Source organism: Pristiophorus japonicus, chromosome 17 (assembly GCF_044704955.1).
Source record: "Pristiophorus japonicus isolate sPriJap1 chromosome 17, sPriJap1.hap1, whole genome shotgun sequence".
NCBI lineage: Eukaryota > Metazoa > Chordata > Chondrichthyes > Pristiophoridae > Pristiophorus > Pristiophorus japonicus.
In genome coordinates this window covers 103,983,564-104,113,972 of record NC_091993.1, presented here as the reverse complement: position 1 = coordinate 104,113,972, position 130,409 = coordinate 103,983,564, and the positions used below count along the sequence as shown (strand labels likewise).

General features: G+C 43.9%; 1 protein-coding gene and 1 pseudogene across 1 annotated transcript; one reads left to right on the top strand and one right to left on the bottom strand.

Annotated features, from left to right (window-relative positions):
- Positions 1 to 10,679: 10,679 nt before the first annotated feature.
- LOC139227880 (SRSF protein kinase 1-like) lies at positions 10,680 to 111,302 on the bottom strand. The gene is made up of 16 exons (XM_070858976.1): positions 111,212 to 111,302; positions 111,034 to 111,094; positions 49,323 to 49,441; positions 40,416 to 40,524; positions 39,498 to 39,585; positions 34,359 to 34,446; positions 31,245 to 31,351; positions 30,055 to 30,220; positions 29,054 to 29,079; positions 27,380 to 27,620; positions 25,525 to 25,953; positions 22,374 to 22,474; positions 22,069 to 22,176; positions 21,580 to 21,649; positions 16,220 to 16,312; positions 10,680 to 11,934 (listed from the first exon to the last, which is right to left on the bottom strand). The coding sequence occupies exons 1-16, from the start codon at positions 111,273 to 111,275 to the stop codon at positions 11,750 to 11,752; spliced, it is 2,055 nt and encodes a 684-aa protein (XP_070715077.1). The 5' UTR covers positions 111,276 to 111,302; the 3' UTR covers positions 10,680 to 11,749.
- Positions 96,152 to 96,270, top strand: LOC139228331 (5S ribosomal RNA; annotated as a pseudogene).
- Positions 111,303 to 130,409: the final 19,107 nt, after the last annotated feature.

The window sequence follows — 130,409 nt, the reverse complement described above, 5'->3', positions numbered from 1 at the left end:
CAAAATGGTGTTTTTACACATTGACACATGGGCTATGATATTCGCTTGCAACTTGAAATGAAATTAAATCTAGTAACACTACTGCCCAAATAACATGGAACAAAGCAGCTCGTGTTCAAGTCAGATGATTTTATTTGAGTAGCCTGTGTCTATTGTTGTCGACCGACATTCCGCCAACAAAAAAAGTTAAGTTTGTAATTTATTGTATGCAGCATCAATTTTATTGTCTCGTAATACCTCAGAATTAAGACATTAATAAATCTCGAAAGCTTTGCTTTCATGGTTTATGATATTTTGACCAGTTCATATGACAATGCCTCACAATATGTCAGTCTGTTGTCCTCAATATCAGGTTTATTTTAGTGATTAGAACGTTACCACAAAATAACAGACACAGGTAAAACAGCTTAGACATTGATACATACATAGATACGAAAGGGCCTTACTCCCAACACAGCAGCAGGGCATGCCAGAGAGAGAGACCTAAACTTGGCTCTGTATCAGCACTGTTGTATTTTACACTGGATTATGCACTGTGAATCACCATATGTGGCATTCCTAAAGGCTTTGGAATTTTAGATCATCCTCAGCCTCCAGAATCAGGTTCCAACACAGCACAAAATGCAACTCCAAAACACAACCGTATCAATTAGCTAAAAGTAAAACTTGTCTAATTCTCTTGTTCACAGATAGCTTCACGCCAATCATATCCTTGTGCCGTATATTTTGGATGCACAATTTTAAGCAGAATTATGCTACAAAGTGTTATTTATGATCAAGAAAATCAGACTATTTCAATAACTTGTCACTTTTATTCAGTAATTTTTATTTTTTGTTTTTAAAGAGACATTTGTAACTAAAACACAAAATCCTTCATAAAAGTTGTGGTATAGGTAAAATAACTTTAATTTAATACGACTTTCAAGAGCCTGTAAGAGAATAAATATTACAGCTTTAATGGCTTCTATTTTTACCTAACTTGAAATCCTTGTTCCAAAGTGCAAAATGTTAAATTATTTTGGTAGCATCACAAACTGCATCAAGTCTGAGCTGTTAAAATTCAACACATGACATTCATACAAAGAAACGGTCCTGTAGTTTATTAAAGCAAATATAAAAGTTGCTAAACTTTAAAAATAGTGTACAAACCTTCCAACAACTTGGAATAATTTTGGTAATATATTTGCTATTCGTCACAACTATGTATTCCACAGCAAAATATCACTACAACTCTGCAAACCGTATTTGAATCAGTGGGAATTTAGTATCAATTCAGGTTCAGTCATCTGGCCAACAGCAGCACGTGGTTTGTCTGTCTGCATATACACACACACACACACATATATGCACACAGGCAGGGATAAATCCTGAAGCAGACTCCAGAAGCATTCTACAGGAGAGAAAGTATTTAGTGATAAAATAAAGCTACATGATACGTGATGTTAGGTTCAGAGATGAGTGTTCTTAATTTTACATACCTGTGGTTCAAAAACACATTTAAAAAAGTTATAAACTCTTAATTGCATCAAGTCAACACTTGAAGACAAATTATAGCAGAAAGAATAAAACTCTCAAAGTTCAATTCAATTTAAGTTTAGATCCAACAAGAGGAAAGATCGTTGGTTATTTCCAGATCGACATAAAATACATCTGGAAATATTCAAAAGGCAAGACATTCAACTAGATTGTATCTAATGCAGATCGGTTTAGAAATTAGCAAGTAGAATTATCATTTGTAACCATAGAAAATCGTTATATTTTTAAAAAACAATATAAAAAGTTACTATATCAAATATTATACCTGATCATATTCCAACATTCCTTCAACTATGGTACTACACACTACACATAGAAATTCAACTGACAGAACAGACATTTGAATGTGTTTTTCGAAGGATGGGGTATGTGTACCAAAGTAAAAAAGTTTTAATATCTGCAAAGCTGGCTCAATAATTGGTGTACAAAATTTCTTGGGTGGAAACATTTTTAATTGATTCATAGGATGTGGGCAAGGCCAGCATTTATTGCTCAACCCTAACTGCCCTTGTGGTGGTGAGCCACTTTCTTGATCCTTTGCAATCCTTGAGGTAAAGTGACTCCCATAATGCTGTTAGGGAGTACAAGGATTTTGACCTAGCGATGAAGGAACAGCGATATATTTCCAAGTCAGGATGATGTGTGACTAGGAGGGGAATTTGCAGGTGGTGCTGTTCCCATATGCCTGCTGCCCTTATCCTTCTCTGTGGTAGAGGCTGCGGTTTTGAGGGGCTGTCGAAGATGTCTTGGCAAGTTACTGCATTGCATCTTGTAGATGTTACACACTGCAGAAATGGTATGGGAGTGGTGGAGGGAATGAATGTTTAAGGTGGTGGCTGCTGTATCCTGGATGGTGTCGAGCTTCGAGTGTTTGTTGGAACTGCACTCAAGGGGAGAGTATCTCATCACACTCCTGGCTTGTGCCTTGTAGATGGTGGAAAGGTTTTGGAGAGTCTGGAGGTGAGTCACTCCCCCCAGAAAACCCAGTCTCTGACCTGCTCTTGCAGCCACAGTATTCATGTGGCTGGTCCAGTTAAATTTCTGGTCAATAGTAGCAAGATAATAACTTTTATTGGTATAGAGCCTTTAACGTAGTAAAACATTCCAAGGTGCTTCACAGCAGTGTAATATAAAACAGATAAATTTGACACCAAACCATAAAAGAAATTAAGGCAGATGACCAAAAGCTTGGTTAAAGAGGTAGGTTTTAAGGAGCATCTTAAAGGAGGAAAGAGATATAGCGAGGCGCAGAGGTTTAGGGAGTTCCAGAGCTTATTGCCCAAACAGCTGAAGGCACGGCCGCCAATGGTTGAGCAGTTATAACATGGGATGTTCAAGAGGGCAAAATTTGAGGAGTGCAGATATCATGTGGGGTTGTGAGGCTGAGAAAGATTAGAGATAGGGAGGGGCAAGGCCATGGAGTGATTTGTAAACAAGGATGAGAATTTTGAAATTGAGGCAGTTTAACCAATGTAGGTCAGAAAGCACAGGGGGTGATGGGTGATCGTGACTTGGTGAGAGTTAGGACATGAGCTGTAGAGTTTTGGATGACCTCAAGTTTACGTAGTGTAAAATGTGGGAGGCCAGCCAGGAGTGAGTTGGCATAGTCAAGTCTAGAGGTAACAAAGGCACAAATGAGGGTTTCAGCAGAAGAATTGAGGCAGGGGCATAGGCGGGCAATGTTACGGAGGTGGAAAAAGGCAGTTTTAGTTATGCCGTGGATATGTGGCTGGAAACTAATTTTGGGGTCAAGTATGACACCTAGGCTGCTCACCCTCTTGTTCACCCTCAGATTGATGCTAGCGAGAGGGAGTTTGTGGCGGGGACCAAAGATGATTTCTTCGGTCTTCCCCATACTTAATTGGAGAACATTTTTGCTCATCCAGTACCGGATGCCGGACAAGCAATCTGACAATTTAGATATCAAGCAGGAGTCGAGAGTAGTAGTGGGGAAATTTGGTGATGCTATCCTGTTGAATGTCATGGGGAGGTAGCTAGACTCTCTTGGGAGATGGTCATTGACTGTCACTTGTGTGGCACGAATGTTACTTGGCACCTAGCAGCCCAAGCCTGAATGTTGTCCAAATAATTTCAAGTAATGCTCTACAAAATTTCTATCTCTGGAAATAAGCTTTTATTTTTCATTAATATACCACTGTAATATTAACCTATTTCAGAACATCTAACGTCTTCATTAATATACCACTGTAATATTAACCTATTTCAGAACATCTAACATCATCAAGCATTTAAGAAAGCTACAGAAATCAGATGAATGCATTGATGAAACTTAGATGGATTGCACCCAATGTACTTACAGTTCTAGCTGACATACAAATTTTTACAATTGCGCAATTTTGGAGGAGGTGCAGGAACAAAGATCTGGGGGTTCACACACACAAATCTTTGAATGTGGCAGGACAAATTGATAAGGCTGTTCATAAAGCATTAGGGATCCTTGGCTTTATAAAGAGGCACAAGAGTACAAAAGCAAAGAACTTATGCTAAACCTTTACAAATCACGGGTTAGGCCTCAACTGAAGTAGTGTGTCAAATTCTAGGCGCCAGTCTTTAAGATGTCAAGGCCTTGGGAGAGGTGCAGAGGAAATTTACAAGAATGATAACAGGGATGCGGGACTTCAGTTATGTGCAAAACTGGCAGGAGGGTAACCAGCAGACACAGATTTAAGATAATTGGCAATAAAACCAGAGGGGTGATTTTTTTTTTAAAAACACAGCAAGTTATGATGATCTGGAATGCACGAGCAGAAAGGGCAGTTGAAGCAGATTCAATAGAAAGTTTCAAAGAGAAATTGGATATATACTTGAAAACAAAAGTTTGTAGAACAATGGGGAAAAAGCAGGGAGTGGGACTAATTGGATAGCTCTCAAGAGTCAACATAAGCTCAATTGCCTCCTGTGTTGCATGATTCTATGAATTACAGACTTGCCAATTCCATATCTGTTACTTACATGCATAATCCAAAACACTGGTAAAAATGTACAAGACATCAAGTACATGTCACTAAAAAGTAGTGTTACATCCACAGCATATTAGATGTAGTTCCCAAAAACACACAAAACATGATTTCAACTAAAGAGGAAACTATATTTTCAATGAAAACTAGTGTTCATATATTCATTTAGTAGAACACAAGTCCTTGTTTTTGTACACTTTAGAAGTGTTACATTGGTTGAGTTTCAAAGATAATGTACAACTGGAAGAACAGAATGGAGAAAGAGTACTATCAATGACTTTCCATTGAATCTGCTGACATTCCAATTAGGGCAAAATACTTGCTAATTTAATACAAAACTTTTACAATGCAAGCATGTGTGAACAATCCTGATTGTAAACTGAGACACCAAGTCAGGGGCGATAGAAATCAACACTATTTTTAATTTTCCACCATAACAGATCCTTCCAACAATCTATCCACAAACAACTTGCATTTATACAACACCTAATGTAGAAAAACATCCCAAGGTGTTTCAGAGGTGTAAAAAGTCAACCAAAGAGATATTGGGAATGATGACTGATGGGGTGGGTTTTAAGGAGGGCCTCATAAGGGGATGGATTTTTTGAGAGATGACTATTTTAGAAAGGGAGGGGAGTCATGGGACAGTACCCGAGAGGCAACTATTTACATTGTCAGCTAGCGTGGGCTCCAAGGGAAATTGGGTGGTCAGCAGTTTAATGAAAATGGGGTCCAGGGCTTAAGGACAAGATGAGTTTGGAGTGTGCATGTGACTAGATGGGACAGAAACTAGAGATGTGGCCTCAGTTAGGACCTTGGGGGGGGGGGGGGGGGGGGGAGCGGAGGCATGAATAGCCTGGTGGCCAGCAGCAGAGGCGGCTCAATAATTGCCACCAAGATGAAGACCAAGAAATCTATGAGCTTCTCACTTGGTGCACAATACAGTGCTGACTGATCAGTGTGCATAAGTTTAGACAAATCTTCTAGCAACTGAAGTTGCTTATTAATCTGGGGAAATGGTATCAAAAACTAGTGAATCTTTCTTGAAACTTCTATAATTCATCACTAAAGATGGAGCTCTTGTACACCACAGAGATAACCCACTGGGCACAGTTTCATTTCCTTAAGTGCGGTTGCTCATAAAATTAACAGCTAGATCTGAGCTAAGTTTAAATTCTGCAACATTGCGCCAAGTTTTTCACCAGAAAATGGTGCGGCAGGAAATTCCCTTAAGTCTTGCCTTGGCGGTTTTGAAATACTGCTGGGGAGCGGACCGCCAGCATACAAGACTAGAAAAAGCGCTTTCGCCCGATATTTGGCACAGCAGTGACCCGTAGATAGGACCAAAAAGAACAGCTGGGGAAAAACCTGTGTTGCAGCCCTTGAAACTGCTGTAATTATGAAGACCTGCAAAATAAAAGTAAGTTAAAATTTTTATTTGCAGTGATTCGCTAGAAAAGGGTCTTGTGAATGTTTTGTGATTTTTTTTGGTGTGTTTTCCCTCCCTCTCTATGCCCAGTTCTCAGTACCAGCCTCGGAGAAAAATTGCAGAAAATTTGCGGTTTGCGCTGCGAATCCTTGTGCAATGCCAATTTTTCCCGCTGGGCACATTTTTCCCCAAATGTTAGGCCTCAAAATCATAGCGAAGTCATATTTTGGCAGAAAAAAAACACTGACCCAAAACCAAATTTCTAGCTCAAGGAACCTTAAGATTGTGAAATTGTAACATTTAAGTTAGATAAGGGGGCAGAAATTGGAACTTAGTGCACACGTTTTACTGGCATAAAATGGGTAAAAGCTGGGCCAAATTTGGGTCAGGGCATTTTTCAGGTTATCCTCACAGCTGCCGAGAACAGAAAATACACCCCTTACATATGTAAATGAGGAGCCTAATGCCAGTTTTACATCCCCTCAGAAATTGTGACAAGCATTGGGCCTGCCTTACTCTGGTTCTTCAGTGGGCGTCAACTACATGTAATATTTAAAATTAATGGACCTATCCCCAGGTAGTGCTTCATAGCACTCCAGACCACCCCATCACTTGCCTGAGGCCTCTGTCAGCAAGGCAGGTGGTCTGAAATTAGTTGATGCAAATGGACAAGCTGCCCGCAGAGGCACAACAGGCGCTGGCAGCTTGCCCATATTATCTGGATGAAGTCAGAGGCTTAATTTTAAGTTTGGCACAACTGAGTCAAATAATCTTTAGGGGTGGGTATCTGCCTTAGAAAAGTTGTGGTATCATTCAACCACAGGAGGAGATAGTTCCAAGATTTAGATCATTGAAAGACTACAGCAATGCAACTTTGCTAAGAGTGAAAACTGAGTACCACCACTGGCCCTTATTTTTCATCCTATTGCTGGTCACAGGTCTAGATAACAAGTGGTTAGGCCCCTCACCCAAGCAATCTGAAAGGTTTTCTCCACTGATTAAATGATCTGTAATGTTTTGAAAATACCCAATTATATGTATAATGCCGAGAGCCAAGCTTCCTTGTGGGAGAAAAGCATGTCGAGGTGATCTTGTGTAATTGAACATCAAGTAATAAGTCACCTTTGAGATTGTGCATTGCATTACTGACTCATCTTTGTCCTAAGAACAAACTTGTATTAACATAGCACTTCATTCACATCTCCCAAGTGCGATCACTGCTTTTTGTAAGCAAATATTGCAGCCATTTTTCCTCAAGATTTTACCAACAACAATGCGATGAATGATACATTTATTATCTTGTTCATGTTGATTGAGGAAGGGTGACAAAAGGATCAAGGAAAACCCTCCTCTTTGAATAGTGGCATGAGATCTTTCAAGTCCACCAGAACCACGAAATCAAGGCACTGATCTTCTGTTGAACAGCTCATCCAAAGGGTGGAACCTCCAACAATGCAGCACTTCCTCAGTCCTGTGCTAAACTACCACACTAGATTATGGACTTAAATCCTAGAATGGAGTCTGAATCAACAACCTTCTGACTCAAGCAAGCGTGCCACTGTGTCAAATTGAGTTATCTCACACACACACAGGTAGCCTTGGTCTGTTCTTGCCAGCATTTTCAGGCCAGACTACCAAGTTACAGTTTATTGATATATATATCAGTTATCTGGAAGACAGTCCTGCACTCAGTTTTTAAAACTGGACTTTATATAGACCAAATAAAGAAACCCTGGATCCTCAAAGCTGTGAATAAATGTGCAATAAACAAGGGTTTAAGCCACAGGAAACAGAGGTGTAGCATGACAGTTGCGAATAGAAGTGTACATAGGCTTGTGAAAGCTGTGCTTTTGGTATTGCAGCCAAAGTGCTGAGATTCTGACCTAAAAGCATGTAAAAATACATAGTGGTTATGTTACTGTAGTAGTAGTCCAGAGACGAGAGTTCAATCCACAGCAGCTGGGAAATTTTAAACTCAAATTTTAAACTTAAATAAATCTGGAATAAAGAGCTAATGTCAGAATGGTGATCATGAAACTACCAGATTGTTGTAAAAACCCATCAGGTTCACTAGTGTCCTTTAGGGAAGGAAATCTGCCGTCCTTACCTGGTCTGGCCTACGTGACTCCAGATCCACAGCAATGTGGTTGACTCTTAACTGGCCTAAAGCCATTCAGTTGCACCAAACTGCTACAAAGTACTGCAGCAGTTCAAGAAGAGGGCTCACCACCACCTGCTCAAGGGCAGTGAATGCTGGCCTTGCCAGTGATGCCCATATCCTGTGTACAAATATTTTTTTAAATCATCCATGTATTTCTCCACTGTATACCTTATTTCACCCATGGTATACGCAAACCAAATGAAATATATTTAAGAAAATTATAATGCAAAATGACATGGCTTTATTCGCATCTTTGCTCCTTGCAAGTTTTAGTTCACACCATTATGCAGAGTATGGATCTAGTTGAATTTCCTTTCAGCTCTGCAACCATCTATTTTCATGTGCTTAAGTTCAAAGATAAAAAAAAGCACTGAAAATGTAAGAGCAATCCTGCCAGTTTTGGATTTCCATACTTTGTCAATTAAATCAAATTAAAAATATTGGTTTGCCGTAGCGTTTCCATTTTGGGTATCATGCACGGTATAAGCAGCTGGTGATGGACATGTACTGACATTTGTTCTGATTCCTTGAAATTTAACAGTATGGTTGGGGGAAGGTCCAAATGCATTAACACATCTTAAAGGTGTAGAATATTGGGTTGAAACAATAGTAGCATTACCATTGCTGTGATGTGTTGCCCATATTTGAGTCAGTTAAATCTTCCAAAGTAGTCCATTCTGCAACAATTCTTAGGAACAACTTTTTTATTTGGTGCTGTTTGTGGGGGGGGGGGGTGATGGTGAAAGGAAAAAAATCTGCTTTATTTCAAAATTTGCACATTTCAGTTATCCTTATAAGCAGGAATTTCCCAAGAGGGCTACCAAATGCCATAGCTGCAAAATTTAAATTTAAATTTAAATTGAGATTGATCATAATGGTGCTTTACATAAAGTGCATTTCCAAAAAAGGGGGAAAATAAAAAAGAGTAAAACAGATCACTGTACTTTACAAATGTTGCTGGGATAGTATATACAAAGAATCGTTAACAGGATATCTAAAAGGCAATTAGCTGGGCCATTCCAACCAGTATAGAATGGAGTTGTTACAGCTTGACTTCTGATATACCATTTTAAGATGCACTTCAATGGGCCCAAATTTGGCAAGTACAGATTTGTGACGCACTCACCAGAAGTGTGGCGCTTTTATCGAACTCCAAGGGTGGCAAAAATCTTCGGTCCGTGTTTGGCCACTCCCCAGCCTCTCCTCCATGGTGGCGTAGCGTGTTAACTGGATTCTGGGGCAGAGCCAGATCCCTGTGCTGAAAACAGTGCCGGGACCTCTGCACATGTGCGCTAGAATGTGTGCGCATGCGCAGTAGCTCCTAGCCCTCAGAATCTGAGTGAGAGATGCAGGCTGTGTGGGAGGGGCCGATGCTTGCCAACCCTATCCCGGGCTGAGTGGCCTGCCGCACAGGCTGGCCGTTGCCTTACTGCGCTGAGGGCTACAAGAGACAGGTTGGCTGGGGGAGAAGAGTTTTGATCGGGGGCAGGGGGAAGGAGTTTTGATCTGGCGGGGGGGGGGGGGGCTCCCACACCGGCTGGGGCGGGCCCACTGTGGATCTCTTAACGGGGGGTTAAGATGCCGCGTTCACCACCCCCAGTCGTCCCGTCCCCAGCCTGCCGCGTTAAGCCTTCTCCCTCCTCCCTGTTCTCCCACCCCTATCCCAGGCCGAAGGGACTCCCGCACGGCCAGCCACTGCCGAGTTTAGTTGAAGGTAAGATTTACTTCAGTTCCTTATTTGTTCATTTAATTATTTACTTCACTTTATTTTTTATTGAATGTTTATTACTTTTTGTGCTTTGTTTGGTGCTTGGTGGTGCTTTAAATGTAATTACTTGCATCAATTCCTTAACTCTAGGTAAGGATTTTCTGTGCGGACAGAAGTGGCAACATACGCTGGCCTAAGTTAGTTTGGAGCAACCATTTGCTTGTCAAACTCACTTAAATGGCCAAAGTGGCTGGGAACGCCCCCTTTTGAAAAAAAAAGTTATCTAAAAAAACCTAACTGGCTCACTTACACTGGCGCAAATTAAATGGCCAGAATTCCAACTAAAGAGATACTCCAGAAAAATCAAGTTGCTCCAAAAAAAACCGGAGCAACTCCTGGGGAAATCTGGGCCTAATGGTAGCAAAACCATATGCAACACTGCTCTGCAATAGTTCAATAATGCACTGAAGGATAGCACGTATTCCTGTTCTTTAGATTTGCTGCATATTCATTAAACACACAATCTGGACAAATATCACAAAGTACATTTTAAAAAGCACATTATAGTTTAGCCAGCTGCTTTGGTGAAATGTGACTAATTCAGACACCTCACAGGATATTTATCAACTGAGAGAAAAAAAAATCAGCACTTCTTCTGCAAACTTCAGATATAGCACAAACTGAAAACAGACATCTTCTGTGTGATCTTACTTTATGGCCCAAGTGTTTTTAATTTGTTTTTAAAAGGCCGTCTTTCACTGGAATTCTTTGACTATTTTTTTCTTCTGGAAGTGGTTGAGAATCTCTTTCAAAAATAGGAAAATACTTTACAAATCAACTTCCTTTCACGTACAATATTAACGTAAATTGTATGCAAAAAGTTCTTTTTATTTTTTTGAAATATAGTCTGTTTAGGCAAACAAGCCACATTGCAATGTAATAGAACACAAGACCAAATTAATGATTAATTCCAGTTGGTTTTCCTGGACTATGCCATGAAGCAAATTTTTTAAAACATTTTCTGGACAGATGTTGCACAAAACACAAAATGGGGAACCTTCATTAGAAAACAGTAATATTTAAATACAATGTTAACATTTCTAAGACCTGCAGTAAATATAAACACAAAAGGGACAAATGAAAAGGATCCGTTTCCTACTATATATCTTATAGCTCTTCCAATAACAAACTCCAGAGATTTCAAGTACTGAGAAGTACTTAGGAACTTCAACAGTCACTGACAGAATGCCTTCTTCTAAAGTGCTGTTCAAGGAATGGCAGTTGGTAAGCTGGTAAGTATGGACACATCTTAAACACTCAACTACTTGAGTTACTCAGCTATCAACCTACCTACAGAAAACACAGTCAAAAGGCCAAGTGCAGAGCCTAGGTCTTAAGCAGGCTAACTTGAAAGCATGCAGACTGGCCACAAGTCATTCCAAAGCTAAAGCAGTTAATTTACTAGATACTTTAATCTCCAATTCAATGGTCAATGTACTATAATGTGTAAAACACAGCTAGCTAACTCTTTGGTACGAGTATAAGGTAAGATCTCTTCTGGTCTCTACTCCCATATGCTGACACTTGTAGATTTTACAGTTCCTTGGCAAAAGATTTACATTAAATTTTGAACTACTCATTTATACTCGCACTCATCATAAATGTTATGAACAGCACAACTGTTGAATGTAGACTAAATTAGTTTTCATTAGCAGCTAACAAACTGCAGCTATCAATGACTATGCATATTTCTCTGTAATCCAAACCCCTGCATAATCCCCTTTCCTGTATATATTTTTTTCCAACTAAATGTGTAAAATCTGCCTAAAGATTGAAGTAGCCTATACAGTTATATGTGTACCTGTTTAAGACAATGAACCAGGAGCTCTACTGAGTTAAGGACAGGGACAGAACAAACATAGCAGTGAATGTGGTTGCTATGAGTTAAGCCAAGGGTGTCTGAGGCATTCTGCTGCTGCAGCTCGCTTCTCTGGTATCAGTTCCAGCATTGGTAACAGGAACTCTGTAAATGTAGCAGCTTCCTCCTGTGGCCACTCATATTTTTCCACCAGCACTTCATAGAGTCCCCAAGGTTTCAGTTTTGTGATGTGCCTCAGCTCACCTAGAGAAATAAACACCTTAGTTAGGACATTAAATATTACCGAACAGGGAGCTGAATTACAAAAGATCCGTTAACCATTTCCTGTCTTTTTCTTCACTGCCACACTACCTCCTATGTCCAGGTCAAGATGGTCTGGGCCATTGAGCTCTTTAAGGCTGTCCGTATAACTCTGTGGCACACAAACAAGAACCGTGCTACAGAGATGAGATGGGCTCTGCCAGATTTCCCTTCTGCCACTGGAGATGGAACATTTCTGTGCCATCTACCAGGAACTGTACTGTTAATTAGCCCAGATAAGAAAGGCCCATTTTAACTCACGCATCCATCCAGAAGATTTTAGTACTCTCCAGTCATTTGCAGGCCCCAAATGTTTCTTAAATTATTCCAGTGTTTTCACCTCTAATATTCTATCTAAGTCCAACTCATGGGTTGATCACATTGTGTGAACAACTTCCTGATTTCAATCCTAAACTTACCATATTCTAGTTTGAACCCATGTCCTTTGCCCTAGTTTTGCAATTTAATTTGAAGTCATAATCTAGATTTACCTTTCCATTCTCTTCACAGTCTCATATCTCTATATAATCACCTCATAGATATCTCCATTTCAGGCTGAAAAGTTCATGGTTCGCAAGTCGTTCCTCATTATTCAGACTCTGAACATTAGGGATCAGCCTCATGTTTTGTCTCTGCACTGCTCTAGTACATGAATATCACCCTTGTTTCTTGGCAACCAGCATAGGAAACATTACTCAAGGTGTAGCCCGACCAGAGCATTGTGCAGTTCGGTCACTACTTCCTCCGACTTGTATGCTATTTTGCAACTTTCTATTGCCTTTGTTGATTGCTGTTCTGCATTTCCGGGACCCATTCGAAGCTAAGACTAAGACTCCTCGCTATAGTAACATTCATTGCTCTCCCATTTTTCTTATGCACAGCACTTTATATTTCTCTCTATTAAATTTTAATCTGTCAATACTGTGCCCAGATACATCGATGTAATATATTTGGATTTTCAAAAGGCCTTTAATAAGACTCATGATTAAGGTCAGAACATGGAGTCAGGGGATAAGTAGAAGCATGGATAGCAAGCTGGCTATAAAACAGAAAACAGAATAGGGGATACAGGCAGGTACTCAGACTGGCAAACGGTGGGACATAGTATTTCACAAGGATCATTGTTCACATTTTACATAACTGATCTGGATTCAAATTTTTGGACGACAGCAAATTGGGGAATATAGTCAATACTGAGGAAGACTGCAACAAATTACAAGACATCAAGAAACTTGCAGAATGGATGTGCAATTAGATAATGAATTTCAATATAAATAACGGGTTAATTTCTAGAGGAATAAAATTGAAAATCAGAGAAGTTATGTTAAATTATATAGAACCTTGGTTACACCACACTTGGGAGCACTAAACATTATTCTGGACTCCATATTATAAAAAAGATAATGGCAGTGGAGAATGGGCAAACAGATTTACAAGGATGATATAAAAACTGAGAAATTATACCATCTAGAAAGACTGAACAGGCTAGGGCTCTTTTAAAAGATGGAGGGTGATGTGATGGAGGTCTTGAAGATTATGAAATGATTTGAAAGGTAAAGAAAATGTTTCCACTTGTGGAAGTCCAAAACTAGGGGCCATAAATACGAGATAGTCACCACCAATAAATCCAATAGGAAATTCAGGAGGAACCTCTCTATCCAGGAGTTGTTAGAATGCGGAACTCACTACATGTAGTTGAAGCAACTAGTACAGATGCAATTAAGGGAATGCTAAACACACGAGGGAGAAAGGAATGGAATATTACACGGATAGGGTTAGGAAGAAGAGGGGTTGAATGAGGCTCGGATGGAGCATATACACAGGCATGGACCAGCTGAGCCGAATAACCCGCTTCTGTGCTGTATATGCAATGTAATATTTTGCCCAAGTCATTCTGTAATTTGAGTGACCTCTTCCATTCCACTGGAACCATCTGGAAATGTGACCAATTTGCATGGTCCTTATGAATCCATGTCATACATATCAATTAGCAATAGTCATGGCCTGAACTCCAAGCTTTGGGGTAGCCTGCTCAACTTCCCCCACATTTCTTTAACAAGTACCCATGGTTTTCTAACCTTCCACCAATTTCTCATCTATGCTTATGATTACCCTAAATCCCCACAGTGAGATTTTTTGAAAGCCTTGTGTGTAGAAGTCAGATAGATTGTCTTAGGGTTTTTCCACAGTCCAAGTTGGGTTGTCACTTCCACAAACATGAGGTTGGTCAGGCATGTTCGATCCCAACCGACTCCCTGTTGACTGCTGTTTACTAGATTCTTCAGGTTTGTTCCGGATAATCAATTATTTTACATTGAATGGAAGTGAGACTAAATAGGTCTGTAGCTGTCTGTGCCTAAATGTAATCTATTCATGAGACTGGATTACTTTTGAGCCCCTTGATTGGTCTAGAACACCCAACTCATTTATGTCCAAGTCACTTATTTTACCCTGTGTGAGGAAAACATGTCACTCCTGTCTTCCCTTGTGATTGTTACAATCATTCAGAATATTTATTATTTTGTTCTTATTCTCAGCTTCAAGCCAGTTTGCATTATTTATGGTTCTCACCTCTTCCAACTATCTAACCATTGTAGCACTGAAATAATTGTGTTTTCTTTGGCCTCTGCAGTTAAGATTTCCTCTGGGTCTCACTTAACATGTTTCTGCAGGTTCCGATATTTATCCCAGCGAACCCTTCCCCCTTTCTTGCTGCAGGAGTTGTACAACAGGAGTAAGCAATCTTGGGCAGGACACCACATATCATTGAATCCTATAAATTGTGCAGAGGATTTTAGATTCTAAAAGTTAAAACGAATTTTTGGAATAATTTGCTAAGGTACCTTAGCAATTTACTCCACTATATACTCACTCAATACACCCAACAATCTATAGCAGAGCAATGTAGGCTACATAAAGTTGGTGGTGGGAGAGAAGTGGAATAAATCTATAATGTGTAAAGTTCTAGTTCTATTTAGTAACAGAACTATAGCAACAAGAGCACTGCTACTTCAACTGAAAGCATATGAAGTTATGAAATTGAGATGCACAACTCAACTTATTAATCTCAATTTTCAGTTTAAGCCAATAGTTTTTTGACTGCCATTCAAAGTTAGACTCCATTACAAAAATTATAATCTAAACTCACCTTTGAGGTTAAGAACCAAGTATCACTTCTGAAGTGTTAATGTACAATTATACTGGAAACATTTCAGACATTGTTTTGTTCTATAACTATAAGCAATAGGTAACAAATTATAAAAGTCCTAAAATACTACATCATGCAACGCAGGCCTTGATGGCCCATCTACAAGATCAATATAATTTTATAGCCCATCACAAAATATCTACTAATACTTTACCAAACTACAAAATGTATGCTATATCAGTAGCAACATTGAATAAAGTTGAACAGACATCTTGTAAGAAACACAGCTGTTAAAATAACAGTATTTAATAGCTTTTGTTGCAAATTAAAACATATTGGCCCCAAATTTGCAGTTGTAATGATAGCGAAATTGTCACGTTCACCGTCATTACCGCGTAAAACTGACAGCAACTTCTGGCATCCGCACACGCGCAATTAAACACAAATCCAGAAGTTGCTGTCAGTGATGCCCTGCTCCTCCACAGGGTGCTTTATTGCAATCTTCGCACTATTCTCACCGTAAAAACCATTGAAAATGTTAAACCTTGTTGAATGAAGTGTAGTTTTTAATGACGTACCACGTCATAATTACTGAAAACCCTCTCTGGCCCTCAAACCAATTTTACAAGTGTGGAGTCTCATTCCCCTGAAGAACAGTTAAAAATTCAATGATTTTTAAAATTAAAATACATTTTTAGAAAGTTTGATATTTCAGCTTCTATCTTGCTCCTATATCGAAGTCTCAAACTTTATTACACTTTCTGTACATCCTAAAATGTGAATTCTAATCTCTGCTTTTTGCTGTCTGTGAGAATTCTTCAATCTGATTGGCTGATCAGCCGACCTGCTGCCTGCACTGTTGCTAGAAGCCACAGATGGCGCCAGATTCAAAGTCACGTCGGAAAAGAAGAAATGGACGCTTTAGATGTCAGTAAACCTTAGTGGGAAACATGAACTAGGTAAATGTGGTATCAGCCATTACATTTTTATACCATGCATGCAAATACCTTAGTCTTTGTCAACTGCAGTAAAAATTAACAAATGTTTTAAAAAATCTTATTCCATTCTTGGGTACTTTACCTTTTTTGGTGAAAAATTCCTTGGAATATTTCCCTGCAAGAATAAGCTTCCGAGGCATTTTCCCCAGTAGTTCAATAATCAAAGCAATGTGATCTGCATGTAGGAATGTTTACAAAAAGACAAAGCAACAGTTTTATCATATGCATTCACTGCACCATACCCAGACAATTTTGGATAAATTCAGCAATTTTCAATTTTGTTTTAAAGACAGACACGTGGCACCCTTAAATAAATAGTTATGAGTCATTTCATTTTCTCCACAATTTTAAAAACAAATATATATTTTAATTTACAGTAGATGTATCCATAGTTAAAAACACGAAGGGGAAAAACACACTAAAGTTTAAGAGTCTGGACAGCATTTCTCTACATGCTCAGTTCTGTTATTGTAATGGCAAAAGTGACTAAAAAAGCTTGCTGAGGCAGAGCAGGGTGTCTGGGTCACAATTTTGTATAGCACATTAAATTAAACTTACAGAACTTTTAAAATCCTAAGAATGCAGGATAAGAAAGGATCAATTAAGTCTATCTGGTTCCACAGGAAGTTATGTGTCAGAGTACAAAACAATAATTTCCCAAAATCATTCATGACCTTTACCCACGTAAGGCCCTTTTAAGTAGACGAGAAGAAATATTTGAGTCAGGTTTATAACTGAATTTGATAAAACAATGCAAGTACAAAGTAAAATACTGCTGATGGTGGAATTGATGCCATGATTTTTTTAAATTTTTATAAACAGGCCAAAAAATTGAGAGTTTTTGATCACTGAGTAAAATTGTTAGTTTCAAGTGATGCATTTTTGATAAATGCTGGCTCAGTTGCTAGACAAAGATTTCAAGGATCTCAAACGTTTAGCAATTTCTACAGAAGGTTAAAATGACCTCTATTAATAGGTTTGATTGTGATACAAGGAGAAATTGTTAATTTTACCATGGTGAATTCAAATTCCTCTTAACTTGAAGAACCCCTTCATAGGAGGCAGAACAGAGAACAGATATGGTTGCAATAGGAAAGGGAACTAAATGGGTTGTGTAGGGTAAAAATGTACATGACTTTTTGAATATGTAGCGCAGGCAAGTGTTTCAGGTGAAATATTAAAATTCTCGTCCAATATAACAAACTTTCAATATGTACAACATTCAATGGTACATTTCCAAGTGTTAATTATAATCGTTCGACTTCTATCCATGTGTGTGTGAAACACAGAGCACAAAGAAGTGAAGTGACGTATTCCCAAGTAAACCTAAATCAGATTATCTGACAATTTATTGCATTGCTGTTTGTGGGACCTTGCTGTGCACAAATTGGCTTCTGCATTTCCTACATTACAACATTGACCACTTTAAAAGGGGGGGGGAGGTGTAAAAAGTATACTTCAGACTGAAATAAGGGTATGGCATGAAATCAGTTTAAAGGGCGCAGCTCGTGCTTGTGTGCTTATCTTTAAAAACTGCAGACCCAGCTGGACAAGCCAGAGCAAGGTTAAAACTGTAGAGCACCATATTCCAACAGACTGAGGTCGGCTCCACATGCTATGGGGAGATGGAGATGCTGCAAAACCACTCAGCAGCCAGTCTGATAAGGGTTAACGAATCAATGTAGCTCCGCTGATTAGTCGTAGGCCAACCGGTGGTCGTAGATGACTGTGCACGAGGACCTTGCCTCGGAAACTGTATAACTGTGTGAGAAACTATCACTCGGTGAAGGTCCTGTCTTAGGCGGCTAAGACTGTGATGCTTCCCCTGCATGTGCTTGAATAAAGATCGTAAAAGTGAATCCAAGTTTCTTCTGTTTGATTCCGTGTCAATTCCTTATTTCAGAGAAGTCTTCTTTTTACCCAAACATTCATTGACTGCAAAGCACTTTGGGATGTCATGAGGTCGTGAAAGGTGCTATCAAATGCGTATTTCCCATAAAAAGCAAAGTGTCTTGGAACTTTGCCTAGTAGTTCAATTATATGTGCAATATGGTCAAGGGGAAGCGAGATGAGAAAGGGAACACAATTAGGAATCACAGGAGAGAACAGATGTATGTGCTAGATGGGAGTCAAAATTGTTGATTTATAAGGAACAGAGCCAAACCAATAGGACATCTGCTCACTGCTATTAAAAGGAAATTACAGTACTCAACAGTTATCTAGAATAGAATACATCAACTTCCTATGCAGAAATTGATCTATTCTGTAAAAAACCTTTTCAATTGACTGCTGCATTCTAACAACTGCAAAGAGCGAGGCACAGAATGGGTGGCAGAAGTCTTCTGATGAGGGTAACTGGAGTTAGAGGACACAGTAGTTATTCAGGAGCAACAGCAATACCAAGTGGTGACTAATGAGGGATCACAGGGATTCTTTATAGAGCTATTGTTGATTCTGATTAATATTAATGATTTGGAAAAAAGAACAGTAACAAACCTCAGATTCTGGATGCTACCAAATTGGAAGGCTTTCAAATAGAAGCAAATGGACTGAGGTTGGATTAAAAAATGAGATATTGTTCATAGAACAGTAGTCATGAAGCTGGGACGGTAAGCAAACAATGGAAGTACAAAATAAATGGAACAGTGCATATGAAAAACAGAATCTAAAATTTTAGTGAAAAAAATTGAACATCCTGGGAAGTTAGGGGTTAATAATCAAACTTCCTTGTATCTTGGTATAACAGGTTTTCCAATTAAAAAGATAGCAGCTTTTAATATCTGTGCACTATCTACAAGAAACGCTTGTGCAAGGAAATAAGTGACTGTTGATAGAACTCAGAACTCCTCAAAGGATTCGAGAACAGTTACGTCAGAAAGTCTTATCTGTAACATGGACCACTGATGTAGGCAAAATAAGTTGTATAAAAGGAACATGGGGCCCAAGTTTCGAGCCGCGCCTAGAACGGCGCAGTCCCGACCTGGACGTCCGTTTTTCACGCCACAAAGTGCGCCTAAAAAAAACCTCCAGATTCTCCACCTCCCTGCTGGTCCTCTGGCCCTCGGCACGGCGCAGCGCAGCACAAGCTGTAGGGGGCGGAGCCAAGTCCCTGCACTGAAAACAGTGCCGGGACCTCTGCACATGCGCGCTACAGTGGCCGCGCAATTGCAGTAGCTCCAGGCGCCCGAAACTGTGTGGGAGGGGCCGAAACACGCAGTCCCTAGCCCTGACCTGACCTCCATCCCCCTGGCCTGACCTCCCTCTCCCTCCCCCCGACCTGAACCGAACCGACCTCCCTCTCCCTCACCCCGACCTGAACCGAACCGACCTCCCTCCCTCCCCGACCCGACGCCACCGACCTGTAAATCTGGTGCTGGGGACGGGCCCTGCCCGAAGTCTCGGGCTTGGCCCGATCAGCCTCCCTCCCCCTTCTTCTTGCCTCTCCTTCCCCCCCACCCCTCTCCTTTCCCCTCCCCCCCCTCTCCTTTTCCTTTCCCCCCCCCCCACCCACCCACCCCGCGCTGTCAGAAACACAGACAGAGATAGAGACACTGACAGAGACACACTGGGGGGGGGGGCATCCCAGCACGCTGTTGGAGGGCTCCCGGTGCTGCAGTCGGTAAGTAGAAAATGTTTTATTTATTGATTTAAAAAAAAAAGTTATTTCTTATTAATTTTTTTTGATTGATTTATTGGTTGATTTATTGATGTATTGATCATTTATTATTGATGGCTCTTTATTTGTAAAACGGAAGTGTTTAATGTTTGTAAACTTCCCTTTAAACCCTCCCCTCCCCCATTCCCTACGCCTGATTTGTAACCTACGCTTGATTTTCTAAAGTGTAGACAAGGTTTTTTCGAGCGTACAAAAATCTTCACTTACTCCATTCTAAGTTAGTTTGGAGTAAGTTTTCACTGACGAAACTTTGAAAACAGGTGTAAGTGGCCAGACACGCCCCCTTTTGAAAAAAAAATTCTGTTCCAAAGTGAAACTGTTCTAACTGACTAGAACTGGAGCAAACTAAATGACGAGAATTCCGATTTCTAAGATACTCCGTTCTACACCAGCTGCTCCTAAAAATCAGGAGCAAATCATGTGGAAACATGGGGCCGATCACCAATGCTGTATATGAACACAGTCTATTCTGCATACTCCACTTTTAAGTGTTTCGTGCTTACTCAAAGCATGTCATTGTGAACTATAAAAAGTGGTTGTGACTAACAGTTGCTCCTTCACAAAAAACACCATTAAAACCTTCAGCAAAACGTGCAGTGGTGACGAAAAGAGAAACAGGATATTATGGTATGTAACGCATGGTATAGAACACAAGACACAGTTATAATTAATTTGTATAAAGTATTGGCCCACCTCAATGGGAACATGGTGTGCAGTCCTGGGAAACACACAACACCCAGCTCTGAATGGAATATAACAATGTAAGTTGATAAATGGGATTGGGCACCTAGACTGAGAAAAGGCTACAGGTATTAGAGATGTTTTTATTGGAAAAGTGGAGTCTGTGAGGTGATCTTTACTGAGATATTTAAAATCCTAAAAGGGGTAGATAATCTAGGTTTATAACATCTTGACTGTTTGAATAGGAGTGAATAGGGAAAGACTATTTCCTCAGGTTGTAAGCCAATGATAAGCAGTCACTACATGACCATAACAAGGAATGACATCACAATGACCATCATCATGAAGCAGTTTCAACTGATTTTAGTAAAACTGGTCACATACATGGTTATAAAAAATTACCTTCAAAAATGTTATGGCCACAGTCATAGATTTAATAGACACGAAAGAACACAACTCCAAGAAATAGGAGCAGGAGTGGGAAATGTTCCAGCTAAGCTGTCTGGAAGTATTAACATAGCCCGGGAGCTGCTTTTCAAATGGGACATTTCACACGTGCGCAAAATTTTGAAAGGGCCGGGCAGTTTTTTTTAATGTTACCACATCTATATGATGATTAGATGCAAATCTTTATAAAATGATGAATTTTGGAGCAGAACATTTCATGGAAACAAGGAAAATGAAATACTATATACGAATTGTGTGTCACATAATTGTTAATGGAAATTAAATCTTAAGTGGCACTAAGATAGCTGTCAGTTAGTGCAGATTTCATCTTTCCCAAAATTATGCATGCATAAAATCAAAAACTGACAGTTGAGAATAAAAGTGCATTTGCTTGAACAAGTAAATCAATTACAGCAAAGAAAACAAAGGGTGAATTGCAATAATGTTCTTAAATGTTTTAACAAAAATTTTTTTTTAAATTTTTGTATAGTGATTGGCAACTTTCAAATTATATTGAAGACTTAACCAGAAAAATCCTAGTGTCAAACTGCATGTGCTAAAACAATATTTAATCTCAGAAATTAGGAAGGGAGGAGGAACAGCACCACTAAAATGGTTCATTACGGAAAGATAATCACCTTCATCTCTGGAATAATCTTCACCAGAATGAGGCTCAAACAAATAATCTCCAGTTGCAAGTTCAAATGCCTTTGGAGAGGAGAAAGGAAAGGTATAATTATGCATTTACTACAGACACAATAAATACACATTTAATAAAATTAATTCTGGATCAATTCTACTGTGATTTGAATTTTTTTTTTTATAAACGCAATGTTTTCTGATTTGATATTTGTTGGCAACATGTACCTTTTCAGCTTTTATTTAAACATCACTAAGCCAAGCAGACTGGTTCCAGAAAGTCTCGCTGGTATCCTTTGATTATGACTGTGTATGGGATGCTACTGCAAATCCTGAATATCATGGCCAAATTATATTTACTAACATTTTAGGGAAAATTTATTTTGACAGAAAACATGCAGATTTTCTGTATACGTTAAATGCAACATGACAATAAGGTTACAATTAAAAAGAAATGAAAATCAGGGTGAGTATTTTGTCTTGCATACCATACAAGCAGTGCTCCAGATGTCTGCAGGTGTACTGTATCCAGCACCAATTAGAACCTCCAATGACCGATACTGTCTCGTTTGGATGTCTTCTGTAAAGTGTTTATGCTGAACAGGAAGGTAAATTAACAGTGAGGTCTCAGATGACTCAATGGGTTCTTTAATTCAGTTTTGTTCCCCATCTAAGTCCCCAAATACTTAAAAGGTCCATGTTATCTAAAATAACTGCTTCAATGTTCTAAAGAAATACCATGAAAGAATTGTAAAATTAATTCTGAATCAAATTAAATGAATTACACACTTACAACCCAACAAGCATTTCCAAGATCTGCAATCTTAACTTGGATACCCTCTGCATTCATCGGGTCGAGAGGATTGATAAGCAAGCTGGCAGCATCTGATTTTGCTGTGAAATAAGCAATCAATTTTATAACAGACATGAAATTCTTGGAAACATGGTACAATCAGAACAATTTAATCTAAACTTAACGTAGTCATTACAACTTCAACAGGTTTCAACTGCCACTCGTAGATGGAAATGTGATTTAAAACGTTAGGCTGCAGTGCAGCTTTTGGCTCTTGGAAAATATTGCAAATTAAATAAACAGTTACACGTCTTCTCGCTGAGTCCCACAACTTAAAAGGGTGCAGTTAAACTGCCACTTCGGTGACATGAGTGATGCAGTTAATATAGTTTAATTTAAACCAAAACCAGCTGTGTGAAAACCTTGGGAGAAAGTGTTCCCACCAAGTTGAACCTGTGGTGTCAAGCGAAGTTTGGAAAGTGCTCTGTTGAATTTGCTGAACATTTTATAAAGTAAAGCAGAATTTAGAAAATAGATCTCAGCAGATTGGAAAACCACAAATGTAACGCCCATATTTTAAAAAAGAGGCAGACAAAAAGCAGGAAACTATAGACCAATTAGCCTAACATCTGTCATTGGGAAAATGCTGGAAATCCATTATTAAGGAAGCAGCAGTGGGACATTTGGAAAAGCATAATTCAATAAAGCAGAACCAGCATGGTTTTATGAAAGGGAAATCATATGACAAATTTGCTGGAGTTCTTTGAGGATGTAAAGAACAGGGTGGATAAGGGGGAACCAGCGGATGTGGTGTATTTGGATTTCCAGAAGGTATTTCAATAAAGTGCCACATAAAAGGTTACTGCACAAAATAAAAGTTCACGGGGTAGGGAGTAATATATTAGCATGGATTGAGGATTGGCTAACTAAAAGAAAACAGAGTCGGGATAAATGGATCATTTTCCGGTTGGCAAATAGTGACTAGTGGGGTGCCATAGGGATCGGTGCTGGGTCCTCAACTATTTACAATCTATATTAAGGTCTTGGATGAAGGGATCGACTGTAATTTAGCCAAGTTTGTTGATGATACAAAGATCGGTGGGAAAGCAAACTGTGAGGACACAAAAAATCTGCAGAGGGATATAGGCAGGTTAAGTGAGTGGGCAAAAATCTGGTAAATGGAGTATAATGTGGGAAAATGTGAGGTTATCCACTTTAGCAGTAAAAATAGAACAGCAAATTACAATTTAAATGGATAAAAATTGCAAAGTGTTGCAGTACAGAGGGACCTGGTGCACTTAACACAAAAGTTAGTATGCAGGTACAGCAAGTAATCAGGAAGGCAAATGGAATGTTGGCCTTTATTGCAAGGGGGATAGAATATAAAAACAAAGAAGTCCTGCTACACCTGGAGTACTGCCAGAGTTTTGGTCTCCGTATTTAAGGAAGGATATACTTGCATTGGAGGCTGTTCAGAGAAGGTTCACAAGGTTGATTCTGGAGATGAGGGGGTTGACTTATGAAGAAAGGTTGAGCCTATACTCATTGGAGTTCAGAAGAATGAGAAATGATCTTATCGAAACATAAAAGGTAAGGTAATGAGGGGGCTCGACAAGGTGGATGCAGAAAGGACATTTCCACTCAGGTGAAACTAAAACTAGGGGACATCGTCTCAGAATAAGCATTTAAAACTGAGATGAGGAGGAATTTCTTCTGAGGGTTGCAAATCTATGGAATTCTCTTCCCCAGAGAGCTGTGGAGGCTGGGTCATTGAATATATTTAAGGCAGAGATAAACAGATTTTTGAGCGATAAGGGAGTAAAGGGTTATGGGGAGCAGGCAGGGAAGTGGAACTGAGTCCATGATCAGATCAGCCATAATTTTATTGAATGGTAGAGCAAGCTCGATGGGCCGAATGGCCTAATTCTGCTTCTATTTATTAAATTATGCCCACACATTCAAGTTTAACATTTACGTCCAGGAGCCAATCTTTGCAAGCTTGTCTGCAGACACCAGACACAAATATCTCTACACTGCCACCTGCAAATTGATACTAATTTGCAACAGAAGCTCAGTAGCTACAGTAGAAATATAAAACTTTTAAAACACTCAGTGCCAACAGGAATAATCTCAAACTCAAGACCAAGCTTTGGTCACCTGGTCTAGGCTCATTCCTGAATCCTGCAAGCTTCGTAAAATGGGCTGCTCATCTCCTGGCTTCCTCCAACTGTCCTCAGGAATCTGTGCTGGGACCCCTTTATCTTTTTATTTGTATAAATGATGCTTTGGAGAAAGGCACAAGAGCAGTGATAAAGTTTGCCGATGATACCAAGTTATGGAAAACAGCAAATTTCAAGAAAGAAAGACTTGGATCTATATAGCGCCTTTCACGATCACCGTACGGCTCAAAGTGCTTTACAGCCAAGTACTTTTGAAGTGTAGTCACTGTGCGCACAAGTAAGCTCCCACAAACAAGGAAGAATTCAACAGGCCAGACAAGTTCGTAGAATGGCTGATGCCATTCAACGCAGAGAAATGAATAGTACATTTTGGGAAGAATGGCAGAATAACCCCGAGCAGCAAGTTGTTAACATTGTCGATGAACAGAGATCAAGAGAGAGATAAAAAAAAAACCATTAAAAGGAAAATGGACTTCTGGGTTTTATGAATAGACATAAAGAATATAAAAGCATGAAAGTAAGGTGGATTTTCAACAACATTTATTGGACTGAAGTATTTTGTGCAGTTCCAAGCACCATCATATAGAAAGGTGATTAGATCCAAAAAAAGGCATTACTGGGAATGAGACTGAATTGAAAAATTGAGTTTCTCTCACTGCAACAGAGATGTTGAGGAGGCTAATGGAATGATATCCAAATTTGTTGATGCTGTCAAATTAGGAAGCATTGAAAGTTGCAAGGAAGAATGTAGACTTAGGATTACTATTGGAATATTAAAGGATTAACTTAGTTTCTCTCTCCCCTCCCACACACGCGCACGTTATGATCATTAGAACATAAAAAGTTAGCCCTTAGCTCACTCTCCAATATTCAGTTTGAAATATAAATTGAAGTTATTCCAAGACACATTAAAACTGAACGTCTTACTTGTACCAGATATTAGCATTTTACAGAATTGAAAGGGAACTCACCATTGTCTCCAGAGCTGCATACAGAATCTTCCCTACTTCTGCTCTGCTTGATCTCATTCTCATCCAATGGGTTTCTATCTTCTGGGTTCAAACTACAGGTCATAGATTCGAACATTCCAGTTATTAAAGGTCCGCAGGTTTCTGAGAAGTTACTCTGGTTGTTTTGTTTCTGCCCATTTTGCAAAAGTCCATTTAACATGTCATACGCGCAAGGGAAGGAGAAGTCGCCATCTCCGTAGGATTCCTTAGGTTTACAATCATCTGTGTTTTGATTAATATCTTCCTTATTTTCTTCTGCTCCATTATTATCTTGATCAGAAAGTGGACCAACCTCTACATGTCCATTATAATTCATTGATTCAGTCCTTATTTTTTCAGTAGTGGTATCTTCTAAATGTTCTTGGTCTTTTTCCTGTGGTTCATTGTCATCTATAAATTAATATATTATGGAAACTTGAGACATTTTTCGTGGTTTACAAATCAAAAAGCAACCATGTAACTGGATACTAGAGACATTTATCCATAAAAGATGGTTTTAACAAATGGATGCAAAAATCATGGATATTCCGACCAGTTATATGTTTGTCAAGGGACTATTTAGAAATAAGAAATGAAGAAGTTTCTTGTAACTAATTTTGGCTGAAAAATAATACAAGAGCAGATCACAGATCAGTAAAATAGGCAATTGTAAATCAACTTCACCAATGCTAATTCTATGTAACTTCACTAATGCTATTGTTCTAATATAAATCAGCTGTTAAGTATGCTCCAACACATTTGATTGAGGCGGAGGAGTGATGAGAGATCGTGGCTGAGATTCGGCGAGTGATCGTGCAGAGGTATGGCGAATGTTTGATGCGGAGGAGTGGCAAATGTTTGTGGTGGAGGAGTGGCAAGAAATCATGGCAGAGATGCAGCAAATGAGGGTACGGGGCCCAGAAGAGCAGAGAGCCCAGGGGCAGCCTACACTGCAATGTGTGCACGCACTAGGTCCGTGCAGCAGGGCAGGTCTCTCGTCATCCTGGTTAACCCTTGCCACTGGATAAAGGCCTAACTCTGTCAAACCCTTGTGGTGGCTGGTGTGCAACGGTCACCACACGTTAAAAAAAATCCACGCACAGGCATCTTCCTGGAGTGTTAAAAATGAATATAGGTCCTTATTAGTCCAAGTCTTCTGCGTTGATGTAATGCACAGGGATTCCTTGGCTTTTTATTGTCTTGTCATTGACTGGTTCTCATGTCTTATAGTTGCACTTATGTTCTTTATGTTGATGAGCTCTTCTGTTCAATATTTTTGAAATGTGTTCATCATCATAGGCAGTCCCTCGAACGAGGATAACTTGCTTCCACATGAGTTCACGGATATTTCAATGAAGGATCCGATATTCCAGTCCTGAACTCCAATTAAGTGCAACTATAAGGCATGAGAAGCAGTCAATGACAAGACAATAAAAAGCCAAAGAATCCCTGTGCATTACATCAACACAGAAGACTTGGACTAATAAGGACCTATATTCATTTTTAACACTCCAAGCATTTTGTAAGCTGCAGTAAACACTTAAAATATAAGAAAAACAGCCTGCCATATGCCTCAACACCCAAATTCCACCAAAAAGCATAGAGTCAACAGATTTCCAGAAAAGAACCCTATAACTAGAATTGTGCACAGAAATTTGTTCTTTGGAGGCAGAGAATAGTTTCTTTCTCCTTTGTATCAAACATTTCCTTTTTAAATGTTCTGCTTAATGTAGACTGTGACAATATAGAAAAAGACCCCACACATTTCTAATCAGGTAATTAACAGTAATTAGCCAACATAAACCTAATTGATTATTCCAAGGACTCTACAAACTACCTTGTTCTTCATTGGCCATATTATCCACTGTTTTTTCCATTTGCTCCATGGCATTTTGAGTCTCTTCCTCATTTTCTGGCACTCCATCATCCTCGTCATCTTCCAACCCTTGCTCTTTATCCATATTTCCTGCTCCTCGTTCCATCTCTTCAATTTCTTGCATTCTTTTCTCCAATAACTCCGCCTGCCGTTTCTGCTTTTTCTTGAGCTTCTTTTTTTTGTTTCTAGACATTTTTCCAATCTACACAAAAATAGTATTTAGATTTACATGAAAATGTACCCATTATTAGTCTAAGTTTGATCATTAATGCAATAATATTAATTCTCCGTCCTCAAGAGCATCATAATGCACAAGAGCCTCAACAGATCCACAAATAAATGGGATATTCTTTGGAGAACAAAGCTCTGCAATTCCATAGCTACATACTTTCCTCCACAGATTACCCCATTGCAATTGTTATTACAACTACTGTTCTAATCAGAATGGTATCAGTTGACACCAATTTCCCAATGCCCACTTATTTGCAGCTTGTATACTTCACCTGTGTCAATTATTAAAGCCCATTCATCTCCAGCTATCAGCTGGATTTGCAGAAAATCTGATCTTTTAAATGTTAAGTACCCATACTTGCAAACTGTATTTCCTAGTATGGTGACCATAGCTTCAGTGTTGGGGCTTTCCATTAAAAGTTAGATTGTTTAATGGACTGGTGAGCGCAGTGCATGTTGAACACACCAGTTGACTAATGTGTATCCACAACAAACACAGCTCAACTATATTCGTTTTGAACAAATGTAGGATTCAGCAGAATCAGTGATATAATTGCAATTTTAAGTACATTTTTAAATGAACAAACTCAGTTTGAACATGTTCTATTTTTATACTTGAGCTCTGTGCAGATATATTGTTGTAAATGCCAGGTGCTTTAAAAAAAGCCACGGTTTTAGCGAATACCATTTCACACCCAGCTGTTCCACCTGGAGAGAGAGGAGAGGAGGGGAGTCAGGGAGATAGCAAGATGTGAAATGGCAACTTAGAAGTTGAGCAGAATAAACTGCTTTTAAAGTCCAAAAGGCTAGCTTTTTCTAAACAAAAATTAATGGCAATATTGTAAAATATTATATTGAGATGTCACTCAAATTTTGAATTACTTGTAATCCACATTGCCATGTTGCAGAATTTGTCCGAGTTTACTCCAAAAATCAGCTTTGAGGTGCCACAGAATTCTAAAGGTCTGGATTCTTTTTAAATATGATGTTACACGATTTGATTAAAATGTTATGACTATGCTAAAATAAACAATAATTGGTATGAATTTAGTTCATGTTTAAAACCTTTATAGCTTGCCCCAACCTAAAACAGCGCCAGAATCCTAATGTTCGCTGGTTTACGTTGAGGACAATACATACAAGTAAGTACTCGCCCAGCTAACTTTGAACAAGTATATACTAATTATGGTATTTGTTAATTAAGAGTCTCATTGGCCTCATTTAGCACTCTGGCAACCGCTTAAATGAAATTGTGCAACTTATGTATTCATAATTATGCACTATAAAAGGGACAATGAATCTTGAATTCTACTTTTCTGCTAGAAGAGGTTGCTTTACATTATGCTTGAGTAATAATGCAAACATTAGGATTCCACAACAGAAGCTAAAAGTTAAAGTACTTACAGGTTTTGGCTGTGGTGCAGTACTCACTACAAGAGAAAAAAACCAAATATTATAAAAATAAAATATGATTTGCTAAACTACAGCAAATTCTCTGATCAAATTCTCTGAAATGGAAGCACCCCGCACACAGTGCAGGAGTAAACCAAGTCGATAAAGCAGAAAGTCAAAGACTGCTTTCCCTCAAGATATTTTGACACCATGACCTGGTCCATCTGGTTTTCTCTTTCCACTTAGAGGCACATCCCCCTTGGCTGACGTGACTTTTGCAGGTGCAGCAGAAATGGATTAAAACCTAAAGACATAATGCCTATAAGCATATTTATTCCATATTAGAGGGATTAGAGGCTAGTCGGATTTTGGATTTGTAACGCATTTTCATGTGAAGGCTCCTTTCCAGATTCTAGATAGTACCAAGTTTGATTCCTACAGTATTCCCCAGCCAATTGTGTCTGACCTTCCCTGTGGACACTCAATGCTGCCCACCAGAAAGAAAATGGAAAAGCAGCAGCTGCAGTGGAGAGATGGCGAGGACAGAGTTGGAATATCAGGTCCAGTTTCATGCACCCCAATTATAGGATTAGAACAATCCAAATCCACCAAGATAATCCCAATGATTAAAGGATATTGTTAAGATTTTTTAAAAGATCTAGTAATAGTCACTGGAAAAGAGGATTAAGAGGCTGTTAAATAGAAGTATTCATAATTATGAAAGGGTTTGGAAGAAAACCAGGGAAGATTATTGCTGCTGGTCAGTGAGCCAAAACAAAGGGCATAAAATGCAAGATTAGCACTGGAAGCATAAAGGAGGTCATTTTTTTGACCACGTGGTTACTGAAGCCAGGACAATCATGGCATTTAAGAGGGAACTGGATAAATAGTTGAAGAAAAATATAAAAGAGCATGGATATGAACAAATTCAAAGCTCTGGTGACTGGCACAATGAGTTGAAACGTCTTGCACTAACATTTCTATGATTGCAGCATTAGTAAACACCTGATTACCTGCAGACCCAGATGGTGGAGGGGCACCAGCTTTTTGCCATTCTGTTGCTTCTGCAGCCAGGCGGCGCACATAACCCTCATTCACACACAACAGGATGTTCTCTGGTTTTATATCGGTGTGGATGATCTTGCACTTGGAATGTAGATAATCCAGTCCCTGAAGGACCTATTAGAAATTAAAACAGGGATTGAAAAATGGTATGCAATAGCAGCACATTTTCACAAGTGAACCCTAATTCTCATATGGATGGCATTTTTGATGGCAGGTTACACCCAAAGCATGGCATTCTTATTGTGGTTAGACCTGAAACTGGAGTCTAACTTTCTGTTTCAGATATGGATGCACCTGTTCTTGATATATGCCCTGATTTCTTATGGCTGACTCAATTCATAACTTTTAAATTAATCATACTACCTACAAGAGATCACAATGGACAATATCTATTTTCATCGCACAAATAAAATGGAATTCTAGACTGAAAATGTAATTATCAAATTCTTCGTTCTACACATCCGTGTGCAACACCTCCAAGTTCCAAGGTTCTGAAGAATTATATAACAGAGGAACTTTGAATTTCCAAAACGTAAGGAAATACTTCCCATTACATTAAGGACCTATGCAGAGGGATCTGCCACCCCCTCCATAATACCTTGCAATTTTAAGATCAGTTTTTTTTCCAAATCACCTACCTGTATTAACCCTACCAGCACTGCATTTATTTATAGCTTTTACAAATTCCTCATCTATGAAGTTTGTAGAATTACAAGAAATAAGTAAACCAAAAAATAATCCTTAAAAAATTGGGCCACTAAAGTATAGAACTGGTATTAATGCAAACATTTGGAAACAATGATGTAGTCATGTAAATATTAAAACAGTATTGTAGATTTCCCAGTGTAAAATGCAGATTAGTTATATTTTCAGAACAAAACTCAGCCAGCTCCCACATATAACAAATCGAACACAAGTTGCGTTGCTTAATACTGTGCAAGGAAATACATTTCCAAACCGGTAGTCAGAAAAATGACCAGATTATCACGAGAGAGCTTTGTACAACAGAAAAGTCCACTCAGCTAATGTTTCTTTTGCTTATTATCAATTCCATTAGCTGTTCTGTTGAGGCTTGGTTTGGTTGTTGCATTTGCTTGTAATTTCCTTTCCTTTTTTCTAAAAAAAACACAATACTTACTTGTCGAATGATGCTCTTCACACAGTTGATTGGAAGTCCCTGGTAGTTTGATTTGATGATCCACTTCAATAGGTGATGACCTAATACCTCAAACACCATACAAACATCTTGAACTAGGTTAAGGATATGTTCTACAGACTTTGATCTTCAGATGCTGACTACAATTAGCACTAAATAGCGCACGGTAGCCAAACCAGGAAATTTATAAGAACATAAGAAATAGGAGCAGGAGTAGGCCATTTGGCCCCTTGAGCCTGCTCTGCCATTTAGTAAGATCATGGCTGATCTGATCATGGACTCAGCTCCACTTCCCTCAAAAATATGTCTATCTCCGCCTTAAATATATTCAATGACCCAGCCTTCACAGCTCTCTGGGGCAGAGAATTCCATAGATTTACAAACCTCAGAAGAAATTCCTCGTCATCAGTTTTAAATGGGTGGCCCCTTATTCTAAGACTATATCCCACAGTTTTAGTTTCCCCTATGAGTGGAAATATCCTCTCTGCATCCATCTTGTCGAGCTCTCTCATGATCTTATAAGTTTAATAAGATCCCTCTCATTCTTCTGAACTCCAATGAGTATAGGCCCAACCTACTCAACCTATCCTCATACATTAGTCAATCCCCCCATCTCCTGAATCAATCTAGTGAACCTTCTCTGAACAGCCTCCAAGCAAGTATATTCTTCCTTAAATATGGAGACCAAAACTGTACACAGTACTCCAGGTGTGGCCTCACTACCCTGTACAGTTGTAGCAGGACTTCTGCTTTTATACCCTATCCTCCTTGCAATAAAGGCCAACATTCCATTTGCCTTCCTGATTACTTGGCTGTACCTGCATACTAACTTTTTGCGTTTCATGCACAAAGACCCCCAGGTCTCTCTGTACTGCAGTACTTTGCAATTTTTCTCTATTTAAATAATAATTTGCTTTTCTATTATTTCTGCCAAAGTGGATAAGCTCACATTTTCCAACATAATACTCCATCTGCCAATTTTTTGACCACTCACTCAGCCTGTCTATATCCCTTTGTAGATTTTTGTGTCCTCCTCACAATTTGCTTTCCCACCCATCTTTGTATCAGCAGCAAACTTGGCTACATTATACTCTGTGCCTTCATCCAAGTCATTAATATATAGATTGTAAATAGTTGAGGACCCAGCATCAATCCCTGCGACACGCCACTAGTCACTGTTTTCCAACTGGAAAATGACCCATTTATCCCGACTTTGTTTTCTGTTAGTTAGCCAATCCTCTATCCATGCTAATATATTACCCCCAACCCTTAGAACTTTTATATTGTGCAGTAACCTTTTATGTGGCACCTTATCAAATGCCTTCTGAAAATCCAAATGCACCACATCCACGGGTTCCCCTGTATCCACCCTGCTCGTTACATCCTCAAAAGAACTCCAGCAAATTTGTCAAACTTGATTTCCCTTTCATAAAACCATGCTGACTCTGCTTGATTGAATCATGCTTTTCCAAATGTCCTGCTACTGCTTCCTTAATAATGGACTGCCAGCATTTTCCCAATGACAGATGTTAGGCTAACTGATCTAGTTTCCTGCTTTTTGTCTGCCTCCTTTTTTTTATTAAATAGGGACATTACATTTGCAGCTTTCCAATCTGCAGGTAGTTACTAACCTTCCAGAGGAACGCTTACTTTGACCATGTTGTTGATTTCAGTGGCATGCATTGAGCTCACTTTTATTCTAACAATTTGGCATTTCCAAAATAATCCTAACCATAAGGAAGGATGTTGCTTATACAAGTTATACAAGAAGGTACTTTCAGCTCCACTCCCAAACAATATCAGTACTTCATCATGAAAATCCAGACTAACAGCTTGTATTTATATAGTGCCTTTAACGTAGTGAAACATCCAGAGTATTGTGATTAAAAAAAAGTGACACCGAGCCACGTAAGTAGAAATTAGGGCAGCTTGGTCAGAGGTAGGTTCTAAGGAGCATCTTAAAGGAGGAAAGAGAGGTAGAGAGGCATAGAGGTTTAGGCAGTGTGTTCCGGAGCTTGGGGCCTAGGCAACAGAAAGCATGGCCAACAATGGTTGAGCGATTATAATCAGGGATGCTCAAGAGGGCAGAATTAGAGGAGCAGACATCTTGGGGGGGTTGTGGAGTTGGAGGAGATTACAGAGGTATGGAGGGGCGAGGTCACAGAGGGATTTGAAAATAAGGATGAGAATGGGAGGAATTTCTCCTTTGACTGCTGGCTGTTTGTTGTCCAATGCAATATGAGTTTGCGCAATCTCCATCCTAATAAGCATGTGCCTACAGAACATTTTTTCAAATATTGCTCACTTGGAGGGTAAACACCAAAGTGGACTGGCTGGGCAATGGAAAAGATCTCACACTGGTGCAGAAAAGGTTGCTTTCCGAAGGTAGACTGTTGGGGCAGAATAGAAGTGATCTGGCTGTGCTATAACTGACCTGAGAGTGCTGGATGTTGACCCCACAGTTCTGAAATGAAGTGTTCCTTCCCTCCTTAATGAGCCCACAATTTAAAACAAAAACCCCGGAGATTTTTATGTGACAAAGAGTGAACACGATTGAGTCAGTCATGAAACTAAAACCAGAGCTACACCAACAAATGGCTCTGGGATACGGTGATTTTGCCGGATATCATAAAAGGTAACTAAACTTCACAATGCGCCAATGAAATTTGGCCATAGCAATACATTTAATAAGCCAGAGCAAGTTAACTCAAAACAGCATTCCAAATATAAAGTTTTATGTTATCACTTCAATGACAAATGAGGTCAAAATTAAGCATTCTTGCTGCCCCGCTGTCTGAAACAAAAACCACACAAGAACTCATTTCAGCCAGACAGCAAATATTCAAATGTGGGCCCTAGCTCCAGAATAGATGGTGGATTAAGAGAGGAACAGAAAACCAAGTAAATTCAACCAGGCAGGGGCAAAAGAGCAGTTAAGAGAGTTTTTTGCCCAATAGTGCAGTATATGTGCAAGAAATTAAGTTTATCTTGACTGCCATGGATCCATCCCAATGGTTTAATTTTCAATATTCAATGCATCTGCAGCTCTGTTAAAAATGCAACAAAGAAAAAGCAAAATAAAAATATAAAGGATACGTGATCCGTTCACTCCTGAAGTTTTGAAGTCATCCAATAACTGAACCACCTTCTCTTTATTAGGGTCACTGGGATCACTGTTGCGGACCTGGAAAAGATGACAAAAATCATATTTCCTCATCGAATTAACATTCTATCGACATATACCGGTCGGTTTAACACAATAGAAGAAGAAGTGTTATTTGTTCAATCAGAACAAGGTGTAAACCCATACAACTGTTAAAATGGTCACTGCAAACCGCTACCCATTTCAGATTACTTTACACACAATGCCACTTTGGTTCATAGGAGAATAGACTTATCAGTGCAAGCAGATTGCTTGTATTGGCCAAGAGAAAGTATGTGCAACAAGCTCAAATTATTATTATTTTTTTTAAATCACATACTATTAAAACCTTTTGGATCTGCTGCATCTTTAGATTAATAACTAAATGCACATTAAATCAATGGAAAATCCAAATGATTTTTTTAAAAAAGTACTTTTCAATATACAGGCCCATGTCCTTCTGTTGGATCAGATCCATGCTCACAGATTCTAAAGTATTTTAAAATACAATTAGGAATGCGGTCATTGCTGTTTTTACTATTTATATTAGCTAGTTCAAGAAAGGTTTCAGCCAACAAAAATGAAAATCCTGTCAGATCAAATGAAAATGCTCACATTCTTGTTGAGCAACAGAATTAATAAATTAAGAATGCTGTTCTAACCACGGCTTAAAAAATGTCCCCACACAAGAGTAATTATAGATGCCTCAATTAAAAAAACATCAACTACTGGAGGAAAATTAAATATCCCCAGCCAAAAATTAACTTGGTTACCTTGAATTGTGCATAGGGACAAAAGTAGGAAAATCAATACCTTCCCTTGAGCCTGTTCCACCATTCAATTAGATGGTGGATCTGTAGCTTAAGTCCCTTTACCTGCCTTTGTTCCATATCCCTGGATACCCTTACCAAACAAAAATCTGTTGACCTCAGAGTCTTGAAAGTTTCCTTTCATCCAGCATCCACAGTATTTTGAGGGACAAGTACCAGATTTCCACTACCCTTTGGGTGAAGGAGTGCTTGCTGATTCTTTTCCTAAGTGGTCTAGTTCTAATTTTATTAAGCCTTCTGCTTTTACATTCCCTCACTAGAGGAAATAACTTCTCTGCCTACCCTAACGAATCCTTTTATTACTTTAGACACTGATTAGATCGCCCCTCAACCTGCTAAACTTTGTGCAATCTGACCATCAATTTAACCCACTCTATGCCTTCGAAGGGCAATAAACTTTCCTGAAGTTCAGTGCCCAAAACCAAACACATTACTCCAGATGGTGTCTGGCCAAGGCTCCATACAGCCATTATGCAATATTTACATTTGCAAAAACACTATGGCCCCAAGTTTCCACACGCTACAAAACGGGCGCCCCTCCGAGCTAAGTGCCCGTTTTTCGCGCCCAAAAAAACCACGCGATTCTGGAGTGCCCTGCAGCTCCATGTCTGCTTGGGGCGGAGCCTACCACTCGCGCCGATTTTGTAAGTGGGAGGGGGCGGGTACCATTTAAATTAGTTTTTTCCTGCCGGCAACCCTGCGCGTGCGCGTTGGGAGCGTTCGCGCACGCGCAGTGTGACGGAAACATTGGCACTCGGCCATTTTTGTAGTTCTTTGTAGCTGTTTAATTTTTGAACATTTTTTAATAAAAGCACATTGCCCTTCCATGATCAGCACTGAGGCTTCTTGCAGCCTCCACCCCCCCCCCCCCCCCCCCCCCCCGGCCATCGGGAATGGCTGCTCAACTTGTGAGGCTTCCTGCAGCCTTCTCACTGTCTCCTTCCCCCCCCGCCCGCCGTCTGGAACGGCTTCCTCCCCCCCCCCCCCCGCTGCAGTCGATCAGTCGGGCCCGCACTCCCTCCCCCCCCGCCGTCTGGAACGGCTTTCTCCCCCCCCCCCGCCCCCGCTGCGGTCAGTCGGTCGGGCCCGCACTCCCTCCCTCCCTCCCCCCCGCCCGCCATCTGGAACGGCTTCCTCCCCCTCCCCCCCGCTGCGTTCGGTCGGGCCCGCACTCCCCCCCTCCTCCCCCCCTGCCGTTGGCAACGAACTGCTGCCTCAACTTGAGGCTTCCTGCAGCATTCTTCCTGGCTGAAGCACTTTCACACAGGTAGGAAGATGGTTTATTTAATCTTTTCTTTGCTTATAAATTTTTATTCAGGTTGGATTTATTTGTATAATATTTGTATAAGTATAAATAAGGATTTATTGTAGAATTTAATGACTTTCCTTCCCCCCCCGCCCCCCCCCCTCCCTCGTTCTGGATGCCTAATTTGTAACCTGCGCCTGATTTTTTAATGTGTAGACAAGGTTTTTTCAGTTCTACAAAAATCTTCACTTGCTCCATTCTAAGTTAGTTTGGAATACGTTTTCACTGTGGAAACTTTGAAATCAGGCATCAGTAGCCGGTCACGCCCCTTTTGAAGAAAAAATTCTGTTCCAAAGTGAAACTGTTCTAACTGACTAGAACTGCAGAAAAAAAAATGTGGAGAATTCCGATTTCTATGATAGTCCGTTCTCCACCATTTGCTCCAAAAATCAGGCGCAAATCATGTGGAAATTTGGGGCCATTGTACCTACATTTACTGGTAAAGCTTTGCAGCTTCAGCAAACTTCACATGCAAGTCCCAAAAGTGAGGCATAGCCCAGATTTAATTTCATAGCACAAGAGCTTTTTTTAAAAAAAAGTGTTTATAACTGAGTTAGAACTTTTCAATTGTGAATGTACAACTTCTTAACTTGCTCTGGGCTAGTCTATCTAGTAAAAGAATGGTAATTCTTAGGAAACTTCAATACTGGTCAAGTGACATCAACTTTTTCAAGGCTTTATCTGCCCTGTAACTCATTTATAGCCCTATTGGTAGGGTGCAGAAAAAGAATCTTACTCTCGGACTCTATGTTCCAAAGTTTTAAGATCAGTATCACATAGGATCAGATCGGGAGGAGGCCAGCGTTGCGAGAGCGGAGCGGGCACGGGATTACAAAGGGCGGCGGCAGCTTAGAGTAGCAGCAGATCGGGAGGAGGCCAGCTGCAGCAGGGGCAGAAAGTTTTTTTTTAAAAAGTCGAAATCGAAGTGTGACGTCACAGGTAACTGATTGGCTGATGGATTGGTGAGTATTTTTTCTTTTTTTCTTTTCTTTAAAAAACCTTTGGCATTGTTGTAGGTTAGGAACTGCAATTACATGTGTGTGACCTTTATTATCTTAGGAGAACCAGTTAATTAAACCGGCTGTTGGCCGAGTAGCGGCTGGGTATGTTTTGCTAAGGTTTAGAACTTAGGGGTTCTACTTGATAGTTCTGTGTAACTAGAGGGTTGGCAAGACAGCTCAGTCTTGTGGATTGCACATTCTATGACATGTGGGAAATCCTGGATGCTTCGCGCAGCCGGGACGACCACATGTGCAGGAGGTGTCTCCAGCTGCACCAACTCGAGCTCCGTGTTTTGGAGCTTGAGCGTCGGCTGGAGTCACCGCGGTGCATCCACGAGACAGAGCTACGTGGGTAGCACATTTCTAGAAGTGGTCACCCCTCAGCTTGAGAGTGTAGGCAGATAGGGATTGGGTGACCACCAGACAGGAGGAGGAGGACTACCTGCAGGACTCGAGTCCATCTCGCTTTCCAACCAGTACTCTGTTCCGAGTACCGATGGGGATAATGGTGGCTCCGGGGAGTGCAGCCAGTGCCAAGTCCACGGCACCACGGGTGGCTCAGCTGCATGGGGGGGGGGGGGGGGGGGGGGGGGAGAAGAGAGAAGAATGGAACAGCGAAAGTGGTAGGGGATTCGATAGTCAGAGCAGCAAACAGGCGTTTCTGCAGCCACAGTTGTGACTCCAGGATGGTATGTTGCCTCCCTGGTGCCAGGATCAAGGATGTCACTGAGCGGCTGCAGGGCATTCTGGGGGGAGAGGGTGAACAGCCAGAAGTCACGGTCAACATTAGTACCAATGACATAGGTAGGAAGAGGGTTGAGGTCCTGCAGGCAGAGTTTAGGAAGCTAGGAGAGAGATTAAAAAGCAGAACCTCAAAAGGTAGTAATCTCCAGATTACTCCCAATGTCACGAGCTAGTGAGTATAGAAATAGGGGGATAGAGCATGAATACATGGCTGCAGAGATGGTGCAGGTGGGAGGGCTTTAGTTTCCTGAGGCATTGGGACCGCTTCTGGGGGAGGTGGGACCTGTACAAGCCCCCCCGGACGAGTTGCACCTCAACAGAGCCAGGACCAATATCCTCACAGAGGGGGATGCGGTTTTGCTGGTGCTGTTGGGGAGGGTATAAACTTGTTTGGCAGAGGGATGGGAACCTGAAAATAGATTCAGTAGGGAGGGGAATAAAGCTGGAATTAGAAAACAAAAATAAAGAAAGTGAGTTTGAAAGAGAGCGGAAACAAGCAGGAAAAAGTGTAAAAACACAAACTTAACCTGTGAAAATTCCCTACCGCAGAGAGTTGTTGAATATATCCAATGAACTGGCATCAAGAGGGAGTTAGATATGGCCCTTACGACTAAAGGGATCAAGGCGTATGGAGAGAAAGCAGGAAAGGGGTACTGAGGGAATGATCAGCCATGATCTTATTGAATGGTGGTGCCAGCTCGAAGGGCCAAATGGCCTACTCCTGCACCTATTTTCTATGGAACTCTGATTCAGGAGGCAACGGCTAACAACATTTTAAAAGTCAATCAAAATGTTCAGGGCATTCCTGCAAACCCCAGATGTTATTTCGACCTTATGTGCAGTTAATAGCAATTACAAGAATTGATTTCATATGCTAAGTTCTCATTTACAATTGCTTCCATCTGTAGCTGGACAGGTCACCTCATTTTCTTTTTTGGAAAATCTGTTCAACTGTGATAAGCCCCAATACTCCTCACCCTTTCACTGCCATCAGAATAAATATATCACTGTGAATGAGATCTGATCAGTAGGATATGACTTTCATTGCTTAACTAGAAATAATCACCAAAACAATGCAGCCAACCTGCATGTCATGTTACAATGACTATTAACAGGTAATGGGCTAGTGATCAGGGTTAGAAATCTTTTTATCATTGACATCATTGTCAGTAGACATGTCCAACAAAATAAATCACTCTCATGGATACTTACTGCTTTCAGTAGTTTGATTTCATCCATAGCAGTTTCTGTATAATGTTCAGCACTTTTAACAACCTTCATGGCAACAAACCTTTTCCCCCTAAATCAAGAATTAAGAGTAGTTTAATACCTCTTTCAACATAAGCATGGTCGAAAATATCTTCTATTTTTGATCTTCCAAGCACCGTTTGCATATTAAACACAAGGAAAGTGACCCTACAATAGCACAGTTTGTAATATCTCAGAAATCTATCAAGTTCAAGCTTTTTTCTAAATTAAAAAATGTGTTAAGACATAAATCATAGTGCTTGTTTTAAGTACATGTAGAATACACACAAGAAGCTCGAATAGTCTTCTCTCCTACTCTATCTCAACTGACCCAAACAAAAGCACACTTAGGAATTTGGATTTGTTTCAACTGGTCAGTCACTAATTTTAGCGGTGGTCGGGGTGGAATGATGGAAAAGATACCTCTCTTATCTTCCAAAATTATGTGCATAAGTCCTATGTGTATTAGATGGCTCAGCAGGAGACAGTCAGAGACAATTGTAACAAAGACAACATACTAGAGCATCAACAAATAGTTTTCAGATTACCCCAAAATCATGAGTCAGCTGGATCTAGGCAGCTTTCCATGAAAACAAGATTGCAACACTGCATTAGTAACAAACCAAGCATGAAGTTAAGCCATGCAGCTGTAGAGATCTGCCACAGTTCAATATGGTTGGTCTGGACTAGTTTTAAAAAAAAATCTCTCCTCCTCCCCCCAATTCACATGTGGTTCGCACGCCAGTTGAGCTTCGAACCCTAAAATGTACCAGTAGTAATCAATTGTGCAAAATGCTTCAAACTCTGCCAACATGGAAGCCACCACTGAAAGCTAGTTACCACATTGGAGATTTAAATACAATTTAGTTAAAATTGACTTACTGAATATCCCAACATAACCAAACTGTAGAAAAATGGCCCCATCCCAGCTTTCGAATCACATGGTATCGCCCATTAAAAAGATCACCAATCTTGACATGATGATATCCACCTATAATATTCAAAAGGGACAATGTTACACATGTATATTTCAACGACAACAGCTATTAAGAGTTGCAGAAGCAAATCTGCACTTGTATAAACCACTGGCAATAATGAAACCTGAAAAGAACAGAATAGCTGAGTTCTTAAAAAATATAAAGGGGAAGCTAATGCACGAACACCTAGATTTTGGCCGACTTGGCGATCGGGTTTTGGCCGCGACTTGATCTTCTGCGGGATCCTCGGTCCCCTCTTTGCGGTGGCGCTTTCACGTACTGCCGGGAGGAGCGCGATGTGCAACGCCGTGGATTGTGTTGCCATCGTACTTTTGGCTCCGTCGGGATCCGTACACCATGCCCACAATACCGACAGGGTCAAACCTGTCAGTACAGCCCTTACAGCAGCAAGTAAGCATGAAGAGCTGCAAATGGGTAAATAAAAGTTTTTATTTTTTTTTAATTATTTTGCAGAGATTTGTTTGGCATGCGTTTCTTGAATGCTTTCCCCGATATTTTGCAAAATTGTGTGTTTTTCCCCCTGCCAAGGTCTCTCTCAGCGCTACTGGCCTCGGCCTAAAGTTGCTGAAACTCGCGGTTTGCACCGCAAATCCACGTGCAACGCCGATTTTACTGATGCAAGTAAAGGCTGAAAGTTAGGCCTGAAAACAGTTGCGCAGCGAAAACGGTAATTTTGGTGTAAAATTACCCTTCTCGCTGAAAACCGAAAATCTAGCCCCAAGAGTTGAGGAAAGATAGATTTAACTATCTGAAAGGGTATTCTTCATTCATCTAGTAAAATGCATCTCCACACACATTAGAAGTATAGCCTCACTTCATCGATTAGGAGTGGACCATTCAGCGCCTTGATCATATTAATTTGTACTTCAACTCCATTTATTCACCTTTGTTCTGTATCCCTTGATATTCTTATCTAACAATAAAGTGGGCGGTGATGCTGGGGATTGGACCCAGGGCTTCTGTAGTGATGTGGGACAAACATGAAGATACCCATTAAAATATCCTAATAGGCCTGAAGCCGTGGCCCCTACGAGCACGTACGAGGTGCGCATGCGCCCGTAGGGGCCACGCAAGTTCCAGGTTTAGACATGTACTGCGCATGTGCCTAAACCCGGAACTTGTGATGTGTCCGAAGGAAAAGAGCCTCCGTGGGCGAAGAGTTGGGCTATTTTCCCAACGAATGTCCTTGAAATTCTTACGCTGGTAAAAGCAGGCGCAAGGCCATGATTTTACCAACACAAGTGTTCAAAGAAAATTAAAATGTTACCGCCCATTTACATATTAAAAACCCTGTCCATTAAGGCAAGTTTATTTTGAGCCCTGTTGAAACAAAAAAACATTTAAAAAAAATACATTTTTGTATAAAATATTTAATTAAATTGCATTGTAATGAATTTTAAAAATGTAGTTTTTTTAAAATTTATTTTCAGTGCGTGTATTTTTGGGGGTATTCCCATTCAAATGAGGCCTTGGACAACATGGATCATTTTCCGTACCTCGAGAGCCTACTGTCAACAAGGGCAGACATTGATGACGAAGTCCAACACCGCCTTCAATGTGCCAGTGTAGCCTCGGTCGCCTGGGGAAGAGTGTTTGAAGACCAAGACCTCAAACCCTGCACCAAGCTCATGGTCGACACAACAGTAGTGATACCCGCCCTCCTATATGCTTCAGAGATAGGGACTATGTACATCAGGCATTTCAAAGCACTGGAGAAATACCACCAACACTGTCTCCGCAAGATCCTGCAAATTCATTGGTATGGATAGGTGCACCAACATCAGTGTTCTCACTCAGGCCAGCATCGAAGCATTGACCACGCTCGATCAGCTCCAATCGTCCGCACGCCCGATACTAGGCTCCCAAAACAAGCGCTCTACTCAAGAGTCCCAGGTGGGCAGAGGAAATGCTTCAAGGACACCCTCAAAGCCTCCTTGAAAAAGTGCAACATTGCCCCACCGACACCTGGGAATCCCTGGCCCAAGACCGTTCAAAGTGGAGGAGAAGCATCCGGGAAGACGCCAAACACAGAGTCTCTTCAAGTGCAAACAGCGGAAGGAGCGCACGATAACTCAAGCACCCCACCCAACCTTTCCTTCAACCACCGTCTGCCCCACCTGTGACAGAGACTGTAGGTCCCGCATTGGACTCACCAGCCACTTGAGAACTCATTAATGTGGAAGCCAGTCATCCTCGACTCTGATGGACTGCCGAAGAGAGAAGAGACTTATAACCGCTCTGTACATATGGAACCCACATAAGTATGAATGGAGAAGACTTCAGTTGCAAGTGTGTGACTGGGGTAACATACAGGTTCTGCTGACTCTGCAAACCCTGTACATTCAGCCTACCTTTGGGTTAAATGTTAACTTACATACACAAGCTCAGACCTCTGAGAATATGGTCACCAAATGGATCAGGAAGCCACGGCTTAAGTGTATCAATATTTTACAACAGAGAATGCACAAGACACACACTGGGGGCTGATATTCTAAACATTCTACACTACACTATTTTCTTCACCAATCCTCATTAATAACAATAATAATATAAATGCTAGCATGAACCTTAAGCACAACACATTTACCATGATGTCATGTTCCATCTCTCGAAACTCACTCAATATTAGCTCTTTACAGTCCGACACCTAGAAGGAATCGACAACTGGCTTCCCAACAACTGACCTCAAAGATTCATAAAAAAGCAAAATATTCCAATATGGGAAAATAAAGTCAATCAAAAATATCAACAGAGCTCCAAGATTATGGGCAAAGACAAAATGCTTGCCTGAAAAGTTCACGATTTGGCTAGTTAAGTAATTTTCTTGGAAAATAAAATCAAAATTAAACAATCCATCAAAGTAAAATGGTCAAGTTTAAAGTTACGGAGAAGACAAACCAGTGGCAGGTGGGAAGGTGCAGAGCTGGTACAGGTGTGACATCCAAAATCTGGAAACCTCGACACGAGGCTGTCCCGGATTCTGGGTATTTCTGGATTTCGGAACTTCTTTGCCTGGGCCGAGGTAGGTCAGTAAGGGAGGGGAGCAGGGCGGCCGAGGTAAAGGGGGTGGGGGGAGGGAACAACATTCCGAAACTCCGGATTTTGGACACTCAACCTGTACATTTTCCTGAAACCTAGATGCAAATTTCACTATTAAATAAAATTACTATAAATATAACTGCTGGAACATTTAATGATATCTACAAATGGATCTGCTTCATTAGTATCCAAAATACCATGGTTCTTTAATATTTCTTAGAATCAAATATCTGTACTTTCAAAGCTGATTCATCTGCATTATTGAGCTGCCTTTAGGAATGTGCTTTCCAGACTACAGAATGGATAGATTAATGTGACAGGCTAACATAACTTGTGCGCATTTACCAGAATGGCACAGTAACTAATTTCTTCAGATGGTTTTATGAAATTACAGCAGCCGTCCATCTCAAAAGACAATGGTGTAAATGCAAAAGCAGCAGTTACTTTGCCATGCTGCATCATGAGTCACTTAAGAATCCAATTCTCCAGGGGCAGTCCTCATCATAGATGGTACAGGCATAAGTCACAGGGTCAGATAATGAAGCCTGCACAGTATGAGACACTCAAGATACCATATTACTTTTCAAATACTTCAACTGGTCATCCCAGTTTTCAAGAATTGTGTATCCAAACCCCAAATTTCTCAGCTCTTCCACTCCCTTTATAATTTTTCCATTTAGTATTCATTCTCCCATTATCACCTCAAAATCTCAATTAAATTTCATCTGACACTTTCCACATCTATCTAATCAGTCTACCATCATTCCGAAGTCACTTAAGGGGTCTTCTGCAAATTTTGACATTGTGTTCCCCACACCAGAATCCAGATTATATATATATATGTTGACAGCAATGGTCGACCACTTGTGCCCCTGTGGAACACCAGTGCTTACATCTTTTCAGTGCAAAACATATCCATTAATCACCACACATTTTTGTCATTGTAGGCAACTTTCTATTCATATGGTCACATTTCCTTCAATAGCATGTGCCTTCATTTATCAAGTTTGTAGGCAGCAACTTATCAGACATTTTTCAAAATCCAGAGACACCACACCCACTACATTATTTCTTCAAAGAATTCTATTAAATTTGACAGACATTACTTGCCTCATAAATAAATCTGTGCTGGCATGCCTTTCTAAGCATGTGCCAATGTTATGCTACATTGTGGCTTCCAGAAGCATATTCACCAGCAATACAAGGCTAAAGGGTCTGTAATTACCAAATTTATCCCTTTCTACATTTTTTTGAACTAAGACGTTACAATGGAAACCGTCCAATTCTCTGGCACAACTTCCATCTCCATATTGAACAAGTCTCCATTTCCTCCATGACTTACCTCAGCATTCCAGATCAGAGATAATGAGGAAAGGTTAGAAAACAATGGACATGTCAGCCTTGAATGGAAATGTACAAGGGGACATTTTAAAGTTTACAAAATGCCACGTGGAATAGAAATGGTTAATCCAGAATAGTATTCCAAGTTAAACCACTCCTCCAGGAAAAGGGAATATGGGCACAAACTGGTAAACATCAAGTTGAGGATTGATATCAAGAAGCATTTGCTCAGAAAAAAAAATATTGAGCATAAACTTCCAGCAGGGCAGCAGAGGCATTAATTCTAAATTCATTTAAGAGGCAATAGCTATGATGGGTGGAGAGGGACTTAGAAAAATTGCAGATTAATGACAGGATGAACTGAATTTACACTTATCTGTAATCTCAAACCACTGATAGGAACAGATCTTGGTGTTGTGACAAAGCTTAGGTCCCTTGCAAGTCAGATTCAGGTGAATTTATAATGGGGAACAAAGAAACGGCAGACCAGTTAAACAAATACTTTGGTTCCGTTTTCACAAAGGAAGACACAAATAACCTTCCAGAAGTACTAGGGGACCGAGGGTCTCGTGAGAAGGAGGAACTGAAGCATATCCTTATAAAGCGAGAAACTGATAGGATTAAAGGCCGATAAATCCCTGGGGCCCGATAGTCTGCATCCCAAAGTACTTAAGGAAGTGGCCATCGAAATAGTGGATGCATTGGTGATCATTTTCCAACAGTCGATCGACTCTGGATCAGTTCCTGGAGGATAGCTAATGTAACACCACTGTTTAAAAAGGGAGGGAGAGAGAAAACAGGGAATTATAGACCGGTTAGCCTGACATTAGTGGGGAAAATGTTGGAATCAATTATTAAAGATGAAATAGCAGCGCATTTGAAAAGCTGTGACAGGATCGGTCCAAGTCAGCATGGATTTATGAAAGGGAAATCATGCTTGACAAATCTTCTGGAATTTTGAGAGGATGTAACTAGTAGAGTGGACAAGGGATAACTAGCAGAGTGGACAAGGGACAACCAGTGGATGTGGTGTATTTGGACTTTCAAAAGGCTTGTGACAAGGTCCCACACAAGAGATTGGTGTGCAAAATCAAAGCACACGGTATTGGGGATAAATGTACTGACGTGGATAGAGAACTGGTTGTCAGACAGGAAGCAGAGAGTCAGGATAAACGGATCCTTTTCAGAATGGCAGGCAGTGACTAGTGGGGTGCCGCAAGGCTCAGTGCTGGGACCCCAGCTCTTTACAATATACATTAATGATTTAGATGAAGGAATTGAGTGTAATATCTCCAAGTTTGCAGATGACACTAAACTGGGTGGCGGTGTGAGCTGTGAGGACGACGCTAAAAGGCTGCAGAGTGACTTGGACAGGTTAGGTGTGTGGGCAAATGCATGGCAGATGCATTATAAATGTCTATAAATGTGAGGTTATCCACTTTGGGGGCAAAAACACGAAGGCAGATTATCTGAATGGCGGCAGATCAGGAAAGAGGGAGGTGCAACGAGACCAGGGTGTCATGGTACATCAGTCATTGAAAGTTGGCATGCAGGTACAGCAGGCGGTGAAGGCGGCAAATGGTATTTTGGCCTTCATAGCTAGGGGCTTTGAGTATAGGAGCAGGGAAGTCTTACTGCAGTTGTATAGGGCCTTGGTGAGGCCTCACCTGGAATAGTGCGTTCAGTCTTGGTCTCCTAATCTGAGGAGGGACGTTCTTGCTATGGAGTGCAGCGAAGGTTCACCAGACTGATTCCCGGGAAGGCGGGACTGACATGAGGAGAGACTAGATCAACTGGGCCTTTATACACTGGAGTTTAGAAGGATGAGGGGGATCTCAGAAACATAAAATTCTGACAGGACTGGACAGGTTAGATGCGGGAAGAATGTTCCCAATGATGGGGAAGTCCAGAACCAGGGGACACAGTGTAAGGACAAGGGGTAAGCCATTTAGGACTGAGATGAGGAGAAATTTCTTCACTCAGAGTTGTTAACCTGTGGAATTCCCTACCGCAGAGAGTTGTTGATGCCAGTTCATTGGATATATTCAAGAAGGAGTTAGATATGGCCCTTAAGGCTAAAGGGATCAAGGGGTATGGAGAGAAAGCAGGAAAGGGGTACTGAGGGAGTGATCAGCCATGATCTTATTGAATGGTGGTGCAGGCTCGAAGGGCCGAATGGCCTACTCCTGCACCTATTTTCTATGTTTCCATGTTACCAATAATTATGTGCGTCTATTCTCAGAGGTTGAACTTCAGGACATAGTAGACGTATTTACTGAACCGTACGAAAGCATGGGCCTCACGCTAAACATCCATAAGACAAAGGTCCTCCACCAGCCTGTCCTCGCCGCACAGCACTGCCCCCCCAGTCATCCAGATCCACGGCGCAGCCCTGGACAACGTGGACCATTTCCCATACCTCGGGAGCCTCTTATCATAAGAGCAGACATTGTTGACGAGATGCAACACCGCCTCCAGTACGCCAGTGCAGCCTTCGGCCACCTGAGAAAAAGTGTGTTCGAAGACCAGGCCCTCAAATCTACCACCAAGCTTATGGTCACAAGGCTCTAAGTAACACCCACGCTCCTGTATGACTCAGAGACACAGATCATGTGTAGTAGACACCTCACGTCACTGGAGAAATATCACCAACGATGCTTCTGCAAGATCCTACAAATCTCGAGAGGACAGACGCACCAACATTTGCGTCCTCGACCAGGCCAACATCTCCAGCATTGAAGCGCTAACCACACTTGATCAGCTCCGCTGGGCAGGCCACATTGTCCGCATGCCAGACACGAGACTCCCAAAGCAAGCGCTCTACTCAGAACTCCTTCACGGCAAATGAGCCAAAGGTGGGCAGAGGAAATGTTACAAGGACACCCTCAAAGCCTCCCTGATAAAGTGCAACATCGCCACCGACACTTGGGAGTCCCTGGCCAAAGACCGCCCTAAGTGGAGGAAGTGAATCCGGGAGGGCGCTGAGCACCAAGAGTCTCATCGCCGAGAGCATGCAGAAATCAAGCGCAGGCAGCGGAAAGAGCGTGCGGCAAATCTGTCCCACCCTCCCTTATCCTCAACGACTATCTATCCCACCTGTGAGAGGGACTGTTCAACCACCTAAGGACTCCTTTTAAGAGTGGAAACAAGTCTTCCTCGATTCAGAGGGACTGCCTATGATGATGTACCAAGGAAGCAACAGTGCCAAGAATACTCCTGTGCAAACATTCAGACCCAGTAAAGAACATATATATTTATATAGCGCCTTTAACATAGTAAAACGTCCTAAGGTGCTTCACAGGAATGTTACAACACAAAAAAAATAATTTGACACCGAACCAGACAAGAAGAAATTACAGATGACCAAAAGCTTGGTCAAACTGATAGGTTTTAAGGAGCGACTTGAAGGAGGAAAGAGAGGTAGAGAGGCGGAGGTTGAGGCAGGGAGTTCCAGAGCTTAGTGCCTAAGCAGCTGAAGGCACAGCCACCAATGGTTGAGCAGTTATAATCAGAGATGCTAAAGAGGGCAGAATTTGGAGCACAGATATATTGAGGAGGTTGTGAGGCTGAAGGAGATTACAGAGATAGGGAGGGGCGAGGCTATGGAGATTTGTAAACAGGTACGAGAATTTTAGAAGAGACAAGCACAGAGGGGATGCGTGAGCAGGACTTGGTGCAAGTTAGGTCACGGGCTGCCGAATTTTGGAAGGACCGCCAGTTTACGTAGGGTAGAATGTGGGATGCCAGCCAGGAACGCGTTGGAGTAGTCAAGTTTAGAGGTAGCAAAGGCATGGATGAGGGTGTCAAGAGCAGATGAGCTGATGCGTGGCGGAGACAGGCAATGTTACGGAGATGAAAAATTTAGTTATGCTGAGGATGTGTGGCCAGAACTTCATTTCAAGGTCAAATATGACACCTAGGTTGTGAACAGTCTGGTTCAGCTTCAGACAGATGCTAGGGAGAGGGATGGAGTCGACGGCTAGGGAACGCAGTTTGTGGCGGGGACCAAAGATAATGGTTTTGGTCTTCCCAATATTTAATTGGAGAAAATTTCTGCATATAAATGAGAAATAGGAAGGGGGCCAAGGATAGATCCTTGGGGGACACTAGAGGTAATGATGCGGAAATGGGAAGAGAAGCCACTGCAGGTGATTTTCTGGCTATGATTAGATGGATAAGAATGGAACCGAAAAATATGTAACAGCTGAGTTGTTTGGTTGTCGTGGGCTGTTCCTACATTACAACAGTGACGACACTCCAAAAGTACTTCATTGGCTGTAAAGCGCATTGAGAAGTCCAGTGGTCATGAAAGGTGCTATATAAATGTGTGTCTGTCTGTATTGCCAGGAATTCTGGCTACATTTATGCTCCCCGATAAGACGGCATATGGTACTGATTGAAATAAACTCACCTTTACAATAGTCACTTGGGTCTTCTTGTTCTTCATCGTCAGATCCCAAAATTTCATCCTCTGGCTCTTGTGCCTCAGACTCTGTTGTAGCAGGATGGGCTCTTTGTTGAGGCTCAGGCCTGAAAACAACAATAATTTATTTACAAATTGCTCCCATGGAAGAATTCAATAGCCCCAGTTAAAATTGCTTTAATCTACCTTTCTATGATTTATTTATTTTTTAAACCACTGTTACATAAAGATTTCTAGTAAGGATTTCCATCCGATAAAATAATTTATTCCTTAAAAAGCACTTTTTTTTTAAAAAAGTGAGACACTAGTAAGTGTTGGTATTGAGGTATGTGGGTATCCTTGCACATGACTCAAAGTTAAAATGCACCCAAGAAATTATATATTTACCTTCAGGGTGCAACAAAGGTTCATGACATTGATTCAAGGAATGAGGGGGGCTGTCCTCCGAGGAGAAATTGAGTAGAATGGGCCTATATTCTCTGACATTTAGAAGAATGAGAGGTGATCTCATTGAAACATACAACATTCTTAGACAGCTTGACAAGGCAGATGCAGGGAGGTCGTTTTCCCCTGGCTGGAAGTCTAGAACTAGGGGTCATTGTCTCAGGATAAGGGGTTGGCCATTTAGGTCGGAGATGAGGAGGTATTTCTTCACTCAGAGGCTTGAGAACCTTTGGAATTCTCTCCGAGGGCTGTGGATGCTCAGTATATTCAAGAATGAGAGCAATAGCTTCTTGGGTACTAAGGGAATCAAGGAATATGGGGATAGGATGAGAAAGTCGAGTTGATGTAGAAGTTCAGCCATGATCTTACTGAATGGTGGAGCAGGCTCAAGGGGCCGTATGGCCGATACCTGCTCCTATTCTTTTGTTCATAGGTGAAGTCAGAGACACCCACCTTTACAACCCTGCTCATTTTTTAGCAAATTTGAAATCCATGCTATCACAAAGTATTACTCGTAGATCTGCTGTGTCGGAGTTTTAGCTAGCAACACTATCGGGCCCAATTTTGGCCATGACTTGCTCTAATTTTTTTTGGTGTAAGTCGGTTTTTCTGGTGTAAGTCAAAAAAAAACATTTTCCCCAATAAACTTGCTCCAGAGTAACTTAGTTAGGTACGATTTTTTTTTAGTTAATTTTATTTTTTTCCCCAAAAGGGGGCATTTCCAGACACTTGCCAATTTTGGCCATTTAGGCCAGCTAACACTTACACCAAATCGACTTAGGTCAGCGTAGGTGGCCAGCTCTGAAAAACGTTGCGGGCAGTTAAGAAATCAGCGCAGGTAAGTAAGGACCTGCACCCAAGCAGCAAATATTACAAATAAAACTTCACAAAAAACTAAATTACCGAGGTAAATAATTGATTATTTGAAGTAAATCCTATCTTGGGCCGGGGAAGGTAGCCGGCTGGCCTGTATGGGAGGCCATTCGGCGTGGCCGGCAAAGACGCATCGGGGGGCGCGGGGGGAAGAGAGGGAGAGGAGAGGCTGGGATGCTCGAGAGCAGACGTGGCATCGCGAGGCTCAAGGGCGGGGAGGAAGAAGCTGGGCTGCCAGAGAGCAGACACGGCATCGGGAGGCTCAAGGGCACGGGCGGGGGGAGAGAGAGAGAGAGAGAGAGAGAGAGAGAGAGAGAGAGAGAGAGAGAGAGAGAGAGAGAGAGAGAGAGAGAGAGAAAGAGAGAGAGAGAGATTTTATTAAGGCTCACACCTATTTCAAGCAGGAGCACTGGCTGTTCATTTCTAGGACTGCTCAAAAATCGAATCGGGTAGGCAAGCAGCCAGTATTTTTAAACTCAAATGGGGCTACACAACGATGCACTTCAAAAATGGCCGAGTGATAAGATTCAGTACTACTGCGCATGTGCGACACTGCTGGCACTCGTTTTGGCGCAGGCCTGTAGCTCCGCCCCCCACTGATATATCTGAGGCTCTGCAGAGCGGCCAGGATGGGGCCATTTTTTTTCCGGGCAGTTTATAGCGCACAACGGGTCAGTGCGCCAAAAAAATGGCATGGCCAAAATTGGGTCCAATGGTACAATGCACAGGAGAACCAACACTATCACAGCAGTAATGCTTTTAGGTTCGCTTACAGGAAATGCTGAGTGGAACTTGGTGCCCACTTTGGGAAGTGCATATGTAATAGGAGTAAGAAGAGGAGACATCTTGCTATTCTGCAGTGAGCCAAGTTTTAGATACAGTTGACAAATGGTCCAGGAAGAAATAGTTCTTCTCATTTTTTAACTAAAATTTGAATGCAAGCTACAGTATGACTTCAGATAAAATAGAAACTGCACAGATGTTTTAAACCTCTACTTTGGTATTAAAAAACTATTTACATGCAGTCGGTAAATCAGTACATCAATGTAGTGCAGACACAACCTGCATTGAATAATTTCACAGTTCATGACAGGCTTGTCTCAATTTGTTTGAGCAATTTCAAGCAGGAGCATGTCAATTAGTGTTCATTTCAAGTACAGTAAAGGTGATCATATTTGCTCCATATAAATATATATCTGCGCCATCACCAAGACCACCTACTTTCACCTCCGCAACATCACCCGATTCGGCCCCCGCCTCAGCTCATCTGTTACTGAAACCCTCATCCATGCCTTTGTTACCTCTCGACTTGCCTATTCCAACGCATTCCTGGCCGGCCTTCCGTCTTCCACCCTCTATAAACTTACTCATCTAAAACTCTGCTGCCCGTGTCCTAACTCGCATCAAGTCCTGTTCACCCACAATCCCTGTTCTCGCTGAACTACATTGGCTCCCGGTTGAGCAACGCCCCAATTAAAAAATTCTCTTACCTCCCTGACCTCGCCCCTCCTGCTGGTAAATGAAACAGAATTAAACCCAAACTTCCAGATTATTAAAACTTGAAAGATTCAGGGCATGCAGAGCAAGGTACACTAATTTACCCATCAAAAACTAAGCTAGTGAGTTCTTAACCTTAATTTGAAAGATTCAATAATACATCAACTAGAATATATCTCAGAAATCAAATCTTTTATAGAAGTGGCATCCAACAAGTTGACATCAGAATAGCAAGTACTCTTATGTTTATTGCTTACAAACTGCTTCATAAAATATGTACGAGCACAATTGGCTTCTGCAGCATTTTGATCAACAAACTAAAGGCAAAACACAGCCTTTCATCTAATTGGCTTTGTAACTATCCTGGTAAGTACTGGGGAGTGAAGGGGGCGGGGGTGAACAGCACACAGAACGGTGATGGCAATATTCCTCAATCACAGGTCTCTTATACAACCCCTTTATTCCATCATTCATGGAACAATAGAAAATCATGAGAAACTAGTTGCACATTGCCACCCACCTAGAAGTGGACCATTTCCAACCACTACACAAAGACCAGCTAAAGAATTTAAATTATTCCAAATTACTGTGCATGTCCAAGCACAATATACTGCTTTCTGTTTTTAAAAAAAAACTAAACATAATCCTATGCATTTTTTTAATAAAAATCAAAAACTCGAAATGACCAGCTTTTTTTCCTCTTCCCAAAAAACACCCATTTTGGACACAGCAAAATATATTTTGATAATTTCACAATCAAGTCAAATTCCATTCACATAGAATAAGGTGCCCAAATTAACGAAGAGCATGTGCCAAACGTAACCTGGGAGTAAATGGTTAAATTAATGGCAGATCATCTTAAGCAGACCAAAATGAAAAGCAATTTTAAAATCAATGCTGTTGTAATTACTCAATATAGACAAGTGATCCAGGAAGAGTACATTTACATCACTTTCTTCTTCCTAAATGTAATTTTTACACAAGCATTTTTGCTGCTCGCTTATGATGTTGAAAAAGTAGTATGTGCGCTTCACACATCACTTTATAAATTAATCAAAGCATGCTGCAAAAAGATACAGTAAAAATATAACTAGCTGCAAGGTGACAAGCCCATAATAGGACCATATGTGAAGAGAAAAAGATTAGTGAAGACAAACATAGGTCCCTTGCAGTCAGATTCAGGTGAATTTATAATGGGGAACAAAGAAATGGCAGACCAGTTGAACAAATACTTTGGTTCTGTCTTCACGAAGGAAGACACAAATAACCTTCCGAATGTACTAGGGGACCGAGGGGCGAGTGAGGAGGAACTGAAGGAAATCCTTATTCGGCGGGAAATTGTGTTAGGGAAACTGATGGGATTGAAGGCCGATAAATCCCCGGGGCCTGATAGTTTGCATCCCAGAGTACTTAAGTGGCCCTGGAAATAGTGGATGCATTGGTGATCATTTTCCAACAGTCGATCGACTCTGGATCAGTTCCTATGGACTGGAGGGTAGCTAATCTAACACCACTTTTTTTTAATAAAAGGAGGGAGAGAAAAAAAAACAGGTAATTTTAGACCGGTTAGCCTGCCATCAGTAGTGGGGAAAATGTTGGAAGCAATCAATAAGGATAAAATAGCAGCGCATTTGGAAAGCAATGACAGGATTGGTCCAAGTCAACATGGATTTATGAAAGGGAAATAAATCATGCTTGACAAATCTTCTGGAATATTTTCAGGATGTAGCTAGCAGAGTGGACAAGGGAGAACCAGTGGATGTGGTGTATTTGGACTTTCAAAAGGCTTGTGACAAAGTCCCACACAAGAGATTGGTGTGCAAAATTAAAGCACATGGTATTGGGGGTAATGTATTGACGTGGATATAGAACTGGGTGGCAGACAGGAAGCAGAGAGGCAGGATAAACTGGTCCTTTTCAGACTGGCAGGCAGTGACTAGTGGGGTGCCGCAGTACTCAGTGCTGGGACCCCAGCTATTTACAATATACATTAATGATTTAGATGAAGGAATTGAGTGTAATATCTCCAAGTTTGCAGATGACACGAAGCTGGGTGTCGATGTGAGCTGAGAGGAGGGACACCAAGAGGCTGCAGGGTGACTTGGACAGGTTAGGTGAGTGGGCAATGCATGGCAGATGCAGTATAATGTGGATAAATGTGAGGTTATCCTCTTTGGTGGCAAAAACACGAAGGCAGAATATTATCTGAATGGCGACAGAATAGGAAAAGGGGAAGTGCAACGAGACCTGGGTGTCATGGTACATCAGTCATTGAAAGTTGGCATGCAGGTACAGCAGGCAGTGAAGAGGCAAATGGTATGTTGGCCTTCATAGCTAGGGGATTTGAGTATAGGAGCAGGGAAGTCTTACTGCAGTTGTATAGGGCCTTGGTGAGGCCTCACCTGGAATAGTGTGTTCAGTTTTGGTCTCCCAATCTGAGGAAGGACGTTCTTGCTATTGAGGGAGTGCAGCAAAGGTTCACCAGACTGATTCCCGGGATGGGAGGGCTGACATATGAGAGACTGGATCGACTGGGCCTGTATTCACTGGAGTTTAGAAGGATGAGAGGAGATCGCATCGAAACATAAAATTCTGATGGGACTGGACAGGTTTGATGCATGAAGAATGTTCCCGATGTTGGGGAAGTCCAGAACCAGGGGACACAGTCTAAGGATAAGGGGTAAGGCATTTAGGACTGAGATGAGGAGAAACTTCTTCAGAGAGTTGTTAACCTGTGGAATTCCCTACCGCAGAGAGTTGCTGATGCCAGTTCATTCGATATATTCAAGAGAGAGTTAGATATGGCCCTTACGGCTAAAGGGATCAAGGGGTATAGAGAGAAAGCAGGAAAGGGATACTGAGGTGAATGATCAGCCATGATCGTGTTGAATGGTGGTGCAGACTCGAAGGGCCGAATGGCCTACTCCTGCACCTATTTTCTATGTTTCTATGTAAACTGGATCAGTTGCAGCAGAGGCCTTGGTTATCACAGAAACACCTCTGGCCTTCAAGACTGTTTGCTCACCAATAGGCTGATCTATTCTCCAGCATTAACTTTATTCTAAATCAAAATAACCACTGGAGAACAGCCAATAGATTTAGCAGTTTAAAGTGCTATAAGCGTGCTTACTGGTACCATGTTGTGATTCATTCAATTCTCCAATTTCAGAGAACATTCACATCAGATACCATAACATAAACTGAGGCTCCCCAAAAGGAGATTTTCAACCCTTCACACAATAGAAACTTATAGCAACAAAGTCAGATACTAGCACTGCCAAAGTTCATAGGAATATTACTGCGCTGTAAATTGACACGCTTGAAAAAAAATCAAGAGTACATAAAGTAATACATTTGAGAAATGCTCTCCAATAGCTTAGATGGTTCACAATTATGGTTTAGGACAAATAGATTTTCATTCATTTCTATTCCACCGCCCTCCACCACCCCACCCCACATACAAAAACAATTGCTATCATCCCAATATAGGTGGGGAACTGGGGCAGGGGAAACCCGTTGAAGGAGACATTAGCCCCCCGATAGCCTCATTTTCACCGCCAGATACGTATTTATGTATCAAAATAATGTGGCAGTTCGTCTAGTCTTGCTTTACGCACAAGCACGCCCATGGAAGGGTTTAAAATCGAATAGGTCCACTCCCATGGGTTTGAACACTGAATGAAACACTTCTATCGAAAATTACTTTCACACAGGTGAAGGAGTAATATCCCCCATTAAATTCTGGAAACGATCCATCCAGAAAACGGGGGCATTGCCTCTATTATGAAAGTCATAGAATAGAATCATCAAATGATTACAGCACTGAAGGCCATTCGGCCAGTCGAGCCTGTGCCGGCTCTCAGCAAGAGCACTTCAACTAGTCCCATTCCCCCATAGTCCTGCAAATATTTTTCCTTCCGAATACTTATCCAATTCCCTTTTGAAAGCCACAATTGAATCTGTCTCAGGAGGTAACTGCGGCCTTCAACGAAGTTAGAGAAGCTGCCTGACTTGAATATTTCAAGCACTTTGTTTTTATATTAGAGAACAGTAAGAGTTCATCAACACAGCTGCAATTCCCTTAAGCAGATGGCAACGCGACCAGTTTGAGAAGTTTATTATTTCTTTACCCTCCTCCCCAAACAAAGTTACCTCATGCAGCCTCTTGGTATTGGAGGAGCTGAATCATACACCATCCCAACTAACTAACTATAACTTTTCAAACAGCAAGTCTAGGCAAGATGCATCAGCGTCAAATGGCTGGTGCTTTTTTTCCCCTATTTGGGAAGCATTAGATCCAGCATTAACTAAACAACTTTCTTCCCATTTATACCAACTAACGTGTCAAAGTAGTCACCAGATGGCACAAATCCTATTGGTGCTCGAGAACTTGGTAAAGCAACATCCAAAAGGGAGTGTACAGAATCCAGTAAGTACCATTCAAAACAGTATCTTAGAATAACATTTAATGCCAATCAGTAAAAACAGCCCATCTGGTTGTACCCATAACCATCTCCGAGCAGCATTGGTGCTCTGGCAACAAAATGGAAATCAACCCAGGGAACTCGGGGCCCAAACTACTCGGGCATCATGGTACATCATATTCTATCTGTCACTGCTACTGACGACCCCTGGTCTCATTCCTGTACTGTATCCCAACTTGAAGGATGCCCTTCCAATAAGCAAAAGGGAATCCCTCCTGAACTAGACCAAAAATCTGAGTTAGAAGGTTCAGGACACCGTGTTGTGCCCAGCGTGTTCAGGTAGCTGGTGTGCCATCATCTGTCAGTGCCACTGGCACAGGGAGTCCAAGTATCTTTGGGCTCAATTCAGCCATTCATCCTAGCCTGGTAGTTATCTTCCCGATCTCACCCTCCTGATCCACGCCAAATATCTGAGTCAAATAGTGCAAGGAACCATGTCATGATGTGAAGGTAGGTACTAGACTCTATTCCCTTCTCCCTCATGTGCTTGTCTAGCCTCTCCTTAAATGCATCTATATTATTGGCCTCAACCACTCCCTGTGGTAGAGTGTTCCACATTTTCACCACTCTCTGGATAAAGAAGTTTCTTCTGAATTCTCTATTTCATTTCTTGGTGACTATCTTATATTGATGGCCTCTAGTTTTGCTCTTCCCCACAAGTGGAAAAAACTCTGTACCTACTCTATCAAAGACTTTCATAATTTGAAAGACCTCTATTAGGTCACCCCTCAGCCTTCTCTTTTCATCCACCATAAATTCTCAGGAGTGCTCATCAATGCTTAAATCTTAAACACGACACTTGAAGATATATTGAACATTTTTACTTTTAAAATAGAAAAAAAAGTGGCAACTTTATTTTCACATAATAACGAAACAGGGAAATAGATTAACCCAGGGAAGTACTTTTCAACTGAAGGAAAGCAATTATACACACCCTAATCCACCTACATCCTTCATGATCGTCCAGCTCCCAACCTAAACTTACTTACAATTTGTGGTAAAAGAAAGAATTAAAGCTAGTAACATGATTGAAATGCACAAGCAGGACTATATCTGCCCACAATTTATAATTACCACAGAGAACAGAATTTTCAAAATGGCTGAATATGTCCCGAGCAATTAAAGCTGCTTCAAAGACAGCTATATGATATTCAGAAACAAACTCAGCTTTTTTTTTTAAAAACACCTAAAATGAGCACATGTAATACACTGCAGTATAAACCTACACATTGTCACTCGTTAAAATCTGTATTTAGCTTATCACTGTATCTCTATTTGTCCAATTAGATTTTTTTTTAAAAAGGTGAACTTGCTTTGAAAATTCCATTATTAGGCAGCTACAGCACTTCTGAAGCATTACTAACTCATTCAGTGGTCCATAATATTTCATGGTTCAAATAACTGACGATTTCATTCTATCTGGTGATCTAGACATTGTACTGACAGCAAAATCTGTTGAAGATATTTTCTGGATATTTGCAGCCTTTGTAATTTGCTTTGATTATGCCATCCCTCATATCCTGAAGGTGGTGACTCAAGCTAAGACACAATGCCTGATTCATGTGAACACTCTACATTTGCAAGTCTAGACACTGTGCACCAATGGGCTATTCAAAACCTGGAAGATGAAAGAAAGTTACAGCCAAGCTCAATCTTATCTTCAGTTAGTCGATACGATTACTTGCGTAGGGTCAGCAGATGGTGATCAGGTGCAGGAGCCCTGGCAATATGCCCCCTTCTCTAACCTTTAGTAACCTCATCAATACTCCCACTGGCAAAAGACCAGAAGTCAAATTTGATACTTTCCTGGTCGGTGCTTCACCAGACAGTCTATTTACATAGTGGATGGTATAGCCCAGTCATGTAATTCTATGATCTGAGCCAAGCCACAGCATGCAGAATTAATCCTACTCATTGAGTGCAATTTTACAAGGCATGGCATACAGACACGTTTTGGTTGGCACATGAGCACCAGAAAAATAACCATTCTCCTGTCGACTGGAGCAGGTCAATGAGTGGGCCAAGAAGTCTTTCTTTTTAAAATCGATACATCAAAACTCTACTTCATGGAGCAAATCTTGCCAACATGCCTTGCAAGACGGGAGAGTTCAAGAAGCTACTGTTGAATTGAAGACATTCTGGCTCTGGGAGGTCACTAATTTTTGTTAATAAGTTGTACTCCTAAGTTCCCCATTATCTAAAACCTCACTGACTCAAGTCATAGCTACTGTATCACATGAGACTTTTAACCTAATTTCAATAACAGCAGCTACAACCAAGGTGCACATCAAATGGAACTGCATTGCATTTAATCAAAATGGAAATCCCATAAAAAAGTTAATTTTAGTTCTTATATACATTAAAATTTCAGTGCTCAATTTGTTACTGCGTCGTATACAATTAGCTTACTGAAACGGCTATTCGAACTTTTTTTTAAAATTGCTGTCATTTTCTTCTCTGCCTAGAGATCATGCTATTGCAGATTGAGTAAGTTAATATTTCTATACTGAAATTCAGTTTGCCATACATTTTGTAGCTGCAAATAATAGTATTTCAAAGTATTATTCAACATGGCTTTGAAACATTATCTTTTCCATCACCTAAACTCCTGCTCACTGCTCTAAGTATCCACCCAGACAGTGCTCATGATCTCGAGCTCCAAATGATCAAAAGTTCAATATTGTGAAGTAAACATCTAACCCTAATAAAAATCTTCAAAATGGGTTTCAGTCCTAATCACGTTAACCACACTGCTCCCAGTTCAGACACAATTTACGTCTGGAGCATTAGGTAGACATTTTATATTTTAGTCCAATGTTGTGCTCTTAACTTATGTTAAAGCAAATTAAACAAATGTTCAATAATGTGAATTATAATTGCCAAGAATGAAGTATTACATTTTGTGGTCTGGAAAAGAAAGCAATATTAAGGACACAGGGCTTTCATCTGTATATTGACAATCTATACTGACGCTTGAGCACACCCACCCCCGCCACACCCCCCACGCATAAAACAAATGACAAGCCTGCAACACAGCTAAAAATAAATGCAGTATGTACAACCAACAAAAACAATAACGAGAGACCTCGAACAAATTGATGAATAAATGACAAAAATAGCAATGGTTGCATATCAAGACTGCAGTCTTCCCTGCCAGGGAATAAACCCAATAAAAGCTTTTTCTTACAAGTACATAAAGGCTTAGCAGTTCTGCTCACCTGCTTATGACTAAGGTCAGTGATTGCATGAAAATATGAATACTTCATCAAAACACCGCTTTCTCTGCAGTATACCTGATCTGAATATCAATTCACTGGTAATTTCAAAAAAGCAGCTATCGACGAGAGCTATTATGGTAAGCAGCACCTGTATACACCCGCACCCGTCTTACTGCGTATTTCCCATAAAATCACTTGCAATCTATTTGCACAATCTAAAAAAAAATGATGAATGCTAGCAATTAAAGGTCCTTTCATATTGAATACCATCAATTAAAAACTAGCTGCACAAGCTATAGAAAAGCCTCAGTTCAACAGCATTCTTAAAACAGTTAGACGACATATGATTTACAATACCTGCATGAAGCTCTGATACCCATTGGCGATGGCAGCCCTGAAGTCAGATCACAGATTTTCTGCAAAGCCATCGACAAATATTTCAGCTGCCTCTGCCGGGGAGCACTGCAGGCAGTGATCGGCTTTCGAGCTGATAGTCCTCAGACAGCACAAGCAGCAAATGCTCCACCACCTAGCTGCAGAAAGACTGCACTGCATTGCAGGTGAACACCCTCCAAGATTAATAACCAACCATTTTCTTTGTATTCATTTATTTCAGATGCAAACATTGTATGGTTGAAGAAATACATCCCAAAATCATATGGTGCAACAAACCATAATATTAAAGTCGCTATTAAAATAACAGAGTGGATGTAAAAATACCAAGATGAGCAATACGGTGTACTTCACTGCTGAATTTGGACTTGAACCCATTTTGAGGACTTTCTTTGGGGGGAGGGGCAGGGGGAGACAGAAGGTAAAATGTTTGAGTCTTCTAAATGCTCAATCAAAACCATTGGTGGGATGCCAAACATGTTCCGAATCATGTGATAAGGGAAGGGCTGTTGAAGTGCCAATCATACTGAAGGAGTCCGGAGCACCCTCTACTTTACAACCAGCAGCTTATTTACTTACTAAGGGCTCAATTTTGCCCACTTTTTCGGCACACTTACCTCAAGTGCGCCAACTTTGCACACTGGAAACGGTGCCAGTAAAAAAAGTCGCCCCATCCTGGCCGCTCTTCCAATTCCCCAAAGTCCCGGCATGGCATGCATTCTGAAGTGGTGGGCGGAGCAACAGGCCAGCGCCAAAAACAGTGCCGGCACCTGCACGCATGCGCAGTGAAGTCTGTGCGCATGCTCTGCCGGCTGTGAGCAGGACCCGATGCTCGCAGCCCCAATCCCCGGCCGAAGGGACGTCCCGAGCTCGCCGTACCCTATCCCTGGCCGAGTGGCCTCCCGCACCGGCTGGCCGGCCCGGAGTTCCCGGGCGAGGTAGGACTGCGGTTTTATTTTTTATTTATTGATGGTTGTGCTTGAGAGTTTTGATTTAGAGGGGGGGGCTGGAGATACTTTAAAAAAAAAACAAATTGATTCTGGCATAAAGGTAGGACTTCCTTTTTTTTTAAAATTTGTTCTTGATTGATTGCTTATTACTTTTTGTGGTTTGTTTAGTGCTTTGTAAGTCTTGGTGCAGGTCCTCAGCTTCCTTCCATTTTTTATTTGTTATAGAATGCTTATTTTTGTGCTTTTTAAGTCTTGCTGCTTTAAATGTACTAGCCTGCGCCGATTTCTTCACTGCCCGCAAAGTTTTTCCAGAGCTGGCCACATACGCTGACCTAAGTCGATTTGGAGTAAGTTTTAGCTGGCCAAAGTGGCACAAATGGCCAAAACTGGGGTAAGTGGCTGGGAACGCCCCCTTTTGAAAAAAAAACTTTAAAAAAATATCCTACCTAACTGACTTACTCTGGAGCAATTTTGGGGGGAAAATGGCATGTGTTAAACTTATGCCAGAAAAAACTTATGGCCATGGCCAAAATTGGGCCCATTGTGAGGATAAGGATGAAAGAGATGTCTGGGGACAGGAGAGAAAGAAATGCAGCCCAGAGGGAACAACAAAGTGTCTGAACCAATTCATACTTGTGGTAATTCAATTTCCATACATTTCTACCCACTTAATTGCAGACTTTCTACCCTCATGTTCAGCATCAGGATACTCATTTGCCAACACTCGCTGAGGACTGAATGGCGCATGGAGTGTTTTCACCTCTAGGACGTGGGGTCAAACACAGCCCTTCAGATGGAGTGAAACAATTTAGACTGTCTCAATCTGTGTCTTCGTGAAGGTGGGTCCACAGCACAAATTTGTCTTGTCAGCAATTTCAGACACTAAAAGAACGAGTGATGAGAGAAACTGAAATATCACAGCAGTGTAGTGGAAGCTGCTCTTTGAAGGTTCAGGCTAAGACACATTGTTGGGGCAGAGTACAGGAGCCTCACTGCATGTGGCAGTGCTACAACTATCCTGGAAATGCCTGCTGTTGACATTTAGTGTCTTAAATGCAAAAATGTCTTTTCTAGCATGAAGCAGCTTCAGGAGCACAAAATAACAGATTACAATTTTTAAAACGAGGATTGTAAATGGTGTCAATTCATACAAATCATCATGATCCATGTCTGTATTCTAACTGCATTAATAGTCTGAGAGGGAGGGTTAGAATAACTAATACCTCAAACTATAATGTTCCTTAACTACTTGGAGCCATCTGAGTAAAGTGCATGTCAAATGTAAGGGGAAACACCAGGAACAAAATAGTTTTTCAGATGTTTCTAAAAGTGAAGAGGGAGATGGCAATACATCTTTAGAGGAGGGGGCAAGATCATAATGGCTTAAAGAGCCACTGGTGGGGAAGCAGAAAGGGGTGAGGAAACAAGGAGCATCCTCGATTGTGAAGGGTGTGTGCAAGTTATATGGATCACCGAGAAAGAATGAGGCAAGCCGGTGGAGCAATGGTCCGATTTATAAAGGCAACTCGCTGGGGCACATGGAGCCTATGAAAGCACAAATCTTGGGAGTGAGCAGGCAGGCCATGCATTCAGAGTTATAATTTAAGGCAAGATGGCAAGCCTCAAGATTATAAAAGTGTGGATTAAAAATGGTGGCAGTAGTAGTTTGCTCCATTTTATTCAAAATGCAATAAAATACACATTAAAATTAGACAATTTCTATCTTCTCCCAATTTCTTTCACTGCTTTCCCAAGGGCACTAAATCCTGCTGAGGAAAGACAAGAGCTCCAAATGCACTCCGGTGCCTCACATCAATGGCAATTCTTCATATACAAGCACAGACTGTGAAAGTTTATCGGCTATTGGGCTCTAGAGACAGCAACATAGTTGATCCTAATTCTGAATTCACCAGACATCCATATACGCACAATTCAAGGGGGTCACTGAATATAGGTCAGAAGCAGACATCCTGGCTAATTCCCCCCTCACAAACCCAGTCGTGCTCCAATTACCTTAAGCTAACCAAACGACAAATTGAGACCAGGCACTAAACAGATAATTCACATCTTGGGCTATTGCCAAAGCGCACAGACACATCCTTGTTCCCAATGCCCGACTCAAGTACATTTTGGGTGAGACCTGGAAGCAGTTAGCACTCATCTGATTTTTTTGGCCAAGGAATGGGGAGTTTAAAAAATGGATAGAAAAATTAAAAATGAATCTTCGTGACTTCAGAATTAGGAGATGAAAAGTCAATACAAAATGAAGAATCAAGTTTCTTAGGGAAACCTGTGTCTCTCGAAAGATAGGTATTTGATTGCTGAGAAGATGGAGCTAAATATATAATCTGACCTAGTTTTTATGGAATTGAGTTTGGAACATTAAAGACAATGTTAACGATTTTTATTTTAAACCACTAACTGCAAGTACTACATGTATATTGCTGAAACTACATAGTTCATTGACAACTCCTATTCATTCCAATCTGATCAAATCCAGCTGATTTTACAAAAATGAAAGCAGGGACTGTATTTACATGTGTAAAGTCAACTACAAAGGGTTTCTGGCCCTTTAGCAACACACTCAAAATTCCAATGCTCTAATTTTAAGGAATTTTTAGTGGACAAGTAGAGGGAAAGTATAAATCCAAATTGGAAAATAGCTTTGCTTCTGAAGGGAATCCTGGATGCACAACTACAGTGGTTATATTCAATATTTTCCTTCTTGTGACACATTGGATATCATTCATCTGGAGTGTCAGCTGTGGCTCAGTGGGTAGCACACTCACCCGAGTCAGAAGGTTGTGGAGGTCAAGTCCCACCCCAGAGACTTGAGCACATAAATCCAGGCTGACACTCCTGTGCAGTGCTGAGGAAGCGCTGCACTGTCGGAGTTGCATTCTTTCGGATGAGACTTTAAATCGATCCCATGGCACTATTTCGAAGAGGAGCAAGGGAGATATCCCCAGTGTCCTGGACAATATTTATCCCTCAATCAATAGACCAAGAACAGATTATCTGGTCAGTATCACATTGCTGTTTGTGGGAGCTTGCTATGCGCAAGTTGGCCGTCGCTTTTCCCACATTACATAACATAATAGGAACACGAGTAGGCCATAGGCCCCTCGAGCCTGCTCCGCCATTCAATAAGATCATGGCTGATCCGATCATGGACTCAGCTCCACTTCCCCGCCCGTTCCCCATAACCCTTTATCCCCTTATCATTTAAGAAACTGTCTACTTCTATATTAAATTTATTCAATGTCACAGCTTCCACAGATTTACAACTTTGAGAAGAAATTCTTCCTCATCTCGGTTTTAAATGGCGGCCCTTTATTTTAAGATCATGCCTTCTACTTCTAGTCTCCCCCATCAGTGGAAACATCCTCTCTGCATCCACCTGGTCAAGCCCCCTCATAATCTTATACATTTCGATAAGATCACCTCTCATTCTTCTGAATTCCAATGAGTAGAAGCCCAACCTACTCAACTTTTCCTCATAAGTCAACCCCTTCATCCGCAGAAACAACCTAGTGAACCTTCTCTGAACTGCCTCCAAAGCAAGTATATCCTTTTGTAAATATGGAAACCAAAACTGCATGCAGTATTCTAGGTGTGGCCTCACCAATACCTTGTAAAGCTGTAGCAAGACTTCCCTGCTTTTATACTCCATCCTCTTTGCAATAACGGCCAAGATACCATTGGCCTTCTTGATCACTTGCTGTACCTGCATAGTATCCTTTTGTGTTTCATGCACAAGTATCAGGTTAGATGCAGGAAGAATGTTCCCAATGTTGGGGAAGTCCAGAACCAGGGGTCACAGTCTAAGGATAAGGGGTAAGCCATTTAGGACCGAGATGAGGAGAAACTTCACCCAGAGAGTGGTGAACCTGTGGAATTCTCTACCACAGAAAGTTGTTAAGGCCAATTCACTAAATATATTCAAAAAGGAGTTAGATGTAGTCCTTACTACTAGAGGGATCAAGGAATGGGGTACTGAAGTTGCATGTTCAGCCATGAACTCATTGAATGGCGGTGCAGGCTCGAAGGGCCAAATGGCCTATTCCTGCACCTATTTTTTATGTTTCTAACCCCAGGTCCCGTTGTACTGCGGCACTTTGCAATCTTTCTCCATTCAAATAATAACTTGCTCTTTGGCAGAAAAAATTCAAAGACCTCACAACAGTGACTACACTCCAAAAGTTCTTAATTGGCTGTAAAGCACTTTGAGACGTCCAATGGACGTGAAAGGTGCTATATAAATTCCAGTCTACATAATCCAAAAGCCCCATGTAAAAACTTACACTACAGTATATACTTGGCATAGAAATACATCACAATGATCTGAAGGAATATTAAACACAAGTAAACTGCACAAATTTAGTTCAGTTTTGATACCCTGCCTCAGACAAGGAATACTTGAAACAGAAACAATTTCAAACACAACCATCACCAGTACAATCAACAGTAGAAATTTGTATTACACACAGAAATGGAGGCACCCCCTGGGAGCTAACAAATTCCCCATTTGTCCTGCTCCTGCCAAAATTACCTGGTATTGCAACATGAAATTTATCAGCTGATCGTCCATCTCAAAGCTAATCCACAGCCACCCATGACACCAGGTGCCAGACCAGAGAACGATGGTTCACAAATGCTCTTGTGGCAGCCATGCTCCCCCCTCCAGTGCAGCACTCTTACCAGAGTCAGAAGGTTGCGCGTTCAAGCCCCACTCTAGAGACTTGCGCACATAATTTAGGCTGACACTTCAGTGCAGTGGGACTGCTGCACTGTTGAGGGATCATCTTTTGGAGGAGATATTAAACCAAAGTCCTGTCAGATGGGCATAAAAGGCCCCATTGCAATTTCAAGATCAGCAAGCAAGTTTTTCCAGTATCCCCTCAACCAGCACTGCACACAGATTATTTGGTCATTTACCACGTCGTTTGAGACTAAAATTGTCTGTGTTTCCCTATATTACATCAACTATATTTCAAAAGTTTTTAAATCGGCTGTGTGCCTGGGGACATTTTGAAGTCAATCACCTTAAATCTATGCGCTCTGGTTACCAACCCTTCTGCCACTGGAAACAGTTCCTCTCTATTTACTTTATCAAAACCATTCATGACTTTGATCAAACCTCCTGTACTCCAAGGAGAACAACCCAACTTCTCTAGTCTCTTATATAACTGCAGTCCCTCATCCTTGGTACCATTCTAGTACATCTCTTCTGCAACCGCTCCAATGCCTTGACATCCTTCCTAAAGTGAAGTGCCCAGAATTGAACACAATACTCAATTACATCCCCATGAAGAAGTGAACATTCACCGAGATGTGGATGAGAGATGGTTGCAGCCTTTCTTTGCTGCTGTTCTTGTTTTTGATATTACTGTAGTAACTTTTTTCAAATTGAAATTGTTTTGTAACTTGATAAGTTATAAAAGTGATCTTCAGGTTTTTAAGTGATCTTGAGTGTAAATGTTCTCACATTTTGTAAGTTATTTAATTTCACACCTAAAAAGTGATCTTGAAGTTTAAGTGATCTTAGAGTGTAAGATTTTTCAAATTGAAATTATTTTGTAACTTTACAAGTTTATAAGTGATCTTAAAGTTTTTAGGTGATCTTAAAGAGTCATATTAAAGCAAAGTGTGATACACTAACGTGCAATACATTGTGAACTTTTCAATAAAATATATTTACATTAAAACTGAATTATGTTCCATTAATACAACACAACATAGAAACAACTCCAAAAAATAAACATGTCCATGCGGAACAGTTGTCGCTGAGCCCTCAGGCATCAGTAATTGAAGTGTTCACGGATAAGCTGCTGGCGCAGGGCTCGTGCAATCATTAAAGGAGCACAATGGACCACCCCCCCTCCTCCAATGTCGTGCTCCGGCATCAGGCACTTGCATGTTTTCCTGATCGTTGTCATCCTCACCCTGCTCTTCCAAATTACTATCAGGCACTCTCACCTCATGTGGGTCGACTTCTTCCACTACCAGCTCCTGTCGCCTCGTGATGGCTAAGTTATGCAGTATGCAGCACACAGTGAACTGACTGACAATCTCAGGCGAGTATTGCAAATGGCCTCTGGAATGGTCCAGGCATCAGAAATGCTGTTTCAAGATGTCAATGGTCCATCTATGATGCTGCGCATCACAATGTGCGCCATGTTGTATTGATGTTACGCGTCGGGACGTCATGAGCCAGGTGGCGAAGCCATATCTTTTGTCTCCCAGTAGCCAGCTCTGCCGTTCTGGCTGCTCCTCAAAAATGTCAGATATGACGCTGTCGCGTAGGCTGCCAGGGTATCCTGCATCAACTCTCATGATGCGCTGCATGTTGTTACACACAAGCTGCACATTAATGGAGTGGAAAACTTTTCTATTCCTGAACTGCTCGGCATTCTCTACAGGTGCTCACAAGGCGACGTGGGTACAATCAATGCAGCCCTGGAGCTTTGGGAAGCCAGCAATCTTTGAGAACCCTAGAGTCCTGTCATGCATTGCTTGGCCGGTCATTGGGAACTTGAAGGCATTCCTCCGCACACAGTGCAGCCGTGACCTGGTGAACGCAGGCATGTATTGCACGTTGAGATGGCGCACACATCTCCAGTTGCAGCTTGAAACAATCCCGAGGCATATAAGGAAAGTGCAGCTGTAAACTTCACTTCAACAGACAAGGCAGTCGGCGTTCTGCTTCTCGGCTGTAAATCTGCTCTCAGCATATCACAGATCTCAATGACAACTTCTCTGCGGAAACACAGCCTTTTGACACAATCAGCCTCACTCATGTCCAGGTACGAACGCCTGACTTGATATTGTCAAGGTGGGTAAGGCCTCCTGCCCATCAGCCAATGGGCTAGGACGTTCCTGGTGCAGTGAGCTCTAATCAATTCTCTCCTATGCAGCAAATTGATGGAGAACCATTGCAGCCCCCATGCTTGAAGTAAAACTTAAACTTTCAAATCGTAGACAGTCCCTCATATCGAGAATGACTTGCTTTCACGCCAAAAAGGGATGAGTTCACAGGTGTTTCAATAAAGGACCAAATATTCCAGATCCCGAACTACATGTGCTGGCTGGCTCTCCCTCCGTGTTTTTCAGGCCTCCCCTGACCCCTGGCCGAAAAATCGCAGCTCAGTGCCTGCTGCCGTTGCTTCAATGGAGAGATAGGAAAATGTAATTTTTTATTTATTGATTTATTTAATCGTTTATTACTGATAATGGCTCTTTAATGCTTTGGAAAATCCCCTAACTTCCCCCCATCTCTGGCTACCTGCGCATGGGGTGTGTTTGTGTGTGTGTGTGTGTATGTGTATGTGTGTGTGTGTGTCACAAGAACAGATGGGCCCACAACCGCCGGGAGCAGCGGCGCACAGGCAACTGTCCACCCGGAACCATGCCTCTGACAGACCTGGAGGAAAGAGTGACTTCTCTGATCAGTGTCTTGGAAGGCAACTGCCCAAAGAGGTGTTGAGCCCCCATTATAAAGTGAGGGCAAGTCCTGCAAAATCCCCAGGCTAGGTTGGGGCAATGTGATGTAGTGTCTGTGGACTAGGGTTGGGGCTATGTCATGCAGCGTCTCTGGACAACATATAATGGAGTAGCGGCAGTCCTTCAAATGAGCCTGTGCTATGTGATCTACTCATGTCATCCTGCCCCCTCCCCTGCTGCTAACCACTCATTGGTTGTTTTCTATTTCCAGATGAGTCGTTGCATGTGCCACATCCTTCAATGGAAGCCTCCACCTCAGGCCCCAGGAGGAGGGGGACAAGGGCGAGGAGCAGATTGAGGCGGGGGGCGGGGGAAAAAAGAGAGATCGAAGAGCCGATGCAAACGACACCTCTTTTTCCCTCTGGGCAGCACCGCGTCCGATGAAGGAACATTCTCGGGCTTTGAGCCATCCGAGGCCCCGAGTACAAGTGGCATGCAGCAACACACTCCCAGGGTTGAATCCCGTATGCCGTCTCTCCGCAGGGCAAGTTGGCAAAGCCGGTCTGCTGACAGACAGGCAGACGCCTAGCTGGACATGGTTGGACAGTTCAAGGAGAGCGTCCAGCTCACCAGACAGCTTCTCGAGGTAATGGGTAGGATTCCCACAAGCATCACGGCACTATCTGCGAACATGACAGAGGTCGGGTCACAGATTGTCCGTGCGAGCCGCGAAACCGGCGAGGCCGTCAATGCCCACGCACAATTGATAGCCTCCATCTTTGATACTGCAGCCTGTGAGTGGCGATGTCGAGCAAGAAGCAAGAAGCTTGCCACTCAGAAGCCGGGCCTTCCATACCCAGAGCTTCTCTAGTGGATCCACACGTGGCGTCTCTCCCCCCAATACCACAGGACTCTGGCCGCCTTGCTGCATGAACTCTTGGTGCCAACTTGGGCAGGGTCATGATGCAAGGGAGTGGGGTTAGGACGAGGAGCTGGAGGAAAAAGATGCTCTGTGCAGGGATTGTTGTTTCATTGCTGTTGCTATTTTATTAAAGTTTTAAAAGTTCCCCAATTGTGATAAAAGTTCACAATAATGTTTAATAAATGTTATTCCAGTTTCTCAATTACCTTTACAATGTTTAATAAATTATGTTGTTTACCTTAACCATTCCTGTGTAGTGTCTCATTTGCTGAATAAGAGTGGGAAGAGTCAACATGGTGGGATAGAGTGGCCAGACAATGGTTAAACGTGCCGTTCACTTTAAGCAAAGCGCTGAATTATGAGCTGCCGACATAAGGCTTTTGCAGTGGCCAAAGCTCCACGAGGCCTCCCCTATGGGGGTGGTGGGGTCATGGGTTCCTCACCAGGCTTCTCGTCCTTGTCCCCTCTCTCCTGAGGTGGTCCTGCAGTCCCAAGTGGCAAACCCTGTTCCCTCATGACGGCGAAGTTGTGCAGCATGCAGCACACCAAAATGAACTCAGAGACCTGCTGAAGGGAGTATTGCAGGCAGCCTCGAGTTGTCCAGACATCTAAAGCGCTGCTTGAGCACTCCAACTGTCCGTTTGACGATGTTTCGGTTTTGGTAAACCTCTGGATTGAGTAAAGGTGCTCACAGAGTGATGTGAGTACAGTCAATGGCACCCTGAATCTTGGGTAAGCTAGCAATGCGTCCAAAACCTACAGCCCTCTCATTCTGTGCCTCTTTGGTCATTGGGAAGTTTATGAAGTCCATCCTGCGTGCGTACAATGCAGTAGTCACCTGTCGATTGCAGCAATGTGTAGTGTACTGCGAGATGGAGCATATGTCCCCTGCTGATGCCCAAGAGGAGCCGGAGACATAGAAGGCAAGTGCGGCCGTCACCTTCACCTCGACGGCAGTGCAGTCCTGTTGCCGCTGGTAGGCTGTAGGTCTGCCTTTATGAGCTGGCATATCTCTGTGACCACCTCTTTTCGGAAGCGCTGTGCCTCAGAGAGCTGCAGGTGCGAGTGCTGTCTCCTGTAAATTCGTGGGGGGGGGGGGGGGGCAAGGCCTCCTCCTCATACATCTGCGACCTCTTCGATTACGCTCAAACTGCTCATCAATAAGCCTTCTTCCAGTTCGACGCTGCATAGAAAAAGCAGCCAGGAATAATGGCCGACATAGTCTAACCCCCATTTTTTTTTAAATATCCTTTAAAACGAACTCTAAACTCACTTCACTAAAACACAGCCGACTTCTCCAAATCCTTTTATGCACTGAACTTTTGCTCCATTTTCAAGATGGCGCTGGGTGTGCCCTTGGTTCGACTGATTTTTTTTTTGGTGGGTTTGCGGGCGGATGGTAAAACGGACGATATTGCCGAATTTTCCACCCGGGATGATAGTGCAGTGTTGCATGCCGACTGACATCCAAACGGTGAACGCATCGGGTGGGTGCCATGTTTTAGCGCCGCTGCAAAACAACCGGCAAAATTTCCACCCGGGCGCAAAATGATGTGCGACTCGTTTAGCGCCAAAAAAAAAATTTGTTTTTCCGTTGATCGAGCATGGTCAATGCTTTGTTGCTAGGGATATCCAGTCTTCACGATAGAAGACACTAAAAACATCCCAATATGGATAATCAAGGGGCTATAGGGGAGGAACTTAATACAATCACTATCATTAAAGAAGTAGCACCTGAACTCAGTAAAATAATGGGACTAAAGGCAGACAAGTCCCCTGGACCGAATGGCTTGCATCCTAGGGTCTTAAAAGAAGTGGCTGCAGAGATAGTGCATGTATTGGTTGTAATCTAGCAAAATTCCCTGGATTCTAAGAGGTCCCAGCGGATTGGAAAACTGCAAATGTAACGCCCCTATTTTAAAAAAAGGAGGCAGACAGAAAGCTGGAAGCTATAGACGAGTTAGCCTAACATCTGTTGCTGGGATAATGCTGAAGTCCATCATTAAGGAAGCAAGGCAAGACATTTGGAAAAGCATAATTCAATCAAGTAGAGTCAACATGGTTTTTCTGAAAGCGAAATTACGTTTGACAAATTTGCTGGAGTTCTTTGAGGATGTAACGAGCAGGGTGGATTAGGGGAAACCAATGGGTGTTGTGTAGTTGGATTTCCAGAAGGCATTTGATAAAGGTGCCACATAAAAGGTTACTGCACAAAATAAAAGTTTGCGGGGTTAGAGGTAATATATTAGCATGGGTAGAGGATTGGTTAACTAACAGAAAATTGGGATAAATGGGTCATTTTCCTGTTGGCAAACTAGTGGGGTGCCGCAGCCTCAACTATTTACAATCTATGGGCTCAATTTTCCCCAGTGATTTGTGCCTTTTTTTGGACCAAGTTAAAAAACCACAATTTCCCCAATCAATTTGCACCAGCATATCTCAGTTAGTTAAGATTTTTTTTAATACTTTTTTTTCAGCTAAAGGGGGCGTAACCTGCCACCCACACCAATTCTGGCCATTTAGGCAAGTTTGGCCAGCTTAGAGTTACTTCAGTTCTGCTTAGGCCATCATGTGTTGCACTGCAGTAAAACCTTTTACAGCAGATGTCCGGACAACAGCAAAGGCCACGCCAAAATGAAGAACTGCAATGGGGAAACTTTGAACATTTTTTTTTTGTGGCATACTTGGGCCCCCAAAAAACTGGCGTAACTCTTCAAAGTACGCCAAAAAAAGCGCTTTGGGGAAAATTGAGCTCTATATTACTGACTTGGATGAAGGGACCAAGTGCAATGTAGTCAAGTTTGCTGATGATACAAAGATGGGTGGGAGAGCAAATTGTGAGGAGGACACAAGAAATCTGCAAAGGGATATAGACTGACTAACAGTGGGAAAGTGCTGCCGTACAGAGGGACCTAGGGGTCCTTGTGCATGAAACACAAAAAGTTAGTATGCAGGTACAGCAAGTAATCAGGAAGGCAAATAGAATGTTGGCCTTTATTGCAAGAGAGATGGAGTATAAAAGCAGAGGAGAAGTCCTGCTACAACTGTACAGGGTATTGGTGAGATCATACCTAGAGTAGTGCATACAGTTTTGGTCTCCATATTTAAGGAAGGATATGCTTGCATTGGAGGCTGTTCAGAGAAGGTTCAATAGGTTGATTCTGGAGATGAGGGGGTTGAGTTATGAAGGTAGGTTGAGTCGATTGGAGTTCCAAAGAATGAGAAGTGATCTTATCGAAACATACAAGTTAGTAGGGGGCTCGACAAGGTTGAAGCAGAGAGAATATTGTCACTCATAGGGAAAACTAAAACTAGGGGGCATAGTCTCAGAATAAGGGGCCGCCCATTTTTAGATGAGGAAGAATTTCTTCTGAGGGTTGTAAATCTGAGGAATTCTCTACCCCAGAGAGCTGTGGAGGCTGGGTCATTGAATATATTTAAGGCGAAGATAAAAAGATTTTTGAACGATAAGAAAATAAAGGGTTTATGGGGAGCGGGCAAGGAAGTGGAGCCGAGTCCATGATCCGATCAGCCATTATCTTACTAAATGGCGGAGCATGCTCGAGGGGCCAAATGGCGTACTCCTGCTCCTATTTCTTATGTTATGTTGGCCTGAGAACACTAGGTTGGTGCGTCTATCCTGCCAATGGATTTGCAGGATCTTGTGGAGGCAGCGCTGGTGGTACTTCTCCAGCTTCAGGTGTCTGCTGTATATAGTCCACGTCTCAGCCATATAGGAGGGCGGGTATCACTACTGCCCTGTAGATCATAAGCTTGGTGCCGGATTTGAGTTCCTGGTCTTCAAACACATTCTTCCTCAGCGACCGAAGACTGTGTTGGCGCACTGAAGGCGGTGTTGGACCTCGTCGTCAATGTCTGCTCTTGCTGACAGTAGGCTCCCAAGGTAGGGAAAATGGCCCATGTTGTCCAAGGCCTCATCATGGATTTTGATAATCGGGGGGGCAGTGCTGTGTGGCAGGGTCAAGTTGGTAGAGGACCTTTGTCCGAAGAATGTTTAGCATAAGGCTCATGCTCTCATACGCCTCAGTGAAGGTGTCGACAATGGCTTGGAATTTGGCCTCAGTGTGCACAGACGCAAGCTTCATCTGCATACTATAGCTCAATGACAGAGGATGAGATGACCTAGGATGTGGCCTGGACAGACAACGAAAAAAAGCATCAAGAACCCCTCATTTGCGAATTTTCTGGAACGTTTTCCACGAGTGAATTATTCCCGATCCATCACTTCCCAATACTATCAAACAAAATTACTTTTTTGTACAAAGACATCACTTTTTAAATGGTGCCAAGCACAGTGTTCATTTGAATTAGAGCAAAGTATGAAGTTACTGCACTAGATTCCATCAATAGGACAATGAACCTCATGGGGTTGCTGCAGGGTGGCTATTTTCAGAATGTTATAGATTAACACATTTACACTGAGAAATGCACAAATGTAAGGCCAAAATTAACTTTTGATTAAAGCAGCTAGATTCAGACTTTCTTCCACATGTATTGCATACATTTTGATGGATCAATACTAGTCAATCGCCCATGTCAATGAACAGTGAAAGCAATCAGTTCAAAAATGTACATTCTGTCCTCGTTTTATATTTCTATTATAAATTCTTATGACAACAATTATAAACTTGTCACATTATAATTGCACCCTCCTGCCAGTGGGCTTGATCAACAGGACTGGGGCAGAAAGGCAGTGAAAGAAAGGCAGCGCAAAGGAACGAGCTACATTGGGAGATGGGCAAATGAAGTTCCTGCTTAAAGGTGAAGGCTGGAAGGAGTGGGGACTGAGGAGGACAAATAAAGTTTGCCTGAGGGCATGCAACAGTCATAAATAGAGGAAGTAACAGAAGCCTGGGAAATGTACCATGATGGCCCAGTCAACAGTAAAATAAGAAATTGCCAGCATAAATGTTGACCTCGAAATGCTGACTTAAGTGTGACTCAAAAGTAACAGGAAGCAAAATTTTTGAGACAGGAAATATTCAACATATGCAAGATATTTAATATAGTTAAATATTTTGATATAAAATGCAAATGAAAATCACAATGAGAAAAGTTAGTCTCGTAGGAGATTGTGGTGTTCCCGGAACATTATTTTGATTGCCTTGGGCCGGGGGGGGCGGGGAGCGAGAGAAGGGAAGAGGAGAATTTCCCCAAATTATTTTCCCTGAAGTGGTTCAGGGTGTTTTTTTATTTAAGCTTTTGTTGCTTCTTGCAGGAGGTTACATGACTGGTGGTGAGTTGTTGCAACATGATTGTTGCAGACAGGTTTGATAGATCAGCTGGTCCAATATTTCTATGTTCCCAGAGAATGGGCATCGGAGAGATAGTGGTACAGGTATTAGTCTTTCTCATTCTGCATCATGACTGACTACAGGTCTTTAGTCCATGGATCAAGATATTTCTTTGTCACAGAAAAGAGCTCTGAGCTTCCTCACTGGTGCAGTTGGTACTCCCCCAGCATGACTTGTAGGGGAAAATATCAAAGAACAAGATCAGGTAAATTCACATTTGTGGCTGTGTGTGCATGTTTGGCAAAAAATCTTTGCAGCAAAGCCAAGAGACTCAACGCTTCCTCGTCACTATTTTAGCTATTCTCGTTTTAATTTCATCCAACTGCCCCTTGACCTGTTTTTTTTTTAAAGTTTAAATTCCTTTATCTCTTGCATTTTGATGCTATGTTTAAAGCGTCGTACTCACCTTTAATGTTGGTTAAAAGATGTGTCGTGGTTCATGATTTCGGCACTGTACCCAAGAGGCAGACACGTTAGCAGCCCATTCCTAATCTAATATGGACTGCATAAAAGTCTTGATTAGAAATACCCATCCATACTGTGGTACAGTGGGAGCTGTGTACCTCAAAAACTCCAAATAGTCCAATTCCAGCAAATTGTCAGGTAATTTATACAACCCAGCAAGCACTGGGTGTGAAATTAATAAACCTTGAATAATGATCCACAAACTCCTTACAGCCTTACCCAGAAAATGGAGAGGGGTTGATTTCACAAAGGTCCGTCATTAAAAGTTCAATAGTTAATGATAGATAATCGCACTTTAATTAGGTGCGATCACAGTTGCTGAACTACAGGAAATAGCCGGCCCATTTAATATGGTTTAAGCGACGCCTTCGTAATTGATACTTATGGTAATGAAAAATAGCTAGCGCTATTTACTCGACATAGGCGGTTGTCCGGTCTAAACGTGGACAGTGTGCAAGTGGTGTGGACTATATCAATAAGCAGGCAGATCACCACCAAGCTCATTGCTAAAATTCTATGCTGCACCTTAAAGCAGAAAATTGCATAACGACACGTGACAAATGACTCTTAATTTACTGATGAGTTACAAGCAGTTTAACAGGCTATTAAAAAACTTAATTTGCTCAGGAGAGCCCTAATACAGACAGAACTTGTCAAACGAGGTGGCCATCCAAGTGCTTGTGCGCGCACGTTATGGAGCTTGCTGTTCACTGGTGGTTCCGCAATGGACAGTGCAGAATAGCATATGGACGGATCCAATCTGTCCTCTGTTCATGTATTTGTCTTTCTCTCTGTCCGCCCCTCATATCTCTCCTTGCCTCGAAGTTAGAAGGTTGTGGGTTCAAGCCCGTGACCAATTTGAGCACATAATCCAGTATGACACCTCAGTGTAGTACTGAGGTAATGCTGCACTGTCGGAGGTGGTGTCTTTTGGATGAGACGTTAAATCGAGGTCTTACCTTCCCTCTCAAGTGGACACAAAATATCACATGGCTTGAAGAGCAGGGGCGTTCTCTCCGGTGTCCAGGCCAATATTTAACCCTCAACCAACATTATTAAACATTCTCTCATCATTATCTCATTGTTGTTTGTGGGACAGCTAAAATATAAAATGACCTATCAGGCTGACAGGGGGGGGGGGGGGGGGGGTGGCACAAAAATATCCAATAGATTCAATGAAACAGAGGTGCGAGGGATTTGGGCTGGCGTGACAAACAGGGAACGGGGCAGTGCAAAATGCCCTATTAAGCCAAAGGAGTTCTGGCTGGAAGGAGGATTGCTGGCGCAAAATAAAATTAAAATGACCTACATGGCTGAAGGGGGCCTGAGCAGCAGCCAAATAAAAATGTTAAATGGTCTGTTGGGGGTGAACAAACAGGAAAGTCTGGATCAGGAGGAAGCAGCAATGGAGGACAGAGGGAAGACTTAGGGCCAAAGAAAGGCAAAGTCTAAAAGAAACAAACTTTAAACTTGCATATGGCAAGGCCAATTTTGAGTTATGGCCAGTAGAGGCTCAGTAGCCAATGACCGGATAGAGAGCTCTATGGTGACAAGAGGCCTGGAATTGCAAAGTGACAGGCAACGGTTTACATAGAATCTAGATTTTAAATGTTTATATAAGGATTATCCAATATAAAATGTGTACATAAAAGCACTGCTCATAAATCATAACAGAAGCACGTTTTGTTGCCTGAAGTGCTTTTGTGCTCGCATTCTGGAGCTTGCTGTTCCATTGGTGCCTATTTCTCATGGCTGACTTCTCAAAAGGAACAGTGCAGGACAAGATATAGATACACTACTAATATATAGATTAGCCAACCGCCTGTTGTGTTGGGAATGGTCAAACTTGTAGTATTCAGGTTAGGCACCAGGGGGTTCAGGGCTGTGGGCATAATTCAGTCCCCATTTTGTCATATATTGTCCCTTCAAAATATTGCCATTATAAATTCCTATGTCCACTTTATAATGGAAACTGCCAAGTGAACTTCTGCCAGTGTTCACAACTCCACTGTAAGGAGGGTATAATTAAGAGGTTTACATGGGCAGTTCTGTTATAAATGAGGACAAGGGAATTTACAATGGAGATAAAAATGTAAATAGAAAGTGAAATTAAAATTCAAGAATATATTCTTGCCACTTTATTACACATAAATGATGCCAAAGTCATGGTATATTGACAAAAATACTTCTTTAATACTTGATTGCAAATTCACCTTTTTAAAAAAAAAGGTATCAGCTGTTAGCATACCAATGTCGTCAAGTTAATTACATGTGATGCTGCATCCAAAGAACTTCACAATAATTGTTGTTGCTTTCAAAATCGAAATTATGGGAACTTCAAGAAAACAACAATTTCAACATTTTTTCTCCTTTCCTGCCCAGTGAGAAAGTACACATGATTCCAGTTGACACATGCCAATAAATCTCATTCATCACTATTTTGCTGTTTGATCTTTATAATGAAAAGGGAAAGATCAAATTTCTTAAATAGAACATGCGAGGAGATTTCCTGCTGGCAAACCAGCACACTCCTTAATACTCTAACTTTCCTTAGCAGAGCTCCCAAATCACATGGCAGGTATAGTATTTAACTATTAAAAATGTGCAAAATGTTGAAATGGGATAAACAGAGATCGATTTTCTGATCTTCACATTGGTCATTTACAACTCCAACTCAATACGGCTGTGTAATTTTATATTATGAACATGTTTAAAATCAGAAATTCAACATTTGTCAGTAAAAGTGTTATGAAAAAGATGATAAAGATGGTTAAACAACATTTTATGATTCAGTTTTGTGAAGGGGAAGACGGAAAATCAACATGCTGGCTAACATTGCTCAAGAAACTAGTGAAAAAAACAGCAGAAACAAACCTTGCAACAGAACACAGATTGTAATAAATCAGGTGGAAACAAAACTGACTTAAATGGTGCACAAAACAGTAAAGTGACCAAACTATAAATAGCAAAAAATACAAAAAAGCACTACTCTATATACCAGTCACATGGCCCATGGCAAACCTGCAGAGACAGAACCACCACAAAACTAACAAACCAGAAAAGCACAGAACATAACATTTTAGGGACAGGGTAGGAGAAACACTGCAGAAAATCTAAGACCACTGAAGTTACCAGAAAACTGTCTAGGAGTTTCCAATTATTCCCTCTCCCATTTAATCATTTCATGTTAAGCTTGATGTTAAAAGTGTTTTTTTTTTGAAGGGGCGGGGAGGACCTCAGCCCCGTGTCTTGTAATGCACACACCAAATCACCATGTTACAGAGTCTCAAACCCAAACCGAGAGTTTTCCCACATGATTTCTGATTAAGGCTTCATCATCATCAAAGGCAGTCCCTCAAAACTAAAAATGAATTCTCAGGTGACTGAGGATTCCAATGCAGGACCAACAGTCTCTGTCACAGGTAGGGCAGACAGTGGTTGAAGGAAAGGGCAGATGGGGAGCCTGGGTTGACACGCTCCTTCCGAAGTCTACACTTGGTTTCTGCTTGTTCTTGGCGATGGGACTCGAGGTGCTCAGCACCCTCCCGGATGCTCTTCCTCCATTTTGAGCGGTCATGGACCAGGGATTGCCAGGAGTCGGTGGGGATGTTGCACTTTATCAAGGAGTGTGCCCTTGAAGCGTTTCCTCTGCCCACCTGGGGCTCACTTGCCATGTCGAAGCTCCGCGTAGATCGCTTGCTTTAGGAGTATCGTGTCAGGCATGCAGATGATGAGGCTCGCCCATTGGAGCTGATCGAGCGTGGTCAATGCTTCGATGCTGGGAATGTTGGCCTGAGCGAGAACACGGACGTTGGTGCATCTATCCTGCCAATGGATTTGCAGTATCTTGTGTAGGCAGCGCTGGTGGTACTTCTCCAGCGTTTTGAGGTGTCTGCTGTATAAAAGGTCTTTGACACTATCAACCGTGAAGGATTATGGTGCGTCCTCCTCTGTTTCAGCTGCCCTCAAAGGTTTATCACCATCCTCCATCTGCTCGACAATGACATGCAAGCGCGATCCTGACTAATGGATCTACCACAGATTCAATCCACGTCCGGACCAGGGTCAAGCAAGGCTGTGTCATCGCATCAACGCTCTTTTCGATCTTCCTTGCTACAATGCTTCATCTCGCCCTGAGCAAGCTTCCAGCAAGAGTGGAGCTAAATTATAAAACAAATGGGAATCTGTTCAACCTCCGCCGCCTCCAGGCCAGATCCAAGTCATTCCATCCTCCGTCATTGAACTACAGTACGCAGACGACACTTGCGTCTGCGCACACTCGGAGGCCGAACTCCAAGCCATCGTCAACACCTTCACCGAGGCGTACGAGAGCATGGGCCTTACTCTAAACATCCATAAGACAAAGATCCTCTACTGACCTGACCCCACCACACATAAGAACATAAGAATTAGGAACAGGAGTAGGCCATCTAGCCCCTTGAGCCTGCTCCGCCATTCGACAAGATCATGGCTGATCTGGCCGTGGACTCAGCTCCACTTACCTGCCCGCTCCCCGTAACCCTTAATTCCCTCATTGGTTAAAAATCCATCTATCCATGATTTGAATACATTCAATGAGCTAGCCTCAACTGCTTCCTTGGGCAGAGAATTCCACAGATTCACAACCCTCTGGGAGAAGAAATTCCTTCTCAACTCGGTTTTAAACTGGCTCCCCCGTATTTTGAGGCTGTGCCCCCTCGTTCTAGTCTCCCCGACCAGTGGAAACAACCTCTCTGCCTCTATCTTGTCTATCCCTTTCATTATTTTAAATGTTTCTATAAGATCACCCCTCTTCCTTCTGAACTCCAACGAGTAAAGACCCAGTCTGCTCAATCTATCATCATAAGGTAACCCCCTCATCTCCGGAATCAGCCTAGTGAATCGTCTCTGTACCCCCTCCAAAGCTTGTATATCCTTCCTTAAGTAAGGTGACCAAAACTGCACGCAGTACTCCAGGTGCGGCCTCACTAATAACCTATACAGTTGCAGCAGGACCTCCCTGCTTTTGTACTCCATCCCTCTCGCAATGAAGGCCAACATTCCATTCGCCTTCCTGATTACCTGCTGCACCTGAAAACTAACTTTTTGGGAGTTCGGGTGGCACGGTTTAATGTTTTGTTTTACAGATAAACTCCAAAAAGAGTTTCATACACAAGGACCCCCAGGTCCCTCTGCACCGCAGCATGTTGTAATTTCTCCCCATTCAAATAATATTCCCTTTTACTGTTTCCGCCCGCCCGCGCGCACCCCCCCCCCCCCCCCCCGCCGCCGTCCCCCCCGCCCCAAGGTGGATGACCTCACACTTTCCGACATTGTATTCCATCTGCCAAACCTTAGCCCATTCGCTTAACCTATCTAAATCTCTTTGCAGCCTCTCTGTGTCCTCTACACAACCCGCTTTCCCACTAATCTTTGTGCCATCTGCAAATTTTGTTACACTACACTCTGTCCCCTCTTCCAGGTCATCTATGTATATTGTAAACAGTTGTGGTCCCAGCACCGATCCCTGTGGCACACCACTAACCACCGATTTCCAACCCGAAAAGGACCCATTTATCCCGACTCTCTGTTTTCTGTTAGCCAGCCAATTCACGATCCATGCCAATACATTTTCTCTGACTCCGCGAACCTTTATCTTCTGCAGTAACCTTTTGTGTGGCACCTTATCGAATGCCTTTTGGAAATCTAAATACACCACATCCATCGGTACACCTCTATCCACCATGCTCATTATATCCTCAAAGAATTCCAGTAAATTAGTTAAACATGATTTCCCCTTCATGAATCCATGTTGCGTCTGCTTGATTGCACTATTCCTATCTAGATGTCCCACTATTTCTTCCTTAATGATAGTTTCAAGCATTTTCCCCACAACAGATGTTAAACTAACCAGCCTATAGTTACCTGGCTTTTGTCTGCCCCCTTTTTTAAACAGAGGCGTTACATTAGCTGCTTTCCAATCCGCTGGTATCTCCCCAGAGTCCAGAGAATTTTGGTAGATTATAACTAATTCATCTGCTATAACTTCCGCCAGCTCTTTTAATACCCTGGGATGCATGTCCAGCACTACCCGCCTAGTGATAGTGATTGTCTCAAGGTCCTCCCTTCGCACATTTCTGTGACCAGCAATTTTTGGCATGGTTTTTATCTTCCACTGTGAAGACCGAAGCAAAATAATTATTTAAGGTCTCAGCCATTTCCACATTTCCCATTATTAAATCCCCCTTCTCATCTTCTAAGGGACCAACATTTACTTTAGTCACTCTTTTCCGTTTTATATATCTGTAAAAGCTTTTACTATCTGTTTTTATGTTTTGCGCAAGTTTACCCTCGTAATCTATCTTTCCTTTCTTTATTGCTTTCTTAGTCATTCTTTGCTGTTGTTTAAAATTTTCCCAATCTTCTAGTTTCCCACTAACCTTGGCCACCTTATACATATTGGTTTTTAATTTGATACTCTCCTTTATTTCCTTGGTTATCCACGGCTGGTTATCCCTTCTCTTACCGCCCTTCTTTTTCACTGGAATATATTTTTGTTGAGCACTATGAAAGAGCTCCTTAAAAGTCCTCCACTGTTCCTCAATTGTGCCACCGTTTAGTCCTTGTTTCCAGTCTACTTTAGCCAACTCTGTCCTCATCCCACTGTAGTCCCCTTTGTTTTAAGCATAGTACGCTCGTTTGAGACACTACTTCCTCACCCTCAATCTGTATTACAAATTCAACCATACTGTGATCACTCATTCCGAGAATCTTTTACTAGGAGATCGTTAATTATTCCTGTCTCATTACACAGGACCATATCTAAGATAGCTTGCTCCCTTGTAGGTTCTGTAACATACTGTTCTAAGAAACAATCCCGTATGCATTCTATGTATTCCTCCTCCAGGATACCCCGTGTGATTTGATTTGACCAATCGATATGTAGGTTAAAATCCCCCATGATTACTGCCATTCCTTTTTCACATGCCTCCATTATTCCCTTGATTATTGCCCGCCCCACCGTGAAGTTATTATTTGGCGGCCTATAAACTACGCCCACCAGTGACTTTTTCCCCTTACGATCTCTAATCTCCACCCACAATGATTCAACATTTTGTTCATTAGAGCCAATATCGTCTCTCACAATTGCCCTGATATCATCCTTTATTAACAGAGCTACCCCACCTCCTTTCCCTTCTTGTCTATCTTTCCGAATCGTCAGATACCCCTGTATGTTTAATTCCCAGTCTTGGCCACCCTGCAACCACGTTTCTGTAATGGCCACCAAATCCATACCCATTTGTTATGATTTGTGCCGTCAACTCAATTATTTTATTTCGAATGCTGCGTGCGTTTAGGTAGTGTTTTAATACTAGTTTTTAAAACCATGATTTTTAGTTTTGACCCCTCCTGCAGCCCCTTTATATTCAGTGGCCCTTTTTGTTTTTTGCCTTGGCTTTCTCTGCCCTCCACTTTTACTCATCTCCTTTCTGTCTTTTGCTTTTGTCTCCTTTTTGTTTCCCATCCTCCTGCCATATTAGTTTAACTCCTCTCCAACAGCACTAGCAAACACTCCCCCTAGGACATTGGTTCCGGTCCTGCCTAGGTGCAGATCATCCGGTTTGTACTGGTCCCACCTCCCCCAGAACCGGTTCCAATGCCCCAGGAATTTGAATCCCTCCCTGCTGCACCACTGCTCAAGCCACGTTTTCATTGGAGCTATCCTGCGATTCCTACTCTGACAAGTACATGGCACTGGTAGCAATCCCGAGGTTACTACTTTTGAGGTCCTACGTTTTAATTTAGCTCAGCACTGCTGACCAATTATCAAAATCCACTACGAGGCTTTGGACAATGTGGACCATTTTCCATACCTCGGGAGCCTACTGTCAACAAGAGCAGACATTGACGACGAGGTCCAACAATGCCTTCAGTGTGCTAGCACAGTCTTCGGTTGCCTGAGGAAGAGAGTGTTTGAAGACCAGGACCTCAAATCCAGCACCAGGGCAGTACTGATACCCGCCCTCCTATATGGCTCCGAGACGTAGACTATATATACAGCAGATTAAGGCTTAGACTGCAGTTAACAACTGAATTAATTACAAAATTCTATTAGCTCAAGAAATTGCAAGACCACTGCACTAACATTTCTAAAAATAAACAAAGTCTGCCTACCATTTCTGCTTTGATAAAGAAAATCCAAACTAGACTCCTGGTAAATAATTTCCCATCATCTTCAGATTGCACTCCTTACTTTGGACCAGACTTATTTAGCTACTTCTGAAAGGAAAACACAAAATCTGCTCTACTGCATTTGGTAGATATTGCCACAAATGACTGGCTTCTTAAGCATCAGCCACAACATTCATTTAAAGATTCAGCAATCCCAGCGAAAACGGCCCCAGAGCCACGAGGCTCGTGAGACTGCACGCAGATAACTCCGGAGATTCAGCAAAGTCAGCTGCAGTGCAAGCTCTGAAATGCGAGGATCGCTATTAGTAATAAATAGCAGGGAATCTAGACAGCAGCTTGAAGCTCATTCATAAAGTACTGTAAATCTGCAAGCGAAGGAACAGAAGGTAGCAGAGAGAAGGCAGAACTTCTCCATTTGATAAAGACAACATGTACATTTCCCTGAAAGGTGTAGCAGAGCAGGGTTTGTTTATCTGGGGTTTAATCAGTGCCACAATCTGCAAGTGTGGCAGATGTGTGTCAATGCTGTCTCCCAGGTGTAGACGACTTGGGAGTAGACAAGGAAAAAAAGAGCTTCAACTGGAGGAAGTGTGGGCAATCGCTAAGTCTGTGGCATGCCACCAGCACTGTGCACATGCAACATCGCAAGGAACATGGAAAGCCTTAATCTTTCACGTATGGACTGCCGTGCCCACAATGTTGCAAGTTCAAATTTGTGGCCGGCACCAAAAACATTTCTAATGTCATGCTGCATGTTGTGGTCACAAATCAAACTGGCACCTGAACGTAAATAAATGCATGCTTTCTTGCAGCACAGTGCGTGGGGCATTAGGAAGTACACCCTGCTCTTTAAAATGCTAATGTGCATGTTTTGTCTGGAATTAAGGAGAAGACAGATCATAGCCATAGGAGACAAGGACCAGAAGTGGGTCTCACAACCCAAGGGAATTCAATCAGCAGGAGGCAAGACACCTGAAAATAGGATAGTGAAGTCAATTGAGGGCATGGGAAAGCTTGGCAGCTTCAGTCATCATCTTCCTCTCAGAGCCAGAGATGTTTACAGCACAGGAGGTAGCAAGTCAGCCCATCGGCTCTTTGCCAGAGCAATCCAAAACTAATCCCATAGCCATCTTCACCCCAGAGTCCTGTATATTCCCTTGCTTTAAATATTCATCCAACTTTCTCTTAAAAGACATGATCTCTGCCTCAACCGCATACTGTAGCAATGCATTCCTTGTTCCAACACCCTCTAAATAAATACATTTCTCCTAATCTCTCTCCTCACTTGTAAGGATTTTAAAAATCAATGTCTCCTTGTCACCAGAGGATATGGTCTTTTCCTTATACACTACCAAAATCTTCCAAAAACTTTAAAAAACTCAAATCTCCTCTGCTCTAGTGGAATAAGTGCAAGTTACTCATGTTTCTCCTCAATTATGATTTCCCATTCTTGATAAGTTTACTGTATATTGTCTCTGTGGCTTTTGTGTTTTTTTATATAACCCCAAAACCAAACAGTGCTGTGGCCTAACCAATGTTTGAAACAAATTTATTTTTACTTGTATGCTCTTGTACTCACTCTATGGCCCATTTTAAAACTCAAATGGTGGCTTTTTAAAAAAATGGATTCAGTTAAAAGACTTACATTTATATACAGTTGTGACGTCCGAAAGCCAGAAACCTCAGGAACGAGGCCATTCCGGATTTCAGAGTGTCTTTGCCTGGGCTGAGGTCGGTAGGGTGGGGGGAGGTGTCGGCGGGGCCGCCGAAGATCACGGGGTGGGGGGTGCGGTCAGGCCGGGAGGGAGGGAGGGAGCGAGCTGTAATGTGGGAAACGCAGCAGCCAATTTGCGCACAGCAAGGTACCACAAACAGCAACGTGATAATGACCAAATAAACAGTTTTCATTGCATTGATTGAGGAATAAATATTGGCCAGGACACTGGGGATAACTCCCGTGCTCTTCTTCGAAATAGTGCCATGGAATCTTTTACGCCCACCTGAGCGTAAAAGGGGCAGGGCATTAAATTACATGTCACCTGTTTTGTTGAATTGTCCACATCTTCCGAAGTGGTCTTACGTTCCTTGTTTAAATTCAATGTTCATTTTGGACAACAGCCGCATGGCACTCAAATACTCAGCTTGCAACTCTAACCAACTATTTTACACAGGCACCATGGTAGCATATGTACATTTGCTTTTTTTCTAGGGCTTGCAAGATTACACAGTTACAAAGTATTTACAGCATAGAAACAGGCCATTCAGCCCAATAGATCCACACAGGTGTCTATGCTCCACACAAGTCTTCTTTATCTAACCCCATTAGCATATCCTATTCCTTTCTGCCTCATTTGCTTATCTAGCTTCCCCTTAAATGTATCGATGCTATTCACCCCAACTACTCCTTGCGATAGTGAGTTTCACATTCTTAACCACTCTCTGGGGAAAGAAGTGTCGTGAATTGCCTATAGGATCTATTAATGACCACCTTGTATTTATGGACCCTCATTCTGGTCTCACCCGCAAGTGAAAACATCATCTCTACATCTACACCTTCAAGCCCCTTCATAATCTTATCAGGTCACCCCTCAGCCTTCTTTCTAGAGAAATGAACACCAAACTGTTCGATCTTGCGTGATAGGTGTAACCTCTCACCGAGTAAATCTTTTTTGCACCTTCCCCAATGCCTCAATGTTGTTTATATATGTTATGTTGTTTTTATAATATCGAGACCAGAACTGTTCACAGTACTCAGTGTGGTCTAGCCAAGGTTCTATACAAGTTTAATATAACTTCTCTGCTGTTCAATTTGATCCCTCCAGAAATGAATCCCAGTGCTTTGTTTGCTTTTTTTTTTTAAAAAGCCTCAATTGCCTATATTGCTACTTTAGAGTAATTTGTGCATCTGTATCCCAAGATCCCTCTGCTCCTCTACCCCACTTAGACATTTATTTTGAGGAGTTTGTGACCTCTTTATTCTTCCCAACAAAATATACTACCTCACATTTATCCATGAAGAAGTTCACTTGCCAATTACACACCCATTCTGCACGTTTATTAATGCCTTCCTGTATTTTGTCACAGTCCTCCTCTGTTAACTACACCTGTCCTCCCCAAAATTTGAAGTAATCAGCAAATTTTGAAATTGTACTTCCAATTCTAGAGTCCAAATCATTTACGTAAATAGTGAACAGTCGTCTGAGCAACGATCCTTGCAAACAACTTCACATCATTTGCCAAACTGAGTAATTACCTTTAACCCCCGACTGTTTTCTGTTTTGTAGCCAGCCTGCATCCATTCTGCTACTTATCCCCGGACTCCACATGTTTGTGTGTTCATCGACAGCCTTTTGGAAATCCAAATAGATCAACCTAACTTGTTACTTCTTCAAAGACTTTAATACAGTTGGTCAAGCATGACCTTCTCCTTGGAATCTGTGCTGACTACTCATGTTTTCAGTGACTAGATGTTTTTCTATTGCATATTTGAATAAGAATTCCATTATCTTTCCGACCACTGACATTAAACTAATTGGTCTATGGTTCCCTGGACTTGTTCTATCCATCTTTTTATATAAGAACATAAGAATTAGGAACAGGAGTAGGCCATCTAGCCCCTCGAGCCTGCTCCGCCATTCAACAAGATCATGGCTGATCTGGCCGTGGACTCAGCTCCACTTACCCGCCCGCTCCCCATAACCCTTAATTCCCTCATTGGTTAAAAATCTATCTATCTGTGACTTGAATACAATGAGCGAGCCTCAACTGCTTCCTTGGGCAGAGAATTCCACAGATTCACAACCCTCTGGGCGAAGAAATTCCTTCTCAACTCGGTTTTAAATTGGCTGCCCCCGTATTTTGAGGCTGTGCCCCCTAGTTCTAGTCTCCCCGACCAGTAGAAACAACCTCTCTGCCTCTATCTTGTCTATCCCTTTCATTATTTTAAATGTTTCTATAAGATCCACCCTCATCCTTCTGAACTCCAACGAGTAAAGACCCAGTCTACTCAATCTATCATCAGAAGGTAACCACCTCACCTCCGGAATCAGCCTAGTGAATCGTCTCTGTACCCCCTCCAAAGCTAGTATATCCTTCCTTAAGTAAGGTGACCAAAACTGCACGCAGTACTCCAGGTGTGGCCTCACCAATACCCTATACAGTTGCAGCAGGACCTCCCTGCTTTTGTACTCCATCCCTCTCGCAATGAAGGCCAACATTCCATTCGCCTTCCTGATTACCTGCTGCACCTGCAAACTAACTTTTTGGGATTCATGCTGGTGAGGTGACCAGGGTCAGGGACCTGCTCGATGGCGGAGGAGCGGGCTGGATGGCGCCAGACACGCTGGCGCGGCGCCTAAATTCTGCCAACGTCCGCCACGCGGCCGATGCCATCGAGTCGCTAAAAACAGCTCTGGGCCCTGACTCCGTTAGGTGCATCGAGGAGGCTCAGGCACGTGGGGAGATCCCGTCCGAACTGACCCCCGTCCGGACGGAATTCCTCATCGGCGCCAAACCCCGGAACCTCCCTCGGGGGCCGGCGCCTCACAACTTGAGCCGCCTCGGGGAAATCCCCTCCGTGCCTTTCAGTTCCGCGCGGAGGGGTTTCCTGTACGGGCTGCTCCTGCACACCCTCAACTTTGCCATCCTCGCCGGCCGTCCGGACACGCCATGGCGTACCATCTTGCCGTCCGGAGGAGGCGGGGGTCCCCGATGGAGGGCACTCTACGCAGGGGTCCTCCCACTATTCATCGGGGACTTGGCCTGGAGGGTGGTGCACGGAGCAGTGCCGTGCAATAAATTTTTAAGCCGGTTCACGGACTCCCAGGCCGCCTGCAATTTCTGCGGTCTGGAGGAGTCCGTGTTCCATGTTTTTATTGAATGCACAAGGTTGCAGCCCCTGTTCCACTATTTGAAGGGGCTGCTCCTGAAATTCTGGCTGCACTTCAGTCCCACTCTCCTGATCTTTGGGCACCCTGTGCGGAGGGGAGCGGGTAGGTCCGAAGGCCTCCTCGTAGGACTGCTCCTGGGCACAGCCAAGGGTGCCATCAGCCAGTCCAGGCAGCGGGCGGTCGAGGGGGTCATTCAACCTGACTGCCTGCCTCTCTTCCGCTCTTACATCCGGTCCAGGGTGTCCTTGGAGATGGAGCACGCGGTGTCCACCGGTACGCTCGCGGCCTTCCGCGAGAGGTGGGCACCGGAGGGACTGGAGTGCATCATCACGCCCGGCAACCAAATTTTAATTTGATTTTACGTTTTTTAAGTTTAATTTGTTTTAATTGCCGGTGCTTTTAGTGTCCCCCTCTCCTTTTATAGGGGGCACTGGAAAAAAGGAAAAATTTGATTTTAGTGCCCAAAAAAAAAAAAAAAAACCAAAAAAAAAAAAGGGCCTTGTAAATGTCTTGTGTGTGTCATCCAGGTCGGGTGGCACGGATACATGTTTTATGTTTTCGCAGGTAAACTCAAAAGAGTTTCATGCACAAGGAACCAATCGTGGAGCAGTAGAGGCGTGTCCTGCTCAGTTGGAGCTGTGAGCTGTGAGAGGAGCAGCTAGCAACCTGTGCTCCTGCCTGGAGAGCCCTGAGACCAGCCCAGGAAGAGAAGGAGGGAAGGGGCTTCACCTTCAACTTCTATCCAGAGGGAGAGGAGGAGAACAGAAAACATTTAACATCTTTTTACCATTCTGCAAGGAGTTGGAGAGAGGGGGAAAAGACAAACAACATCCAGTGTGGAAGGAGGGAGACTCTACATTTCAACAGGTGGGTGTTGGTGCATTTCCCCAAACAGACTTTGTTGTATCGGTGGGGGGAGGAAAGAAGACCACTGAGGGCCGGAACATCGCGGGGGGTGTGTGTGTGTGTGGTAGTGTGCGTGGGGGCCGTGCTTACAACTAGGCCCCCCCCACAATTGGAACCCCCCCCACCCCCCACATTTGCCTAGCCTGGGATAGCTGGAGCTACCAGGCTGAAGATTTACCCAATTAACATCGTTAGGAGTGCGTGCCTGGTGGCTCTAGCTACCCCAGGTGAAGACATCTTCTCCCCCCACCTGAAGACCAACCCAAAGACTGTGCTTGTGTGTTTTGCCATCTAGGGAGTGCACCCACCCACAGCTGCGAGGGGAGACCTGCCCTCGCAGCCCCCCCCCCCTTCCCACCCCCCTCTCTCTCTCTCCGTTACCCTCTGTTTCTCCCCTCTCTCTCTGAGAACCCTTTTCTTCCTAATTTAAAAAAAAACCAATTAAGACAACTGAGCAGAGGGAGCAAGGCCTCTCCCCGATTGCCAACGAGGGGAGAGGTGCCTCGTTAAGGGCTCCTCTGCTCAGTTAAATATACGAGGCCATTAAAGACCATTAAGGCCTGTGACTTTGGGGTGGGTGTAGCCCTTAAAGGGACCCCGTGATGGCGACCCCATCCACGCCGGTGGCAGGGCCAGCGAAGACATATGCGCAGGTGGCAACCGCTTCCACGGCACCTCCTGCGCCACCCGCTGCCCTGCCACCATTCAGACTCATTACAAAGAAACACGGGGTCAAGAGCTACTCACCCCACAATGAGCATCGAAGAGTGCGTGCGGGCGATGGCTGGGGTAGTCGGCCCCTCGGCCATTGTCGCGGCCTCCAAGATGTCTGGGAAGGCTGTTTTCTTCCTGGGGTCGGAGCGGGCGGTGTCCCTGGCCCTCGAAAGGGGGCTCACGGTGGGCGGGACGTTCCTGCCGGTGGATCCTCTCGAGGCCACCGCGCAGAGGGTCATCGTGTCGAACGTCCCGCCCTTTGTTCCCGCTGGGCTCCTCCTCCCTCACCTACAACAACTGGGGGAGGTAAGGTCAGGGATCAACCCCATACCGCTCGGCCTCAGGGAGAGCAGCCTGCGCCACGTGTTCTCCTTCCGCCGCCAGCTCTTTGTCCGGCTGGCGCGGGAGGAGACGACGGAGGGGAACTTTAATGTGGTGCACGAGGGGACTGCCTACCGCGTCTTTTGGACGTCGGACGGTGCCATGCCTGCAGGGAGGTGGGGCATGTTCGTAAGAACTGCCCCGCCTCCAAGGCCGCCAAACCACCGAAGGCGGCCAAGGCTGGCGCCGCCGCCACCCCTCCCCCTAGCTGCGTCCGCGTGCCGGGAGCCGTAGGTGCGCGGGCATCGTCGGAGGCCTTTGTTTTCAGGGCCTCCGGCGGGGGGGAGGGAGAGCGTCCGACCGGAAAGAAGGCGCGGAAGAAGGCAAAACATCAAGAGGCGGGTCCCCTCGATGCGCCAGATAATTTGACCATCGCGCTCAGACCAACCCAGTCACCGGCGAGCGCGTGGTGCCCCGAGCCCGTGCCCGAGCCCTTGAATAACACCACAGAGGGGCCCGGGCGCGGGAAAGGAAAGGAAAAGGGAGGCCTCGGCAGACATGGGGGTCTCCCTGCCTCCGCGCGCCCCCAGGAACAAAAGGAGGCGCGGCTCCGATGAGGCGGAGGGGGAACAACATCCCTCCGCGGAGGAGTCGGTGCCCGCCGCGTGTCCCGCGTCCCCCACCAGCGCTCCCAAATTGCGCTGCAGGCGCGAAGAGTCTGTCCCCGGGGAGGCTGAGGCAGTCGAGGCTGCCCAGCCGCTGCCTCCTGGGGATGGAGTGGAAGATCTGCCTGTCGTGGGGGGCGTGGGGCCAGCGGAAGAATGCATTGCCGCCGGGCCGGGCGTCCCGGGGACTGAGGCGGGCGGGGCCGAAAAGGCCGAACCTGAGCCCGCCCAGCCAATACCCAACTTTCCCCGGGAGTCTCTCGACCCGGCAGAAACACGAACTGATTTTAATGAAACTGTAGATGCTGGGCCGGGGGGTGGCAGCGGGGAGGGGGAGGAACACCCACCCTCGCCCCTTACTTTGGAGCTGGTGCACTTGGGGAGCCTGGGGATTTCCCATGGCCGGGTCTCTCCTTGTTCCCCGGTTCCTGGGGCGGAGGGGGAACCCCTTCCGCTGTCATTTCCCGACCCAGCACCATTTTTAAAAGAGCCCAGTGGGGACTCCTCTGCCGACGATCCTGGGGGTGGGATCGGGGCAGTGCCAGGGCCGGTTGGAGCGGCCGGTTCATTTGCCGTACCTTGTGCGGTCGATGGGCCGGCTGCTGGCGGCCACCTCCCGGAGGAGGACGGGGACTCGGTGGGGGACGCGGGAGAAGAACTAGAGACCACCGCCAGGGAGGCGGTGGATCTGCTCGCGGCCGCCGCTGAGGCCCTCCTCATTCCTGCAAAGGAACTCCGGGACTTTTTGGCCCAGAGCCGGGGTCGCCGCGACCAAGCCCGACTGGCCCTGGAAAAATGGTCCGAGCCGGAGCTGATCAAGGCGTCCGTCCGCGCCGCCGTCAAAACCTTGGCCGCGGGCGGGCCCCTGACAAAGGCGCAACACCTTGAGCTGCGCGAGCTCGAGGGACTCCTCGCTGGGCTGCGGAGGGAGCGGAGTTCAACAAAAGACTCCGCTCCCTCCCCCACAATAGGTTAAGGTAGAGGTTGCACTATGCTTTTGCCATGAAGATAACCATAGCCAGCCTCAACATCAACGGCGGCAGAGGGGCACGCCGTAGATTTGACAATTTTTCGCTCCTGCGGGAGGGGAAATATGCGGTGTGCTTCCTGCAAGAAACCCACACCGTTCCGGGAGACGAAGCCACGTGGCTCCTGGAATGGCAAGGAGAGGTCCGCATGAGCCACCTCACCGCCATTTCTAGTGGGGTGGCCATCTTGCTGGGCCCGCATTTTCAGCCGGAGATCTTGGGGGTCGAGGAGCCCGTGCCAGGCCGCTTGCTGCACGTAACGGTTCGCCTGGGGGACGTGCCGCTCCATCTCGTGAACGTGTACGCCCCTCATCCCGGCCCGCAGCAAACGCGCTTCTTTGAAGAGGTGTCCGCTCTTCTTGGCTCCGTCGACGTCGGCGACTGCATTGTCATCGGGGGGGATTTTAACTGCACCCTCGAGGCGAGGGACCGCTCCGGTGCCCCGCAGTGCATGACGGCGACGGAGAAGTTAAGGGACCTGGTCGGGTCCTTCGACTTGGTGGACGTCTGGCGAAATCTCCACCCCGACTCCAGCGCCTTTACTTGGGTGAGGCCTGGAGTTGGATGGTCTAGAGTCGACCGCCTTTACGTGTCTCGGGCGTACGTTTCCTGCGTCCCGGCGGCCTCCATGCGGCCGGTGCCGTGTTCGGACCACCACCTGGTGTGGGCGGAGCTCGCTTCGCTCCGCGCGAGGACGGGGTCCGCGTACTGGCACTTTAACAACCGGCTGCTGGAGGACGTGCGGTTCCAGGACTCGTTCCGTCGATTCTGGTCCGACTGGAGAAGGAAGCAGGGGGGCTTCCCCTCCTTGAGGCTATGGTGGGACGTGGGCAAGGCTCACGTCCGCGTCTTCTGTCAAGAGTACGCGAGGGGGTCGACCAAGAGGCGGGCGGCCAGAGTCAGGCGCCTAGAAAAAGAGGTGCTCGACCTGGAAGCCCGTCTCGGTCAAGTCGTCCAGGACCCGGCCCTGCGGACGGTGTACGAAGCGAAGAAGGCCGCGCTGAAGGACCTGCAGCTCGTCGGGTCCCGAGGCGCGTTCGTGAGGTCGCGGATCCGGTTCCTGCGGGATCTGGACCGCGGCTCCCCCTTCTTCTACTCGCTGGAAAAAAGGCAGAGTGTCCGTAAGCAGCTCTTGACGCTGCTGGCCGACGACGGCTCTCTCGTCTCGGATCCGGAGGGCGTCAACAACAGGGTCCGTGAATATTACGGGGCTCTGTTCTCTCCGGATCCGTCCAGCGAGGAAGCGCGTAGAGTTTTGTGGGAGGACCTGCCGAAGGTCAGCCCGGAGGGCGCCGATAATCTGGAAGCTCCGCTAAGCTTGGCGGAGCTGACCGGTGCCCTCGCCCGGCTCTCGAGGGGAAAATCCCCGGGGCTGGACGGGCTGACCGTGGAGTTCCACAGGGCGTTCTGGGACGTCCTGGGGAGCGACTACGCGCGGGTCCTGGGGGAAAGTCTGGCGACCGGGGAGATGCCCCTCTCTTGGCGCAGGGCAGTCATCGTCCTGCTGCCTAAGAAGGGCGATCTCCGCCTCCTTAAGAACTGGCGCCCGGTCTCCCTCCTCAGCACGGACTACAAAATCTTCGCCAGGGCGATGTCTGCTCGCCTTGGTGCCGTGCTGGACCACATGATCCACCCCGACCAGTCCTACACGGTCCCGGGCCGGACAATCCACGATAACATCCATCTGGTCCGGGACCTCATCCATTGTTCCCAGGAGGCTGGTCTGTCGGTCGCCTTCCTATCCCTCGACCAAGAGAAGGCGTTCGACAGGGTGGATCACGACTATCTGCTCGGAACTCTGCGCGCTTTCGGGTTCGGGACGCATTTCGTCGCCCGGATCCGACTTTTGTACGCCGCCGCGGAGTGTCTGATTAAGGTTAACGGGTCCTTGACGGCGCCCCTTCGCTTTAGGAGAGGGGTGCGCCAGGGATGCCCCATGTCCGGCCAGTTATATGCTGTTTGCGTGGAGCCTTTCCTGCGCCTCTTGCGGACGAGGTTGACGGGACTGGCTCTGCAAGGGCCGGGCGTGGAGGTCGTCCTCTCGGCTTACGCCGATGACGTGCTCCTCGCGGTAGAGGATCCCGCTGACCTGCGGAGGATGCGCGAGTGCCAGGAGATTTACTCGGCCGCGTCCTCCGCCAGGATCAACTGGGAGAAATGTTCCGGACTCCTGGTGGGTCAGTGGCGGGTGGACTCCCTGCCGGAGGAGCTCAGGCCTTTTGCCTGGAGCACGACCCATCTCCTCTATCTGGGAGTCTACCTTAGCCCCGACGAGGGAGCCTGGCCGGCGAACTGGCAGGAGCTGGAGGCCAAGGTCGCCGCTCGCCTAGGGCGCTGGACAGGACTGCTCCGAGTGCTGTCCTACAGGGGTCGAGCGCTAGTCATAAACCAGCTGGTGGCCGCAATGTTGTGGTACCGGCTGGTCACTTTGACCCCTCCCCCTGCGTTTGTCGCCAAGATACAGAAGAAGCTGGTGGACTTCTTCTGGAACAACAGGAAGCACTGGGTCTCTGCCGCGGTCCTGAGTCTCCCGCTTGAGGAGGGCGGTCAGTCGTTGGTGTGCGTCAGCGCCCAGCTCACGACTTTCCGTCTTCAGACCCTGCAGAGATACCTTTACGTCGAGCCCCCTCCTAGGTGGTGTGCTCTGGCGAGGTATTTCTTCCGCCAGCAGCTCGACCTCAATTATGACACGCAGCTCCTGTTTGTGAACTTGGGGGGTGCCAGGACCGCCCTCCGGGAGCTGCCTGTCTTTTATAGGGAACTCATCAGGGTCTGGAACAAAGTCTCCACCAAGCGCAGCTCTCCGCCGGCTGGAGAGGCGGCCGTCCTGCAGGAACCGCTGCTCGGGAATCCGTACCTCCACGGCCGAGGTTTTATGTGGCGGTCGGAAGAGAGGGCTGTGGCTGGTGAGGTGACCAGGGTCAGGGACCTGCTCGATGGCGGAGGAGCGGGCTGGATGGCGCCAGACACGCTGGCGCGGCGCCTAAATTCTGCCAACGTCCGCCACGCGGCCGATGCCATAGTGTCGCTAAAAACAGCTCTGGGCCCTGACTCCGTTAGGTGCATCGAGGAGGCTCAGGCACGTGGGGAGATCCCGTCCGAAATGACCCCCGTCCGGACGGAATTCCTCATCGGCGCCAAACCCCGGAACCTCCCTCGGGGGCCGGCGCCTCACAACTTGAGCCGCCTCGGGGAAATCCCCTCCGTGCCTTTCAGTTCCGCGCGGAGGGGTTTCCTGTACGGGCTGCTCCTGCACACCCTCAACTTTGCCATCCTCGCCGGCCGTCCGGACACGCCATGGCGTACCATCTTGCCGTCCGGAGGAGGCGGGGGTCCCCGATGGAGGGCACTCTACGCAGGGGTCCTCCCACTATTCATCGGGGACTTGGCCTGGAGGGTGGTGCACGGAGCAGTGCCGTGCAACAAATTTTTAAGCCGGTTCACGGACTCCCAGGCCGCCTGCAATTTCTGCGGTCTGGAGGAGTCCGTGTTCCATGTTTTTATTGAATGCACAAGGTTGCAGCCCCTGTTCCACTATTTGAAGGGGCTGCTCCTGAAATTCTGGCTGCACTTCAGTCCCACTCTCCTGATCTTTGGGCACCCTGTGCGGAGGGGAGCGGGTAGGTCCGAAGGCCTCCTCGTAGGACTGCTCCTGGGCACGGCCAAGGGTGCCATCAGCCGGTCCAGGCAGCGGGCGGTCGAGGGGGTCGTTCAACCTGACTGCCTGCCTCTCTTCCGCTCTTACATCCGGTCCAGGGTGTCCTTGGAGATGGAGCACGCGGTGTCCACCGGTACGCTCGCGGCCTTCCGCGAGAGGTGGGCACCGGAGGGACTGGAGTGCATCATCACGCCCGGCAACCAAATTTTAATTTGATTTTACATTTTAAAGTTAATTTGTTTTAATTGCCGGTGCTTTTAGTGTCCCCTTCCCTTTTATAGGGGGCACTGGGGAAAAATTGTGATTTTAGTGCCAAAAAAAAAACACAAAAAAAAAACAAAAAAAAAGGGGGGGAAAAAAAGGGCCTTGTAAATGTCTGGAGTGTCACCCAGGTCGGGTGGCACCGTTTAATGTTTTATGTTTTGCAGGTGAACTCCAAAAAGAGTTTCATGCACAAGGAGCCTACGGCCACACTAGTCTGAAAACGCCCGATTTCATCTGATCTCGGAAGCTAAGCAGAGTCAGGCCTGGTTAGTACTTGGATGGGAGACTGCCTGGGAATACCAGGTGCAGTAGGAACTGGTACACGTCAGTTCCTCGTTAGTATCGTGGTGAGTATCCCCGCCTGTCACACGGGAGACCGGAGTTCAATTCCCCGACGGGGAGGCAGTTGTTTCAAATTGTAGAAAATCAAAGAGTTTCATGCACAAGGACCCCCAGGTCCCTCTGCACCGCAGCATGTTGTAATTTCCCCCCCATTCAAATAATATTCCCTTTTACTGTTTTTTCCTCCCCCAAGGTGGATGACCTCACACTTTCCGACATTGTATTCCATCTGCCAAACCTTAGCCCATTCGCTTAACCTATCTAAATCTCTTTGCAGCCTCTCTGTGTCCTCTACACAACCCGCTTTCCCACTAATCTTTGTGTCATCTGCAAATTTTGTTGCTCAACACTCTGTCCCCTCTTCCAGGTCATCTATGTATATTATAAACAGTTGTAGTCCCAGCACCAATCACTGTGGCATACCACTAACCACCGATTTCCAACCCGAAAAGGACCCATTTATCCCAACTCTCTGCTTTCTGTTAGCCAGCCAATTCTCTATCCATACTAATACATTTCCACTGACTCCGCGTACCTTTATCTTCTGCAGTAACCTTTTGTGTGGCACCTTATCGAATGCCTTTTGGAAATCTAAATACACCACATCCATTGGTACACCTCTATTCACCATGCTCGTTATATCCTCAAAGAATTCCAGTAAATTAGTTAAACATGATTTCCCCTTCATGAATCCATGCTGCGTCTGCTTGATTGCACTATTCCTATCTAGATGTCCCGCTATTTCTTCCTTAATGATAGCTTCAAGCATTTTCCCCACAACAGATGTTAAACTAACCGGCCTATAGTTACCTGCCTTTTGTCTGCCCCCTTTTTTAAACAGAGGCGTTACATTAGCTGCTTTCCAATCTGATGGAACCTCCCCAGAGTCCAGAGAATTTTGGTAGATTATAACGAATGCATCTGCTATAACTTCTGCCATCTCTTTTAATACCCTGGGATGCATTTCATCAGGACCAGGGGACTTGTCTACCTCGAGTCCCATTAGCCTGTCCAGCACTACCCCCCTAGTGATAGTGATTGTCTCAAGTTCCTCCCTTCGCACATTCCTGTGACCAGCAATTTCTGGAATGGTTTCTGTGTCTTCCACTGTGAAGACCAAAGCAAAATAATTGTTTAAAGTCTCAGCCATTTCCACATTTCCCATTATTAAATCCCCCTTCTCATCTTCTAAGGACCAACATTTACTTTCGTCACCCTTTTCCGTTTTATATATCTGTAAAAGCTTTTACTATCTGTTTTTATGTTTTGCGCAAGTTTACCTTCGTAATCTATCTTTCCTTTTTTTATTGCTTTCTTAGTCATTCTTTGCTGTCGTTTAAAATTTTCCCACTAACCTTGGCCACCTTATATGCATTGGTTTTTAATTTGATACTCTCCTTTATTTCCGTGGTTATCCCTTCTCTTACCGCCCTTCTTTTTCACGAATATATTTTTGTTGAGCACTAAGAGCGAGCTCCTTCAAAGTCCTCCACTGTTCCTCAATTGTGCCACCGTTTAGTCTGTGTTTCCAGTCTACTTTAGCCAACTCTGCCCTCATCCCACTGTAGTCCCCTTTGTTTAAGCATAGTACGCTCTTTTGAGAAACTACTTCCTCACCCTCAATCTGTATTACAAATTCAACCATACTGTGATCACTCATTCCAAGAGGATCTTTTACTGGGAGATCGTTTATTATTCCTCTCATATTGCACAGGATCAGATCTAAAATAGCTTGCTCCCTTGTAGGTTCTGTAACATACTGTTCTAAGAAACAATCCCTTGTGCATTCTATGAATTCCTCCTCCAGGCTACCCAGTGCGATTTGATCAATCGGTATGTAGGTTAAAATCCCCCATGATTACTGCCGTTCCTTTTTCACATGTCTCCATTATTCCCTTGATTATTGCCCGCCCCACCGTGAAGTTTGTTATTTGGGGGCCTATAAACTACGCCCACCAGTGACTTTTTCCCCTTACGATCTCTAATCTCCACTCACAATGATTCAACATTTTGTTCATTAGAGCCAATATCGTCTCTCACAACTGCCCTGATATCATTCTTTATTAACAGAGCTACCCCACCTCCTTTCCCTTCTTGTCTATCTTTCCAAATCGTCAGATACCCCTGTATGTTTAATTCCCAGTCTTGGTCACCCTGCAACCACGTTTCTGTAATGGCCACCAAATCATACCCATTTGTTATGATTTGTGCCGTCAACTCATTTACTTTATTTCGAATGCTGCGTGCGTTTAAGTAGAGTGTTTTAATACTAGTTTTTAAAACCATGATTTTTAGTTTTGACCCCTTCTGCAGCCCCTTTGCATTCAGTGGCCCTTTTTGTTTTTTGCCTTGGCTTTCTCTGCCCTCCAACTTTTACTCATCTCCTTTCTGTCTTTTGCTTTTGTGTCCTTTTTGTTTCTCTCTGTCTCCCTGCATTGGTTCCCACCCCCGTCATATTAGTTTAACTCCTCCCCAACAGCACTAGCAAACACTCCCCCTCGGACATTGGTTCCGGTCCTGCCTAGGTGCAGACTGTCCGGTTTGTCCTGGTCCCACCTCCCCCAGAACCGGTTCCAATGTCCCAGGAATTTGAATCCCTCCCTGCTGCACCACTGCTCAAGCCACATATTCATCTGAGCTATCCTGCAATTCCTACTCTGACTAGCACGTGGCACTGGTAGCAATCCTGAGATTACTACTTTTGAGGTCCTACGTTTTAATTTAGCTCCCAGCTCCTTAAATTCGTCTCGTAGGACCTCATCCCTTTTTTTACCTATATCGTTGGTCCCAATGTGCACCACGACAACTGGCTGTTCACCCTCCCTTTTCAGAATGTCCTGCACCCGCTCCGAGACATCCTTGACCCTTGCACCAGGGAGGCAACATACCATCTTGGAATCTCGGTTGCGGCCGCAGAAACGCCTATCTATTCCCCTTACAATCGAATCCCCTATCACTATCCCACTCTTTTACCTGCCCTCCTGTGCAGCAGGGCCAGCCACGGTGCCATGAACTTGGCTGCTGCTGCCCTCCCCTGATGAGTCATTCCCCTCAACAGTACTCAAAACAGTGTATCTGTTTTGCAGGGGGTTGACCGCAGAGGACTCCTGCACTACCTTCCTTGCACTGTTCTTCCTGCTGGTCTTCCATTCCCTAGCTGGCTGTGGACCCTTCACTTGCGGGAAGACCAACTCACTAAACGTGCTATTCACGTCATTCTCAGCATCGTGGATGCTCCAGAGTAAATCCACCCTCAGCTCCAATTCCGCAAGGAGCTGGAGGCGGATACACTTCCCGCACACGTAGTTGTCAGGGATACCGGAAGTGTCCGAGTTCCCACATGGTACAGGAGGAGCATAACACGTGACCGAGCTCTCCTGCCATGACTTAACCATTAGATACACTTAAATTGGCAACAATGCTAAAGTTTACTCACTGATATAGAAGAGAAAAAAGAAAACTACTCACCAATCACCAGCCAATTACTTACCCCCTTGGCTGTGACGTCACCTTTCTGTTTTTTTCTACTTCTTTTTTGCCTTCTCCCTGTAGCTGCACCAGCATGCCTCTCCACGCACCTCCTTGACGCACCTCCTCACGCTGCTCCCGACTGCCCCCACGTTGGGCCTTTATAGGCCTCTCGCCGACCCCGGAACTCATGCCTCTCCACGCACCACCTCGATGCTGCTCCCGACTCAGCGACACACCTCCTCACGCTGCTCCCGACTGCCGCCGTATTAGGAATCACATTAGCTGCCCACTAATTTTCTGGCATTATTGCCTTTTCTAATTAATTTTTATCTGTATGTAATAGTGCCTCAGCTATCTCCTCCCCAACTTATTTTAAAATGCCCGAGGCAATCCATCCAGCCCAGGAGTTTATCCTCTCTATGTTGAATTAGTTTATTTCTTCCCCCCGCTCCCCTCCCCCCTCCGCTATCTTAAATGTCCTGATTTTTTTTTTAATTCTCTTCTAATATAATGTCCTCTGTTAGTCTCCCTGGTAAATACTGAGGCAAAGTACTTACTTACTATTTCAACATCATTACCTGTGAATTTATCATGTCTACCTCTTCATAGCCCTCTCCCTATACTGATTTTTTTGTTATTTGTGTCTCTAAAATACTTTACTATTTCTTTTTATACTACTTGATAATTTAATTTTATAGTTTCTCTTTGCCTTAATTGTTTTTCTGACTTTTTTCCTTACCTTTTCATATTCCCTTTTGTCATCCTCTTGTCTATATACTCAGTGTATGCCTTTACTTTTGTTTCAATTTTGCCCTTCTTTCTTTAGTCATCCATGGTGTGTCATTACTGACTGGTTTGTTCTTGCTTTTTAAAAGGATAATGTCTCCTGGACTCATTGCTCAGTGTTTTAAGTGTTCCCCACTGCTGTTCTATTTCTGTTAGTAAAATTTTCCAATTTATTCTCATCCTCTTAAAAGAAGCTTTTTTTCTCAATTTATTACTTTGGTCTTTTGTTTTATTTATGTCCTTCTCAATCATTATCTTAAGCCATATTATGTTGTGATCGCTATTGCCTCGATGTTTCCCAATGCTTCTCATTTGTTCTAGCTTATTCACCATTTTCAAGATCCAGCAATGCTCCCCCTCTCGTTGGGTTATGAGCATATTGAGTCAAAAAGGAGTCCTACACACACTTAAAAACTCCATTCCTCGTTTTAGTTATAACCTTCTCAATCAATATCTTAAGCCTTATGATGTTGTGATCGCTATTGCATAGATGTTCCCCTATGCTTGCTTCTCATTTGTTCTGGTTCATTCCCTATTACTAGATCCAGCAATGCTCCCTCTCTCGTTGGGCTGTTGGCATACTGGGTCAGAATAGAGTCCTGCACACACTAAAAACTCCATTCCCTGTACCACTTGCCAGTTTATTTGGGAGCAGTTAAAGTCTCCTGTGATTATTTTTTTGATATTCTTTACCTCATTTCACATATTTGTTTACATATTTCTTCCTCCATTTCCTTTCCACTATTAGGTGGTCTGTAGTATACTCCGATTAGCATGACCAATCCCTTCCTATCTTACTTCATTCCATCTGGATTCGGTTTCTAACCTTCTGGTAGTTATGTCTCTTTTTTCTATTGCCATTGTTATCTCTAATTAGTACCCCCTTCTTCTTTCCCTTTCCTTTGAATATGTCAGATGACATCCCTAGCACCAGATTGCAAGTAGAATCCAGCACATCATAATAACAACCATCACACTCACTCTTCCCACTGAGGTAGTATTTACGAGCAAGACAATGCACACCATACACCACCACAAAGGGGAAACAGAATTACTGGTGGTGCAAAGACCACTAACAGAAAGATAAACTGGTTGCATTTCAACAAAATTCCTAGTATTCTACAAAAAGAGCTCATGTATACAAGGTAGTTGAAGTAAAGTTGAAGGGCGCAGCATGGTAAGACTAATATTATGCTCAGTAAGTTAGGGCTATTCCCGCAGTTGAATTGTCAGGTCAGAATTGTAGGGTCAAAGTCCAATAACTGATCCACGAGTCTCCGTGGCTACATGTCACCTATAACCATTTTTCTCCTCCGCCGCCAAAGGTTAATGCTACACCTCTTGGTCCAATGGCTTCATAACTACTCCTGTCGATGTTATTACGCAACTGATTTTTGTGGAGCTTTCAGGGCTAGAGCAGGAAACCCACCTGCAACCTGCCCAAATTCTGAAATCTCTGCTTCACCATACCAACGGTATTCATCAGTTGGAGGAATGAGCCTCACTGGCTGTATTCATGGGTCACCCCAAAGGGCTTACTAGTCAAGATCACAGCGGGTATGTTTGGTCTGTTAGCAGCTACTCGTCCAGTCTATCCGCTCATTCAAATAATGTCGGTGCGGTGCACTGCTGCAAAATGAAGGAATCGTGACTGTTTGTATGAGTTGGTTCTTGTGGCCCAACACCATCTGTATATTAATATAATGGAATTCTAAACTATTCAAAGGCTGAGGGTTGTGAGTTCTCCTGGTCGGCCTCCCATATGCCATCCTCCATAAACTTAAACTTATCCAAAACTTTGTTGCCCATATCCTGACCCACACCAAGTCCTGGTCATCCATCACTCCTATGCTCACTGATCTGCATTTGGCTCCTGGTCCACCAACGGCTCTATTTTAAAATTCTCATCCTCGTGTTCAAATACCTGTGTGGCATCGCCCAGTCCCATCTCTAACTTTCAGCCATGTAACCCACCAAGAACTGTGTTCCTTCAACTCTGGCTTCTTGTGTAAACCTCACAATCATCCATCCACTCACCCAAACCATTTAGAATTCTATTCCTGTTTAGAAATCATGAGGAACTGGATGGTAGTCAGTTAGGCACTGGCTTTTCATGTCTGCTAAAAAAAAACCTGCCCAGACTGATGGTGGAACATCTCCGCTCAATCTAGTTAAGTTGGGATCAGCCGACAGTGCATAATTATCCGTAATTCAGCAATAATTAGCAGCGTCAGGGGTGCCACATGATGTCTGGTATGAAATGTTACATTGGTGCAGTAGATTGTGCTCTTCTGAGGAACATTGTTGGGGCAGAGTACAGGAAGCTTTGTTCTACATCCAATTGTGCTTTAACTGACCAGAGAAAGTCTGGGTGCCTAGTACAAACATTCCTTAGCTTGAAGAGCACTAAATCTCACTAATTGTAATACGTCAGATATTTCAACCTACTAGTCTCTCCTAAAGATAAAACAGTTACTTTAAAACAATCCTCCTCTAAAATATTAAATGCAATTAGTAATTCTCTGTTCAGCAGCATCCCTTCGCAACCAGAACATTCAGCCAGTAGAAATTGCTCCGCTCCCATAGAACCTCATATTCTGGCACAATGAATTTTCCACAGCAGCATTTCCATAGTTCGAATATCCTTTCAATTAAATCTTTTCTATGTAACTTGGCACATGAATGGGAAGCTTTCACTTTCTATAGTGTTTCCGCCTGCAGTTTTTCCTCCATAAGGCTTTAATGTCCAGATCTAATTTAAACAATCATAACATACCAGTTTTAGTGCACAACAGACATACCCGGGAAGCATTAGTTTCTTAAAATCCATCTTGTATGCAACTGAAGCAATTAGTTATCAGTGAGAATGTCTTTAACTGTTTCAATTAACAAAGTTATATTGGACTTATTTAATATCAGAGGTTAAAAATGATAAATTCAACAAGGTGGGGAAATGGCTTGCTAATATCCAATTTCCCTTCTCCCACCCACCCAAGTTTTCTTCTGTATCCTGAAGCCACTGACTCAGCAGTTTTGCACTACATCGACAAGTGATCGTGGATCTCCTTTACATGTGAACAGGCTACTTGATCGAAACATAGAAAATAGGTCCTTCGAGCCTGCATCGCCATTCAATATCATGGCTGATCATGCAATCTCAGTACCCCACCGTACCCCACCCCTGCCTTCTCTCTGTACCCCTGATCCCTTTAGCCGAAAGGGCCACACCTAACTCCCTTTTGAATATGTCCAATAACTGGACTCAACAACTTTCTGTGGCAGAGAATTCCACAGGTTCACAACACTCGGTGAAAAAGTTTCTCCTCATCTCGGTCCTATATGGCTTACCCCTCATTTTTAGATGGACTCCTGGTTCTGGACTTCCCCAACATCGGAAACATTCTTCCTGCCTCTAACCTGTCCAATCAGAATTTTATGAGATCCCTTTTCATTCTTCTAAATTCCAGTGAGTATAAGCCTAGTCGATCCAGTCTTTCCTCATATGTCAGTCCTGCCATCCCGGGAATCAGTCTGGTGAACCTTCGCTGCACTCCCTCAATAGCAAGCACATCCTTCCTCAGATTAAGAGACCAAAACTGCACACAATATTCAAAGTGTGGTCTCACCAACGCCCTATACACCTGCAGTAAGACCTCCCTGCTCCTATATTCACTGAGGCATATGAAAGCATGGGCCTTATGCTTAACATCCATAAGACAAAGGTCTTCCACCAGCCTGTCACCGCCGTACAGCACTGCCCTTCAATCATCAAGATCCACGTCGCAGCCCTGGACAACGTAGACCATTTCCCATATCGAGAGCCTCTTATCAACAAAGGCAGACATTGGAGGAGATTCAGCGTCACCTCCAGTGCGCCAGTGCAGCCTTTGGCCGTCTGAGGAAAAGAGTGTTTGAAGACCAGGCCCTCAAATCTACCACCATGCTCATGGGCTACATGTATGGATCTGAGGCATGGACGATGTATAGAAGGCACCTCAAGTCACTGGAGATATATCACCAACAATGTCTCTGCAAAATCCTGCAAATCCCCTGGGAGGTCAGGCACACCAACATCAGTGTCCTCGACCAGGCTAATATCCCCAGTATTGAAGCACTGACAACACTCAATCAGCTTCGCTGGGCAGGCCATATAGTTCGCATGCCAGATACAAGACTCCCTAAGCAAATGCTTTATGCGGAGTTCCTTCATGGTAAACGAGCCAAAGGAGGACAGCGGAAACGTTATAAGGACACCCTCAAAGCCTACCTGGTAAAGTGCTGACACCACTTTGAGTCTCAACGCAAAGAGCAAGAGGCCAAGCGGAGGGAGCGCGCGGCAAACCAGCCCCACCGACCCCTTCCCTCGACGAATGTCTGTCCCACCTGTAACAGGGTCTGTGGCTCTCGTATCGGACTGTTCAGCCATCAAAGAACTCACTTTGGGAGAGGAAACAAGTCCTTCTCGATTCCGAGGGACTGTCTATGATGATGATGGATACTCAAATCCCCTCGCTATGAAGGCCAGCATGCCATTTGCTTTCTTTACTGCCTGCTGTACCTGCATGCCTACCTTCAATGACTGATGTACCATGACACCCAGGTCTCGTTGCACCTCCCCTTTTACTAATCGGTCACCATTCAAATAATAATCTGCCTTCCTGTTTTTGCCACCAAAGTGGATAACCTCACATTTACCCACATTATACTGCATCTGCCATGCATTTGCCCATTCACCTAACCTGTCCAAGTCCCCCTGCAGCCTCTTAGCATCCTCCTCGCAGCTCGGACTGCCACCCAGCTTAGTGTCATCTGCAAACTTGGAGATATTACATTCAATTTCTTTGTCGAAATCATTAATGTATATTGTAAATAGCTGGGGTCCTAGCACTGAACCCTACGGCACCCCACTAGCCTGCCATTCTGAAAAGGACCCGTTTATTCCAAGTCTTTGCTTCCTGTCTGCCCACCAGCTCTCTATCCACGTCAATACATTACCCTCAATACCATGCGCCTTAATTTTGCACACTAATCTCGAGAGACCCCTTGTCAAAAGCCTTCTGAAAGTCCAAATACACCACATCCACTGGTTCTCTCTTGTCCACTCTACTAGTTATATCCTCAAAAAATTCCAGAAGATTTGTCAAGTACGATTTCCCTTTCATAAATCCATGCTGACTTGGAACGATCCTGTCACTGCTTTCCAAATGCGCTATTACATCTTTAATAATTGATTCCAGCATTTTCCCCACCACCGATATCAAGTTAACCGGTCTATAATTCCCCGTTTTCTCTCTCCCTCCTTTTTTAACAAGTGATTTTACATTAGCTACCCTCCAATCCATAGGAACTAAACCAGAGTCCATGGAATGTTGGAAAATGACCGCCAATGCATTCACTAATTCTCGGGCCACTTCCTTAAGGGTATCAGGCCCTGGGGATTTATCGACCTTCAGTCCCTTCAATTTCCCGAACACCATTTCCTGACTAATAAGGATTTCCCTCAGTTCCCCCTTCTCGTTAGACCTTCGGTCCCCTCGTATTTTCGGGAGGTTACTCGTGTCTTCCTTAGTGAAGACAGCTGAAATATTTGTTCAATTGGTCTGCCATTTCCTTGTTCCCCATTATGAATTCACCTGGTTCTGACTGCAAGGGACCTACATTCGTCTTCACTAATCTTTTTCTCTTCACATGTCTATAGAAGCTTTTGCAGTCAGTTTTTATGTTCCCTGCAAGCTTACTCTCATACTCTATTTTCCCCCTCCTAATTAAACCCTTAGTCCTCCTCTGCTGAATTCTAAATTTCTCCCAGTCCTTAGGTTTGCTGCTTTTTCTAGCCAACTTATGTGCCTCTTCCTTGGATTTAACACTATCCTTAATTTCCCTTGTTAGCCACCTTCCCTTTTTTATTCTTACGCCACACAGGGATGTACAATTGTTGTAGTTCATCCATGTGATATTTAAATGTCTGCCATTGCTTATCCACCGTCAACCCTTTAAGTATCATTCTCCAGTCTATCCTAGCCAATTCACATCTCTTACTGTCGAAGTTTCCTTTCTTTTTTCAGGACCCTAGTTTCTGAATTAACTGTGTCACTCTCCATCTTAATGAAGAATTCTACCATATTATGGTCACTCTTCCCCAAGAGGCCCCATACGACCAGATTGCTAATTAATCCTCACGTTACTCAAGACCCAGTCGAGGATTACCTGCTCTCCAGTTGATTCCTCAACATATTGGTCTAGAAAACCATCCCTTATACACTCCAGGAAATCTCCTGCACAGTATTGCTACCAGTTTGGTTCGCCCAATCAATATGTAGATTAAAGTCACCCATGATAACTGCTGTACCCTTATTGCACGCATTCCTAATTTCCTGTTTGATGCCATTTCCAACCTCCCTACTCCTGTTTGGTGGTCTGAACACAACTCCCACTAGCGTTTTCTGGTGTTTCGCAGCTCTACCTATATAGATTCCACATCATCCATGCTAATGTCCTTCCTTATTATTGTGTTAATCTCCTCTTTAACCAATAACACTACCCCACCTCCTTTTCCTTCCTGAATATTGAATACCCTGGATGTTGAGTTCCCAGCCTTGGTTACCCTGGAGCTATGTCTCCGTAATCCCAATTACATCATATCCGTTAACAGCTATCTGCGCAGTCAATTCATCCACCTTATTATAAATGTTCCTCGCATTGAGACACAGAGCCTTCAGGCCTGTTTTTTTCACACTCTGTCCTTTTAGAATTATGTTGTAAAGTGGCCCTTTTTGATTTTTGCCCTTGATTTCTCTGCCCTCCATTCTTACTTTTCTCCTTCCTACCTTTTGCTTCTGCCCCCTTTTTACTTCCCTCTGACTCCCTGCATAGATTCCCATCCCCCTGCCATTTTAGTTTAAATCCTCCCCAACAGCACTAGCAAACACTCCCCCGAGGACATTGGTTTCGATCCTGCCCAAGTGCAGACCGTCCGGTTTGGACTGGTCCTACCTCGCCCAGAACCAATGTCCCAGGAATTTAAATCCCTTCCTCTTGCACCATTCCTCAAGTCACATATTTAGCTGAGCTATTCTGCAATTCCTACTCTGACTAGCACGTGGAACTGGTAGCAATCCTGAGATTACTACCTTTGAGGGTCCTACTTTTTAAAGTTAACTACAAGCTCCCTAAATTCAGCTTGTAGAACCTCATCCCGTTTTTTTTACCTATATCGTTGGTACCTATATGTAAAACAACAGCTGGCTGTTCACCCTCCCCCTCCAGAATGCGCTGCAGCCACTTCGAGACATCCTTGACCCTTGCACCAGGGAGGCAACATACCATCCTGGAGTCTCGTTTGCAGCCGCAGAAACGCCTATCTATTCCTCTTACAATAGAATCCCCTACCACTTTAGCTCTTCCACTCCTTTTCCTGCCCTCCTGTGCAGCAGAGCCACCCGTGGTGCCATAGACTTGGCTGCTGCTGTCTTCCCCTGATGAGCCATCTCCCCCAACAGTATCCAAGGTGGTGTATCTCTTTTAGAGGGAGATGACCGGAGGGAACCCCGGTACGACCTTCCTTCCACTGCTCTGCCTGATGGTCACGCATTCCCTATCTGGCTGTGTAACTTTTACCTGAGGTTATAAGAGGGTTCAATCGAAAAGCCCAATCCTGGCTTCATTAGAAATATATTTTACAAGAGGGTCGCTGGACACTCCGAATCTATGATACAGGGACTATACTCAGATTTATTTTCTGCCCCTCCCTATCCCAGATTACAATAAGGAGCTTAACTTCTTCATAATTTGTGCCGACTTCCGAACAATTAATTTGAGGCAATGACTGGTAGATCTCAGAGCAAATAATTTGCATGTGCTCCCAACTAAGGAATTTTGCATAGTAACCTAAAAAAATGTTGCGGGAGCGGGCGAGAGGGAGAAGAAATTTAATGACAATGTGACAATACAGGTAGCAATACTGTTACCTTAAAATATGATCTAATCAAAAGGCAACTGCTTGTGAAGGCGAGACGACAGATTAAAATACTGACCAGCAGTAAGAGTTGCTCAGACAGAACAACAAGTAATGGTCGCCAGAGGACTCCAGTTAAAAGTGAAAACAGCCCACTGTATCTTCTGTCACATCACAAAAGAAGCAAGACCCTCTTATTTCCACCTCGAGATATTTCCTTTCAGTTTACTGCATTGTAGAGCACATTAGAAATAATTAAGGGAATTACTTAAGTATTTAAAACCACATTTACAGAACAAGAGGCCATTCAACTCATCGTGTTTGTGCCGGCTTTGTTAGACCAATCCAAAAGAAGTCATCATCTTTTTCAAAAGATTATCCAATTTTCCCTCAAGTGGCAATGGTTCCTGCCTCAATCCCTTGTAGCAAAGCATTCCACACTCTTGACAACCTTTGTAAATTAATTCCATCTCCCCTTTCTCCTCACTGGTGAGGATTTGCAACTCAAAAGATGAGTATTTGTTTTTATTCCATAAAAGGAGATGTTTAAGCATACGTTGACTGATAATGTATCTTCTTGCTTGGTGTTTATTTCTCAGTACCTGCAGGCACATGTTGGCTCCTTATTTCACTGTTACCCAAAACGTATAATCAAAGTGTCTTCAGATTTCCACAGGGATGAAATAAAGCAAAAATGCTTATGAATATTTATTTTGAAATTTTTCCAGATGTGTCATTTTCTTTTAAAGTACCAATGAGTAAGAAAAACCTAGATATTGTAGCACTGAAAATTGCATGTACCTACCATTATTGAGAGCAGCAATCCAAGCCTGGCTGGCTGACCATTACCACCACAATGAAGCCAGTCACATGGGTAACAGAACCATGAATGACTGCAGGCAAAGTTTCATAAGTTGCTAAATGTTGACCATAATCACACAGCTCACCAGAACAATCAAAATAATTATGATGAATTGAAAGGTAATTTTTTTTTTTTTTAACAGCCTAATTAAAATAACCTTGTGAAAATAATCAGTTGAAACTGCTTTGTGATGTCGTTGACATTATGATCTCATAGAAACAGCTTGTTTTCTGTTACCATGCTACAAAAAGGGTTACAAAGAGATCAAAAACAATGTCTTAAGATAAAAGTACAGAAGAACTTAACTCATGGGACATAGAAAATAGGTGCAGGAGTAGGCCTTTCGGTCCTTTGAGCCTGGACCACCATTCAATACGATCATGGCTGATCATTCCCTCACTACCACTTTCCTGCCTTCTCACCATACCCCTTGATCCCTTTAGCCATAAGGGCCATATTTAACTCCCTCTTGAATATAACTAATGAACTGGCATCAACAACTCTCTGCAGCAACATTATAATAGAATATACAGTAATCCTGTTGATGCCAACGTACAGGCCTGCTTCTGCTGGCATTGTTTGGCTCGAAGGCGTTTCAAAACCTATTACAGAGATTACTTATTTTGAACTCTGCAAAATTCATGACTTCCACACCTACATTACCCTCACTGCTACACCTTAATCAGCTCTGCACTTGACTTTTGCAATGCTCTCATAACTCCCAATTGTTTCAAACTATTGTTGCCCCAGGGCCAGCTCACCCATCAGCCAATTAATCAAATTTTAAATTCCTGATCCAGTCCATGGCCTCACCCAATCATACTCCTCAATATTGTCCCACCTTACATTTCTCCTCTGATTTTCTGACTCTTACTACCTATCCATCTCCTTCTTCCCTTCACTCCACATTTGACCACCTCAGCCCTACCTTCTGGAACTTTCCAAACCCCCTTCAATTTTTGATGCCTCAATGAATAACATAAGTCTTCAGATAGTTAGGGAGGGGGGGTTGTGGAGAGGTAGAAAGAGAAACTTGCAAAACTCAACTGTAACCAAACAAAAGATGTTTACACTAGTCAGTCTGTTCCAGCTTTACATTTCACACCACAAAAGACCCATGCTCTCTCACTGGTTTCAGCAGGGTATTAAAATATTAAAAGCTTATTCTAGAAGATAAAAGAATTAGGCACAGCAAAGTTTAGAGGGTCGTACACATTTTGAGTAACTCCATTTCCAATTATAATTATGCTCTCTTGTCGATGCATTAGTGGAACTGAATAAACTTTAGAAACAAAGAGTCAAAGTCCACCCTACGTTGATGAAAAGCTGTCTATTATCTGGGTGTCACATTTAACACATTTAGAGCACACTCTTGTCTCCCTCCCCCCTTGCAGTCCCAATCCAACCCAGGTTTCCCCTTCCGCCCGCCACACACACACACACACACACACACACGACCAGCAGCACAAACAAGCGGCCATCTCCTCCACAACCCAGCTGCAGCATGTGTAGTTAAGAGAGAGGGAGGCTGTGAAAGGAGCCAGAGGGCCTCGGCCTCGCGTTCCCAATCGCACCGACCCCCACCCTGCAAGGTGAGTGAAGAAAGAGCAAGAGCGAGGCCTCCTTCCCCCTCCTCCAAGGAAAAAAACCCACCACCACTCACTTTTTCACAATCTTCTCCTTCTTGATCCGGCTTCGCTTTTTGCGCGCTTGGAGAGCCAGAACTGAGGAGGGGGAAATAAAACACAAGAGAGAGAGCGGGTTAGAGCGGGACGACCAGGATCCGAGGGGGGCCCGGGCTGGCCCCAGTAGCAACGGTTACCAGTGAAGAGACGCCTCACCTTTTCGGGAGCTCATGTTGAGCCGGCGTCTCGCTTGCTGGCTAGCCGCCGCCGCACCGCGCATGCGCAAACCGTACAACTTTTTTTTAACCGCCTCCTGCTGCGGCCTCCCGCCACCAGGTGGAGCCCCCGCCGCCTCCTGCTGCGACCTCCCGCCACCAGGTGGGGCTCCCGCCGCCTCCTGCTGCGACCTCCCGCCACCAGGTGGAGCTCCAGCCGCCTCCTGCTGCGACCTCCCGCCACCAGGTGGAGCCCCAGGCGCCTCCCCGACCATTAACGCCCTCCCCCGTCTAGTGACGTAATTGCTTGTTTTAAAAGTACACGCCTGTCTCACACGTCATAACTCCCTTCTGACTGCCAAAAAAAACCTTTTTTTAATGTCCAGAAATAAAAGTGCCAACTTCAGCCATAATTATGCATGCACTTTCCAGCTCACCCTGATTCCTGAAACAATCGTTTTACGCATCTACCAAATAGTTTATATACTTTTGGATGAGATGTTAAACCGAGGCCCCGTCTGCCCTCTCAGGTGGGCATAAAAGATCCCACTATTTCGAAGAAGAGCAGGGGAGTTATCCCCTGGTGTCCGGGCCAATATTTATCCCTGAATCAACATAACAAAAAAACAGATTATCTGGCCAATATCACATTGCTGTTTGAGGGAGCTTGCTGTGTGCAAATTGGCTGCGGCGTTTCCCACATTAAAAAAGTGACCACACTCCAAAAGTGTTTCATTGGCTATAAAGCACTTTGAGACGTCTGGTGGTCGTGAAAGGTGCTTATATAAATCCAAGTATTTATTTTCTTTCTTACAGCCCCTCAAGCCTACTCCACCATTCAATAAGATCATGGCTGGTCTACCTGACATAGAAACATAGAAAATAGGTGCAGGAGTAGGCCATTCGGCCCTTTGAGCCTGCACCGCCATTCAATGAGTTCATGGCTGAACATACAACTTTAGTACCCCCTACCTGCTTTCTTGCCATACCCCTTGATCCCCCTAGTAGTAAGGACTACATCTAGCTCCTTTTTGAATATATTTAGTGAATTGGCCTCAACAACTTTCTGTGGTAGAGAATTCCACAGGTTCACCACTCTCTGGGTGAAGAAGTTTCTCCTCATCTCGGTCCTAAATGGCTTACCCCTTATCCTTAGACTGTGACCCCTGGTTCTGGACTTCCCCAACATTGGGAACATTCTTCCTACATCTAAACTGTCTAAACCCATCAGAATTTTAAACGTTTCAATGAGATCCCCTCTCATTCTTCTGAACTCCAGTGAATACAAGCCCAGTTGATCCAGTCTTTCTTGATCTTTCAATTCCGCCATCCCGGGAATCAGTCTGGTGAACCTTCGCTGCACTCCCTCAATAGCAAGAATGTCCTTCCTCAGGTTAGGAGACCAAAACTGTACACAATACTCCAGGTGTGGCCTCACCAAGGCCCTGTACAACTGTAGTAACACCTCCCTGCCCCTGTACTCAAATCCCCTCGCTATGAAGGCCAACATGCCATTTGCTTTCTTAACCGCCTGCTGTACCTGCATGCCAACCTTCAATGACTGATGTACCATGACACCCAGGTCTCGTTGCACCTCCCCTTTTCCTAATCTGTCACCATTCAGATAATAGTCTGTCTCTCTGTTTTTACCACCAAAGTGGATAACCTCACATTTATCCACATTATACTTCATCTGCCATGCATTTGCCCACTCACCTAACCTATCCAAGTCACTCTGCAGCCTCATAGCATCCTCCTCGCAGCTCACACTGCCACCCAACTTAGTGTCATCCGCAAATTTGGAGATACTACATTTAATCCCCTCGTCTAAATCATTAATGTACAATGTAAACAGCTGGGGCCCCAGCACAGAACCTTGTGGTACCCCATTAGTCACTGCCTGCCATTCTGAAAAGTCCCCATTTACTCCTACTCTTTGCTTCCAGTCAGCCAACCAGTTCTCAATTCACGTCAGCACACTACCCCCAATCCCATGTGCTTTAACTTTGCACATTAATCTCTTGTGTGGGACCTTGTCAAAAGCCTTCTGAAAGTCCAAATACACCACATCAGCTGGTTCTCCCTTGTCCACTCTACTGGAAACATCCTCAAAAAATTCCAGAAGATTTGTCAAGTATGATTTCCCTTTCACAAATCCATGCTGACTTGGACCTATCATGTCATCTCTTTCCAAATGCGCTGCAATGACATCCTTAATAATTGATTCCATCATTTTACCCACGACCGATGTCAGGCTGACCGGTCTATAATTCTCTGTTTTCTCTCTCCCTCCTTTTTTAAAAAGTGGGGTTACATTGGCTACCCTCCACTCCATAGGAACTGATCCAGAGTCTATGGAATGTTGGAAAATGACTGTCAATGCATCCGCTATTTCCAAGGCCACCTGACTGAGTTCTCAGTCTCTTGATTAGAAGGTCAATACGTGCAAATTCACTTAATTTATAATAATATACTTTAAAATACACCAGTAGATCTGTTTTTTAACCAGTTTGATCTTAGATATTATCTGAATGGTGACAGATTAGGAAAAGGGAAGGTGCAACGAGACCTGGGTGTCATGGTACATCAGTCATTGAAGGTTGGCATGCAGGTACAGCAGGCGGTTAAGAAAGCAAATGGCATGTTGGCCTTCATAGCGAGGGGATTTGAGTACAGGGGCAGGGAGGTGTTGCTACAGTTGTACAGGGCCTTGGTGAGGCCACACCTGGAGTATTGTGTACAGTTTTGGTCTCCTAACTTGAGGAAGGACATACTTGCTGTTGAGGGAGTGCAGCGAAGATTCACCAGACTGATTCCCGGGATGGTGGGACTGACCTATCAAGAAAGACTGAATCAACTGGGCTTGTATTCACTGGAGTTCAGAAGAGTGAGAGGGGACCTCATAGAAACGTTTAAAATTCTGACGGGTTTGGACAGGTTGGATGCAGGAAGAATGTTCCCAATGTTGGGGAAGTCCAGAACCAGGGGTCACAGTCTAAGGATAAGGGGTAAGCCATTTAGGACCGAGATAAGGAGAAACTTCTTCACCCAGAGAGTGGTGAACCTGTGGAATTCTCTACCACAGGAAGTAGTTGAGGCCAATTCACTAAATATATTCAAAAGGGAGTTAGATGAAGTCCTTACTACTCGGGGGATCAAGGGGTATGGCGTGAAAGCAGGAAGTGGGTACTGAAGTTTCATGTTCAGCCATGAACTCGTTGAATGGCGGTGCAGGCTTGAAGGGCTGAATGGCCTGCTCCTGCACCTATTTTCTATGTTTCTATGTTTCTATAGAATCTTATAGCACAAAAGGAGGCCACTCAGCCCATCGTGCCTGTGCCAGCTCTTTGAAAGAGCTACTCAATTAGTCCCACTCCCCTGCTCTTTCCCCAGAGGCCTGCAAATTTTTCTGTTTCAAGTATTTATCCAATTCCCTTTTGAAAGATACTATTGAATCTACTTCCTCCATCCTTTCAGACAGTGCAATCTGGAACTTGCTGTATAAAATAATCTTTAAGCTATTTTGTTTTACAGCAAGTGAACATATAGATTAGTTCTTATAGGACTCAATCAGTTCAATTTCTTTTCATTTAATAATACAAAAATAATGAGCATGCCAATAGTTCTGCATATCAAATGGTAATTTTGCTTAACAAATAAAATAACTCCTGCCTTCCTTCTGAATCTTGCAAAAGCACATTCTCAATGCTTCTTATTAAAAATCTGCCTGCCCACTTATGTCTCCATTTCTACTTTTATGTTCACAGGGAAGAGCAGCCAAATAAACACCCTGCCGAATGTCCTGGACTAGAGACTTCCCAATACAGTGGGCATGAGGTGATTATTGCTGTGTACATTGAATCTAGAAAATATTGATTATCAGGAATGCTGTAAAACTGCAAGTCTCATTCTGGCACAGAGTAAATGTTGATATATTCATTATGTGTGCTCTTGTTTCAATTGCTATACTGTTATACAAGTTGGTGCTTGTTCAAGTATTCGTTTGTCTTTTTCTTTCAAAAGAGGGATTAAACAGAGGCCCCAACTGCACTCAGGTGGACATAAAAGATTCCATAGTTCTACTCAGAAAAGCATAAAAATTCTCCCAGTGTCCTGCCAAAATTTATCCCTCAATCAACGCCACCAAAGCGGATTATCTGGTCAGTTGTCTCATTGCTGTTTGTCGGAATTTGATGTGTGCCAAATTGGCTGCCGCCTTTCCGTTTATTATAACAGTGACAATAATAACAGTCCAAGTTCTTATCTTCTTTCTTTACATGTTGCAATATCGGCCCACAGGGACTTCAATGTCCATCACCGAGAGTAGCTTGGTAGCACCACTACCGACTGAGCTAGCCAAGACCTGAACGATGTCACTGCCAGACTGGGCTTGCGACAGATGGTGAGAGAACCAACACAAGGGAAAAACCTACTTGACCTTGTCCTCAGCAGTCTGCCTGTCGCAGATGCATGACAGTATTGATAGGTGTGACCACCGCACAGCCCTTGTGGAGATGAAGTCCTGTCTTCACACTGAGGACACCCTCCATCGTGTTGTGTGGTACAACCACAGTATTAAATGTCGTAGATTCAGAACAGATCTAGCAGCTCAAAACTGGCATCCACGAGGCGCTGTGGGCCATCAGCAGCAACAGAATTGTATTCCACCACAATTTGTAACCTCATGGCCCAGCATATTGCTCACTCTACCATTACCATCAAACTGGCAATCAATGACCCATTGTGAATTATTTCATCCAATGGGATTAAACCTGGACCTTTGTTTCCTTTATGACTTAAAGAAAAAGGGCGCAAAATTTGTATTTGTAGCTCCTGTTTTCTCAGTGCTATGAGTGTAACCTTTGAGGTTCAAAATGGCATCCACAGCACACATGCACAATTCTGGTGCAGTCGCGCCAGACACCATATTGGTGAAGCCATTAGCACACATGCAGTGAGTGTCCGCCAGAAGTAAGTAGAGCAGGCAGATCATGACGTCAATCAGCGTGTAACGCTGATTTGATGCCAGCACTGCCATTTTGGAGCGCAATACTCCAGCTAGCACCCTCTCTTAAGCTCGCACAGCTGAATAAGCGTTCAGCAGCAGGAATGCCTCTCTTTGCCTGATCACTCCAGCTGCATTTCCATAGCTGTATCTGAGAAGCTGGAGTGCGGGCTCTCTTCCCTGCAGCTGACGTCACACAATGTTATAAGGACATAACAACATAAAAAATAGGAATACAAGTAGGCCATACGGCCCCTCAAGCCTGCTCCATCATTCGATAAGACCATGGCTGATCTGATCATGGACTCAGCTCCACTTCCCTGTCTGCTCCCCATAACCCCTTATCCCCTTATCGTTTAAGAAAATGTCTGTTTCTGTCTTAAGTTTATGCAATGTCCCAGCATCCACAGCTCTCTCAGGCAGCGAATTCCACAGATTTACAATCCTCTGGGAGAAGAAATTCCTCCTCATCTCTGTTTTAAATGGGCGGCTCCTTATTCTAAGATCTTGCCTTCTACTTTTAGTCTCCCCCATCAGTGGAAACATCCTCTCTGCATCCACCTGGTCAAGCCCCCTCATAATCTTATACATTTCGATAAGATCACCTCTCATTCTTCTGAATTCCAATGAGTAGAGGCCCAACCTACTCAACCTTTCCTAATAAGTCAACCTCCTCATCCTCGGAATCAACCTAGTGAACCTTCTCTGAACTGCCTCCAAAGCAAGTACATCCTTTCATAAATATGGAGACCAAAACTGCACGCAGTATTCCAGGTGTGGCCTCACCAATACCTTATGTAGCTGTAGCAAGACTTCCCTGCTTTTATACTCCATCTCCTTTAGACATAGACATAGAAAATAGGTGCAGGAGTAGGCCATTCAGCCCTTCTAGCCTGCACCGCCATTCAATGAGTTCATGGCTGAACATGCACTTCAGTACCCCCTTCCTGCTTTCTCGCCATACCCCTTGATCCCCCAAGTAGTAAGGACTTCATCTAACTCCCTTTTGAATATATTTAGTGAATTGGCCTCAACTACTTTCTGTGGTAGAGAATTCCACAGGTTCACCACTCTCTGGATGAAGAAGTTTCTCCTCATCTCGGTCCTAAATGGCTTACCCCTTATCCTTAGACTGTGACCCCTGGTTCTGGACTTCCCCAACATTGGGAACATTCTTCCTGCATCGAACCTGTCTAAACCCATCAGAATTTTAAACGTTTCTATGAGGTCCCTCTGCAGCCTCATAGCATCCTCCTCGCAGCTCACACTGCCACCCAACTTAGTGTCATCCGCAAATTTGGAGATACTACATTTAATCCCCTCGTTTAAATCATTAATGTACAATGTAAACAGCTGGGGCCCCAGCACAGAACCTTGCGGTACCCCACTAGTCACTGCCTGCCATTCTGAAAAGTACTCATTTACTCCTACTCTTTGCTTCCTGTCTGACAACCAGTTCTCAATCCACGTCAGCACACTACCCCCAATCCCATGTGCTTTAACTTTGCACATTAATCTCTTGTGTGGGACCTTGTCGAGAGCCTTCTGAAAGTCCAAATATACCACATCAACTGGTTCTCCCTTGTCCACTTTACTGGAAACATCCTCAAAAAATTCCAGAAGGTTTGTCAAGCATGATTTCCCTTTCACAAATCCATGCTGACTTGGACCTATCATGTCACCATTTTCCAAATGCACTGCTATGACATCCTTCATAATTGATTCCATCATTTTACCTACTACTGAGGTCAGGCTGACCGGTCTATAATTCCCTGTTTTCTCTCTCCCTCCTTTTTTTAAAAGTGGGGTTACATTGGCTACCCTCCACTCCATAAGAACTGATCCAGAGTCAATGGAATGTTGGAAAATGACTGTCAATGCATCCACTATTTCCAAGGCCACCTCCTTAAGTACTCTGGGATGCAATCCATCAGGCCCTGGGGATTTATCGGCCTTCAATCCCATTAATTTCCCCAACACAATTTCCCGACTAATAAAGATTTCCCTCAGTTCCTCCTCCTTACTAGACCCTCTGACCCCTTTTATATCCGGAAGGTTGTTGGTGTCCTCCTTAGTGAATACCGAACCAAAGTACTTGTTCAATTGGTCTGCCATTTCTTTGTTCCCAGTTATGACTTCCCCTGATTCTGACTGCAGGGGACCTACGTTTGTCTTTACTAACCTTTTTCTCTTTACATACCTATAGAAACTTTTGCAATCCGCCTTAATGTTCCCTGCAAGCTTCTTCTCCTACTCCATTTTCCCTGCCCTAATCAAACCCTTTGTCCTCCTCTGCTGAGTTCTAAATTTCTCCCAGTCTCCGGGTTCACTGCTATTTCTGGCCAATTTGTATGCCACTTCCTTGGCTTTAATACTATCCCTGATTTCCCTTGATAGCCACGGTTGAGCCACCTTCCCTTTTTTATTTTTACGCCAGACAGGAATGTACAATTGTTGTAGTTCATCCATGCGGTCTCTAAATGTCTGCCATTGCCCATCCACAGTCAACCCCTTAAGTATCATTCGCCAATCTATCCTAGCCAATTCACGCCTCATACCTTCAAAGTTACCCTTCTTTAAGTTCTGGACCATGGTCTCTGAATTAACTGTTTCATTCTCCATCCTAATGCAGAATTCCACCATATTATGGTCACTCTTCCCCAAGGGGCCTCGCACAATGAGATTGCTAATTAATCCTCTCTCATTACACAACACCCAGTCTAAGATGGCCCCCCCCCCTAGTTGGTTCCTCGACATATTGGTCGAGAAAACCATCCCTTATGCACTCCAGGAAATCCTCCTCCACCGTATTGCTTCCAGTTTGGCTCGCCCAATCTATGTGCATATTAAAGTCACCCATTATAACTGCTGCACCTTTATTGCATGCACCCCTAATTTCCTGTTTGATATCCTCCCCAACATCACTACTACTGTTTGGAGGTCTGTACACAACTCCCACTAACGTTTTTTGCCCTTTGGTGTTCTGCAGCTCTACCCATATAGATTCCACATCATCCAAGCTAATGTCCTTCCTAACTATTGCATTAATCTCCTCTTTAACCAGCAATGCTACCCCACCTCCTTTTCCTTTTATTCTATCCTTCCTGAATGTTGAATACCCCTGGATGTTGAGTTCCCAGCCCTGATCATCCTGGAGCCACGTCTCCCTCCCTGCTGCACCACTGCTCAAGCCACATATTCATCTGCGCTATCCTGCGATTCCTACTCTGACTAGCACGCGTGGCACTGGTAGCAATCCCGAGATTACTACTTTTGAGGTCCTACTTTTTAATTTAGCTCCTAGCTCCTTAAATTCGTTTCGTAGGACCTCATCCCTTTTTTTACCTATATCGTTGGTCCCAATGCACCACGACAACTGGCTGTTCTCCCTCCCTTTTCAGAATGTCCTGCACCCGCTCCGAGACATCCTTGACCCTTGCACCAGGGAGGCAACATACCATCCTGGAGTCTCGGTTGCGGCCGCAGAAATGCCTATCTATTCCCCTCACCATTGAATCCCCTGTCACTATCGCTCTCCCACGCTTTTTCTTGCCCTTCTGTGCAACAGAGCCAGCCACGGTGCCATGAACTTGGCTGCTGCTGCCCTCCCCTGATGAGTCATCCCCCCCAACAGTACTCAAAGCGGTATATCTGTTTTGCAGGGGGATGACCACAGGGGACCCCTGCACTACCTTCCTTGCACTACTCTTCCTACTGGTCTTCCATTCCCTATCTGGCTGTGGACCCTTCTCCTGCGGTAAGACCAACTCGCTACACGTGCTACTCACGTCATTCTCAGCATCGTGGATGCTCCAGAGTGAATCCACCCTCAGCTCCAACTCCGCAACGCGGACCGTCAGGAGCTCGAGGTGGATACACTTCCCGCACACGTAGTCGTCAGGGACACTGGAAGTGTCCCTGAGTTCCCACATGGTACAGGAGGAGCATAACACCCGACCGAGCTCTCCTGCCATGACTTAACCCTTAGATACACTTAAATTGGCAACAACAATGTTAAAAGTTACTGACTAATATAAAAAGAAAAAGAAAAACTACTCACCAATCACCAGCCAATCACTTACCCCCTAGGCTGTGACGTCACCTTTCTGTTTCTTTCTACTTCTTTTTTGCCTTCTCCCTGTAGCTGCACAAGTAAGCCTCACCAACAAACTCCCGACGTCTCTCGCGGCCTTTTATAGGCCTCCGACCCCGGACTCACGCCTCACCAACGAACTCCCGACGCCTCTCGCGGCCTTTTATAGGCCTCCGACCCCGGACTCACGCCTCACCAACGAACTCCCGACGCCTCTCGCGGCCTTTTATAGGCCTCCGACCCCGGACTCACGCCTCACCAACGAACTCCCGACGCCTCTCGCGGCCTTTTATAGGCCTCCGACCCCGGACTCACGCCTCACCAACGAACTCCCGACGCCTCTCGCGGCCTTTTATAGGCCTCCGACCTCGGACTCACACCTCACCAATGAACTCCCGACGCCTCTCGCGGCCTTTTATAGGCCTCCGACCCCGGACTCACGCCTCACCAACTCTTTGCAATAAAGACCAAGATACCATTGGCCTTCCTGATCACTTGCTGTACCTGCATACTATCCTTTTGTGTTTCATGCACAGGTATCCCCAGGTCCCGCTGTAATAACTTGCTCTTTAATTTTTTTCTGCCAAAGTTCATAACCTCACACTTTCCAACATTATACTCCATCTGCCAAATTTTAGCCCACTCACTTAGCCTGTCTATGTCCTTTTGCAGATTTTTTGTGTCCACCACACTCATTGCTTTTCCTCCCATCTTTGTATCATCAGCAAACTTGGCTACGTTACACTCAGTCCCTTCTTCCAAGTCGTTAATATAGATTGTAAATAGTTGGGGTCCCAGCACTGATCCCTGCGGCACCCCACGAGTTACTGGTTGCCAACCAGAGAATGAACCATTTATCCTGACTCCCTGTTCTCTGTTAGTTAGCCAATCCTCTATCCATGCTAATATATTACCCCCAACCCCGTGAACTTTTATCTTGTGCAGTAACCTTTTATGTGGCACCTTGTCAAATGCCTTCTGGAAGTCTAAATACACCACATCCACTGATTCCCCTTTATCCACCCTGTTCATTACATCCTCAAAGAATTCCAGCAAATTTGTCAAACATGACTTCCCCTTCATAAATCCATGCTGACTCTGCCTGACCGAATTTTGCTTTTTAAAATGTCCTGCTATTGCTTCTTTATTAATGGATTCCAACATTTCCCCAACCACAGATGTTAGGCTAACTGCCCTATAGTTTCCTGCTTTTTGTCTGCCTCCTTTTTTAAATAGGCAGACTATACTGAGGAATTTGCTCGGGTGCAACAAATATACAACCTGGCTCTTTAAGAAATTTCAGACCATTAAATCATGTAGCACCAAGGTATTTCCTACATTGGATGAATGCACAATCAGAGGCATTTCTCACACCCAGAAGTAATGGCAGCATCAAAACCCATAACATTCGGCTTCCCTGTGTTTCCAGATAGGCTTGTACCCAAATATAAAATACAAGCTTGAATGTCCATGATTTGCATGAGTGGTGGGCAAGAAAATGTGTGAGTTTCAGTTTCATTATTATTGCAGGACTTGAAAGGTTAATGGTACAAGAAAAAAAGAACATAAGAACATAGAAGCAGGAGTAGGCCAATAAAATCATGGCTGGCCTTATATATCAACTCCACCTTCCTGCACTATCCCCATATCCCTTAATTCCCTTCATTCCCAAAAATTTATCGACTTCTGTCTTGAATATATTCAACAACTGAGCATCCACAGCTCTCTGGGGTAGAGAATGCCAAAGATTCACAACCTTTTGCGTGGAAATTTCTCCTCATCTCAGTCCTAAATAGCCGACACTTTATTTTGAGACTGTGACCCTGTGTTCTAGATTCCCCAGCAAGGAGAAACATCTTCTCAGCATTAACCCTGTCAAGCCCCTTAAGAACTTTATATGTTTCAATTAGATCACCTCTGTTATGTATTTAACCCTTTGCAACCTGTATCACACCACCACCAGAGGGCCTACCTGTTGGAGTCCCAAGGGATCGCAGTATCCCTTGGGAGCCTGGTATATAAGCAGGCCACCCACGAGGTACCTGCACTCTGGAGTCTTATTAAAGGAGCTAAGGTCACACTTGCTCATTGTTCACAGTACTCAGTTTCATCCCTTATTATGAGTGTATCAATTGGTGACGAGGTAACGAACAACCGCGCAAAATTGCAAAGAACAGTTGGTATCCTGGAGCAGTTCTCAGAAGGGGACGATTGGGAGGCCTTTGTGAAGAGACTCGACCAATACTTTGGGCCAACGAGCTGGAAGGGGACGAGAACGCTGCCAAACGAAGGGCGATCCTCCTTACTGTCTGTGGGGCAACAATCTATGTCCTCATGAAGAATCTTCTCGCTCGGGTAAAACCAACAACTAAATCCTATGCAGAATTATGTACGCTGGTCCGGGAGCACCTAAATCTTAAGGAAAGCGTCTTGATGGCGAGGTATCGGTTCTACACGTGTCAACAGTCGGAGGGCCAGGAAGTGACGAGCTATGTCACTAAGGCGTCTCGCAGGACATTGCAAATTTGAGGGATTCCGAGAGCAAATGCTGAGAGACTTTTTTGTACTGGCCATTGGCCATGAGGTAATCCTTCGCAAACTGTTGACTGTTGAAACTCCAAATCTAAGCAAAGCCATAACGATAGCCCAGGCATTTATGTCCATCAGCAACAACACCAAACAGATTTTGCAGAGTAAAGAGATTTCGGCCAGTATTTTGCACAAAGTAACGTCATTTTCGAGCAGGAAGATACACGGCAGAACGTACACGCCGGCTGCTGCTGCACGACCTCAGATGACCCAGTGTCTGCCATCAATCGTTAATGCGAGGCAATTAACACCTCATTGGTGCTGTGGAGGTGATCATCAGCCCCATCAATGCCGCTTCCAGCACGTGTAACGGTTGCAGAACAATGGGACACCTCCAGCGAATGTGCAGGCGAGCTGCAAACCCTGCAAACCACCACGTTGCAGAGGAAGATCAATCCACTGTGGATCAGGCTTAATTGGAGACTCGTACCGAGGAGGCAAAAGTGTACGGAGTGCACACATTCACCGCGAAATATCCACCAATAATGTTGACAGTTGAACTGAACGGAATTCCAGTATCTATGGAACTGGACACGGGTGCAAGTCAGTCCATAATGAGCAGACAGGCTGTGGTGCAACAACGCACACAGGCCCAAGCTCAGTCCCATTCACACCAAACTAAAGACTTACATCAAGGAACTACTCCCTGTAATTGGCAGTGCAGAAGTCAAAGTCTCCTATGATGGAGCAGTACACGAACTCCCGCTGTGGATCGTGCCAGGGGATGGCCCCACACTGTTTGACAGAAGCTGGCTGGGAAAAATCCGCTGGAACTGGGACGACATCCGAGCGCTTTTGTCCATCGACGACGCCTCATGTGCCCAGGTTCTGAGCAGATTTCCATCGTTGTTCGAGCCAGGCATTGGAAGCTTCTTGGGGGCGAAAGTGCAGATCCATTTGGTTCCCATCCACCACAAGGCACGGGCGGTACCATATATGCTGCGTGAGAAAGTGGAAATTGAGCTGGACAGGCTGCAGCAAGAAGGCATCATCGCGCCGGTGGAATTCAATGAGTGGGCCAGTCCGATTGTCCCGGTACTTAAAGAGGATGGCATGGTCAGAATTTGTGGGGACTATAAAGTAACGATTAACCGTTTTTCGCTGCAGGACCAGCACCCACTACCCAAGGCAGACGACCAATTTGCGACCCTGGCTGGAGGGAAGACGTTCACCACGTTGGACCTGACCTCGGCCTACATGACGCAGGAGCTGGAGGAGCCTTCGAAAGGCCTCACCTGCATCAACACTCACAAAGGTCTGTTCATCTATAACAGATGCCCGTTCTGGATTCGATCGGCCGTAGCAATCGTCCAACGGAACATGGAGAGCCCGCTAAAGTCGATTCCTCGCATCGTGGTTTTCCAGGACGACATACTAATTACAGGTCAGGACACCATTGAGCACTTGAAGAATCTGGAAGAGGTGCTTCGTCGGTTGGATTACATGGGACTCAGGTTGAAACGCTTGAAGTGTTTTTTCCTGGCGCCGGAGGTTGAGTTCTTGGGAAGAAGAATCGCAGCAGACGGCATCAAACCCACCGACGCCAAGACGAAGGCCATCAAGAACGCGCCGAGACCACAGAATGTGACGGAGCTGCGGTCGTTCCTGGGACTCCTTCACTATTTCGGTAATTTCCTACCTGGGTTAAGCACCCTGCTAGAACCCCTACATGCGCTACCGCGCAAGGGAGACGACTGGATATGGCGGAATTCACAAGAGGCTGCTTTTGAGAAAGCCAGAAGTCTGTTGTGTTCAAACAAACTGCTTGTCCTGTGTAACCCGTGTAAATGATTAGTGCTAGCTTGCTATGCGTCATCATACGGGGTCGGGTGTGTGTTACAACAGACTAACGAATCGGGGATTTTGCAACCAGTCGCTTATGTGTCCAGGAGTTTGTCCAAGGCCGAAAGGGCCCACAGCATGTTTGAAAAAGAGGCTCTGGCGTGCGTTTACAAGGTAAAAAAAATGCACCAGTACTTGTCTGGCCTCAAGTTTGAGCTTGACACTGACCACAAGCCACTCATAATGGTGTTCTCTGAGAGCAAAGGGATTAACACCAATGCCTCTGCATGCATCCAAAGATGGGCGCTCACGCTGTTGGCATGTAACTATGTAATCCGCCACAGACCGGGCACAAAGAACTGCACTGATGCTCTCAGTCGATTACCATTGCCCACCACCAGGGTGGAAATGGCACAGCCTGCGGACTTGCTCATGGTAATGGATGCATTTGAAAACAAAAAGTCACCCATTATGGCCCGCCAGATCAGGACCTGGACCAGCCAGGATCCTTTGCTGTCCTTGGTAAAAAAATGTGTCCTCCATGGGAGCTGGTCCAGCATCCCAGCGGAGATGCAGGAGGCAATTAAGCCGTTCCACAGGTGCAAAGGTGAAATGTCCTTGCAGGCGGACTGTCTGTTGTGGGGTACCCGCGTGGTCTTGCCCAGGAAAGGCAGAGATACATTCATTTGTGAACTGCATAGCACCCACCCAGGCATTGTAATGATGAAAGCCATAGCCAGATCCCATGTGTGGTGGCCTGGCATCGACTCAAATTTAGCATCATACGTTCGCCAGTGCAACACTTGCTCTCAGCTGAGCAATGCACCCAGAGAGGCACCACTAAGTTTGTGGTCGTGGTCTTCAAAACGGGGTCGAGGATCCATGTGGACTATGCAGGCCCATTTCTAGGTAAAATGTTCTTGGTTGTCGTGGATGCTTATTCAAAATGGATTGAATGTGCAATAATGTCTGTAAGCACGTTCATGGCCACCATCAAAAGCCTACGAGCCATGTTTGCCATGCACGGCCTGCCTGATGTCCTCGTCAGCGACAATGGGCCGTGTTTCACCAGTGCTGAATTCAAGGAGGTTGTTTCAGGTCAAATTGACCAATGGACTAACGTGCAGAAAACATTTGGACCAAATCAAATTGCGGTTCACCAACAGCTACGAAGAACCCGAAGAAGACACTACCAACTTTGACCCTCCAACAAACACACAATTGGCAACCGACATCATGGTTGACCACGAAGCCGAACTCACCATCCCCAGCAGCCTGGCAAGGCCAGCTGCCCAGCAGCCCAGTGAAGAACTAACCAACTCACCCACACCCGCATTTGTACCAAGACGATCGACAAGGCAATGAAAAGCCCCAGGTCGTCTTACTCTGTAAATAAGTGTACTATTAACATTACGAGGGAGTGATGTTATGTATTTAACCCTTTACAACTTGTATCACACCACCACCAGAGGGCCTACCTGTTGGAGTCCCAAGGGATCCCAGCATTAAAGGAGCTAAGGTCACACTTGCTCATTGTTCACAGTTCTCAGTTTCATCCCTTATTATGAGTGTATCAACCTCTTCATCTAAACTCTAGGGAATATAGGCTAGTCTACTCAGTCTCTCCTCATGTTGCAGTATGAGCAGTGTGGCTCGGTGTTTGTGCAGCATAGTGGCAAAGTCATGTAAATTTACCAGTATATTTAGACAGGTTTACTCTTGTATCTGGGTGCAGTAATGATGCTGTAGAGCATTAGCAGCACGTTTGGACAAGATCACATTGGTGTAGTGGAGTATAGAATCATAGAATCATAGAAATTTATAGCACGGAAGGAGGTCATTTTGACTCATCGTGCGCGCGCTGGCCGACAAAGAGCAATCCAACCTAATCCCACTTTCCAGCTCTTGGTCCGTAGCCCTATAGGTTACGGCACTTCAAGTGCACATCCAAGTACTTTTTAAATGCGGTGAGGGTTTTTGCCTCTACCACCTTTTCAGGCAGTGAGTTCCAGACCCCCACCACCCTCTGGGTGAAAAAAGTTCCCCTCAAATCCACTCTAAACCTACTACCAATTACTTTAAATCTATGACCCTGGTTGTTGACCCCTCTGCTTAGGGAAATTCGTCCTTCCTATACACTCTATCTAGGCCCCATAATTTTATACACCTCAGTAAGGTCTCCCCTCAGCCTCTGTTCCAATCTTTCCTCATAGCCAAAATTCTCTAGGCAACATCCTCGTAAATCTTCTCTGTACCCTCTCTAGTGCAATCACATCTTTCCTGTAATGTGGTGACCAGAACTGCACGCAGTACTTAGTTGTGACCTAACTAATGTTTTATATAGTTCAAACATAACCTCCCTGCTCTTTTATTCTATGTTCAGGATAATAAAGGCAAGTATTCCGTATGCCTTCTTAACCATCTTATCTACTTACCTGCTACCTTCAGGGATCTGTGGACATGCACTCCAAGGTCCCTTTGTTCCTCTACACTTCTCAGTGTCGTGCCATTTAATGTGTATGCCCTTGCCTTGTTAGCACTCCCCAAATGCATTACCTTGCACTTACCAGATTGAATTCCATTTGCCACTGTTCTGCCAACCTGACCAGTTAAAAAAAGAAAGACTTACATTTACATAGCGCCTTTCACGACTACCAGACACCCCAAAATGCTTTACAGCCAATGAAGTACATTTGGAGTGTAGGAAATGCGGCAGCCAATTTGCACACAGCAAGCTCCCACAAACAGCAATGTGATAATGACCAGATAATTTGTTTTGTAGTGTTGATTGAGGGACAAATATTGGCCAGGACACCAGCTCTTCTTTGAAATAGTGCCATGGGATCTTTTATATCCACTTGAGAGAGCAGACGGGGCCTCGGTTTAACATCTCATCGAAAGACGGCTCCTCCGACAGTGCAGCACTCTCTTAGCACTGCACTGGAATGTCAGCCTAGATTTATGTGCTCAAGTCCCTGGAGTGGGTTTTTAACCCACAACCTTCTGACTCAGAGGCAAGGGTTCTACCCACTGAGCCACAGCTGCCACTTCATAATTAAACCATAAGGAGACATTGGGTTGCCCCAATGTCAAACAAAAATAAAACACAGTGTATTGACATCTTCTTTCAGTTTATAGCTTTCTTCTTCATTATCAACCACACAGCCGATTTTAATATCATCTGCAAACTTCTTAATCATACCCCCTACATTCAAGTCTAAATCATTGATATATACCACAGAAAGCAAGGGACCTAGTACTGAGCCCTGTGGAACCCCACTGGATACAGCCTTCCAGTCACAAAAACACCCAACAACCATTACCCTTTGCTTCCTGCCTTTGAGCCAATTTTGGATCCAGCTTGCCTTTTGCCCTGGATCCCATGGGCTTTACTTTCGTGACCATTCTGCCATGTGGGACCTTATCAAAAACCTTGCTAAAATCCATATACATTGCATCAAATGCATTACCCTCATCGACCCTCCTTGTTACCTCCTCAAAAAATTCAATCAAGATGGTCAGATAGACCTTCCCATAACAAATCCATGTTGACTGTCCTTGATTAATCTGTGTCTTTCTAATATTTTTTCCAATAATTTTCCCACAATTGAGGTTAGGCTGACTGGCCTGTAATGACTCAGTATATTCCTTTCTCCCTTTTTAAACAAAGGGACTGCAAAGTCCTCCAGTCCTCCGGCACCACACCTGTAGCTAGAACAGATTGGAAAATGATGGTCAGAGCCTCTGCTATTTCCTCTTTTGCTTCTCTTGGCAGCCTGGGATACATTACAACCAGGCCTGGGGATTTATCCACTTTCAAAGCTGCTAAGCCCCTTAATACTTCCTCTCTCACTATGTTTATTTCACCTAATATTCCACAGTCCTCCTCCCTGATTGCAATGTCTGCAGCGCCCTCTCTTTTGTGAAAACAGACGCAAAGTATTCATTAAGAACAATACCCACACCTTCCGCCTCCACACACAGATTACCTTTATGGTCTCTAATAGGCCCTACTCTTTCTTTAGTTATCCTCTTGCTCTTAATGTATTTTTAAAACATCTTTGGGTTTTCCTTGATTTTTCTTCCCAAAATGTTTTCATGCTCTCTCTTTGCTTTCCTAATTTTCTTTTTAATTTCACCCCTGCACTTTCTATATTCCTCTCGGGTTTCTGCAGTATTGAGCCCTCAGTATCTGTCATAAGCTTCCCTTTTTTTTCTTTATCATACCCTGTAAGTCACTTGACATCCAGGAGGCTCGAGATTTGTTTGTTCCACCCTTTTTCTTTAAGGGAACTTACTTGCTCTGAACCCTTAGAATCTCTTCCTTGAATGCCTCCCACTGCTCTGACACTGATTTATCTTTAAATATCTGTTTCCAGTCCACTTTGGCTAAATCCCATCTCAGTTTAACAAAGTTGGCTTTTTCCTAATTGAGAACTTTTATTCCTGGTCTATCTTTGTCCTTTTCCATAACTACCCTCAATCGAACTGAATTATGACCGCTAGCACCAAAATGCTCTCCCACTGATACCCCTTCCGCCTGCCCAGCATTCCCTCAAACTAAGTCCAGACCGCCCCCTCCCTTGTTGGGCTCACCGGAATGCATTTTAGGAATTCCGCACCATCTATACCTTTTATACTAATTTTATCCCGGTTAATATTAGGGTAGTTGAAATCCTCTACTATTATTGTCCTATATTTTTTGCACGTCTCAGAAATTTTTACTCTTCTATCTCCCTCTGACTGTTTGGGGGTCTATAGTACACTCTCAGCAGTGTGCTCGTCCTTTTTTTGTTCTTCAATTCAACCCATATGTCCTCATTTGATGATCCTTCTAACATATCATCCCTCCTCAGCTGTAATTGTTTCTTTAATCAATACTGCGACCTCCTCTCCTTTTTTAACCCCCTCTCTATTCCGTCTGAAAATCCTGTAATCAGGAATGTTGAGCTGCCATACCTGCCCTTCTTTCAGCCATGTCTCAGTAATAACTATATCATATTCCCGTGTCTATCTGTGCTCTCAGCTCATCTGCCTTATTCCCTTTACCCCACATATTGCAGTATATACCATTTAGCACTGCCAAATTCCCTTGTTATCTATTTTCTAGCCCTTGTTTCCTCTGACTTTCTACTTTTCTGCTTTCCAATTTCAGCTTTGTTTCTCTCCCTTCTGAATCTATTCTCAGGTTCTCACCCCCCTGCCCAGCTCATTTAAACCCTCCTTAACAGCACTAGCAACCAACCCACCGCCCCCCCCCACCCCCCGGCAAGGATATTGGTGCCGGCTATGTTGAGGTGCAACCCATCCGGCTTGTACAGGTCCCACCTCCCTCAGAAATGGTCCCAATGCCTCAGCAATCTAAAACCCACTCTCCTGCACCATCTCTCCAACCACGCATTCATCTGCTCTATCCTCCTATTTCTGTACTCACTAGCTCGTGGCACTGGGAGTAATCTGGAGATTACTACCTTTGAGGTCCTGCTTTTTAATCTCTCTGCTATCTCCCTAAAATCTTCCTGCAGGACCTCATCCCTCTTTCTACCTATATTTTTGCTACCGATATGGGCCACGACCTCTGGCTGTTCACTCTCTCCCCCCAGAATCTCCTGCATCCGCTCAGTGACATCCTTGACCCTGGCACCAGGGGGGGCAACATATCGTCCTGGAGTCACATTTGCAGCCGCAGAAAAGCCTGTCTGCTCCCCTAACTATCAAATCCCCTACCAC

Bases quoted from the DNA above. Each gene is read 5' to 3' on its own strand.
- LOC139227880 (XM_070858976.1), bottom strand. From the start codon at position 111,275: ATGCGCGGTGCGGCGGCGGCTAGCCAGCAAGCGAGACGCCGGCTCAAC. The intron at 27,621-29,053 runs GTAAGTACTTTA...ATTTTTGTGTAG, and splicing joins CTGCACCACAGCCAAAACCT to ATTGGAAAAATGTCTAGAAA. The intron at 16,313-21,579 runs GTGATTATCTTT...TCCTACATGCAG, and splicing joins AGATTATTCCAGAGATGAAG to ATCACATTGCTTTGATTATT.